The 102,551-nt window shown below is 36.5% G+C and overlaps 13 protein-coding genes across 20 annotated transcripts; 5 read left to right on the top strand and 8 right to left on the bottom strand.

The window, feature by feature from the left end:
- Positions 1-2,659: 2,659 nt before the first annotated feature.
- Positions 2,660-11,795, top strand: LOC145913463 (protein mono-ADP-ribosyltransferase PARP15-like). 2 transcript variants are annotated; one of them, XM_083001118.1, is made up of 20 exons: positions 2,660-2,818; positions 4,094-4,253; positions 4,427-4,686; positions 5,179-5,232; positions 6,059-6,209; positions 6,272-6,401; positions 6,907-7,109; positions 7,167-7,404; positions 7,623-7,762; positions 7,872-7,927; positions 8,127-8,302; positions 8,399-8,641; positions 8,699-8,854; positions 8,927-9,060; positions 9,433-9,569; positions 9,742-9,922; positions 9,979-10,102; positions 10,250-10,383; positions 10,666-10,846; positions 11,023-11,795. In XM_083001118.1, the coding sequence occupies exons 1-20, from the start codon at positions 2,790-2,792 to the stop codon at positions 11,292-11,294; spliced, it is 3,159 nt and encodes a 1,052-aa protein (XP_082857244.1). In that variant the 5' UTR covers positions 2,660-2,789; the 3' UTR covers positions 11,295-11,795. The 2 variants fall into 2 exon arrangements, with proteins under 2 accessions (XP_082857244.1, XP_082857245.1); XM_083001119.1 differs by lacking the exons at positions 2,660-2,818; positions 4,094-4,253; positions 4,427-4,686 and adding an exon at positions 4,714-4,970.
- Positions 11,796-12,102: 307 nt separating this feature from the next.
- On the bottom strand, positions 12,103-12,858 carry LOC145914448 (uncharacterized). Its single transcript, XM_083002280.1, has one exon. The coding sequence runs from the start codon at positions 12,856-12,858 to the stop codon at positions 12,103-12,105; it is 756 nt and encodes a 251-aa protein (XP_082858406.1).
- A 1,080-nt stretch (positions 12,859-13,938) lies between these two features.
- Positions 13,939-22,862, top strand: LOC145913350 (uncharacterized). 3 transcript variants are annotated; one of them, XR_014403334.1, is made up of 20 exons: positions 13,939-14,077; positions 15,374-15,533; positions 15,694-15,953; positions 16,017-16,200; positions 16,608-16,885; positions 16,962-17,139; positions 17,196-17,461; positions 17,849-17,902; positions 18,733-18,883; positions 18,946-19,075; positions 19,560-19,762; positions 19,820-20,057; positions 20,276-20,415; positions 20,526-20,581; positions 20,780-20,955; positions 21,051-21,293; positions 21,351-21,506; positions 21,579-21,712; positions 22,128-22,644; positions 22,719-22,862. XR_014403334.1 is itself a non-coding variant. In XM_083000970.1 (20 exons), exons 3-20 carry the CDS (start codon positions 15,811-15,813, stop codon positions 22,720-22,722), a joined length of 2,871 nt encoding a protein of 956 aa, XP_082857096.1. In that variant the 5' UTR covers positions 13,939-14,077; positions 15,374-15,533; positions 15,694-15,810; the 3' UTR covers positions 22,723-22,862. The 3 variants fall into 3 exon arrangements, 2 of the variants coding, with proteins under 2 accessions (XP_082857096.1, XP_082857097.1); XM_083000970.1 differs by having other exon boundaries at positions 22,128-22,264; XM_083000971.1 differs by lacking the exon at positions 13,939-14,077 and having other exon boundaries at positions 14,815-15,533; positions 22,128-22,264.
- Positions 22,863-23,190: 328 nt separating this feature from the next.
- LOC145913351 (protein mono-ADP-ribosyltransferase PARP15-like) lies at positions 23,191-24,715 on the top strand. Its single transcript, XM_083000972.1, has 2 exons — positions 23,191-23,782; positions 23,957-24,715. The coding sequence occupies exons 1-2, from the start codon at positions 23,671-23,673 to the stop codon at positions 24,226-24,228; spliced, it is 384 nt and encodes a 127-aa protein (XP_082857098.1). The 5' UTR covers positions 23,191-23,670; the 3' UTR covers positions 24,229-24,715.
- Positions 24,716-25,015: 300 nt separating this feature from the next.
- On the bottom strand, positions 25,016-26,103 carry LOC145914447 (uncharacterized). Its single transcript, XM_083002279.1, has one exon. The coding sequence runs from the start codon at positions 26,051-26,053 to the stop codon at positions 25,016-25,018; it is 1,038 nt and encodes a 345-aa protein (XP_082858405.1). The 5' UTR covers positions 26,054-26,103.
- A 1,368-nt stretch (positions 26,104-27,471) lies between these two features.
- LOC145913333 (centrosome-associated protein 350-like) lies at positions 27,472-47,470 on the bottom strand. The gene is made up of 52 exons (XM_083000953.1): positions 47,302-47,470; positions 47,015-47,089; positions 46,700-46,814; positions 46,072-46,570; positions 45,830-45,971; positions 45,658-45,766; positions 45,429-45,536; positions 45,175-45,357; positions 44,728-44,919; positions 44,242-44,412; positions 43,982-44,182; positions 43,634-43,724; positions 43,136-43,517; positions 42,888-43,000; positions 42,634-42,813; positions 42,439-42,503; positions 42,148-42,327; positions 41,801-42,013; positions 41,230-41,613; positions 40,624-40,811; positions 40,230-40,403; positions 39,962-40,110; positions 39,324-39,599; positions 38,641-38,841; positions 38,295-38,407; positions 38,015-38,190; positions 37,797-37,950; positions 37,577-37,702; positions 37,371-37,516; positions 37,114-37,263; positions 36,985-37,057; positions 36,448-36,607; positions 36,225-36,377; positions 34,956-35,139; positions 34,176-34,286; positions 33,814-34,094; positions 33,144-33,567; positions 32,906-33,064; positions 32,595-32,715; positions 32,395-32,470; positions 32,247-32,337; positions 32,106-32,186; positions 31,467-31,586; positions 30,631-30,729; positions 30,525-30,566; positions 30,148-30,318; positions 29,983-30,093; positions 29,813-29,893; positions 29,481-29,636; positions 29,040-29,168; positions 28,439-28,570; positions 27,472-28,178 (listed from the first exon to the last, which is right to left on the bottom strand). The coding sequence occupies exons 1-52, from the start codon at positions 47,386-47,388 to the stop codon at positions 28,023-28,025; spliced, it is 8,454 nt and encodes a 2,817-aa protein (XP_082857079.1). The 5' UTR covers positions 47,389-47,470; the 3' UTR covers positions 27,472-28,022.
- Positions 47,471-48,443: 973 nt separating this feature from the next.
- LOC145913612 (uncharacterized) lies at positions 48,444-52,520 on the bottom strand. 2 transcript variants are annotated; one of them, XM_083001334.1, is made up of 9 exons: positions 52,344-52,520; positions 52,147-52,236; positions 51,640-51,793; positions 51,362-51,513; positions 50,913-51,126; positions 50,444-50,649; positions 50,216-50,316; positions 49,935-50,105; positions 48,444-49,775 (listed from the first exon to the last, which is right to left on the bottom strand). In XM_083001334.1, exons 1-9 carry the CDS (start codon positions 52,348-52,350, stop codon positions 49,278-49,280), a joined length of 1,593 nt encoding a protein of 530 aa, XP_082857460.1. In that variant the 5' UTR covers positions 52,351-52,520; the 3' UTR covers positions 48,444-49,277. The 2 variants fall into 2 exon arrangements, with proteins under 2 accessions (XP_082857460.1, XP_082857459.1); XM_083001333.1 differs by having other exon boundaries at positions 51,640-51,811; positions 52,344-52,519.
- Positions 52,521-53,916: 1,396 nt separating this feature from the next.
- Positions 53,917-61,570, bottom strand: LOC145913067 (SH2 domain-containing protein 3C-like). The gene is made up of 12 exons (XM_083000586.1): positions 61,402-61,570; positions 59,341-59,603; positions 58,076-59,167; positions 57,646-57,799; positions 57,338-57,475; positions 56,814-56,893; positions 56,561-56,654; positions 56,331-56,408; positions 55,856-55,976; positions 55,367-55,539; positions 54,900-55,026; positions 53,917-54,594 (listed from the first exon to the last, which is right to left on the bottom strand). The coding sequence occupies exons 1-12, from the start codon at positions 61,411-61,413 to the stop codon at positions 54,440-54,442; spliced, it is 2,487 nt and encodes an 828-aa protein (XP_082856712.1). The 5' UTR covers positions 61,414-61,570; the 3' UTR covers positions 53,917-54,439.
- Positions 61,571-63,966: 2,396 nt separating this feature from the next.
- On the bottom strand, positions 63,967-65,764 carry LOC145914446 (uncharacterized). The gene is made up of 4 exons (XM_083002277.1): positions 65,709-65,764; positions 64,548-65,007; positions 64,227-64,360; positions 63,967-64,021 (listed from the first exon to the last, which is right to left on the bottom strand). The coding sequence occupies exons 1-4, from the start codon at positions 65,762-65,764 to the stop codon at positions 63,967-63,969; spliced, it is 705 nt and encodes a 234-aa protein (XP_082858403.1).
- Positions 65,765-66,371: 607 nt separating this feature from the next.
- LOC145914139 (uncharacterized) lies at positions 66,372-70,634 on the bottom strand. Its single transcript, XM_083001919.1, has 12 exons — positions 70,520-70,634; positions 70,291-70,449; positions 69,755-69,962; positions 69,408-69,505; positions 69,216-69,330; positions 68,900-69,074; positions 68,516-68,627; positions 68,152-68,433; positions 67,650-67,950; positions 67,185-67,442; positions 66,596-66,845; positions 66,372-66,546 (listed from the first exon to the last, which is right to left on the bottom strand). Exons 1-12 carry the CDS (start codon positions 70,612-70,614, stop codon positions 66,455-66,457), a joined length of 2,145 nt encoding a protein of 714 aa, XP_082858045.1. The 5' UTR covers positions 70,615-70,634; the 3' UTR covers positions 66,372-66,454.
- Positions 70,635-71,047: 413 nt separating this feature from the next.
- LOC145913209 (uncharacterized) lies at positions 71,048-76,943 on the bottom strand. 4 transcript variants are annotated; one of them, XM_083000787.1, is made up of 9 exons: positions 76,692-76,943; positions 76,211-76,640; positions 74,325-76,074; positions 73,809-73,964; positions 73,009-73,290; positions 72,573-72,873; positions 72,103-72,360; positions 71,704-71,941; positions 71,048-71,364 (listed from the first exon to the last, which is right to left on the bottom strand). In XM_083000787.1, exons 3-9 carry the CDS (start codon positions 74,405-74,407, stop codon positions 71,240-71,242), a joined length of 1,443 nt encoding a protein of 480 aa, XP_082856913.1. In that variant the 5' UTR covers positions 74,408-76,074; positions 76,211-76,640; positions 76,692-76,943; the 3' UTR covers positions 71,048-71,239. The 4 variants fall into 4 exon arrangements, with proteins under 4 accessions (XP_082856913.1, XP_082856911.1, XP_082856914.1 ...); XM_083000785.1 differs by having other exon boundaries at positions 74,325-76,640; XM_083000788.1 differs by lacking the exon at positions 74,325-76,074.
- A 2,645-nt stretch (positions 76,944-79,588) lies between these two features.
- LOC145914445 (uncharacterized) lies at positions 79,589-85,264 on the top strand. Its single transcript, XM_083002276.1, has 12 exons — positions 79,589-79,848; positions 79,947-80,149; positions 80,202-80,429; positions 80,549-80,746; positions 80,808-80,955; positions 81,290-81,481; positions 82,862-83,167; positions 83,240-83,439; positions 83,494-83,721; positions 84,160-84,357; positions 84,713-84,860; positions 85,072-85,264. The coding sequence occupies exons 1-12, from the start codon at positions 79,592-79,594 to the stop codon at positions 85,262-85,264; spliced, it is 2,499 nt and encodes an 832-aa protein (XP_082858402.1). The 5' UTR covers positions 79,589-79,591.
- Positions 85,265-93,067: 7,803 nt separating this feature from the next.
- LOC145914444 (integrin alpha-2-like) lies at positions 93,068-100,881 on the top strand. Its single transcript, XM_083002275.1, has 28 exons — positions 93,068-93,127; positions 93,623-93,777; positions 94,915-95,051; positions 95,147-95,202; positions 95,387-95,504; positions 95,568-95,685; positions 95,950-96,059; positions 96,129-96,312; positions 96,400-96,575; positions 96,785-96,849; positions 96,945-97,113; positions 97,168-97,253; positions 97,310-97,555; positions 97,610-97,819; positions 97,878-98,175; positions 98,244-98,392; positions 98,454-98,668; positions 98,727-98,868; positions 98,936-99,037; positions 99,107-99,195; positions 99,256-99,345; positions 99,409-99,526; positions 99,585-99,695; positions 99,759-99,890; positions 99,959-100,072; positions 100,129-100,218; positions 100,275-100,412; positions 100,468-100,881. Exons 1-28 carry the CDS (start codon positions 93,068-93,070, stop codon positions 100,594-100,596), a joined length of 3,807 nt encoding a protein of 1,268 aa, XP_082858401.1. The 3' UTR covers positions 100,597-100,881.
- The last annotated feature ends 1,670 nt before the right edge of the window (positions 100,882-102,551 follow it).

The following is a 102,551-nucleotide window of genomic DNA, read 5'->3' as shown; positions in this document are numbered from 1 at the left end:
ACCAAAGTACGACCTGGATATAGTTGAAAGACAATATTCGAACCAACAAAAATCTACTGACTATGGGGATTTTTGGATATTTTTGTTTTGTTTGACCAAATCGTTCTGGGACTAACTACTACACAGACCCGGATGAAATGACGAAAAATTGTGTTTAACACATTCATTGTTTGCTATTTTCAACCGCAACCTGACGGTTCAAACATTTCACTATTTTGGCAACAGTTTCAAGAATGTTTTCAAAATTGCTTACAAAATAGCACATCACGATTTGAACTGCTTTTGATCGATCTTGTTGAAGCATTGAACCGTATCGTTGAGCAAAAACTCCATGACATTATCGGCCAACTGCATTTTCACCGTGGTTTCATCTTCATCATAATTCGTCCAATCAGGTTCCTCCACACGAAGCTCGTCGATCTGTTATAATATCACAGTTTTGTTAAATTACAAAAAACAGCAAGCTTCATCATTCAAACTATTTCCGGCGATAATATTTTAGTTACACTCTGTATAATGGCGTGTAACAAGCAAAGCATAAACACGATTTTGCTGTAAAAGGGAGTTTTCTGCTGCTGGTTGTAACTTTCACGACGATTTTTTTACCGTGCATCGTAGAGGCAGTTGGAGAAGGCATGAGTATGCCGAAGCCACATGACTTTCTCGGGAAAACCTACGGATTATTGGATGTTTGTACGTTACTTTGAATCGAATCTCGAATGCAAGACTCGAAGTGACGATATGCGCCTGACATTGCTTGTCAAACAATGCAAAGAAAAGGCGAGGTCCCCGATTGAACACTGTTCTGTCTTGGAGACGAAGGAAGGCTATCCAGAGGCAAGAAACATTCTCTACGAGAACTTCGGTAAGCCTTATAGTCGCTAGAGCCTTCGTAGAAGCGTTGTATAATAGAATTCAGCGCAGCGAGCCCCCCAGCAGCCAGACCACCAATTCTACAGCCAGGTGCAATGCGATGAAGAATGGCCATTCATCGTACTTTTCGGTTATTCCGGTGAAAATTCGAGCCAATGGTCGAGAGGTCAAGACGTACGCGTTCCTCGACCAGGGATCCGATACAAGTTTTTACGACAAAAGGTTAGCAGATCTACTTCCAATAGACGGAAGTCCGAAACAAGTTACCATGTCCAGCGTCGGAAAAAGGCTTGCAAATTACAGTGGAATCAGCGCAAGTTTTCGTGTTTTGTCATTAAGTGAAGATGAAGAAATTAATGTGGACAATGCCTTGTCTATTGACGCTATTCCGGTCGAGCCTAATCCAACCCCGAGAAATACGGAATTGGACAGTCTTCCACGCCTTCAGGGATTAGAATTTCCTCAGTTGTGTAATGGTGAGATGCTGCTACTTATTGGCACTGACGTTCCGTATGCCCATAGAGTCTTGGAGATGAGAACAGGAAACCGCAAACAACCATTTGCTGCGAGAACACCGCTGTGGTGGTCTCTCGTCGACCCGTCTATCTGTTATCCTGCCGTAGATAATATTTCAGTTAATTTCCTTAAATGTGAATCATGGAGAGAGGAATTCCAGCAAGAGATCCCCTACGTATGTGAAGGTCGCCTGACAAGTTGTGCGCTTGCGCACCAGTGTACCTTGGCCACAATATACCCCGTGAAACCACTGCACTCCTGTAGCTCAGTCGGTAGAGCGTTGGGCCTGGTTAGCCCAGGGTCATGAGTTCAAACCTCACCGGGAGCTTGATTTTTCAGATCTCGCTCCGACTTGTCGGGAAAAGTGGCTGATCCAGCTTGGCTGCGAGGCCTGTAAACCTTATGATTAAAATACGAGAGCTGAGATCACCAAATATAAAGGGCCTGCGCAGTGGGGCGATCCTGCCTTGCAATGCGAAAGCATGGCATTACTTCTGCGTTACCTATATTCTATTTGAATAAGTTTGTGTAAGCGATATCAATCTGATTGGTTTGTTGAGTTTTTTTCGATCTGGCTCAAAACTCCGGTAAGCATATTTGTTATTGACATAATATCATTGAATACCTGGGATCATAAATGTACGTTTTCTTCACAGAAGACCGTGTTCGTGAACGTGTCTGTGTCCGTGTGCCAAATACACGCGTTTTCGGGAATTGAGATTCTATCCTATTATGTGACGACGGCGAGGTGCCAGACGCGCAAATTCTGCCGTTACACTCGAATTCTCGGCCGATACATGCTGAGCGCAGTAAACTGTTTGTTTTTACATTTTAAATGTTGGACACTTACACAAAACAATGAAGGACTTTATACACGAGAAACTTAACGTCCCTAAGGCGACACATTTAAGCTGTCCAATAAAATCACATGAAAAGACAGATGTTGCGTAGAAACTGATAACGTTTGTAAATTAATATCACACTAGTAACGAGATCAAATCACGTGAGAAAGCAACCGTTGCTATACATTTTGAAATGAGATGCTGGACGAGACGCTACCTAAAATGCCTTAACCCCATGGAAAGAGATTCCGTACGTTAATTACGAAACTGGCTGTTGTGTGACCATTGTTCATATTTCCATGAATTCAAACGTTGCTTTGCAACGTAAAATTACGTTACAGACCTTTGCTTTGACTGGAGTTGAGATGCGAAACAGGGTATTCCCTCCAAGCGGAACTGAACTTGCTTTGTTACGTCATTTGTTTGTCGGTTCCTCTTTGGTATCCCTGCAAAAAATACAATTTGGAACCATTGGAACCGATGTTTATGTAGAAGTGATCTTTTTGCCTGAACAGAGAACAAGTTGCAAGTTTAAAGAAAACTGGTTAATGGAGTAATATGGCAAGACATCACCATAATGCCGAAAAGTAGGTTAATTCATGGTTCCGATTTCGCGTCAACAATGTGTCAGACGTCACCATGCTGCAGTTAAAGATTGGCGGAAAATGCATTGGTTTAGATAGGTGTTTTTCAATAAAACGTGTGTAACGCTGCAGTAAATCATTTTGTGGGAAATTTTTGTTGTTTAGTCGTACGCACTAACAAAATACACAACAGATAAGCTTTAGTGTCCGTCCGCTGTCAGTTTCCATACGATCAAGACTTGTTCGCCGCAGTAAAAACGCACACAGCAGCTAAAGTTGCTGCCAGGCGCGCTAATTGCCGTTACCGTATTTACTCGATTGTAAGCCGCGGCGTACAATCGAGGGCGGCTTATATTCGAGGGCGGCTTAAATTATTTAATGTCACGCCGATATTTTGTCTGCGCTCTGTTTTTTAATGAAATTTACCATCAACTCGCTTCATCGTACCAATACGTTTTATCTCCCAAGATTGTCTGCGTATCTCACAATTTTAAACTACAGATTTGTTGACTATTATTGTTGTAGGGCACCTAAGTTTGTCTTTAACATTAACGTGCGGCTTACATTCGAGGGCGGCTTACAATCGAGTAAATACGGTAATTTAAGATGTTTTTCTTCGCCTAAGGAGAAATTTTTGGTGCTTGGTATACTTATATTCTTCGAAAATTTCTGCTTTGCCTAAACATAAAATGAAAAAACAAAAAACATAAAAAAATTCAGGTATGCGCTATACATGTTTTAGTATCTAAAGCAATGCATTTTCAGTCAATCTTTTTCCTGCTGCATTGTAATGTCAGACCCATTGTTGATGTGAATTCGAAACCATCAATTGTATAAGTTTCTTTAAAGAAGTGTTTTACTATTTAATGCAGCTTGTTGCAAATATAAGGTTTGCTACAGTTGAAACTTTCTGCTTTTTCAAAAATGAAATTCATACATATCTGCTAGATTTGAAAAAAGGGCCTTTCACACTTTTGCATAGTTTTATTGGTAAACCTGAAAAAAAAATTAACCAATATGCATTAAAACAAAAAACTGTTTGCTGATCTGTGCACTGTCTGTGCAATCAACAGTCATGCATAAAAATACCTCTGATCAAATCGTAGACTTTCCAATCTGGCATAGCCGTGTTTTCAAATTATAAAAGTTTTCTCAAAAAAAGTACAAAACTTTTTCTTTACTGATTATTTAAATGTTGACAAATTAATTATTGGTGCATGTAACTAAAACAAATGCTTAATAACCTCTAGTTGTTATTGTTTATGATGTGTAATGCAGAGATGTTGTCATTCCTGCTGATGACCAACATGTTGCTCGTTTTCTTCTCAAAAGCAAACCAGCTCGGTTCAAGTTAATTGGTGCTTTCAACGACTTTGCATTTGTTACAATAAACAGTAATGAACAACAAGAAATGCAATATTGCTTTTCTCCATTAAAGGTACCATATTTTTTAGGTTTTGTAGTGTGTATTTTATTTAGCAAATATAGATCTCAATTCAACACAGAAATGTTTCATGCTAATGTATGACAAGATTGGATCTTCCCACTGCTTCCCGATTCAATGATTTACATCTTTACCATGCTTATTAATCCCAAGAAACATTTTTGCAGGGAAAAACCAAGATAGAACCAAACTATTTTTATCAGCAATGCAAACAAAGTCTTGCACACTTTTTGGATTCATACACAACAGTAAAAAAAACATTTCCTCGAGAATCTATTGAGAAAATGGATCCTTCATTTTTTGATGATGCTGATTCAAGATTGTTTATTCGTTGGTACCAAAATGCCAATCATGTGATTGTATGTGGAGAAAAAAACATTGTTTCACAAAAACTGGAATACATAAAAAACAGTTTGGATAGTGTTGGGTATGCTTTAGAAAGCAATTAATATATTTTGCCAACATTAAATAATTTTTTAATTATCTCTAGTTCATCTTCTGTAAGATTGGCTACTGTTAAAGTTCCTGCCAAAGACATAAATGTGGCCAAGTTTGTTAAAAATTCTCATCAACATATTAGCAAATTAAAATTTCGCTTTATGTTCATTGGTATCAAAATGTGAAGTCACCTCATGTGGTACTTATTGGGTTGAAACATGATGTTGAATCAAAAAAAGTAGAAACTGAAAGCACTGTGTCACAATATAAAATGTTAAGTATTGCTTCTATTTTTTTTGCTGCTGCTGCCAGGCATAGTAGTTAATGGGAATTGGTCTTCATACAGAAGAGCAATTCCCATTAGTTAAGTATTGTGTTCAATTGGTTCCTTTGTTAGGTTAAAAATGGATTAAACCATATTCAACAAACTTTGACATTTTTATTAACAAACAGTTAAAATTCCTTTTCTTTCCCACAACAGCAACATGGATGCAAACGAAGATACAAATGAACACTGTAAGAAGGATGAGTGCAAGTATGTATTTTCACTTATCATGCAAAAATGGGTTCTTAACTTTTTTACTGTCACTGCACCACTTTGTTTTTTCACTGTCTACACACATTACCATGAGTGTATCCCTTTATGTTAAAGATGATTTTTCCTGCTTTTTTGTCCTGTAACCTTATCATGTTGTTCACCAAACACAATAACATGCAATTATTATTTCTGTGAAAATGTCTTTGGTAACCAAGTAATTTTGTAATTCTTGAAATCTTTTCTCAAACAAACAAATTCTTAGTTGGAAACTGATTTAATATGAGGAAAGATGGGACTTCACTAGTTAATGGGTTAATGTGCTTGGCGTAGTTAGTAGTGATGCACCGAAACAGTATTTTTTTATTTTGCTGAAACTGAATATTCTGCACAAGTTGCCGAAAAAACTGAAACTAATTTTAGTATTCATCTCATTAAATGCATTAAATTTAAATAAAGCATGTACTGAATGGGATGTACTACTATCATGCAAACTTTTATTGGTACTAAAAAATACCTTGAATGTTGTACCAACTGTGTAAAGTATTTTTCATCACTGCTATGACCATAAAAATAAAACAAACATATACCTTACAAACTGTTTAAACAGTACTAACACATGTTAATCTATGTGTGTATGCATATCAGCGATATATGCAGTAAAAAAAGTTTCGGTTTGTCGAATTTATTCGTTCAAAACTAAGGTTTTCACAACTATTCATTTTCCACCAGATAAATTCAGCAAATTCAACTTTCCGTGCATCCCTAGTAGTTAGGATATTTCCTGAAATAGTACATGCCGGTTTGTTATTATACACTTGTTAAGGTTGCTTGTGAAATGTGAAATCCTAAAGCGAACCAACAAAAAATTTTCTGGAAAAGTGAAAATTAGCTGCTTTGAAGACGATGAACGGCTTCGTTTCAGTGGATCGGCAGAAGACATTCAAGAAGCTAAAGATTACATGGATAACCTCAAAGTTAGTTAACCATCATTAAAAAGTGTCGAGAATATAAATTACAGCAGTCCACATCCTTACAGAAAGACCTGTTATCAGCAATTCCGAACATAGTTAAACAGAAAATAACTTTCCTGGAGGAAATGTTGACAAACCATATGCTCTATTCAGAGGAATTGATTAAAAAAACTTTTGAACACCTCCGTGTTAAAGGTAGTGTTATCTTTAATATTTTGTTTAATTTTTTGCATTTACATTATGACAATATCTGAGGCATTTTGTAGACAACAATCTGAGACATTTTTTTAAAACACTTGGTTCCTCAGAAAAATAAAAGTTTGTTTTCTTGGATCTCCTGTTGTCTTTATGGCTTACAAAGACTTACTAACAGATATTTTTAACAACTCCTGTAAATAATAAAGTAGCTTAAACAAACGATTATTTACAGAAGTTGGTTTCTGAGAAACGTCCATTTTGATTATTTTTTTTCACTAATTGCAAAAAATGTTGATTTTATATTGACTAATTTTGTTTTGACTGCAGTAAATGTTTTTAAACGTTTTATGAATTCAACGAAAATTAAGTTGTAGACATTTTATATGTGAAACAAAAATTATATTGTAGTTTTATAACTGAAGCAACATACAGTACTGTGTCAGTTTGTGAAGTATTTGTTGTTCTTTTCATCTGTTTGTTTAAAATTACTTACTTTTCATAGGGGTTGTGATCTTTGAAAATGGTTTAAAATTAGTTACTTTGAGTGACTCCCACTTTAAAACTGGTTGTGAAGCATTGGAAGAAATGATCCAATGTTTGGAAACAAATATTCCTGTAACACTGCCACATTCTGTACTGCAAGGTGGTGACTGGAAATGTTTTACTCAAAAACTTTCATTGCGGCATCTTCATGTGATTGTTGAGGTACAATTTGCAAAAAAATTATTGACTTAATAGGATGTTATATAATTGCAATTTCAGAATCACAAAATCCACACACTTGGATTTAATGCTGATTGTGTGGAGTCAGTTGTTGGTGATCTCAACAAAGTTATTGAGAAAGTGCTTAAAACATCAGCAGTGTTTAGATGCAATTCTGCCCAAGCTAAAATGATTTTTGATCGCATAACTAGTGATCACAAATATCCAGTAGCAATTACCATGAAAATTGTTTCAAATGGGATTGAAATAATGGGACCAACTTCAGATGTCAAGTCAGGTAATTTTTGAAAGCAAACTTAACGTTTGTTTGTTGAACAATACAGGTTTCTATAGTTTATTTATTAAATATTGCTCTGAATTATGTAGTTATTTGGAAGTGTTAGATTTAAAATGGCGACACTTTTGTGTTGCAAAACATTAAGATCAGATTCATCGCACTAATAACTGTATGTACATTAAATGTGTGTTAGCTTTACCATTGGTTTAATTTTTTAGCAATGTCAAAACTTGACCAAATATCATGGCAAGAAAAGCAATTTACATTTAAGGCAGCAAACTTATCAGATTACCTTGAAACAAAGGAGTGGAAAAGTGCTGTTAACCATCTTTACAAAGAATACAGCACTATTGTTCAGGTTTTTATGCTTTATATTCATGTTAGTATGTCTTGTCAATTATTTGAATAATAAACTACTAATATGCAGCATAATATTTCCTTGATGACATTTTGCACTTAATTTATAGACCACTCTATCTTCAATGTCACTGGAAGAGTCTTCACTGAGTTCTGATAAACCTGGGTAAGTAAACCATTTAGTGTTTTGCATTTATACATTATTTACTATGCTTTGCATTTAAAGATATTATATTCGAATAGTGCAATATTGAAACTGATGATTTATAGCATTTATAAAATAAAATATATGTCAACAGCAGAAAAAATTTACTTTGATTTACTGGCCGCACAAACACAATACAAAATAAAAATTTTAATTTTAGATCCTTGCAACAATCAACTTTCAATCGATTTGCAATCACAAGTCACATAAATGATATTGGCAATTCAAAGACATGGTTTGGCACTGTAAATGTTCAAGTGATGCATGGTGACATAACACAACAAAAAACCGATGCCATTGTTAATGGTTGTGTTGCCAACTTTGACCTGAGTAAAGGTAAATATGAAAACAAAAGCACATTGATTGACTTTGTAGTTGCGTTACTGGTATATTGACTATTTCTGATATGACAACTTTTTCTGTAACCTGCAGGACATTTATCACCTTATGTTTTGAAATGTGCTGGATTGCAAATGCAAATCGACATCGATAAAAAGCCAGTTTTTGATTCCCTTTCATGCAAAGTGACTAAAAGTTACAATCTATCATGCAACTATGTCATACATGTTGTCACTCCAAATACAGAAGTTGAATTGGTGAAACGAATAAAGAAAGTTCTTGATATAGCAGAAAAGCTTCAATATAAATCTATTGCCCTACCAACCTTAGGATCAGGTAGGATCAAGTTTTCACTGTAATAGTTGAATTTGATTTCATATTAAGTGTTTTTAGGTGGAATTGGTCTGTCAATTGAGAAAGTTTCAAAATCATTTGCCAAAGCATTCGAAGAATTTGCTGCATGTGACCCGAAATATGTCAAATTAATCAAACTTGTAGTTTTTGAAAAGTCAATTTTGCAAACATTTGCACAAGCAATTGAGAAACAGGGTATTTTGTTCTGTTTAGGCTGTTGTAGTAAAAGAATTATTTTATATGCCATAACTTTTTCTTTCAATTAAGTAACTGGAAACAAAAAAATGCAACAACACCCAGATGTAGCTGAGATTCTTTCAAAAAGACTAAGTTGCATGGAGTCCAATTTGCAAACTGTTGATGTGTTTTTAACTACTGACAGAAGGGACAACCTAAATAAAGTTAGTATCATGATACCTTTTTCTTGTACATAGAGCACTTAGTTTTATGTGTTCGTATAATTTCATGTCAGAAACAAGAAAAATTGACTATTTTGTCCTTTTTCACTAGTTAACTGGCACTGCTCAGTTGTTTATGAGTTTATGTACTACTTGTATTTTATACATGTCACTTTGCAGTTAGCTTGTTTTTGTTTTCATTGTGAGGCTGCTAAAAATAAACTTGTAAAATTAGGGTTTAAGGCATCCTGTGTTTGGGTCTGGCCATCCTTTTAAAGTTTAACCAAATAATTGTCTGCACACAATTCTTACCCTTAATCAGTTTTGTTTATTTAAGTTTAAATTCACATCAATATTTGTGTAAATTTTGTTTAGGCTGTAGAACATGTTCAATATAGCATGGAGAGTCAACAATATATAATTCCTGACAATTTGGAAATGAGTTATGATGGTCTAATTGATATAGTAGATGAGGCACTGAAAACCAAGTCTTACCTTAAAATTGAGAAAAGGTAATTAGCCTATTCTGACTCATCCATTAATAAAAGGAAAACTAACTAACCAACTTTTTTAGTTTCCTAATTTTGCCTGAGTTCTAGATGGTAAAATCAACTTAAAATTATTTTGTCCGTGTTGTCACTGAAAAAGTATGCATTCAATTTTGTAATATTATCTGTATTTTAGAAAAATAACTTTACATGATCCCATGCACTCCACCAAGTTGAAGGAGTATCTTTTCAATGCATTTTCTGATCTCAAAGCTGGAAACCTGCTGGCAAAAAGTTGTGTTTGGCAATATAAAATAAATGATACCACCATGGATTTGCCAATGTCCAAAAATCTAGCGCTTGAAAATGAGTACAAGGTACTAAAAGTTTGTTTAATTTGAATGCCTTTATTACAGTGTCATGCCCTGTGCAGAAAAATTCAAGCTCAAATTGTAACATACAACTTTATGGCATGAAAACTCTTGTGAACTTTCAAACAAGGCAAATATTGATTGGCAAAACATATTATGAGTTGGTCCGCTTGCCTTTTCAAGGAGGTTAGTTGTAATTTTTTAATTATACTAATATTGGGCTAATCCACTGCAATGTCCCCTAAATAACATGTAGTTTACATTTTACTTTGTGCACAAGTTTATATTTATTGTATTGCAACATATTGTCACGTAATTGGCTGTTTCTCGCAGAACTTCCAGAAAACTGGGAGAAAAGTTCTGGTAAACTTAAAGTTAATTTGTCTTCTGGATCAGATGACAAGGAATACCAACATGTTTTGAACATGTTCCAAAAAAGCAACCCTCCCCACAGATCTGTTTTGAAGGTTTATTAATTATTTAAATTTTGATATAATTTATTGCTTTTTTTTATAAACAGATAGAATAAGTGTATATATTAAACGCCCATTATCCTTGGACGTTTTTTGTAAAGCACTGCTATTCCAGACTGTTGGTTTAAGAAACAAGAAAAAATTTAGGTGAACTTTTGTAGTTAAATTAATATTTTTTGCATTGTGGCAAGTTTCACCAGAAGAGTAAACCTCAACATAAGATACTTAAATGTTTAATTCCTGAATATTTGACATTCTGACACATAGTATTTTTAGATTGAAAGAGTACAGAATATTGGCTTGTATCGTCAATTTAAAATAAAAGAGGAAGAGGTCCGAACCAACATGTCAAATTTAAGCTGCTCTGTAGCACGTGAACTATTTCATGGAACCTCATGTGCAGATACAAAAAAAATCGTTGATGAAGGCTTTGATCGAAGTTTTGTTGGAAAAAATGGTAAACTTCATATACTACACATATGTAACATAATATTTCAAAATGTTTGTGAGATAATCAGTTAAATAAAATCACTTAGATTGACTGGTTGACATTATTGGACATACTTTTAGCTTAAGATTGTTAAAATAAGTTGAAGGCCTGCTAATATATCAAATAATTTTTTTATTTTACAGATACATTTTATGGTCGTGGTGTTTATTTTGCTGTGAATTCTTCTTACTCTGTACGTTACTGCACACCAGATTCCGAAGGGCAAAAATCAATCTTTCTGGCCAAAGTAGTAACTGGTGAATACTGCAAGGGAGACTCAACCATGAAAACTCCTCCTCAAAAAAACAGTCAAAGGAAGTTTGATAGTACAGTTAATAATGCTGATAGTCCTGAGATTTTTGTTGTGTACAAAGATTCAAATGTGTATCCTACATATCTAATAACTTTTATTTAACTGTTTTAAGCATTTTTGGAAAGAGAGAACCAATCAATAAAAATTTGGCTTAAATATGAAAAGATTACACCTGAACCAACCACTTTAACCCAGTTATATTTAAAAAAATTGAGGCAAAAGCTAATAAATCATAAAAGCAAGAGAAAAATCACGTTGAAATAGTGTTACTTGTGTCATACTGTTTTTCTTTTTAGTTTCGTGAGTGCTGTGTTTTGTAGTTTGCTTTTTAAACCTAAAGCCTTCCACTATTTGTTCTTCATTTTGATACCTACTTTATAGTGCACTTAAACATGTATACCTACTTTACAAGTGCAAAAATTTGATTTTAAGTAGAAGCAAATCCTTTTATGCATTTATTTTAAACCCATACAAAATTATTGTACACCTGGAAAAAGGCAACCACTTTTCTGGAGGACAATGATTGTGCTACATTGTGATTAAAAATACTTGGGTTGTTTTTTGCTTGCTACATTTGCTGTAACTGATTCCTTATTTCCAATAAAAATCACACTTATTGTACAGAATTGCAAAGCATGTAATTTTTAGACAGAAGCTGTTGCACTGAAAATTGTTGTTTGCTAAGAGACAGTCGTGTGGTATGGGCTATCTGAACAAAATCCAACTACATTTCGGGCAACTAGTGTCTTGTGCGGAAATTCCATGAACAAATGACGATCGTAGTATAACAAAAAAAATCATTGTCTCTGGTGCTATTCAAGACAAATTGTTTTCATGTCACTTTGTTTATTCTTTGCACATTATATACATATGAGTTACATAGTCTTGTCGAAAACCAAACAAGATATGCTTAAGCAATATGCTCCTGTAAGCCAGTTGTTGAACGGGAAGAAGTCTGCATCATAGTCAAAGAGCCTTGTTCTCCCGCGGCAGTTTCTTCGATCGGCTTTGTCCACGGCATAAGTCTCTTTTTCCAGTCACCAAATGTCATGACAACCATTGTGACATTGATTAGAATGTTGATGTTGGTTACAATCTGGGGAATAATGTTATTCTGTGTGACGACGGCAACGTTTACCACCACCACTATAATATCAGAAACAACGCAAACAATGGCCAAATGGAAAGCTCTTTTGATCACCAAGATCAGTCCTTCAGCGTTGCGATTGGGCATCTGCTGCGACATGCGTCGACTGATAGCCGCACGATGCTTCAACAGAGGGTAGGCAAATAGTGTAAGGAGACTAGCATGAAAGAATAGAGTAATTATGGCAAGCGTCAGCCAGTGATAATCAGTAGGGAACGCACTGGATTTCAACTTACAGCCAAACCTGCCTTTATGGTACCATTGTGTGGCGATATATACCACTGGGTTTATCAGAGATATGATAAATAGGATAAAGAGAACCAAAACGCTAAAATATCGTGTGCAGCACGAAGTCAAATGCAGGGTATGTTTGTTGATGTAAAAAGATCGTTGCCGTAACCACAACACAGCATACACAGATATGAAGATGAAGTTAGTTAAAGTAAAATCCACTTTCTTCCAAACGTCGCAAAATTGAAGTCCAGTTTGAAGATCAAGAAAACCTTTTCTATTTTCCATTGCTTGACTATAAGAATTTTACACATTCTTGCCTCCTATCCGTCTGTTGTAACAAATACATCAAACTTAGTAGCATTTTAAACTTAGTAAGCATTATGTCTCTTGGTGGTTAGTAAAACAACCTCATTTTTTTGAAAAACGACCCATTTGATAGCCATGCAACGACACAATGTTGCATAATGATCTGCCAGCACGATCACAAATTAATGACAAATGGTTCCGAATATAAAGGGCCTGCGCAGTGGGGCGATCCTGCCTTGCTATGCAAAAGCATGGCATTACTTCTGCGTTACCTATATTCTATTTGAATAAGTTTGTGTAAGCGATATCAATCTGATTGGTTTGTTGAGTTTTTTTCGATCTGGCTCAAAACTCCGGTAAGCATATTTGTTATTGACATAATATCATTGAATACCTGGGATCATAAATGTACGTTTTCTTCACAGAAGACCGTGTTCGTGAACGTGTCTGTGTCCGTGTGCCAAATACACGCGTTTTCGGGAATTGAGATTCTATCCTATTATGTGACGACGGCGCGGTGCCAGACGCGCAAATTCTGCCGTTACACTCGCAGTCTCGGCCGATACATGCTGAGCGCAGTAAACTGTTTGTTTTTACATTTTAAATGTTGGACACTTACACAAAACAATGAAGGACTTTATACACGAGAAACTTAACGTCCCTAAGGCGACACATTTAAGCTGTCCAATAAAATCACATGAAAACACAGATGTTGCGTAGAAACTGATAACGTTTGTAAATTAATATCACACTAGTAACGAGATCAAATCACGTGAGAAAGCAACCGTTGCTATACATTTTGAAATGAGATGCTGGACGAGACGCTACCTAAAATGCCTTAACCCCATGGAAAGAGATTCCGTACGTTAATTACGAAACTGGCTGTTGTGTGACCATTGTTCATATTTCCATGAATTCAAACGTTGCTATGCAACGTAAAATTACGTTACAGACCTTTGCTTTGACTGGAGTTGAGATGCGAAACAGGGTATTCCCTCTAAGCGGAACTGAACTTGCTTTGTTACGTCATTTGTTTGTCGGTTCCTCTTTGGTATCCCTGCAAAAAATACAATTTGGAACCATTGGAACTGATGTTTATGTAGAAGTGATCTTTTTGCCTGAACAGAGAACAAGTTGCAAGTTTAAAGAAAACTGGTTAATGGAGTAATATGGCAAGACATTACCATAATGCCGAAAAGTAGGTTAATTCAAGGTTCCGACTTCGCGTCAACAATGTGTCAGACGTCACAATGCTGCAGTTAAAGATTGGCGGAAAATGCATTGGTTTACATAGGTGTTTTTCAATAAAACGTGCAGTAAATCATTTTGTTGGAAATTTTTGTTGTTTAGTCGTACGCACTAACAAAATACACAACAGATAAGCTTTAGTGTCCGTCCGCTGTCAGTTTCCATACGATCAAGACTTGTTCGCCGCAGTAAAAACGCACACAGCAGCTAAAGTTGCTGCCAGGCGCGCTAATTGCCGTTACCGTATTTACTCGATTGTAAGCCGCGGCTTATAAAGTTTTTTAAACCTACCGTTTGTGCGGCTTACAATCGAGGGCGGCTTATATTCGAGGGCGGCTTAAATTATTTAATGTCACGCCGATATTTTGTCTGCGCTCTGTTTTTTAATGAAATTTACCATCAACTCGCTTCATCGTACCAATACGTTTTATCTCCCAAGATTGTCTGCGTATCTCACAATTTTAAACTACAGATTTGTTGACTATTATTGTTGTAGGGCACCTAAGTTTGTCTTTAACATTAACGTGCGGCTTACATTCGAGGGCGGCTTACAATCGAGTAAATACGGTAATTTAAGATGTTTTTCTTCGCCCAAGCAGAAATTTTTGGTGCTCTTCGAAAATTTCTGCTTTGCCTAAACATAAAATGAAAAAACAAAAACCATAAAAAAATTTAGGTATGCGCTATACATGTTTTAGTAAAAAACTTGTATCTAAAGCAATGCATTCTCAGTCAATCTTTTTCCTGCTGCATTGTAATGTCAGACCCATTGTTGATGTGAATTCGAAACCATCAATTGTATAAGTTTCTTCAAAGAAAAGTTTTACTATTTGATGCAGCTTGTTGCAAATATAAGGTTTGCTACAGTTGAAACTTTGTGCTTTTTCAAAAATGAAATTCATACATATCTGTCAGATTTGAAAAAAAGGGCCTTTCACACTTTTGCATAGTTTTATTGGTAATCCTGACAAAAAAAATAACCAATATCCATTAACACAAAAAACTGTTTGCTGATCTGTGCATTGTCTGTGCAATCAACAGTCATGCATAAAAATACCTCTGATCAAGTCGTAGACTTTCCAATCTGGCATAGCCGTGTTTTCAAATTATGAAAGTTTTCTCAAAAAAAGTACAAAACTTTTTCTTTACTGATTATTTAAATGTTGGTAAATTAATTATTGGTGCATGTAACTAAAACAAATGCTTGATAACCTCTAGTTGTTATTGTTTATGATGTGTAATTCAGAGATGTTGTCATACCTGCTGATGACCAACATGTTGCTCGTTTTCTTCTCAAAAACGAACCAGATCGGTTCAAGTTGAATGGTGCTTTTAAAGACTTAGCATTTGTTACGATAAACAGTAATGAACAACAAGAAATGCAATATTGCTTTTCTCAACTAAAGGTGCCAAATTTTTGGATTTTGTGTGTTTATTGCTTTTGTTTGGAGTATCATTACTTTACATGACATTCCATTGTAATTTACAGGATCTTTCCAATTCATCTCAATTCATAATGATTTACATCTTTACCATGCTTAATAATGCCCAGAAACATTTTTGCAGGGAAAAACCAAGATAGCGCCAAACTATTTTTATCAGCGATGCAAACAAAGTCTTGGACGCTTTTTGGATTCATAGACAACAGAGAAAAAAACATTTCCTCGAGAATCAATTGAGGAAATGGATCCTTCATTTTTTGATGATGCTCATCCAAGATTGTTTATTCGTTGGTACCAAAATGCCAATCATGTGATTGTATGTGGAGAAAAAAACATTGTTTCGCAAAAACTGGAATACATAAAAAACAGTTTGGATAGTGTTGGGTATGCTTTAGAAAGCAATGAATATATTTTGCCAACATTAAATATTTTTTTCATTATCTCTAGTTCATCTTCTGTAAGATTGGCTACTGTTAAAATTCCTGCCAAAGACATAAATGTGGCCATGTTTGTTAAAAATTCTGATCAACATATTAGCAAATTAAAAGAATGCATGAAACATTTAGGAACCATTTGCATCAAAATCAATGACAAATATGATATTGAGTATCAGATCTCATCAGAGGCAAAAGTAAGTATTTATCCAAACCAAACTAACATTTATGCTTGTGGTATGTAAGCAACACTCTTCAAATAATTTTCTTCGCAAAAGAAAATTTTACATTTATATTTATCCATATCAGATTTTACAAACTGAAGAGTAAAAATTAAAATTTGTATTTTATCATTTGCATTTTTTTCAAAAAAAACCTGCAATTCAAGAAAGTACAATTTAGGCATCAACATTGACAACAAACTAAAAAATTTAAATTGGTTCATGGATTGATTTACTGCACTTTGGTAAAATGTGCAATGTTTTTAACACATACATGTATGTAAATTGCAAGTGTAATTGACATTTTATGATCTCAGTAAATTTTTGTCTAATTTAGAATCACTTTCACTTTTGATTGTGTCATATATATTTTTAATTTTCAGAACAAATTCTTCAAAGAAAGTGTATTTCAACATAAATGCAAAGAAATCCTAAGCAAATTTTTGGAAGGATATTGTACCAAAAAACAAAGCTTTGATGAAACATCTTTGGCTAAAGCTAAATCCAACTTTGCTTCATTTTTTGATGATCAAACAACAGAGCAAAGCAAGAAAATATATATTAAATGGTTTCCAACTCAGGTGGTCATTTGTGGTGAAACTGCTGCGGTTGAAAACAAACTCAAAGAAATAACTGAGATTGTAAATTGTCTCACAGGAAAGTAAGTTCATCAAACAAAGATTACTTAATCTTGTATGAAGACTAAACAACTGTGCTTATTTGTTTGATGTGTTCAGTTCACTTTCAAGTCATTCTGCAGAATATGTGAAAATTGCGAATGACAAACATGTTGGGATGTTTATAAAACGAAATACAAAAGCAAAATCCGAGTTACAAACTTTGCTCAAAAGCTTTGCCACATTTACACTCCAGGAAAACACTGATCGACAAATGGAATTCCATTGCCACCCAAATGTGAGTAAAAGTTGGCAAAAACAAATATACATTTCTACTTCTTCAAATACATCCAGAGTGGAATGGAACAGTCAATGTTTGAAACTTTGTGTGAGACCATTATTTCAAAATTTGAAGATAATTTCAAAACTGAAAAAATTACATTTGCTTCTGGTACTATTTCTAAATCAAAGGTTGGGCCAGAGTTTTATTCCAACAAAGATCCAGAAATATTTGAACGGTGGTTTAAGGAAAATGACCATGTTATTCTCAGTGGACCTACTGAGAAGGTGCAGGGGCGGTTACAAGAAATAAAAAGAACATTGGGTGAACCCATAACAAGGTATGTCATCATTGTAAAACTGATGAATAATTACTATTTGGTCACATGCCACACCTTTTCCTGTCTTTTTTTACAAGCAATTTTGAAAACATGCTAAAAATTTAAAAGCATTTTAAACAGTTTTAAAAATGATGATGCAACATAATGTTAACTGAACACAAGCTTGACCTTTGTACATGCCAAGTTTGGCCTGGAAGTAAGTTTTTTGCTGCTGCCAGGCATAGTAGTTAATGGGAATTGGTCTTCATACAGAAGAGCAATTCCCATTAGTTAAGTATTGTGTTCAATTGGTTCCTTTGTTAGGTTAAAAATGGATTAAACCATATTCAACAAACTTTGACATTTTTATTAACAAACAGTTAAAATTCCTTTTCTTTCCCACAACAGCAACATGGATGCAAACGAAGATACAAATGAACACTGTAAGAAGGATGAGTGCAAGTATGTATTTTCACTTATCGTGCAAAAATGGGTTCTTAACTTTTTTACTGTCACTGCACCACTTTGTTTTTTCACTGTCTACACACATTACCATGAGTGTATCCCTTTATGTTAAAGATGATTTTTCCTGCTTTTTTGTCCTGTAACCTTATCATGTTGTTCATCAAACACAATAACATGCAATTATTATTTCTGTGAAAATGTCTTTCTTAACCAAGTCATTTTGTAATTCTTGAAATCTTTTCTCAAACAAACAAACAAACTCTTAGTTGGAAACTGATTTAATTTGAGGAAAGATGGGACTTCACTAGTTAATGGGTTAATGTGCTTTGCGTAGTCAGTAGTGATGCACCGAAACAGTATTTTTTTATTTTGCTGAAACGGAATATTCTGCACAAGTTGCCGAAAAAATTGAAACTGATTTTAGTATTATCTCATTAAATGCATTAAATTTAAATAAAGCAAGTAGTGAATGGGATGTACTACTATCATGCAAACTTTTATCGGCACTTAAAAATACCTTGAATGTTGTACCAACTGTGTAAAGTATTTTTCATCACTGCTATGACCATAAAAATAAAACAAACATATATATACCTTTCAAACTGTTTAAACAGTACTAACACATGTTCTATGTGTGTATGCATATCAGCGATACATGCAGTAAAAAAAGTTTCGGTTTGTCGAATTTATCCGGTCAAAACTAAGGTTTTCACAATTATTCATTTTCCACCAGATAAATTCAGCAAATTGAACTTTCCGTGCATCCCTAGTAGTTAGGATATTTCTTGAAATAGTACATGCCGGTTTGTTATTATACACTTGTTAAGGTTGCTTTTGAAATGTGAAATCCTAAAGCGAACCAACAAAAAATTTTCTGGAAAAGTGAAAATTAGCTGCTTTGAAGACGATGAACGGCTTCGTTTCAGTGGATCGGCAGAAGACATCCAAGAAGCTAAAGATTACATGGATAACCTTAAAGTTAGTTAACCATCATTAAAAAGTGTCGAGAATATAAATTACAGCAGTCCACATCCTTTCAGAAAGACCTGTTATCAGCAATTCCGAACATAGTTACACAAAAAATAACTTTCCTGGAGAAAATGTTGACAAACCATGTGCTCTATTCAAAGGAATTGATTAAAAAAACTTTTGAAGACCTCCGTGTTAAAGGTAGTGTTATCTTTAATATTTTGTTTAATTTTTTGCATTTACATCATGACAATATCTGAGACATTTTTTTAAAACACTTGGTTCCTCAGAAAAATAAAAGTTTGTTTTCTTGGAATCTCCTGTTGTCTTTATGGCTTACAAAGACTTACTAACAGATATTTTTAACAACTCCTGTAAATAATAAAGTAGCTTAAACAAACGATTGTTTACAGAAGTTGGTTTCTGAGAAAGGTCCATTTTGATTATTTTTTTTTCACTAATTGCAAAAAAATGTGGATTTTATATTGACTAATTTTGTTTTGACTGTGGTAAATGTTTTTAACCATTTTATGAATTCAACGAAAATTAAGTTGTAGACATTTTACATGTGAAACAAAAATTATATTGTAGTTTTATAACTGAAGCAACATACAGTACTGTATCAGTTTGTGAAGTATTTGTTGTTCTTTTTATCTGTTTGTTTAAAATTACTTACTTTTCATAGGGGTTGTGATCTTTGAAAATGGGTTAAAATTAGTTACTTTGAGTGACTCCCACTTTAAAACTGGTTGTGAAGCATTGGAAGAAATGATCCAATGTTTGGAAACAAATATTCCTGTAACACTGCCACATTCTGTACTGCAAGGTGGTGACTGGAAACGTTTTACTCAAAAACTTTCATTGCGGCATGTTCATGTGATTGTTGAGGTACAATTTGCAAAAAAATCATTGACTTAATAGGATGTTATATAATTGCGATTCTAGAATCACAAAATCCACACACTTGGATTTAATGCTGATTATGTGGAGTCAACTGTTCGTGATCTCAACAAAGTTATTGAGAAAGTGCTTAAAACATCAGCAGTGTTTGGATGCAATTCTGCCCAAGCTATAATGATATTTGATCGCATAACTAGTGATCACAAATATCCAGTAACAATTACCATGAAAATTGTTTCAAATGGGATTGAAATAATGGGACCAACTTCAGATGTCCAGTCTGGTAATTTTTGAAAGCAAACTTAACGTTTGTTTGTTGAACAATACAGGTTTCTATAGGTATTTATTAAATATCGGTCTGATTAATGTAGTTTTTTGGAAGTGTTAGATTTAAAATGGCGACACTTTTGTCTTGCAAAACATTAAGATGAGATTCATCGCACTAATAACTGTATGTACATTAAATGTGTGTTTCCTTTACCATTGGTTTAAAATTTTTAGCAATGTCAAAACTTGACGAAATTTCATGGCAAGAAAAGCAGTTAACATTTAAGGCATCAAACTTATCAGATTACCTTGAAAAAAAGGAGTGGAAAAGTGCTGTTAACCATCTTTATAAAGAATACAGCACTATTGTTCAGGTTTTTATGCTTCATATTCATGTTAGTATGTCTTTGTCAACTATTTGAATAATGAACTACCAATATGCAGTATAATATTTTCTTGATGACATATTGCACTTAATTTATAGACCACTCTATCTCCAATGCCACTGGCAGAGTCTTCACTGAGTCCTGATAAACCTGGGTAAGTAAACCATTTAGTATTTTGCATTGATACATTATTTACTATACTTTGCATTTATAGATATTATATTCAAATAGTGCATTATTGAAACTGATGAATTTCAGCATTTATAAAATAATTATTTATGTCAATGCAGAAAAAATTTGCCTAATTTACTTGCCACACAAACACAAGGCTAAACAAAAATTTAAATTTTAGATCCTTGCAACAATCAACTTTCAATCAATTTGCAATCACAACTGACATAAATGATATTGGCGATTCAGAGACCTGGTATGGCACTATAAATGTTCAAGTGATACATGGTGACATAACACAACAAAAAACCGATGCCATTGTTAATGGTTGTGTTGCCAGCTTTGACCTGAGTCAAGGTAATATAAAAACAAAAGCACATTGACTGACTTTGTAGTTGCATTGCTGGTATATTGACTATTTCTGATATGACAACTTTTTCTGTAACCTGCAGGTCATTTATCACCTTATATTTTGAAATGTGCTGGATTGCAAATGCAATTCGACATCAATACAAAGCCAGTTTTTGATTTCCTTTCATGCAAAGTAACTAAAAGTTACAATCTTTCATGCAACTATGTCATACATGTTGTCACTCCACATACAGAAGTTAAATTGGTGAAACGAATAAAGAAAGTTCTTGATATAGCAGAAAAGCTTCAATATAAATCTATTGCCCTACCAACCTTAGGATCAGGTAGGATCAAGTTTTCACTGTAATAGTTGAATTTGATTTCATATTAAGTGTTTTTAGGTGAAATTGGTCTGCCAATTGAGAAAGTTTCAAAATCATTTGCCAAAGCATTCGAAGAATTTGCTGCATGTGACCCGAAATATGTCAAATTGATCAAACTTGTTGTTTTTGAAAAGTCAATTTTGCAAACATTTGCACAAGCAATTGAGAAACAGGGTATTTTGTGCTGTTTAGGCCGTTGTGCTAAAAGAATTATTTTATATGCCATAACATTTTCTTTCAATTAAGTAACTGGAAATAGAAAAATGCAACAACACCCAAATGTAGCTGAGATTCTTTCAAAAAGACTAAGTTGCATGGAGTCCAATTTGCAAACTGTTGATGTGTTTTTAACTACTGACAGAAGGGACAACCTAAATAAAGTTAGTATCATGAGTCCTTTTTCTTGTACATACAGCACTTAGTTTTATGTGTTCGTATAATTTCATGTCAGAAACAAGCAAGAAATATTATAGGTTGCAACTTTAATTGACTATTTTGTCCTTTTTAACTTGTTAATTGGCACTGCTCAGTTGTTTATGAGTTTATGTACTACTTGTATTTTATATATGTCACTTTGCAGTGAGAGTTAACTTTGCTTATTTTTGTTTATGTAACATTCATTGTGAGGCTGCTAAAAATAAACTTGTAAATTTAGGGTTTAAGGCATCCTGTGTTTGGGTCTGGCCATCCTTTTAAAGTTTAACCAAATAATTGTCTGCACACAATTCTTACCCTTAATCAGTTTTATTTATTTAAGTTTAAATGCACATCAATATTTGTGTAAATTTTTTTTAGGCTGTAGAACATGTTCAGTCTAGCATGGAGAGTCAACAATATATAATTCCTGACAATTTGGAAATGAGTGATGATGGTCTAATTGATATAGTAGATGAGGCACTGAAAACCAAGTCTTACCTTAAAATTGAGAAAAGGTAATTAGCCTATTCTGATTCATCCATTAATAAAAGGAAAACTAACTAACCAAAGCTGCAGACAGGGTGTGTGGTTCGTCGTCTCTGTTGTTCGGTACCTAGTATAGGGTACCCTGCAGATCGACGTTGACCGAAAGGTACCACAAAGTGGAAACTAGTGTGCCTGCTAGTGTGAAAGCTAGCACAGTGCCACTCAACAGCTGCACTGATGAGACCTTACAGGTCGAAACAGTGCGTGTGCACACCCTGTCTGCAGCTTTGCAATATTATGGCTTTTTTTGCACATATAACTAACCAACTTTTTTAGTTTCCTAATTTTGCCTGAGTTCTAGATGGTAAAATCAACTTAAAATTATTTTGTCCGTGTTGTCACTGAAAAAGTATGCATTCAATTTTGTAATATTATCTGTATTTTAAAAAAATAACTTTACATGATCCCATGCACTCCACCAAGTTGAAGGAGTATCTTTCTAATGCATTTTCTGATCTCACAACTGGAAACCTGCTGGCAAAAAGTTGTGTTTGGCAATATAAAATAAATGATACCACCATGAATTTGCCAACGTCCAAAAATCGAGCGCTTGAAAATGAGTACAAGGTACTAAAAGTTTGTTTAATTTGAATGCCTTTATTGAAGTGTCATGCCTTGCGCAGAAAAATTCCAGCCCCAGTTGTAACATACAACTTTATGGCATGAAAACTCATGTGAACTTTCAAACAAGGCAAATATTAATTGGTAAAAAGTATTATGAGTTGGTCCGCTCGACTTTTCAAGGTTAGTTGCAATTTTTTAATTATACCAATATTAGGCTAATCCACTGCAATGTCCCCCAAATAACATGTAGTTTACATTTTACTTTGTGCGCATGTTTATATTTATTGTATTGCAACATATTGTCATGTAACTGGTTGTTTCTCGCAGAACTTCCAGAAAACTGGGAAAAAAGTTCTGGTAAACGTAAAATTAGATTGTCTTCTGGATCAGATGACAAGGAATACCAACATGTATTAAACATGTTCAAAAAAAGCAACCCTTCCCACAGATCTGTTTTGAAGGTTAAGTAATTATTTAAATTTTGATATAATTTATTGCTTTTTTATAAACAGATAGCATATGTGTATATATTAAACGCCCATTATCCTTAGGCCTTTTTTGTAAAGCACTGCTTTTTCAAACTGTTGGTTTAAGAAACAAGTAAAAGTTTAGGTGAACTTTTGTGGTTAAATTGATATTTTTTTGTATTGTGGCAAGTTTTGCCAGAAGAGTCACCCTGAACATAAGATACTTAAATGTTTAATTCCTGAATATTTGACATTTTGACTGATAATATTTTTAGATTGAAAGAGTAGAAAACAAATACTTGTATAATCAATTTAAAATAAAAGAGGAAGAGGTCCGAACCAACATGTCAAACTTAAGCTGCTCTGTAGTACGTGAACTATTTCATGGAACCTCATGTGCAGATGCAGAAAAAATTATTAATGAAGGCTTTAATCGAAGTTTTGCTGGAAAAAATGGTAAACTTCATATACTACAAATATGTAACATAATATTCATAATGTTTGTGAGATAATCAGTCAAATAAAATCACTTAGATTGGTTGATTGACGATATTAGACATACATTTTGCTTTAGATTGTTGTAATAAGTTGAAGGCCTTTTTATATATCAATTAAATTGTTAATTTACAGGTATAAAGTATGGTCAGGGTGTTTATTTTGCTGTGAATTCTTCATACTCTGTACAGTACTGCACATCAGATCCTAAAGGGCAAAAATCAATCTTTCTGGCTAAAGTAGTAACTGGTGAATACTGCAAGGGAGACGAAACCATGAAAACTCCTCCTCAAAAAAACAGTCAAAGAAAGTTTGATAGTACAGTTGACAATGATGATAGTCCTGAGATTTTTGTTGTGTACAACGATTCAAGTGTGTATCCTACATATCTAATAACCTTCAATTAACTGTTTTAGGCATTTTTGGAAAGTGAAAGCCAATCAATAAAAATTGGGCTTAAATCTGAAACAATTACGCCTGAACCAACCACTTTAACCCAGTTATATTTTTAAAAAAATTCGAGACAAGAGCAAGTAAATCATGAAAAGCAAGAGAAAAATCACGTTGAAAGAGTGTTACTTGTGTCATACTGTTTATCTATTTGCTTTTTAAACCTAAAGCCTTCCACTATTTGTTCTTCATTTTGATACCTACTTTATAGTGCACTTAAACATGTACTCCTACTTTACAAGTGCTAAACTTTGATTTTAAGTAGAAGCAACTCCTTTTCTGTGTTTATTTCAAATCCATACAAACAAAATTATTGTACACCTGTAAAAATGCAACCACTTTTCTGGAGGACAATGATTGTGCTATATTGTGAATAAAAATACTTGAGTAGTTTTTGTTGAATTGGGGTGATGCATTTGCTTACTAGATTTGCTGTAACTGATTCCTTATTTCCAATAAAAATTACACTTAGCCTATTGTACAGAATTGCAAAGCATGTAATTTTTAGACATAAGCTGTTGCACTGAAAGTTGTTATTTACGAAGAGACAGTCGTGTTATGCGCTATCAGAACAAAATCCAACTACATTTCGGGGAACCAGTGTCTTGTGACGAAATTCCATGAACAAAAGACAATCGCGGCAAGACAAAAACATGTTCTCTGGTGCTATGTGTTTTCGTTTATTCTTTGCACATTATGTACATATGAGTTACACAGCTTAATCGAAAACCAAACAAGATATGCTTAAGCAATATGCTCCTGTAAGCCAGTTGTTGAACGGGAAGAAGTCTGCATCATAGCCAAAGAGCTTTGTTCTCCCGCGGCAGTTTCTTTGATCGACTTTGTCCACGGCATAAGTCTCTTTTTCCAGTCACCAAATGTCATGACAACCATTGTGACATTGATTAGAATGTTGATGTTGGTTACAATCTGGGGAATAATGTTAATCTGTGTGACGACGGCAACGTTTACCACCACCACTATAATATCAGAAACAACGCAAACAATGGCCAAATGAAAAGCTCTTCTGATCACCAAGATCAGTCCTTCGGCGTTGCGATTGGGCATCTGCTGCGACATGCGTCGACTGATAGCCGCACGATGCTTCAACAGAGGGTAGGCAAATAGTGTAAGGAGACTAGCATGAAAGAATAGAGTAATTATGGCAAGCGTCAGCCAGTGATAATCAGTAGGGAACGCACTGGATTTCAACTTACAGCCAAACCTGCTTCTTTGGTACCATTGTGTGGCGTCATATACCACTGGGTTTATCAGAGATATGATAAATAGGATAAAGAGAACCAAAATGCTAAAATATCGTGTGCAGCACGAAGTCAAATGCAGGGTATGTTTGTTGATGTAAAAAGATCGTTGCCGTAACCATAACACAGCATACACAGATATGAAGATGAAGTTAGTTAAAGTAAAATCCACTTTCTTCAAAACGTCGCAAAATTGAAGTCCAGTTTGAAGATCAAGAAAAACTTGCAGGGTTTGGGAAAGAAAAGTAATTAAAGCAAAGATGGCGGCAGCCAAAGCACTGACACCCATCAATCTTGCAAACTTTTCATTTGTAGACTTCTTTTGTTTTATTGCTTTAAGCGATGGCTTCCTCTTTTTGTAACATCTCCACTCGTGTAAAGAAAGAACAGTTACAATATAGGCTGCAAAAATCATCGATACGACGGTAACTGTTCCAAGAACCCCCAGACGAACCAAGGAAATTCCAGGCGATGGTACAAATGTTGAGTTGCTTGCTTGCGGGATGGTTGTTTTCGCCATTTCTTTGCTGTCAGATAGTTTTGGGTACAAGAAATTTTTGCTGCGATTTTACAAACTGTTTGCAAACATAAAAATAAACACAGACTAGGAGTTTTAATTGAAATATAGGTGCTTTTCTCAACAAACGTATGTCTTTAAACCTATTTCAACTATGCCTAAATATACTTGTCGCAAAAAGGAATAGCCTAACTGCCAGAGATAAAAATCTTGCGCAAATGTTTACCAGATAGTGACAGTTAATTCGTTATTTGTCGACTTGCGAAATCTGATGTAAGTGGCAAAGCTGCGGATGTGACGAATGAACTTTTCCTGTTGCTACTTTTCTATTTTACATTGCTTGATTATAAGAATTTTACACATTCTTGCCTTCCATCCGTCTGTTGTAACAAATATATCAGCAAATATTTAAACTTAGTAAGCATTATATCTCTTGGTGGTTAGTAAAACAACCACATTTTTTGAAAAACGACCCATTCAATAGCCATGCATCGACACAATGTTGCATAATGATCTGCCAGCACGATCACAAATTAATGACAAATGGTTCCGAGACTTTGTGGCTAATTTATCAAGAAAATGACAAATTTAACGAAACTTGAGGTAATCTTACAAACAAATTTTGCTTTGCAGTTTTTAAAAAAAATACGTAAATGCCACATTTGATCAAACAATCTCCGCTCAATATATTATTGTTTACGGGAATGTAAGGCAGATGTGCCAGATGCATTTTGCCAGAAGCCTCATCCTTCTTTTAAACACTCCCAAAAACGCACTTTTCTACAAAAACAACACACCCAAAAGCGCTCGAATTTGCATGCTTTTGACGTCGGCAAGCGAATACGAAATTTGAAAAATAAATAGCTATCTGCACAGGTTCCTTTTTGTCAATTTTGGTACAATATTTTAAATGGAAGCTTTTTTATAAACACTTCGACGTAACTCAGAAATTTATTGAATAAAACGTTTTGCCGGTTGTGGTGAACTAGCTTAAATAAACGTGCCATTCCCCAAGCATTTACCAAGTAAAGGTCGACAGTGACTCAATAGCAGCGGCGTGGCAATGTTGTAAAATGATCTGCCAACACGATTTCTAATTCATCAAAGCTTTGTGGCTAATTTGTCAAAAAGAAAATGACAAGTTTAACGACGCACGAGGTAATCTTAAAAATGAAGTTTCCGTATTTATTATCTTAAGATTACCTAAATGTAACTTTTAAATAAACAAAATCGGAGCCAGGATGTAGTTCAAGGTTAGTTTTGCTGTAGCCAATGTAATATAGCGGCGTCAAAAAAAACTCCGGGTTTAGAATTTTTGTGCAATATGCTGCAAACGTATTTTTACGAAATGTGCTAAATATTCTTGAGTTACGTTTTGCTTCAACAAAGTTTCAGGTAATACATCATAGTCAAAATTTTCAAACTGAAAACTTTATTACAAGTTTCAAACAAAATCGATCGAGCTCTGCACAAAAATATATAAAAAAGCATTTTGAAAAAGGCGAGCTTAATACAGTGAAGAGTTATCAGAACCTTTCTTAAAACAATAAATTTGTGTTGAGTGAAAACTGTACAGGACACTCATACTACTTACTAGAAAAACTACACAAGCTTTGTGGCGCTGTTCGAAACGAGGTAATAAGACACTGATTTCGCCTATAGCAAACTGATATAACAGGAATACATATACCAAAGTACGACCTGGATATAGTTGAAAGACAATATTCGACCGAACAAAAATCTACTGACTATGGGGATTCGTTTTGTTTGGATATTTTTGTTTTGTTTGATTAAATTGTTCTGGGACAAACTACTAAACAGACCCGGATGAAAATGACGAAAAATAGTTTGCAGAACTTTTGTGTTAAACACATTCATTGTTTGCTACTTCCAACCGCAACCTGACGGTTCAAAATAACGATTTTGGCAACAGTTTCAAGAATGTTTTCAAAATTACTTAAAAAATAGCACATCACGATTTGAACTGCTTTTGATCGATCTTGTTGAAGCATTGAACCGTATCGTTGAGCAAAAACTCCATGACATTATCGGCCAACTGCATTTTCACCGTGGTTTCATCTTCATCATAATTCGTCCAATCAGGTTCCTCCTCACGAAGCTCGTCGATCTGTTATAATATCACAGTTTTGTTAAACTCCCACAAACAGCAAGCTCCATCATTCAAACTATATCTGACGATAATATTTTGGTTACACTTTGTATAATGACATGTAACAAACAACACGATTTTGCTGTAAAAGGGAGTTTTCTGCTGCCGGTTGTAACTATTAGGACGATTTTGTTGCATTAAAATATTGAAAAATGGATGGCAATTTTTTGCCAAAAAAAACAAACAAACAAAACTACGTATGTGGAAAACGGAATTACCAGGAGAAGATCAACGTTGTCTTTCTTTTTCATCGTTCCCCACTTCAACGTTAACTTCGAATCAAGTTTTCTTCTCACACCAGAAAAGTTAAAGAGGTTGTTGATCTCATCAGATACCACAGCCAAAATTTCCTGCAAACAAAAACACAATGTGAATATACACCCGGCTGTTTAGAATAGTGGTTCTCAACCTGTGTCGGTCACGTCTTCCTAACCCATTAGCCTATGCATTAAATTGGAAACAATTAGTTTAGTTTAGTTAATTAACTCTGCATTAGTAATTTTAGTTTTTTAAGATCACATAAATAAAGTCTGTATGAACGATTACTTTTCTAGCTCAACAATTCCAACAATACAGAAGTAGCTATTTCTAGAAGCGTATTACGTATATTTTAGCAAAAAAAAACGATGTATGACATAACAACCAACATACCGAAACGTAATATTACGTCATAATTAGATTTTTTAGGTCTACTCATTTACTCTTATCTTCTTTCTTGATTGTTTTGATTCAGGGCAGCAGAAAAGATGGCGACCGAGTATAAAGAAAATAATCATTGGAGACAGATTCCCACCCTCTGGTTTAGAATAAAGGTTCTACCTTTTTGGTTTTCGGTGGAGCTTTACAAAAGCTTGGTCGTCTCTTTCGTCGCATTTTAATCCACGGTGATTTGGTTTCCGGTTTCACGGTGCTGGAACTTCCCAAAGCTTCTGCCATGAGCTCCCAGACCTGTTTTTTGAAATAAACATTTTACTAATTTCAGTGCAGCGTTGATGAAGATATCTGGGTATTGGTTTTTAACAAGTTATGCATGATGTAAACATCACAAAATATAGGAAATAAGAGTGTTAAGTTCCATAAAACACATGCCGAAAATATTTTAGTAATAACACCACTCCAGTATTCATACTTTCAGTCAGTTTAATATGAGGGGTGCGACCCATTGAATTTAGCGTATTTGCTGTTACAACCGGAAGAATGAAATTATAAAATACACGAAGGTACATATTATCAGAAATGTGGATGTGGTACTGAACGTACGAGCTCGAAAATGCAGGACTTGAAAACACGTGACGCAGACTGAGCGCTCTGTGGTTGATCGGGATCAATAGTTATATCCGTATCTTCCATGTAACTTTCCGGAATTTCAAATGTGTGCATTTCTCCTTTTGAATATTTGTCATGATAAAAATCAATCTGTAAATAGATTAGAAATAAAATGTGTTTCATGCTGGAGGATAAAAAGTTTTGATATTGTTAAACGTAAAAATGGACATAACGTACAATGCTTGATTTTTCTTTAATACTGGCACAATTGTAGGATTTTAATATCAGTATGCAAGGCTACACATAATATATAAAATTCAACCAACCGCTTGATTGACGACATGCATTACGTCATCGCGTTGCGAAGGAACCGCTAGCTTGATTGGAGGAGGACCAAGAATCACGTCCTGCAAATATCACATGGTTACTTACGATGTAAAATAATAATATGACCTGTCATTATTGCTTTCCCGCCCTCAATATAAACAACACTCACCTCAGCTGACCAATCGTCATTCATGCTCACGACGGGCGGGTCCTCTCGCTTTTTAGCTTGGTAAGGTGTAATATACATGTCGTCGTCAAACCATTCCTCAGTCACATCGTCCTATAAGCGGGATATGATTAGCGCCAAGTTACATGTAAGACATTGAAATTATACCTGGCTTGAACCAAATATGGGAGACACGGGTCTTGCGACAGTTGGTTCACGATCCACGTCCTCACTTTCCAAACCAGTGCGTGCTTTTGTTGTTGGCACTTTTGTCTTACTATCAACTTGCAAAATACTTTCAACCTCATTCCCGTTTTCGTGATCGCGCGAAAATGAAACCTGGCCAATGACAAAAAGAGGATTACACACGTGATAAAACTAGATGCTGTGATTGGTTGATTTTACGTAAAAATGTACACGTAAAAATGTTTTTTGTTTCAATTTACTCGCAATGCGATTGTTGACATTAACGACAGATAACACCACAATAATACTATTGCTTCACTACTAAAAAAAACTTCACGAAAACAAAAATGTTACAATACCTCTGCCCACTTCTTTGCTCTTTGCTTTCGAATTTCCAAAACCTTAATTAGTAACAAATAACATGAAGTGAAAACCTGCTTAATCCAACACCACAATAATACGTACCTCGTTGATTGTTTCATTCAGAATGTTGCTGGTTAGTTCATTACTGACGTCACTATGATCATGTTTCACTGACTTCACTTCGTCTTTTACCCCAATTTCCTAAAAATGTTTATTCTTTATGTCAGTTGGCAAGAGTGGGCATTAAACAAACACATAAGTTTTGATTAGAAAGTCTACAGTGAGCAGTATCAGTATCTGGTTTCTTGACTGTGACAGAGTGATGTAAAACTGTTAATACGCCATTTGTAACATCTGATGAAGCGAGTAGTAGCTCGTGCTTTAAAAACTGTTTTTGAAAATCCAGTCTGTTGTAAGTATTGCACTTAAAACCAAATCGATAAAAAAATAAGTCGTAACGTATTAGGTTTCGGAAACGCAAAAGTAATGCCATGCTTACGCACATAGGCGTCGATTTTAACGTTTTGTAAAATATTAAGGGTGACTTTTCCAGGTTTTAGTAATACGCAAATAACATTTCGTCAGTCGTATCGCCCCCAACATTGGTAAACGACGCAAATTCTGTTTCGTGTCACTTTGTTACGTAACAATCCACGAGACACTTGTGTTTGTCCGGATTGTGACGGTGACAATACAGGTCTTTTGAAACTACCTTAACGCATAGCATAATGTATGTGGTAATTTTTAATTTAAACGAAATCCAGGGGTGACAATGCATGCGTTGTCACCCCTGTTTGTTTGTGAGGCATTGTGACATGTCACCCCAGTCACCTCTATATCGACGCATGTGCTTACGCATAGCAAGGCGGGTTTCGGAAACATACACTCTTCCCAACATTACTGCATTTAAACCAGTTTTAAATAAACCGTTACGTTACCTTTTCATCTTGGTCGTCAGTGAGGATTTGTAGAAGATTTCGTGCTGATGGCGTGGGTTCAGAACTATCATTTCGCCGAATTCGTTTTCCACCTTCGGGTAGAACATCAATATTTGAATCCTGCAAAAGGAAAAATTGAGTCGTGTACAAGCGAAATACACTAATATTAGTGAACTACAGACAGTACATACTGCTTCGACCTGTTTCGAGCATTTTGAATCAAATGCCTACGTACAAGTATTGACGCTATGTTTGTCAAAATTATCCCTTAGCATAAAGAGCTAATTACTTTCACACGTTTCAAGCAAGTGCTGATAATTGTATTGCAGAAATGTTCTTCCCGCCTTTTTTATCGTTCTTCATTTCTTCATTTTTAATCTTGCGTTTTGTTGTTTATGCGCCTCAACAAATTACCACGCTGTGTTTTTGCATATTACACCGTTACATCCTGATGAAGGCTGCTGAATAGCAACCGAAACGTTAGCTTTCAACTATTTTTGCCACAGCTGTCTTGTAGTAATTATGACTCAAATTACATCAAATATTCGATTAAAAAAAAAAAAACAAGTAATCGTGCAACGCAATATAGTTAGGAATAGTTAGGAAATGTTAGCTTTTAGCTTATGATATTAGCTTCACCTTTTGTTTGCGACGACGACTCTCCTCCAAATCACGTGACCCGGCAAGGTTGCGTGCCTCGATCGCAACATTCATCGATTCCTACAAAAATATTTATTAGTGAAATTTCTCAGGATCAAAAACGTTTTCCTAATATTTTACCTCAACCAGCGTGTGCAGAATATCCTCACTTATTTTTTCAGCAAGTTGTTTGTTGCTGTGAGATGTTGGAAGAATGCGTTCAGACAGGTCACTGTAAAAAATACTTCGGATGCAAAAATAAATATTTTTTTTCTCGATATTAGGATACCTTTCACTGAGGTCTTGTTTTCTGTAAATCCCAATCCGGGCAGATCCGTCCATTACATCCACACCCATCTCATCTGCTAATAAATAATCAATATATTATTTTGATTGTGATAGAATGAAGTGTGTTGTGTGCAACTAAAGGAGTTTGTTGCCACACACCGTTTATGAATATGTGAATTGCATGACATTTTTTCTCCTTACCATGAGCAAGAGAAGTGTTTTGTGGAGTTGGAGTGTTTGGAGGAGAGGGAGTTGGAGTTGTGGAAGGGGAGGCAACAGGAGTCTTTTCATCCTCATCATCAAAATCAACCACTTCACTTTTCTGTTAAGTTAAAAGAAAAAAATCAGATTGATTTTATGTTGGATGCACATTTAGTCGCATTTATGGTTTAACAACTAAAAGACTGACAAATAAAAACAACTTTTTTGTAAGTTTTTTAATATTAATGTACTACATATTTTAAAAGACCCTTAAACTTTTCTTGCAATCCAAGATAATAGTTTTTATTTACATTCAATGGAGCAGATGCAGAAAGATCAAAAAGAGGAACAGAGACATCGCTTTTGTCTGTTGAATTTTCACTGATATTTTCACTCATTTCATCGTCAGTTGCTGTTGAAGCCTCAAAATCATCAGCATATGTACTGTGTGATGATGTTGGGCTGTCATCCTAAAACACACCAAAAAGAACAAAATTAGATGAATGATCATAGCATTGTGTAGTATAAAAAATTATGCTGTGCACAAACCTTCTGATTTGTCACTTCTGATTTTACAGGAATTGGAATTGAGGACTTAAATTGTGATGAAGATTTCGAAACCTCTTGAGAGACATCTGGTGAAATTTGCTTGGGAGATGGAGTTTTTGAAGGTTTAGGAATCAAGCTTTTAATAGCTGTCGATTTGTCCGGGGTTGTCTGCTTGGAAAGACTGGGCAATGGGGATGTAATGGAAGTTGTGGTTGCTGGGGTTGATTTTGTGCTGAAAAGTTCCAATTTGTTGGGGCGTTCTTGTGCTATCGAGGTGGTTGGACTTGATTCTGTGCTTGAATGAATATGTTTTTCAGAGGGTCGGGTTATGAATGAAAGTGGGTGAATGAGGGGTTTTAAACTGTTGATTGCATCTTCAGGAGAATGCTGTTGATCATCCTCAAAACTCAGAGAGCGAGATGACCTGAAAATACTTACAAGTATATTACACTGTCAAACTTTGTAAACTATTCATAAAGTTGGGAAACAAATTTTAATTTAAAACATACAGATATAGCAAACAACTTTATAATTGTTTTAGATTGTAACTGTCTTCTGCAAAAAGGAGTCACAGTTGGACAATGGAACAAATTAGTTTATCTTAACGAACTTGTAAAGGTTACAAAGCTCACATTAGGGGCTAGAAGCTAAACATCAACAAAATGTTTACCTTCCACTGCTATCAGAATCAGATCGTTGTTTAGTAATAATTGAATTTGGTCCAACTGTCTTTTGTGAACCAGCTCTTGGAGACGCTTCAGGGGACTGTACAGGAATCACATATTTACGTGACCTGTTTGATTGACGTGCTTGATCGCTCTTGCGTGGACTTCGAATTTGTGGTTTTGCCACAACTGTCAGGTTTGTTCCATTTGATCCAGTCACAGTTCCAGATACATCAAGTTCCTGAGTTAGTTCCTGTTTTGTCTTCTTGATTAAAGCGTCATAAGCCTTTAAGGAAAGGAAATTTTTTCAGTGAAATGCTAACTTGTGACAAAATATGCTGTATTGAGATTGGGTTTATGCACAAACCTCTATTTGATTCTTTAAACTAGCTTCCTGAGCCCTCAGGTGCTCCTTGCGTTTCTTTTTTTGTTGCTTTCTTAACTTATCAGCAATCAGTTGTCTTTGCCTTAACTCCTCCTAAACAATAAATAAAAGTATAAGATGCATAAAACACAAAAAATATAACAGGTTCACTCCACAATCACCAATAAAATTGTATGAAAACAATCACTTGTTTTTTTAATTTTTTTGCCACCGGAATAAGTGATATTGACCCATCACCCCAGGTAAGGCGTAAATTTACATTTTATTGAGGTCCACGAGGACAGAGTCACCTAAACTAACATGTTATCATATTCTCATATCATTCGAAGTGCTGCAACTAATTATGTCGTGAGCTTTTTCTGTTGTTAAAGTAAGCATTTCCCAAGACTACTGAATGAACTATTATAAGATTATAAAAAGTTATGAGATATATCTTTAGTAGGTAACATGACTATTTCAACTTTAAAAAATTTGTGCAAGACAGACAGTCCACAAAATGTCCAAATGTAATGACACAAGTACATTACAGTGGTTAAAAAACACATCTCAGACCACACTGGGGGCTCCCCTTAAACAATCTGCCACTAAACTAACTTTAAAAAAAGTTTAAGGCTTCAAATCCCTAAAGTATTAATGGAAGACCAGGAAGCAAATAAAATAATACAAGTGTAAGTTTGTTTTGAATTTTTTTATCATTGTACTTTTCAAGCCACAGTACGGAACTGGGAGTCCATCTACATTAAAAACAAGAGCAAAAATTACCTGCAGTGCATGTACACGACACTCAACATCACTTTGTTCAGTTTCGGATTGTGTTTGTGAGAATGATTCATCAGAACCACTGTCAAAAATCTCCCTCTTTTTTGGAACTCTTACAACTGTTGAGGGTTTCTTGGGACCAAGCAAAGGAGTTGTTGGCCCGGGACTAGAGGAAGTGGAACTGGGCCTGAAAAAAAATGTTTTGAAACAATACTGTGGGTTTTTGCTTTCAGTAGTTACCAAAATTGCAACTTACAGGCTGACTTAACGTTTACATTACATTAAAATAAATGCTGAAAATAGTATTTAACTGACAACCTGAGTTTTGCGAACCACCAACAGCAGCACCAGAATGGACCAAAACTGTAGGGCATTAAATAAACCTAACAGTATTCTTCTTAACTTCTGCTAGGTATCATACCTCATTTAAACACTAAACTGCTGAACCCTTAAATGAAAACAAATAATTTTTTAAACAGATCTGCTGTTTAAAAACTCTTTTAAATACACACTGCCTATCTGTTTACTGTATGTATACATTGTGTCAGCTATTCTGGGGCCATCTGACTAAAACAAATAAAAGTCATAAAGTTTAATGTAAACACATTACATCATCAGCCAAAAACAAAGTTGACCTTAAAATTCAATAGGTAGTGATTTCAACAACCGTAAGCTGCATATTGTAAAGTTAACAGTCTGATTTGTTTCCTTGACAGAGCATTGGCTATACATGACACAAGATACACCTACACATATTTTGAACAACAAATCATGAGACAAATACTTCCTTCTAACTATGAATTGTGAAGAAGTTCACAGTTCAATGGTCTTTAAAGCACACATGCTAACATATTACACTGTGCTAAACATTAAAGCCCATGTCTTGTGCTTAAGCTTAATGCAATCTTACTGTCATGCTAAGATCAAACCATGAAGTTATAAATAGATCATGCAGTAATATGTTTGACATTTGCCATCAGCTGTGGACTGCAACAGACACACAGGCAATATTATTACGTATGTGGTAAGAAGACTTGACAAATAAATGACAAACCAGGGGTGAACACAACTGTTTGCAGAATAATTTGTGAACTTTGCACATCAGTTCACACCTATGCATTAGTCCTGCTGACACTTATTAACCAAGTTACTCTGCCCAGTCACTTTGGTTTTAACCAGAAAATGAAAGTCAGTTGGTTGTATATGTTAAGTGGTGAAAAACAAGTCTGAATTTAGTACAAGTTTAACAAATTTCTTTGAACCTAAACTTACTTGGACAATTTTTTTGCTGCAACCTCCGTATTTGTTGGAGTGGTTTGTGCTTGTTCTGCTTTCATTGCTGTTTTCCCAACACTTTGTGAACTTGATTCAAACGACTGACTGTAGTCATCACCAATCGTTCCTTCACTGGACAAATCTTGAGAACTGCACAACAATAATAGAGAAATTTATGTGTGGTTACAAATTTGAAAAATACATAATGGTGTTATCTTACCCTGGGTGTTTATTATCATCAGGTACTGATGACGAGGTAGTTGTACTTGCATCTTCCACTGCTCCATGCGTTACAACTTCTTCTGCAATCGAGCTTTCTGAAGGAGATACTGATGTTTGTCTTTCTGTGCTTGCTGCTGTATTTTTTTCCTTTTTCTCATCTGTTCAAGTTGGACAGAAAAGTTGTGAAACAAAACAGGTGATATATGATGGAAATAATACTAAAAACATGCTAGATGAGTAAGTATAACTTGTAATTTTCAGACATTTTCAACAACATAATGGTTTGGATTGTTTTATGTATGAGCAGTGCAGATTGTACATTATCCATTTAAAAACATAAAAGTTCAAATTATCTTCAATTGTACCATAACTTCGATCTGTTGTACCATAAAATATATAGGTTTTGGTATTTAAATTATAGTTATTTATTTTTTTAAAACATTAAAGGAAACCAATATGACACTTCTCAAAATTAAGATCATCAACCCTGCTTTCTACATACCAATATGTATAGAAGGCAAAACTGTTAATTTACCAGTATGTTTCTTGATTGATTTTTCTGCTGCATCTTTCCATGCAGATATTGCCTTCTTTTCAATGTCAATTACCTGTGAAAGATACAATGGTTATTTAGCTAATATCTAAAAGTTAAAAGCAATCTTGCCTTTTGTTCTTCTTCATCAAGTTTTCTTTTCCACTCAAGTAATCTTTCTGCTTGTTTTTTTCGCTTCAACAAACCTTTTTCTCTTTGCGTCAGTCGTCGGTCATCCAAACCACTCGGTACCACCTTCAGATGTTTAAGCAACCTGCTTGACTAAAATACAGCAATGTATATAATGACTATTAGTTTGCAGCAGTATATGGCAATCAATTTCACTTATTATCATCCTTATATATTTGTTTTGTAGGAAAAAAACTTACTGCAGTTGGGTTGAGATCAATATCAGAATTGTGAATGCTGGAATCATCCTCTGACACAGATGGTGACTCGGTAATTTGTGGAACTGGTGTTGATGAAATAACATGAGATTCAGGGCTTGAAGGAAGTTTGCTTTTGCTATCAGCTCCTGTTCAAATATATTTATTAATGTAGGAAGGATAAAAGGTTAATTTTCAGTATTGCAAACCTTTTGCAGAGCTTGTTCCATTCTTAAGTTTCTCTTTAATTTGCTGAGTTGAGTGCATAATTCTACTGATGTCTTTATGTTGTTTCATAATCAATTCTCTGTCTTTTAGTGCCGCCTTATTAGCCGCTGTGTAAAAACACAAATATAACCGCAGGTTACAAAATTTCTGTTGTATATTTAAACAGTAAAATTAAAATAGATTGAAAATCCTTTTGTTAACCTCTCAGTTTTTTAATTTCATCTGTTTCAACTTGGAGTCTAATAAGAATTGCTCGTCTCTTTTTCTTGATGGGAGGCATTTTATCGTCTTCCCCCTTGCTACGAATCTGTTGCTTCTGTTGGTCAAGCCATGCTAGTTCAGCTTGTGTCTTTTCCTTCATAGAATGTTAATGAAAATGTCAACAAAACAGATAAACATTGACACAGACATGTAAATACCTTGATTGCTTTTTCTCGAAGTTTCAACATGACAGTTTGGTGTCGCATACGAACTTCCTGCTCATGCATGTATTGCTGAACTGTTGCATTGAGAAACTGTGAAAAACTTCCAATATCTGAATCACCAAAAAGTGATGTGGGGCCAGAAAACGATTCTTCGAGACTTGTCAAACGATCTATAATAGTCAAAAAATGTTGCAGTTTTCAACAAAAACATTTGTGGTATTAATTACAGAGTAAACTAGAGAACACTTAAACCTCAAAATAACAAAGCTAATACTTTTTCCTGGCTGGGATGGTAAAGTGTCATCAGATGATAATGACAAATTTGAATGATCATAAACATCTTGATCTTTTGCAGGTTTGCTGTGAGGAGATTTTTTTCTTTGTATTCTACAAATAAAATATTTGTTATTTAAATATGCTAGTGTCAGGTCATAAATATTTGTAATATAAATATGATTTTAATTTTCCTAATTGTTTGAAACAACGGAAGTTTATGATAAATTATTGTGAAAAACACACGCGAACCTTGATTAAAGTCAATAACTTAGTGGTATATTACTTTAATTGACATGACAAAATTGGACAATAAGTTATCTAAAATCAAGAACAAATTAAATTACCTTCTATAACTTTCTGAGGGAACAATTGCTCTTCGGGATATTTCAGCAATTTCATCCTCTGTTACACTTTCATCGAATGTTACAGAAGCAACATCACTAACATCATGAGAATCAACTTTCTTTGGCTTTTCTTTTTTGATGGATGGCTTTGTTTCAGCTTGGGGTTTTGTTTTTTCAGTAGGAATATCCTCCGAAATTGATCTAGTAACGTATATAATGTTAAAACCACTAATACTAAACAAAACAGTAGCATAAATATCTGTGAAAAAATATTTTATTTTTCAAACATTCAGAATTTGAGCCATTAATCCTTTGTAAACTTTAAACATGTAAATCAAACTCAAACTCATTTATTAACACCAGCAACAGACAGTAGGACAAAATACTTTAAAAAATATATGATTGTTATGGTAGTTCTCCAACTTTTTTTATGACATGCACATCTTGAACCGAAAAATCTAACTTGTAGATGGTCTGTTTATATTAGTATATTACGAAGAGAAGCAAATCTCCTACAACAGACAAAACAGTTTTGACTCTAATATTACAAATGTGCAATTGCAGTTTGAACAAAATAGCCCCTTGCCAATACAATTTTCCAGTTGGAACTTTAGGGTCCGAGCAAGTATATTTGGTCATGATATTTCCACATTAACATACAAAATGAGGTTAAATTTATTTACCGGTCAGTTTCATCATCAAAGTTTAGTTTTCCTTCAATGTTTTCTGATATTGACTTGGACTCAGACAAAGAGGTTCCAATTCTGTCTCCAGCATTCCCAATTTGTTCTGGAATGCTAACATCATCATCAGATTGTCTGACAGAGGTGGTGCTGTGCTCTGAAACTATGGATGGTGGACTTCGGTAAATAGGAGATTTTGTGGGTAGTTTGATTTCTTTTGATTCTTCGTAGCTACTGAATGTAGAAGTGTTGTAGGAGTGATCTGTGCCGGGTGTTCTAAAATACAAAAAAAATCTGATTGATTTTACAGAATTAATTCTATCTTTTGCTTCACATATCAGTTTTTTCTCTATAATTAGCCATTTATATGGTTCGGTTTAAAATGATAACAGTTTTAAACCATGGAGAAACATAGAATCCCCTTGCCAACATAGGATTACCCTGCTGCAAAGACCTTTATGCAACCAAATAATGATGTTTTGCACAATTTGCAATTTAGTGACAATTTTCCCAGGATTTTTTACTGTGGTATAGTTTAACAAAGCGCTGTGCCTTTATTTTAAGTGATACCAAATCCCTTTGTCTAAAAACTAATACATTTTACAAAATGAAAACTATTGTTAAAATCTCTTTCTCACTTTGTAGATGTCTCAGAGGAGCTGCTGTATGATTTATCTGACGTTGATGCGTAATCATCAGCTTTGAAATGCTTTTTTTGAGATGGAAACAAATGTTTAGCGGAATCACTGATTTGCTGTTGGACTTTTAGGTTTTTTAGTGATTGTTCCTGAGACAAAATCAAATGCACACCAGTTAGAAACTGCATATTTAAAGACAATAATTAAAATGTTTATTATTTAAACTTAAAATAATTAAAATAAACACTATAGGTCCACATCAAATCACCTGCAGCTTGATTGCCATTTCACTTTGTTTTTGGGCATTTTCTTCCCTATCCTTGGCTTCCTTTAATTTTCTTTCCATTTCCAGCTTCTCCATGTGACGTGAAGCTTCTAAAGCTTTTTCCTTAGCATTAAATGTCAGTCGATCCATTTCCATTTGATGCTGAAGTTGTCTTGACTGTGAATTGAAAAATTTACCTTAAGAAATGTAGGTATTTACTGAACAAATAACAAAAGTTTTCCAAAAAAAACAACAAAAAATTCAACAGACCAACGTATAGAAAGAAGTAACAACCGACTATTGTTTAGGATTGTTTACAAACCAAAATATTGGCGACAAAACTGTGGTAAACAAAAGATATTTTTATACTACAGAAGTTTATTTTATGTTGTAATACTTGTAGTATCTGGGCAAGTGAAACAGTTTCTTGTTGAGCAAGTGCAACTGATTGTGTTTTTTCTGTACTGGTCAGTTGTTTCATAGCTTCATCAACTGTCTCATATCGGTTGAGCTCCAGTGCCATCTTGTGTTCAAGAACAGCAGGTGAATATCGCAGATTACCTTGGCTTGGTGCAGGAAGATTTGCTGTGAGGTAAACAGCTGTATAAATTTTAAACTGCAATTTTCAGTAAATACTAACAGTAAGTAGAACAAAAAGAGCTGATATCAGTGTTCTGTGCACGTTGGAAAATTATGCTTATCTCTGTGTAATACTGGGAAGTGTAGATAGTGATTTAAAAGTTGGTAAAAATTACACAAGGTGATAGAAGTGTTTAGTTTTAAATGATTGATGATTAGCTAATTATCTTTGACATAACGTTATTCCTGGCAAGTTCAAACAATTAAATTTTTTAATAATGTCATGTGGAAATTAAATTTAATTCAGAAACTTGTTCATTTGTTTTTCATAAATATTTTCATTTTCACTGTCATGGTATGTTACCTGATTATTTTCTTGATGTTACCTAAGCTTATTAGTGTTTAAAAATGTCAGAAAGCTTACATGGAGGGTAGTTAACATCATTTTCTGCTTCAATCTCACTGCTGTCATTTGTAATCTCAGAATGCTGCATTCCACCTAATATTGCATCCTGTCGCAAAGACTTGGACCAGGATATAAGTTCTTTTGGATCGTGTAAGAGTTCGCTTGCCTTCGAAACACTGCTTTGTGATCTGCTGCTGGAACTTGATTCCTTTAACCTTGGTGATTGCAAGGAAGACTTAATACTCTCATTAGTTGATGTTCGGGCACTTTGTTCGCTAGATGACAAACTCTGAAAGTCATCATCATATGTGGCACCTCTATCTTCTTTTGGAATATTTATGTGAAAATCATCAGACATTTTGGTGACAGAAGGCCTTTTAATTTCCTCTGTCTGTTTTGAGCCTGTCAGAACGACAAGAGTATTACAGTTATAAAAACCATATGTTTTTTTGGTTTATCTTACTGAACTTCTGTCAGATTATAAAATCTATTTAATTACACTAACCTTCAAATATGTTTTAAGTAGTTAAAAGCAACTTCATAATTTTCCTTTTTTCACCCAACACAATTTAATTTTAACATTTCTCACCAACAAGTTTAATTTCAGATGGATGATGACTTTCGGTTTTTTGATTTCTTCGCAAACTTTTGAGGTATTTGTGTGCAAACAAATTGGGAATACTGTACTTGTCACCATGTGAGCGTTGCCATGGTGCCTTATTTTGTTCATCTTCGCTCAATTCTGGCACACTGTAGCTTTGAAACGTTGGAGCAGTTTGAGGTCTCAATCTTGATTTCAAATCTATGATATCAGCATATTTATTAGATTTGCCTATTTGGCACTTTTTTTGGTTTGGTGATTACGAAATGTATTTGTAGGCACTTAAAAAATGTGCAATAATGTATATAAAATACTACTGGCTGAACGGTTATCACCTTGCAAAATATCCGTGCCATCTGATGAGTGTTTTAAGTCCATCTTGTCAGCCCATGTTTGTTTGTCATCCTCTGCACAAAATTCTCGTTTTGTCAAACCTTCCATCATATCACCGACAGAGGAGGAATTAATATTTCTTCTCGGGGTGGTTGAATTACTTGATGAAGATGAATCAGATTCTTTGACATCATAAACACAATTTAATTTTTTATGGTAAGCCCATGTTGATGGTAACGAACTTATCAGTGTCAGTGTCAATTTTACGCAATCAACTGTTACAATATACTTACCTAAAGATTTTGATCCATTAAGTAAAGTGTTTCCACTTGGAAGTTCCCATGTTTCCAATGCATGTCTGAAATAAAGCAAAATTAAAACAAATGTTCATGCACATAAGAACTTGCAACAAAACCTAATCATATTTTTCAAGTTGTGTCAACTTATAAGTATTTAAAATTTCAAACAAATGAGAATTGTTTTATTACCTGACTGCATGTCCTTTGTAGTGGGCTTGGATTTTGGTTGAAGCCTCATTTTCCAAGTTTTCTTGTTCAATCTTCGCAACATGTTCACTTAGATTTGATACACCCGGAAAGGATGTTTCAAATTCAACCCCCACAGGCTCTTGTAGGTGACTGCTTTCTCCACTTTCAACAGGATTGAATCTATGGTTAAAATACAATGTCCTAAAATGTGTAAAAAAATTGCCGAACCTTTGTGACAATAAAAATAACCATACCTGCTTGGTGACTTGAGTTGACTTTCATATGGTGTAAAATATGGTAAACTGGAAAGCTTCGCTGAATCCGTTGGTTGTTGTAATAAGCACTTCGCCTGCATATCAATTCTTTCCTGTGAAAACAAATCCTTTTATAAATGTTGTTGGGACAATAGATGCAGGTGAACGATGTAAATGCATGAAGGGAATAAGGTTTGATGCAAAACATGCTGTTGTCCTCAAGTGAAAAAATATCCAGAAATGTTAACCTGAAGTAAGTCAGATTTTGCTCTTAATGCAGCAATTCTATCCATATGATGAAAATCAGGCCTTTCTAGATAACTTGTTTCGGTGTTTAGTTTAGGTGGGGATTGATGTGGTGAAATTGATAGTTGTCCCAACAGACTGTTCCGATGATCAGTGCTTAAATCAGCAACCGTCAAATCTCCTTCCTCTTTTCTGGGTGAATATTTTGGGGTGGATTTTTCAGGTAAACTTTTGGTGGTGTCTTCATTTAGGTACTGATCCAACTTTGACATAAATTCAGACACTCTAGTGCCACCTGATGACAATCTTGCTTCATCTACACTGGGATTTGTGTGTCTGTACCGATCAAGTTTTTCCAAGTAGGATGATATTCTTGATTCGTAACTGAAAAAACATTATTTATATTAACACTTTAAGATCATGGTCAAAACTATACAAATCTTACTAAATTTGTTGGAAAAATATTTATACCACAAGCAATTTTGTAAATGATGATTTACCCAATCCCACTCTGCTCAACATCAACACTTCTTCCAGATGTTGGAGATTTGGTGAAAGTTTCTTGAAAAGGGTTCTTTGACTTAGTTGCTTCTATAGTTTAACAAACAAAGTGATTATTGATGGAATGCCAAGTGATTTAAAGTCTATATTCCCATGCTATTTGACAAAATTATTATTATTAGTTGTTTTTGTTCAGTTTGTTAATGTTAGAATCAACTACACACAAAAATACTGGTGAATGAAACAGTAACATTTTAAAATAATTTGTAGGCTGGCGCAGTTAATTTTAAGGTAATATAACAGTAGGTGTTGGATTTTAACATGAAAAACATTATCAAACATCACACCTTGTATCGATGAACCAAGAGTTTTCTTTCTTGCTTCTTTCTGTCGTTTGTCAAGATTCTGCAACTGCTGGAGTTTACGTTCATTTGCTTCCCGTTCTTGCTTTTTTATTTCAGCTTCTTTCTTTCGTCGGTCTGCTTTTTGCTTTGCCATGTATTTCTGAACCAGACTCTGATCATAATGTCGCACTTTCTTCACAGGTTCTGAAAATAAACACATTGTGTTAATACAACTCAATGAGATCACAGTTGTTTTATACTACCTTGTTTTTCACTTGCTGCTTGTTTTGAGGGAGCTTTACGCTTTGATCTTGGTTTTGTTGACTTCTTTCTTAGGTTTTTGTCATAACTGTTTTCTTCATTTTCTGTATCGGAATCTGATGAGGACGACTTGAGATCACTTAACATGTCCCTCACATTCACAGAAATGTGAACTAAAAACAAAATCTAGTCAAGCTTTTTGATGCTACACTGCTACTTTCTTGGAAACAGAGCCATTAATTCTTGCACTTTCATGATTTTTATGTAGTGCAACTGAAAACCATGATACACTAAGTGGGGAATTGAACCACGATAACGCGGTCCAGGATGTAAACAAGCTCCATTCATGCCACTCAGAGGACAATCACAAAGGTGAAGCATGTCCAGACATGAAACAACACTGTTTTCATGAGCTTAACTGTTTTTCCACCACAAGACATTTCAAATAGGACTAGCTTTTCTCAAAATATAACAATAACAGATGTTACCTGGCTGGCATGGATTCTCTACAGGGGTTTCATGATTTAAACCATTAACTGTGTCATTATTTTCCACGACAATATCACTTGCATTCAGCCGTGCTGATACATCTTGTGCAGAATTTTCATTGTTAGTCAAAGCAGAAGCAGTGGCATTGTTGTTATTGCAAGAGAGACTTGCAGAGTCTGCTGTGGGTACATCTGCCATAAAGCAAAATTGCGATACATACACAACATTTTGATTGAATTATAAGCACCAAGTTAATTGTGATTATTTTAAGTTTTGACACAAGTTATACATCTAAATATAAATTTGTATATTTAGAGAAAAAACAAAAAAAAACAATTGAATTTACAGAAATATTCAGAAAACAAGTTTGCCATGCCACCAGCCACCAAGTTTTGAAGCAAATTGAAATTCAAAAGTTCATATCACTACATAATTAAACTGCATACCTCTTTTATGTAACTTTGCTGTATCTTTAGTGGGTGGGGAATGAGTAAGAGCAGGAGTGGTTGTAGTTTTCTTGTGCTTTGGCATAGGTCCCAGAATTGCCTCTGCAACTTTTTGGCCTTCCCTCCATGAAGATGGTGTAATTATTGATTTTTTATGAGTTGGATTTCCAGCTTGTATTTTTCCTGTTTATGAAAACATTAAAGTTTAGATCTGATTTCTAATACATATAAAAATAACAAGATACAAACCATACCAATTTTTCTTGTGGTCTTTCCTCTGGCAAAAGGCTTATCTTTTTGCTTTGTTGATGGTTCAGCAGACTTTGACCGAATATCAGTCCCTCGATCTTGGAATAGACTTGCTGCAGCCATAAAATCAAATAGTTTTATAATATGCAATACTACTAGTGTAACATGCAATGTAAAACATTTTTGTTATTTAATGCTTTTATTTGCGTCACTTGCAACAAAAATGTAAATAACCTTTTGCTTTTATGTGTTGTCGACTTGATCTGCCACAAGCAACAGTTCCATCTTCCTTCCAAACTTTTCCATCTGGAGTCTTTAGTCTTGTTTCAGCGGTGTTAAAACCCTAAACAAATAAAATTTTATCATGCTTGCTTTTATTTGCTTCCTTAAAATGTAAACTATATACCTTATATTTGGGAGCAGCTGGGCCAGCAGCAATTTTTCTGACAAGGGGTTTTGGTACAGCAACACTGTATGGGTGGTGAGGGATGGGCTCGTCATCTTTGTGGTGAAATTTTGTTCCTAAACCTTGCACAGAGGAAGGTGACCTAAAAAAGTAGTGGCTTAAGTAAGATTTGCTTGACAACATATAATTCACTCATAAATGGTTTAATGTAAAACTCACACATTAGTTTTCTCAATGCTCACCTGTTTTCCTTTTGTCGTCTGATAGTTTCTTTTAGTTTAGCAAGGCCTTCTGAATTTTCCTCAAGCTTTTTTTTCTGTTTGGTAACTTCATATTTTTTCTTTGGCAATTGAGAGTAGGCACCTGCACTTGTACTTAATGGAGAATCTAGTTCACCCTTTCTTTTTATGTTAGTGTCCACAGAGTAAGCGTTAGTAACAATTTGTGCAACCCCAGCTGTGGACAAGTTTTTTCCTGATTTTATGGATCTTCCAGATGGCTCAAAATATGTGTCAGCATTTAATTCACGAACAGAAACCAAATGGTCTTTTGGACTTTCCAACAGGACATCTTGGGAGTTAGCAGACAGACCAAGTGGTGCTTGATCATTAAACAAATGAGGATTATCAGCACTGGGATCAAAGTTTCTCAGTGAAATGCGAAGGCTATCATAATCTGTATTGTTGAAATTTCTTGCAGAATATGATAGAGTAGTACCTTCATGATGATTTTCTAATGTATCTGTAAATATTAATTGAAACAAAACATGGAGATCAAGAATTATATACAAGCAAAACAGTATTGCAAATTAGATATAAACGGTGCAAAGTCTGCTTTTGCCAATTCCACTATTAATGACTGATAACTTACTCCCCCTTAGTGAAGCTTTTGGATCATGTTGCTCATGGTAAGACACAAGAGGTTCTTTAAATCCAACATGGTGTCCAAATGATTTTGAAACTAGCATGCTGCTATCTTGTGGTGGCTAAAGAACACAACACAATACTTTAATTACTTTTTGCAAAGGAAAAAGTAATGATACCATATTTTACGACCCAAACAAAAATTAATTTTGCTGACAAATAGACTTGATAACAATACCACAACACACACATATATATACGGTCTTTATTCCATAAAACATTTGCAACATAGCTTTTGAAATGAAACCTGGTATATTTATACCTGGGGTGTTTGATACTTTATATTAGCATGTAGTGGATCAGCTTGTTGCTGTAATCTGTGATCAATTCTTTGCAACTAAAACAAACATCATATATGATTACCACAAAAACTAAAACATATGTCACCATAAATTATGTTTATCTCTATACTACAAAACTTGTATATATATATATACAGGCTCCAGATTGAGCAAAAACAATAAGCTAATGCATTAATATATGTAATATATAATATATGTATGCAATCGATGTTGGCATACAGGTAACACTAAAAAAATAAATCAGTACCACAGCTTTGGCCCCATCATAATTTTTCCACACATCTTTCAAGTCTGTGGCTAGTTTTGCATCAGCACCAACTACAGAGTAATCCATTTCAATATATGCGTTTTAAAGTGGAAGTCCGAATTGCATGTAAACGAAATAGGACTAAATAGTCCAACTAGCTATAAAAAGGCGACCTAGACAAAATAATAAATATTGTGTATAAGCTGCAGACTGATGGCCATTGTTTCGATCTAAAAGCAGTAAAAGGTCTCATCAGTGCATCTGGTGTGACAATTAGACAACTTTGCTGACCAAACAGCCAAGCAACCTTTTAGGTCGAAACAGTGGCTATCTGTCTGCAGCTTATACACAATTCATATTATTGGCTCCTCATTGCTTATAATAAATATTTTTTAGATTTTTACTTCAAACAACTTGCATTCTTGATTAACCTTCCCTAAAAAATAATTATATGATGTTCACTTAATGCTTGAGCACACAAGGTGTAATAGCGAACTTATTTTGACTTAACGCTCGATGGGGATATCACAAAAACGTTCAGGAATTGAACACGCTTCTGCAAAGCAATATTCTATCTTTCAAAATAACAACGTTGGTGCATTTGTTGTTTCTTATAAAATATCCTAGTAACTATAGTCATGTCTAAAGAAAGCGCTAAGTGGTGTTGGTAATTGTTTAAAACCAGCATCGCGACAACCACAACTATGTATTTATATCACCAACGTTGCTCGAAACAAGGTTATCTGTGTGGCAATTTAAAAACACATATTTCAACATTTCGGCAAAACGTGGAAGAGGTGTAGCCTGGTGCAAAGACTAGTTGTCCATAGAACCATAGAATATTCAAACAGTGATACAGTATGCTAAGATAGAATCCTAGATTCCATGCACAACCAGCAGTTTTTTCAGTCATGGCGTCATTTTTAGTCCAGGCGTAAAATTCGCATTGAGATAAAATGGGACGACTTTCCCCATTTTGTATGTGTAGGGTGTTAGAGATGTAGACGTGGAGGTTTAATACCAAATAAAAATGACACTCAATGAGCAAAAACAAACGCATCACACTGTCCACAAGGAAGATTCGTTTGAGGATATTTTATTTACATCATATCATTGTATTGATACTGAAAAGTGCAGTATTGGTAATTTTGGTTTATTTGCAAAAGTGTTATGTTGGAAAACTGTAACAGCAACAAAGAAAAAAATAATAATAATGATATTGAGAAAACTAGTAATAATGGAACAAGATACGTAGACGAAAATATTACCAAAAGAAGAGTAAACGAAAAGTGTCAAAAGCATTTATTAACTACCATTAAGAGAAAAGGACATACTCACGTTTCAAACGATCAATGTATATATATATATATATATATATATATATATGTGTGTGTGTGTGTGTGTGTATATATACATACAAAAATTACATTGTACTGAAAATGGCAAAACTAATCGACTAAACAACGGCGTTTAACACTGAGCGTACACTAAAAAAAACAGTCTTCGTGATTGAGTTTAGGCTAACAACAAGTTTTTTGGCGGCATGCTGACAAAAAATAATATAACCACGGTGAAAGAGTTTATACTCAACTACAGTACATCCTACTATAAACTTCGATTACGTTCGATAAGTGCACGAATGGCACGAGTGCCACGTTTGCCACGCCATTGGTGCGACATGGCACGCATTTTAACCTAAAAAGTTAAATATAAGCGTCGTCTTTAATTGTATGTAGTATCATGTAGAACAAAGTTAAATGTTGTCTATCACGTCTATAAAAGTAATACAGACGTTTGGTCGTGATAGGCTAGATAGTATGATACAATAAATATGGCACGCGCATATTCGTCTGAGTTGTGCACCCTGCGGGATATAGTCTCGTTTCGATTCCCAACATGGCAAAATGACAGAAAAATAATTCTCCAGGTAAGAATTTGCCCAATAGGCCTATATGCATGGCCGACAACAAAAGTAACTACACGAAATTGGTTACTGCTGTAGAATCATTGCTTATGGTGCTTTGGCGTTTTTTCTTTGACATGTGGAGCCCTTCGGTTATACTGCTTGTACTAAAACTGCGGCGTTTGAATTCTTTCTTTTTCTTGTCAACTTTATCCACTCTTAAGTGATCTTGACTCCTCTGTCGTTTTGACTTCTTGGATTTTCCTTTTATGGAGCTGGTCGAGGATGCCGACTCGTTTCTTCGCTTTTTTTCTTCCGTTAACTTTAGTAGCAGTGATGATCTTTCAGATTTACCGTTTTTATGAGCCAGCGAACTGCCTTGCGTGCCTGCGTCGTTCCCCCCTGTTGCACCATCCTCGGCTTTTAGGGAGTTTCGGTTTGGGGATGGTGTACCTGGAATTTGGATTAGACTCAATGTTGTCATATCTGTGTCTTCTTTTGGGATGATTTTGCTCGACTTTCGAGAAGTCTCATCTTCCGGATGTTCCACGTACAATGCAGGTTGCTGATACTAATTTCAAAACAAATTGCGTTTGCGTATTTATTAAATATAAATTGTAAGTAGGGCTTCAGGAAAAAAAAACTACAAAAGTATGTAACCATAAGGCAACTTTGATTATCTCTTAATTTCACAACAAATTACTTCAACAACTTGGTAAGTCAATCATACCGTCATTGTTGACGATTTTCGGCTTGAACCAAAACTGCTCCGAAATCCGTCATGTTTTTTCCTACTCATACTCGTGTGATGTATTGGATGCTTCTTTCCGGACAAAACTTCGAGCCAGTGCCGACGTATTTCTTCTTGGTGTAGGCAGAATAGTACCATAAGCAGTACGCCCTTTTGGTAAAAAAAAAATCATTTTCGTGTTAAGTATTCTTTTGTGTTCAAATAATCTTGTTATACGCTTATGTAACAAAAAAGTTTGGAAATATAAATTTACTAGTTACCAGGGCAGTCGAGAAGACGGTGAATACGACAACTGAGACGAGGTTTTGATAACGATCGCCTGCTTCTTTTACGGTAGGAACAACAACCGTCCCAAGAATAACTACGAAATGAAAACAAATCCGACTTATTCAAGAAATTTGTTCACAAACCATAAACGCACAAGTGCTCATCATAATTACGTCACCTAGAAGGACTTTGGGCAGAATTTTAAATTGAAAAGTGCTTACGTATTGCTATTAGGGTGGAAATGATTGACAACTTAATCAGGTGGATTTTTACTCTGCTGATATTTCCAATCCTCTGTAGTGGCCCAGAGTCCTGCGTGGACACAATACCGTGAAGGACATACACGAATATCGACAATATTGGAATAAACGCCACAGCAAATGGCAACAACAGACCGAAGTGCAAGAATTCAGCTCGAACAGAGCACCTGGGGAAAAAATCGATTTTAAGTATATTAAAGACCTTCCAACGTCCATGCACATCTGCACTTTATCCGAAAGTTAACTGATGTTCAAAACATTTTTGAAACCAGGTTCGTTATACCACTTGCGCGTATTAGGTTTTGATCTATATTGCATTAGATTTATAGATGTCCAAATATTTCGTATCTTTTTAAATGTGTGCAATCACTTAACATTTTTTTTCCTTTAAAAAAATAGGAGTCGGTTGTATGCTACATAGTGTGCTTACATCTCGTTGTAGTACTGCCCGCTTTTTGTCTGAGCCACAAGAATACACACAAGAGTAATAACAAAAGAAAGCCCGTAAGAAGGAACGGATGCCTTCAAGAAAAAATAACTTATGTGCCCTCCCATAGGTCTCTGAAACATCACCAGCAGAACGAACCAATAGGCTGTAATCCAGAACCAGGTGGAAAGCATGGAAAATTGTCCGATCAATGCTCCTAGAATCAAGCGAACATATAATTTTGTGTCATGTGAAGTTGATTAAACAGTTGTGGAAACTGATGATACCTGTACTGCGAAATATATTTTTCTAATAACTTACAACAAAGTGTACAGAGCTGTCTGTTACGATCGTTTAAACTTTTGACAAGAATACTGCGCCATATGAACTTTGTTCGTGAAAACAATTTGTTTACGTTCCTTTCAACTACGAAACTTTTTTTCCAACTCTACCTGCTACACAAAGCGGATGATTTCCATATACATGACACTCCCCATGGCCATGTTGCCTTTGTGCGTTACTAAACAAGTAACCGATGTAATAGAGAAGAAGACAGATGCACAGATTTACCATCACAATATGAGTCCGTTTCACTCGAAATTTCCTGTAAAAAAAATTCATGACTTATGACCAGTATTGAGTATACAACCCTAACAAAACGATATACACAACAAAAATTAATATTCATATAATATGTTAATTCACTATAACACACATTTAAAAATTATACCTGAAGCCAATGTAGGACAAAAGCGTGAGCAAAATTCCCAAAATCGACACAGATGCACCAACAAACGTGATGATGTGAAGAAGTTCTTCTTCGTCTTCATTCGCACAAGTTGTGAGATTTGACCGAAATGACGTAGTAGAGTTTAGGTGATCTACTAAAACATCGTTGGATCCTGTGATAAATTCAGCGTTACATATAGTTCTTGAAATGATTGATTGATAAAAACAGGCGCTTGTCGTACGAACAGCGCATCATGCTGTGTTAGAATATATTTGGTTCATTGCCGCATTCTGTTGTTGGAACAACAATGTGCTCCTTTGTGGGTTTAGAAATATGCGATTTTAATGGTTTGTGTACATCAACACCATGCAATCAAGACCTCATATAGAACTGAAGCCCACCCAGTCCTTTGGGAATTCGGCAATGTTTGCGAAACTTTGATGCATGGCAATAAAAATCAATGTTCGGTTATCAAGAGTCGTTTGTACAAATACATTGTATGGTTACCAGTGGCAGAGGAAATAATGTCAGAGGTTGTTGAAATGTCTCGTTTCGTGTAATGGACGGTGGTAGCACTGCTCGCCATCGTTGTTACGTCTGCGTGAGTAACTAACAATGTTACTGGGAGGTATAATTTATGCATACATTAATTTCGTAAACACATAAGTTGGCATTTTTTTAACATCAACCGCTGATAAACTTACTGTTCATTTTGTTTGAATAATCCAACAAGCCTTCTTTCTTGAAGATGAGTCAGGCAAAATACGTCGCTCTACCAGCAGAAGAACACTGCTTTTGAAACAACGTGTATGCAAACTCCTACCAGTGTTCCTGCAAAACAGCAATCGCCATTCATGCTTTCAATTCATAGCGACATATCTCTTGGTAGTAATGGACGGCATCGCAAATTAATAAAGTCGGCCGATGGTTAAATCATTCGCTGTCCAATTCGCAGAGGGAAAACGTCACCGAACCTCTGTGGACATCTTATGCGCATATTTACGCCGGTCTCCATCTACTAAAACATAATTCCTTTTAAAGTGCCTTGTTCTGCGCCTCTAAGCTACGAAATCTACAATTCAATACATCTTTACCAATCTTCTAACTCAGTTTTCTGGTGAAAAACGGAACAAGAAAAAGCCGTGTATCACTTCCTTCTCGTTGCAGAACTCTTCTTAGGCTCGAACAATCGCAAACACTGGCAATGGGCTAGAAAAGGTCCTTACCTCATTCACGAACAAACGTCATACTTCGTGCCGCAACCAACTCGTGCTGTATATCACAGCAGTGAAAAAGGGAAATGAATTACCAGACGCACTAAGCGATTGCTTGATGTAAGCTTTGCTCGCCCATTCAAATTATTGATATCGGTTTTCATCGGTACAACATGCTTGCTATTATAGTTTGTATGCGTGTTTACCGCCTGAATACTAACAGAAAGTTTTTGCAACATAACTCTGTCCTTCAAATGTTGCATTTTTGATATGTTTATGTGACTCACATACAAACAAAAACGCAATAAATTGGACCACAAAAGTCAAAAATCTCCTTGAGGTAACTATGTCTGCCTGCGCTGGCACTGATATTGAAGGTAAAATTTGAAGAACTGAGAAGCAAAGTATCTTGCTTCATTCTCTAAATGGCCAATCCCATTTTGGCCAGGACCCTGTGTGGTCGTGTTGTGAAGCCGCATCCTGAATAAATCTACGTCATTTCCGAGCACCATGCATACAGATAAGTAGCACAAGGCAGAAATCAAAAAGGTCTACAACTATGCTGTAACGGCTTTCCGGACTAGTTCGCGGCAGCTCTACCTTTCTATGGCCGCTCAAAAACACAGTCAAGGAAGGTCAACGTAAACTACGAACCATGTTACACGGCAAACTCAGCATCGTTTCGTTATAAATCTACTATCAAAACCATTCTTAAAATAAAGTAAGCCGACCAGTCTATAAAATAAAGTAAGCCGACCTGCCTATAATACTTTATACAATTCACAATAACCTCACACCGTGCATTGCAACCGACCGGTAGCTGCGCGTGCCGAGGCACTGGCTTTCAATCGATCGAACGCATTCTCGTATTTTGCTGTAAAAGTCAATCGTCGGCGTCGTCGTGAAGTTTCATTGGCGGTTTCAAAGAAATGGTAGTTTTATTACTTGGACCACTTTACTACTTACTCAAACAAATCAAATAACTTCACAGAATCTCTTGAAACTGCTAAAATTTTAAATACCCGCTGATAGCCTTAAGATTTCCATCAATTCAGCAAAAATGAAGCATTAAAAGAAGTTTAATTCCATACGATAAGTGCAGAAATTTCAGTGTTAAATTAATACACAATCTGATTGGGAGATGGAACATTAACACACGCAATACATCGAAGGCACTTTAAACAACATCAAATATCCAGCTATTCCACTTAGCAAGGGGAAATACAATATTCAAGGTTGTAATTCGCATACTGAGGCATAAAGCAACATGGTAGAATAAGGAGAACGAGCTTTCTAATAGACTTACTATCGATTTTGCAACAAATTTTGGTTATAAGTTAAGGCATACGCTGAGTTGGACTTGCCGCACCGGCGCTTGTACGCATTTTTCTGATGATTTCACGTAATTGCGATTTATATGAGCCTGAAATTGTTTTCGAAGAAACTTCACAACCTTTCACCGGGAAAACAAGATTTGTGACAACTACGTTATTAAATAAAAAGTACGAATATAGATTGTTGACATGTTGTTTTCAACGATAATGAAAAGAAAAATGATCTTATTAAAACAAAAGTTATTTTTGACTTTATCCGCTCAAACGCTTTGCCATTAAAGTTATAACACGATCAAATTTTTGGTAACGCTCATTTCTTTCCACCTCCGCTCCTTTAAATCCCCACAAAAGTCGAAGATGAAATTCTGTGGCGAAAATCTCCTCTAATTTTGGTGTAGTAACAAAATCTAACAAGAAAATAGGTTAAAATTAACTTGTACTGAAGTAATACAATTGGGCAGAATGTGTTGGACATGAGCCATGTATTTGCTAACCATATTAAGGTACACACAACTTGCCAATGATATACGCAACGCTTTTGTGATATAAATTTATCAAACAACGGAACAGTGACGTGGTTTAATGACTAGGAGGAAAGACGGAGGACGGAAATATTACGTGACATGAATGTTGATTAACCGACAGTGACGACATAGTCATAAAGGTCATACGCCGATGCCTGCAACCTCCACTACAAAGTTTAGGATCTTACCATGCAATTTTGATTTCGCGTTTTTGCGAAACTTGCTGAGTGACGTCAGCAATGTACGCGCAGCTGTTAATTGGGCCATGAGACTGTCGAAACTGTCGTCGGGCAAATTCTGCCACCATTCCCGATCCTGAGTAAATAAACAAAAGGGTAGAAGTGAAATTATTGAGAGTACGTAATACAATTTCTCCATTCCGTACGCACGAAGTTCCCGGAAGATAATCACTTACATACGTACGTCGGAAAACCACATAAATCACGTTGCGCTCATAATTATGATTGATAACCACTATCTGAACACACTTTCAATTTTAACATTATTCGCAATTGATGCGTCAAATAAATGAACGTAATTGAGAAAGGCACTGAACTACAGAGATCATACTGGATCGAGATGAGAAAGCGTATTACGGGAAACTACGGTTATGTTGCTCATTTCAATTCAAAAATAGTGAACGAAAGAAACTTACGGAAGGTTCGCTTCCACCACTAGCGACGCTGCCGAGAAGGTCACCTTCAGAAGCCGAAAGTTGCTTTGCAGAAGGTTGTTTTGTATTGGACGAAGTGTGGGGAATGCCAGGAAGGGGATTTTCGTAAAATCTTATGATTGGCATAATGTGAGGAATGCACGAAGAAACCAAATCTATAAACAAGATCTTTGGTAAGCCGAATCTTCAGATAAGTTTATACATAAATTATAACAAATTTATTTAAGTGGATATCTGCTAAAAACTGTTGTTTACATAAACGGAAATCAAAATATTTATACCCGATTTTATTCCTAAGTGCACAACTAGTGTACTAAGTGTTAACAATATACCCGCTATATGATGGACATAAATAAATAACAAAGTGTTGCATTTTGTTACATAATGGTTTGTGTGCAGTCAGTATTATCTCTATAAATTTTGTGCTCATTGAAAGAAATTTGAGCTTTAAGATACATTCTCACAACTCACTTATTTGTCCCTTTCCTTCATCAAGAAAGTTGAGTAAGGGACGTAATTTTTTCTCCATTGTTACGGCGTTGTTAGTGTAACGTTGTTGCAACGAATTCCACACATCCCGAAGTTCACGTAACTGGTCAAAAACATTATGTACTTCATGTACGCAAATAGTTCATACTTTCCATGTGGGTACAATTTATACAACATGTTTCTATTTCGCTCAACGTGTGTCGACTAAAAATGTCACCACAGCAAAACCGAAAACACATGGGACGTATGTGCAGTAAATTCAACGCTCTAATGTCCTGAATTTTTTGAAAAAAGTTTTCATGTAAACGTCCGAAAACGCCCACACAGTGCAGGTCGATAAAGAAAAACAGATTTGAGGCGGAAATAAAGACTCAAAGACAAGGAATATTTTTTTCGTCGTCACAACTTTTCTCGCATCTTTATTTTCGCGTTTAATTTTTTGTCACGGTTGACTAACCTGCGGACACGTGAGTCCAGACATCAACGCTGAAAATCCAAATACGTTTCCTAAGCTGTGGACAAGCTCATTGGCAATCTGCACAATTTTAAGGAAATTAAAACACATGTACTGAATAGATTGTTTATTTTGAGGATATAAAAATGATTGAAAAGTGGTTTGCATTACTCAGTATTGATCACTAATTGAAAAAAAGCAATTACAGTTTTTCGTATAGACCTGCCACAAACCTGTATGAAGACGTTCAAAATGTCAACACGTTCCTGATCTGACGAACAGCCACGCAAAACACACGCAGCAACCCAAAATGCGATGCATTGAAACCTTGCATAAAAATATTTGTTAGCAGTTTCGCAATATTTTAGGTAAAAGCATGTCTCACATATATAATTATACATATATAGATATTTTTATACATATGTCATTAAAAGGTTGTTTAAAAAAGTACTGCACGCACGAGAACAAATTTAAAATTCTTGTCACCTTTCCATGATGTCTTTCCGGAGTTGAGCGCCTTTGGGAAGGAAAATGATTTCCAAACCATCTTCTTCCACCTGACAAACCTTTCAATAAATACAAACATTTTTTAAATTATCCAATAAGTTACAAATAAACACTTGGTGTAAACGCAATTCCCGCGGTTAACGTTGCAAAACTTGTTTTGTATGCAATGCTAAATAGGGGCATTTCGAGAAGCACTCGGTGATGTTATTTAACGTGAGATTAGCGAAGCTTTTTCCTGACAACTATAGGAAGTTGACAAGCGGCCTCATGCAGACTAAAAACGCACACTTCCTATTTATGAACACACGGCACACGTATTTTTGTACAGGACATTTTACAGTTTTGTTTCACTTTAAATCCACAAAAACACAACATTAGTGGTACATGTTATAATGTCAGAATTTACAGTCGTTGTACAACGCAAAATGTCAGATTCCATTTCGGCGTGGTTTGTTTCTTATAAGATACAGCAAGTAATCGAATCCGCGTTGTAGCATTTGTACCTTGCAATCCACAGCTGTCATGTGCCGCGCCAGTTTAAATGGGTCAGTTTTTAGTAAAGTCATCTTTACTGCATTCATCGCCCCAACTTCAACCGGTTTGTTTTCGCTTGAAAGAAGCAGGCTCTTAAATTTTTGGATCTAAAACAGAAAAATAGGTACAACACCACAATAGCACGCATGAAAGTTGTAATGAGTCAGTTGCTGCGGGAAGCACCCGCACTTTACATTCACATGCAGCTTGCTACAGGAAAGCACGCTCATCCGGTTATCGATTTTGGTACGTGACTTTCATAGGGAGGTTAGCTCACATTGAATATTGACGGTTGGACGTTCTTATTTACTGACGCCCTCTGTTCTACGTCATTTCCTTTTAGCAATGACGCGGCACTTGCTGATGTCTTTCCAGTTATTTGGTGTTGGTTGGAGCTAATGACTTCACCACTGGACCTTCGTAAACTTGACCTGCAAATTCACAAAAAATATTTCAAAGAATGCACTTTGGCCTTTTTGGAAAGAATTTCTTTAATGTTTTAAGATATTATAACTGTCGAAACAGGAAAGAAACCTATAAGGCGTAAATATGTATTTTCCAAAATGTGTCGGAAATCCCATTTACAGGCGAAAGTGACGTATCTCGAATTATCAGCATAACCCAAAGCAATTGACGTGTGTTCTAAATTTCCAATTGCAATTGATATATAATGGTATAAAATCTCGTCAACGCATGCGACGTTATACCAAGCAGGCTTGTCGATCTTTTTTGGTCGTTCTTCTCCTTGTTGTGAGGCCAGAGGAGTATTTGGTTCGCTTAAACTTCCACCTTTCGAAGTGGTCGCGTTTATTTTGCTTGACGGATCAGAATTGACAATCTGCTTTTTAAGACGTATGGACTGTTTGTTTTCAATGTTCGACAGCGGTGTATTTTCTGCCGACCGAGTGCTTCGGTGACGTATAATCGGTCGTCGGAAGGAAGGAACACGACTTGGTTTAGGTGGAACGCTGGCGCCGCTTGGTGATCCATCAGTTCGTGTTTTGCTGCTGCGGGATGGCGCACCTCGCACATTAGGAAGAGGACCAACGCCATCCACAACCGGTGCCTTTGATTTTGTTGGACTGAGTTGTGGTTCTGAACCTGCGCGACCAACAGGTTTGCCATGGTTTATTACATTGACTTCAACTTGGCTTAAAGGCCTCTGCCCTGTATTTGGGACGGTTATTCTGTTTTGGTTGACTTGGCCTTGTGGCAGGTTGAGCGGAAAGGGTTTGGGAAGGGAAGACCTTAACGGGGAATTCCGGGCCATGGGAGAATTGGGACCCGAAAAAGGCGACCTGGGGCTTTGATGGTGTTCCTGTTGAGAATTTGGGCTCAGTGAAGAGGGCACCACAGGCAAAGGGTCAGTTGTGTTACGTTGTAAGGGGTCGGGTGATAAATTGGGACGATATTGGTGATGGATGTGGAGACGAGGATCGATGACTTCCGCAGTTGAGGATGAGGATTCAGACGATAATGATGAGGATGAAAGAGAAGAGGAATGCGAGTAAGATGCAGGCTGGGATGTTTTCACACTACCATTTTGTGAGCGTGGTGGGCGGCGCAGCGAAGAGTATTTTGCGTCAGAAAACGATAGCGGAACTGTTCGGTTGATGGGGCGTCGAATCACAGCTCCCGTGTGAAGCGATATAGGAATGCTCTTTCCAAAGTGAAACATTATAAGGGCCGGGATTGAGTCAAAAGCTTCCCGTTCAAACTGGTACTGAACCTTGGCTTGCAAAGCCCCTTGCTGATGAACGCTTTGGTTGATCTTGAAGTGCAATACCGGCCCGACCCACCTGCACATACAAAGCATAAATAGATATTTATGCCTATAACTAAACTAAAGACCTTGATACATATGTGGATATGGTCAACATTATGTAATCTTTTGTGCATGAGGTGCTATGTTGAAGTATCGGTTAAAATAGAGTAAATTCTAACAGATGCTTTTATTACGTTTATTTCATACCTGATAGAAAGAACGTATTCTCCTGGATTGGTAACGGATTCGCGAATTAAAAAATCGCCATCGTTTTTAGTTAACTCTTCGGCGACATCTCGCGGCAGTTTACCGTGATACCAAGCATAACTTCGTATATCACTACTATCCAACTTTAGTTCGCTCTCCAGGTCTTTCCGCAGCATTTCAGCGGAAATTTTGCTGGGGAAATCTACATTTTCCTGGTGGTGGTTTCCGTTGCCTCTTGACAAAGACAGGTGATGGGGTGTTAACTGCAATACAAAAATGTTTAAACAACTAAAACGTTCAACTGAGAATTGTACATCAAATGGACATGAGTGGTTTTGCTGAGAGACATGCATCAAAAAATGATCAATCTTCATCAGGACATAACGCACCACGTGAATATAGGAAAGCGCAAAAAAGCAAAAATTAATTAGTTTTTTTTGCCAGACAAGCTTTTAAATTAACTGAACATTACGTCTGCCAGCGTCAACAACAAGTTACATTGGTTTTAGTACTGGCTGTTTGTTGGTCGCTTTTGCAAACTGGGACACACTTGGATAGCAAAAACAATATATTTAAGCTGTAGGAAACGACATGTGATAACAAAACCGCAAGTCAATTTGCTAAAGGGATATTTCTATCTGGACGATAACGTAAAATTTGCTGTAATTCATCCTCAAACCAAAATGAAAAAAACTATTTCCACAACAAAAAATGTATATTGACCACACCTGTAGCTGACACAAAGATATGCTTGTCTGGTAAAATGACACAATATCATTTAGTACTTAGTACGTTGTACTGTTCTTCTAATTAGTGAGCTTTAATGGGTGGTTTAGAGGTTAGGTTAATGTCCCCTGGTTACAAAAATTCATACATACAACTGTAACGACTTGGTACATCTAATCTCAAATAACCGAACTGAAAAACACAAATCGTTATATCGCTAACGAGCGAAGAGCCAATTACGTATTTCGCCAGGTCGCACAATTACCTTAGGTGCAAACATTCTACAATTACTTCGGCAATAACATAATACTGTTCTCAAATAACTAAAGAACAAAAGTAGAATTTGCCACTACAATAATTCAAATCCTTTCATAGGATTCTTACCCGAAAAGGTGAACATCTTCCACAAAGCATCTTTCACGTGAGCAAAATATTACTGCACGTCACAACACAACAACAAAATATTTTTTGCATACATGTATATCCGCTATAAGGTAGCTCTGCTGCTCGGCTCACCTTATCAAGACTCTAATGCAAGTTATTTTGGTCAATATTGCCATTAAGCGGTATTTGCTATTAAAAAATCAATAAATGGCTTAACAGCACCCTAGGGTACATAGCTGCAGGCGGCCAAGCGAAAAGTTGGCCTAATCTAACCTGACCCAAGATAGTATGGGCTGGTTGGTGACAGACAGACATATCTTAAACAGACTACAGTAGTCAGGAGCTGTAATCTGACCTGTGCAGGTTTAGTGCTCACTCTAGCACTGCACTGTAAGCTGATCTTATTGACTCGCTTTCGCTAATGGAGTAGGCTAACTGTTAGCACCGTTTCGGTAAAAGCCGTTCCTCTGATTGCACATCCAACATTACGACAGACATTGAAAGCTTTACTACAAACGGTGCTCTGATGGTTGGGCTAATCAACGTCTATGACGCGGGTTAGAGAGAAAGACCGAGACTAACGACAATACAAAAATAACTGTGACAACCGATGCATATTATGTATAGTGTGCGTTTAGAAAAGCGTTTAGTTGCGTTTAAATTATTCTATTCAATATTGCGTTATCTGTAAATTGGACTGAGGTTTACTTTTACATTACGTTGGTACCGATACAATTCATCTCTTCGAAATTGTATGCACAAGAAGCAGCTTACAGGACTTGTTTGTTTTCAGCAATTCGCTTACATGGTAGTGTACCGATCAAGCATGCAACGTTAACAGACCAAACAGCAAGGAATTGGCGTCAAGATATTCTATTTATTGTCTTTCAAGATATTTTATTGATTCGTAAAAGGGTTGAAAACGATTGGCTTAAGTTAAAATCCACTTACCTCCTCATACATAACGTTTGACCTTGTTCAGCAGTTGATCCCACAATGTAAATAATTGATGGTACGTTTGGTCCAAAAAGATGCACTGGCGATCATTTGTGCGTGTCAATCGCAGTAAGCACTAACCTGTTACCTTATCACTGGCAATTAAAAGCATGTTAACACTTGCCGAAAAAAAGATAAATATCATCGTTGGAAAAATTATTGCTGTTGTTCACCAAGAGGATAGTAGCTTATAATGCCTTGGTAGCAAAATGGTCAAGTAAGACCAGGGGGAAATTTATTTGAATGCTTAATTTGTTTGAGAAAGCACTTCCTGTTAGCCTTTTTATAAATCTAATTGTCTTGTTTGAGGTCACCAGTTTGAAGTTTTCTGATACATAAAAGTCACCGTGACCTTTTTGACCATCATATGATCCTCGTTTAGTTAAACTGGAACTAAACTCAAAATAGTTTAGGGAACAAGAGAAGGCTTTTAGCAGCAACTGCCTGTCTGACGCAACTCTGCACCAACCCACAGTCAAGTGCGAACGACATGGCGCACCCTTCACATTCATCGAGTATTCAGCTATTTCACAACACAATAAGTACTACGTCACACCGTAATTTTTAGTCTACACCTCTATTCCAAATGCTTTGGCATGGATACGTCATAAAAGATGGTAAACGAATCAGTCGTTTAAGGCTTGGTAGTTAACAAGGCCAAGTTAATGTTTAACTATGCTCGATAAAATTATTCTGCTGGCCCTAGCCCATTATATCTCTAAACATAATTCGGTTCTTTTTTAAATCATCCCTTAAATAGTTTTATGATATGTTGCAAAAACTGTTAACATTCCTTTTACGAAACAGCACTAAAATTGTTAGTTTGTTTTCTTATTCATCGCTTTGCTACCCACGCGCCATAATTAAATCAAATTCTGACCTGCTGTTCTTTTGTCGCCTAACTTGCTTGGACTATGCGACAGACCAAGTGGCGACGACAAAGTCCCAGAAACGTATCTTGTGCGAGTTCTCCAAAGCAGCTGTTTTGCGACAACTGTCAATACAAAGTAGAGACAACAACTTGTGTTACAAAATTGCGCCATGTGTGCTTTGAACAGGGGTTTGTGCTCTCGCAACTAGAAATAAGCACGACACCACATATACTTTTTTATGTCACTAGAATGTTGCATGTCCCTTACAACAAAACAGTTGTACGACATTGGTTGAGTTATGCCAAAATATGTCGAAGTTCATCTGATCTACGTGGCGTCTAACGTTTGCTTTGAAAGGTTCGTGTGGGGGCAAGTATTCAGTGAAGCGATAAGGTTCGCTCAAAGAAAGCCTCAGGTGGAACAACTTCAGGCTGTTAGACGTCAGGCTTTGTAATAAAGTCTACAGTACAATACGGACCGATACAGGAATACAACGAATTGTAAAATGACACCGTTCGTTTTCTTATCAGCGGCTACAACAAAGCCAACGTGCGTTGGCTGTGTCGACTCCCGGTGGTAAAACATATCACAAAATTTGCGTGTTTAATCTTCGCATAGTTCGAATTGTTGTCACGGATGAATCAGTTTGCGTGATTCAGAGCGTGACTGGTATCTATGATCAGTGGAGCCGTTTTGTTATCGAAATATAACTAAAAACTAATAAATAGCCGCGCGAAAATTGACCTTTATGGTTTCATGGTTTGTCATTCAAGTGTGAAGCCTTCACTTTCCACTTGAAGGAACAACTTTTAGTGCGTTTGTGAAACCACTACCAACTGAGATTTGTTGAACCCTTTTGACTTTACCTATACTAAACAACAATATGGCGTCTGTAGTCTGGTAGCAATTGACAGTTTCGAAAACAATACCATCTACGGTACTCTGACAGACGTGCGTCATACAATGCTATGTAAGTACCTCCACTCGGAGGGCAAATGCAAGAATAAAAGTGTTTCAAATCGCCGATGTAATAAGGTTAATCTTATTTACACTGGAGATTCGCTTGGTCAATAAGGGTGCGGGCTGCTACAAAGCAAGCAATTTCCAATATCCACACGTCAACTTAACTGGAATGAAATGCAACAGACGAAAACAATCAGGTACTTCTTTTACATCATTTTCTTCGCACTTGACTGCAACTTAACTGCCCACATATTAAAATAATTTAATGTTCCTCTACAAACGAAAATAATGCAAACTTACAACATCAAACATACAACGACTTGCGTTCTAATGTACGAATGGATGATGGTTATGACAAAACTGAGAAGTGTACCTAGCATTAGTTTCTATTTACTCAAATACTCGACTTCCCCTTTGATGTTTTGAACTTCAAGCAAATTCCACTTGTCCAATTGTGAGTGAAAACTAGCTACAACGAAAAACGCTTTTATTATGACTAACAAATCTATTAAACCCAGCAGCTTAAACACCTCGCATGTTAGCGTAAAGGCCCGAGGCAATAGACGCTTGTGATCACAATAGCGCAAGAGAAAAGTCTTCATTTTGTGTGCAGTGAAGCGTAAAAAAACGGTCGAGCGAATCGACAAACAACCGATAATTTTAATGGGGATTTTCGCTTCGCTGCTCATAAGGCAAAGATTTCATTTTCGTAAAAATGTATTTTTCTCGAAAGTGTGTATCTATATTAGATAATGTGAATATATTATACAATTATTAAAATTATTCGATTGCAAGAAATTATTGATTCTGTTCAGCTCTCAGCACTAATGTTTGCTGTCATGAAAATTTTGTCAGTCATTTACTATGTGTTGGTTCATCTTTTGGTGAGCAGCAAACACACAATGTACAGAATATGTCTTACCACTCATTAAAACACTTTCTTACCCTGCAAATGTCATTTGATAAATAACTTCGATAACAATTATTGGCACAATAAAACATTTGAAAAGTGCGAAGTAAAATCGAGTTGTGGCCAAAAGTGTTCCAGGTGTTCCGTATTCCTGAAGGCACAGTTTTTCCTGAAAACAATTGCGTCACGATTAAAATTACTCAGTGTTCAACATTTAGAATACGAGTATATACGAAACCGAAGTCCTTGACGGTATAATACCTAAATGTGTAAAATTTCAGTAATTTTTCCTGTAGACATTAGTCAACAATTTGCAATTTCATTTAAAAGTACCAGAACTACATTGTTGCACACACCTGTAACTCGTCGATGTTGTCCTCGTGTAGTCGAAACCGTTTGTTCATGAAATTTAGTGACTTTTCTATGCTCAGAAGTCTTCTGTCCAGGTCACGTGCTCCATTAACATCTTCCCCTGAAGACTCACTGAGATGTTGGTGGGGACATAAGCAATTTCTTACCGGGGCCGAAATAGGTTGCATAACTGGAGTAAAATGAGAGTCGCCGCTAGAGGGAGGTTCGGAGCATGTTGAATGTTTTTCTTGTGCTGAGGCACAAAGACTGTCATCGTCGTTGAAGCTGCTAATTTCCCCATGGCTCACATTGTGGTAAGTTGAAAGGTCGTTGTCGCTCCGTGAGTGTTGGATTTCATCGCTGCAGATGTCACAGATATTTTCCAGGACATTTGTGGAAGACTCCCCGACCCTCTCCTTCTCCAGCACATGGTATTCACATTCTGCCCTGGAGTTTTGTGTTTCGCTGCGGTTTGTCAAAAGCTTAAAATTACGTTTTTAGTGGCATAAGCCTAAAGGGTTTTTCGTTGTTTGCAACAATCGAAAGTAAGGAAAACCGTGGAGACATGTGGGTTTTAGGAAAGGGTTTCACCAACGTTTTTTCGCCACGGTATATATCAAAACTGCCGGTCAGGGGCCGAATACAGAAACCATTGGTTATCACTGTTTGATGGACTTACAACCACCATTTGTTGAACATTTGAGTGCAAATATTTTTTGCTTTGAATGACAAAGCCTGGTGGGCCGGCTGAGCTGATCTTGCGGTCCGACTATGGCCCGCGGGCCATAGTTTGGTGACCCCTGCTTTAGGACAAAGCATAAAGTCCGGAAGTTACATTTTGTGCGTAGGAATGTATCGGGCCCCAATTGACAAAAAAAATTCAGTGGAAAACAGAAATGGCGATGTTACCCCACGAAATGAAAAATCGTTCATGAAATAATGTTAAACAATGAAACACACGTGAATATTACTTTCTGTTTTGAGGATGAATTTGGAATCATGTCTTACGGAATAGTTTTACTAAAATTTTGTTGGGGAAAGGAAGCGTGGATGTTTATTCACAACTGGAGAAAACGTTTTTCTATCACCACTAAATTGCATATATTCCACTGTTTTAGCAAACGAATTTAAATCCTACTTAATTGTTGTACCTTGACTAAAGTCACCTGCAGTTTGTGGTTTCTTTCTTTGTTTTTCTTGGTTTTCTTCCTGATGACCTCATGGTAAAATCCTACTGAAGGAGATTTTTTTGTTTGATAACTAATGCCATATTGTTTGGAAACAATGTCATTGTTAATTTTGATTGTTGCGTGTTATCTGTTGAAGGCTGAATAGACTGACTGAATTAACTTATTTTCAGCTGTATCAGTCACCATACAAAATAAAAAAACTTCAGTCTTCTTCGAGAATGTCGTTCACGAAGAGAGCATATTTATATGTTTGGAGAAAACCCGCGGTTACGCCGCATCTGTGATTGATTTTCTGCCCCATATTTTTCTTTTATTGTACATGAGCGACCAAGTGGGCCAGTTTCTATAAGGACAAAGCTCAGACACCAGTCCATTTTCCTGTTTGCTTGCAGTTTTGCGGAAAACAACCTGGCTGATCGTTTTTGCAATGTTTTTCTGGGAACAAATACGGCTACAGTTTTATAATCTGGCTTATAAATCAAAGGCATTAAAGGGCCTGGGTCAACAAAACAAAATTTTGTCTTGAAATGTTTATTTTGTTTCAGTAGCTACGACATTTGGTTTGCTAAAAATACAATCAAAATGTGTCGATTTTAGGAATAAGTTGAAAATGTTAAATAAAAAAACAGAATTAGCACAAGTACCTCAAAACATTTTGAGTTTGATTTTGTAAGTAGATTTTCATTCGAATTATATTTTTTAAATATTTTGATCAACTTTTATCACAGAACAGTGGCTTTATCAGGCTTTTCACTGCTCATTCCTTTGTTTTCATACCCATTCCCGCTGTCCATTATTTGGTACGCAGGATCGTCTAACAGAAAAAAATCAAGTTTTTTCGTATTTTGCACTAAACATATTACCTGTTAGACTGTCTTCGGATTTCACCCTCTGACTAGTTCTTCCACATTTGTACACAGCAAACGAAGCGACAGCAAAGAGTAACACGGCCCCAGCAATCGGCAGCGCAATGATAAGAGCCAGGTTTTGACACATTGCATCGAAACTGACGTAATCAATGCGTTGGTTCATGTATTTCTCTGGTGATCTGCATATCACGTTTTCAATGTCGCTAACTGCCGAACCTTTGTCCACAACGTAGGCTGCAAAACCCTTGAGAATAAGATAAAGGTTACAGAGGGAACAAACATCCGAAAATATTCAAAAAGAGTGGCAGAAGATCAGTGTTAGTAAGACAAATAATCTGCTAATTAACATGTGATTATTAAAGCAAAAGTATAATGCACCTTATAACTTAAATCATTTATTTGAAAACACTGAAATATAAATTTCGCCTAATGACATCGTTTTGTTTGAAACGCATCTGTCCTTTTTTGAGTGTTTTGTGATATTTGATAAGTGAGGTCACCACAGAGCAGCGCATGCAGGCTAATTCCTGTATGGAGACTCTTGAAAAGAGCAAACATTTAAAAATGGCTGTACAAACCGTACCTGTAGTTTGCAGTCGCATATCCATGGATTATCCGCAAGCCATAATGCCAAGTTATCATTGGAAAGGTAACTCAATACCTTGGGATCAAGATGAGAAAAACTGCAGTTATTAATTGACAAACGTCGTAGAGTTGAACTAAAGCTGGAGAATGCGCTCTGTGAGATTTGATCCAATTCCAAATTGGAGCCCAAGTATAAACCTTCCAACGCCGAAAGACTTGCAAACATTTTGTCGTTAACTGAAGATAACTTGTTTGCCTGAGAAAAAGCGTACCCTTATAATTTAAAATTTATGACTTCATTGCATATATGCGGTGTCCATTGTACATTATGAAACTAGCAACTACTCGCATTATTGCCGTGTGATAAGTACATTCCTTTTGTTGTTTTGGTAATTGTTGGTGAAACACTTTAAAATTAATTAGTATCTGCATGTTTACGTATTGTTAAGATCATGAACTTTACCGTCAAATCAATCCAGGCGAGACCACTCGCTCCAGCAAATGTATTGTCGGCAATGCTGGCTATGTCGTTGTTCACCAATAGTAATTCTTCCAGAGAATTCGCGTTATCAAACGTTGCAGCTTGCAAAGATTTTATGGAATTTCCGTTGGCGAAGATCACATTTGCTGCACTTGGAATTGCAGGGAGGGTCTCCAGTAGATTGTCAGAGAAATCAGTCAAGTAAAGTTCTGGGAATTCGTTTGCGCTTAAATCCGGCACTTCGGTGAGCCGATTGTTCGCCAAACCAAGATACCGAAGCTTTCTGCAAATTTAGTAACGCCTTAGACAGTGACCAATCGAGTAATCCACAATAATAATTTCGTTGCTAATTTCGCGGATCAGCAGAATGTTCATTTTATATGGGGACATCAACATTTTCATGGGTGAAAATTTTTTACTACATTGTACATATAGACGGTCCGCGAAAAGGTATGTGAGGGTAAAAAAATTGTTTAATACATACTTTAAAGTACTGAAGGCAACATCGCCGATCGTGTCAATCTCATTATTGTACAAAGACAGTTGCACCAAGTTTGTTGCATTTGTTAGGAGAATGGATGTGATACGTGTAATGGCATTGTCGTTAAGGTTGAGAACTTGCAAGGCAGTTGAATCACGGAAAAGGCCAGTAGGCAAGGTTTGGATCTGGTTGTCATGAAGTGTCAAAGTTTTCAACGTTTTACCAACTCCACCAAATGCTAGTTCACTCAAAGCTACCAGGCTGTTGTCGTGTAAGTATAAGTAACTGAAAAACAAGTCGTTGGGTTTATTAATAAAGACGTAAGAATGGCTTCTGGGTACAGAAGTATTTTTATGAATAAACTTACGTTAAATTAGGCAGATGAATCATTTGGTAAGCGCTCAAAGCCCGAATTGCATTGCCTTGCAGGAATAATTCCTTAGTGCCACTAGGAATATCAGCTGGAAAGGAACTTAAACCTGCAATATACCAACCCGTGTAAAGCAACCACTTTTAATGAGTCGACACGCCCACGGGAATACTGCGGTGTTTGTTTTCAGACGTGCGGTTTAATGCCGTGGCTGATATTTGTTTTGAACGTTTACGAGCATGATTTATGAAGCAATGGGAAAATGCCTATTTCCTGAAAGTGCTGAATGTCGTCAAAACTAACTGTTTACATTATGATTTCATCAATTCAGCATGCTCTCCTTCAAAATGGAAACTTTTTTGTGAAACACAATGTAGTTACCTTTGTTGGCGCAATCAACCACGTTTGAGAAGCAAAAGCAATCGGATGGACATCCATCACTTCCTACCAAGTTTCCCACATTAAGATTGACGAGTGAAACTCCTTCCAGCCAAGCAGGACTCCCACAACTCATCGCGACTTGACTTTGCAGGGGGTTTGTTCTATCATCGGCCCACTAAATTATATTTGAGAATTTTAATGAATAACTACTTATAACCCAATACTCACAATATTTGCGCAAAGTTATGTGTTTTTGCTGGATTTATAACAAAACTATTTGTCACTTAGCACAGAAAATGTTAACTTATTATCTAACCTGCTTAAACTCCTTCAATTGATCATCACACTGTAATGTGTTGATATTATTCATGTGTAGCGTTTCCAATTTCGGAATGCATGTGAAGGTACTTATATTTGGAATGTCTATAGACCTGATGAAAAACAAGATTCAAAACATGCAAATGTAGGTGTGAAAGCATTTCAAATGTAAGGTTGGAACGCCACTTACCAACCACTAAGATCTAGGCTTCTTAGATTTCCAAGATTGCAAAACGAGTCCTGATCAATAGTAGTTAGTCCGTTGTTGCCAAGTGATATTATTTCAATCTAAAAAAATATTTTGTGCCGAAAGACGATCATGCCTATTTACCTCAAAAGACAAATTCGCAAATAGCTAATTAAAACCACCTTCGAGTTCGCCGTTCAATCAATCATACACTGCAAACTGATGTTGATATTTGTGTAGAAAGATTATTGTTGGCTATTTAAAACTTTTTACCGTATTCAAATATCTTTATTCTCACAACGTCAAGTTTTCGTTTGGCAAAATGCATTGGATTTCTAGAAATTACTTACGTTGGGAAGACCAGTGAAAGTGTTGCGTGTTATATGTGAAATTTGATTTCTTTGGGCCAAGATCATTTTAATGTTTGGGTTCATTGTGAAGTCAATATTCATATTCGTCAGTTGGTTGTCGTGAACTCGAAGGTACTCGAGAGAGATTAATTCATCAAGGTCGTTTGAATTGAATGTAGATAAGAAGTTCTCATGAAGATAAAGGTGTCTAAAAGTTTGTTTTTCCAGTGAGTAGAATCTGGTCCTCGGTAAATGTGGCCAATTATTGTCTCTATCTTGGCGACATTTTGTCTTGACGCAATTACTATAAGCGTCATGTGTTTCAATGAGCATCAAGCCTCGAATTGGTTTTAGCAGATTTATTAATTTTAAAAAAATTGTTTCGCTTGCTTCCTATAAGCAGTTTCTGCGAATATGAATAAAAAAAGCACACAAGCAAATAGTTTTTTTAAAATAAATTTCAATGACACAAACGGAAAACAAACTGGTTGTAAGTGAATAGCATGTACAAAGACCTAAATTTATGTGTGTTGTACCTGACGTTTGACAGACCCGTCAGTCTTGCCCGGTTAATCATGGAGATTTGGTTTCCCTGCAGCAATAACTCGGTTGTGTTTAGATCAATACCTTCCGGAATTTCAGTCAAAGTCTTGTTCACGCAATCTGTTATCCATTCACCGTTATACCCGAAACAACTATATAATAAAAATGGAAAGCTATTACATATTTGTGGTTTTTAAGATCTTTTTATTGAACAAAACTTACTTGCAATTGGCGGGGCATCCTTCGACGGACTGAATTCCAATACACAAAAGAGTAAGAACCAGAGGCTTAAAAACTCGGAACAATTCTGACTGCATTGTTTGCTATAAAGTAACAACTGCAGGAGCGGTCACCATTTAAAAACAAAAACATGCGATGATGACGAGCGTAAATTATTATTTTTTGTTGGACCTGATTTACGCTTGATGTAGCGTAAGTATAACCTCACTAAAGCTTGTGTAATCAAATCATAATAATTCAGCCTTCCCCAAAAGTGCCAATATAAAAAAATTAAATGTTCAGTCATAAACCTCCAATAAACTATAGAAAACTTTCAACAAAACGCAATAAAATATACTACAAAAGTTTCGTTCTTATCCGGTCACCCGCATCCTGTTCAAATCAAATGCTAGAATTTATCGTCGAACGTTTTCCGAACGACATGTCGTTTGTTCTGCTGTTCGTAAAAAAATAAATACCCTTTTCTTTACACAAGTTTATTGGGTGCGTCGTAATTTTGTCGTAAAACGATTGTAAAACGGACTGGAATCACGGTTAATAATTACAATATCATAGCAGTTAAATGTGAACAATGTACATGTTAACCAAGTTTCTTCACAAATGCACAAAAACATTCAGAATACATTTTCAGTGTTTACACTAACTAATTGTTTGTCAAATTAAAATGAAATTATGCAAGTTTATGAAAATGTTCTGATGGTTTCACAAACTTGTTGCATAATTTGGGTATTCTGAATCCATTTCCTTATTATCTACCCCGCCAACCCCATTTGTTTGCTTTTGTATTTCTTTATATTCGTTGGAATATTCTTCAACAGGAACAGATTCTGACAACAAAATTACAAACGTTAGTCCTTGGGTTGTTTTTACCTGTGCTGAAAATAAGCCGGAACGGTTTCTTGTCGGTAAATGCCGTTACGGTAAGAATTTAACGACTAATGTGTCCTAAATAGTTATAAGAAACTTTAATTCAGTAAATTTATTCAACTATTTGAAAATTTTTATCTTGTACAAAAACACTATGGATTACTTTAACCCATTTTAGACTTAAATTTTACACAAAATTCCGATTTAGACATATAGGAAATAACAACTGATTTAACTATTACCAGTTAAGTATTGAATAAATATTTAAACAATTAAAGATAAAGAACATTGTATCGTACCGGTCATTAGCAGTTTCTTATTTTTCTTTTGCACTTTGTAGAAAATGAACGAAGCTATGCCAAAGAGCACTATTGCGCCCACTATCGGCAGGGCAATGATAAGTGCCAGATTCTGACACAGGTACGAAAAACTGACGGTAGAAAACTTTTGACCGGAAAGATCTGAGGGGGATTCACACTGAACTGCGTTAAGATCGTAAACCGCCGGGCCCATATCAATCACATAATTTGCGAAATCCTGAAAGTTGAAACAGCGCAGTTATAAAACGAAATATAATTTTATTGTCACGATTTTTTTTCAATTTCTGATAATTCATACATCTTTAGGTGTGCAGCAAGTAATAAAGTTTTACTGAAATGTTCAAATATTACGGTGCCCGATTTAAACAAATACATCACCTTGAAAGCACAGTCGCAATGCCATGGATTGTCCCCGAGCCAGAGGAACAAGTCGGCGTTGTCAAGTTGGTTGAGTGGGTTTGGATTTAGATTTGTGAAGCTGCAATTGTTAAGAGATAAACGGCGGAGGGTGGAACTAAACGATGAGAAAGCATTGGTGGAGATTTGGTCCAGTTTTGTGTTTGAAGCCAGATATAACCCTTCCAGAACACTCAGGTCAGAAAACATTGTATCGTCAACCAAGCTTATTTTATTTGCCTGAAAATATACATATGAAAAATGCCTCAGCACGTAATCATATCAGAAAACACAAAAAACTTGTTGCCAAACTCTTGAATATATTTTTTATAATTTTTAATGCAAAATTGTTAATTCATGGATAAACGAACAAATTATTTAAAAACTACATACATTTTTTTGAAGAAGGTTGCATTAAAATTTTAATTGTAGGGCATGCATAAATTAATTACCGTTAAATCTATCCAGCCAAGATTTTGTGCTCCTGCAAATGCGCCGTTTTCAATGGTTTCTACTTGATTTCCAACCAAAAGCAATTCGTAAAGTTGATTCGCGTCAGCAAACGTCGCTGCTTGGAGGGTTTTCACCGCATTTCCGTTCGCATATATTTGATTTGCAGTGCTCGGAACTTTAGGTAAACTCTCCAACATGTTATCGGCAACATCGATAAAATAGAGATCAGGATATTCGCTTCCGCTGAGTTCGGGCGGAGACCTGAGGCGGTTGTTAGCTAATCCCAGGTATCGCAAATTTCTGTTAAAAGCGACGGTAAATTTGTTTAGCTAAATATTTATAAAAATACAACCGATAACGCATTAACATCCTACAAAGGTTTCAAAGTGTAACAGAACAAAATTTTAGTATTGAAAATAAATTGTTTTTACTGACCGTAACGTAGCAAAAGCGTTCGTGTCGACATTGGAGATCAAGTTGTCATAAAATGATGCTTGTACCAAATTTACTGTGTCAACAAGCAGAGTCGCAGAAATAGATTGCAACTGATTCTCGTTGAGGTTCAACACCTTGAGAGCGGACATGTTTGCAAAAATTCCTTCAGGTAAAGAACTAATTGAATTTCCATGAAGTGTTAAACTGATGAGAGTTGCTGCCGAATCTTTGAACGTCGTTCCTTCAACGCTATTTATAGAATTTTCTTGCAAATAGAGATACCTGTGAATGCAAAGTGTGTGTGTGTATGAAAAACACAATGGTTTGGACAAAGAATTCACCGCTCAGAAAAACAAGCTGCACACAAAGCCTATGATTATTTGGGCACAAACCAAACATAATATTCAACAGAAAGACTTTGTTGCTGATCAGAGGAAAGAATATGTCCTTGTTTTTAGAATGGAATAAAGACATTGGCGCAGCCACGGCCAGTGGCGGAGATGCGTTTAAATTATTGGAGGGGGACCATCACAAAATTAGGAAAACAAGTATATTATGGTCGTACTGTTCCGGCTTACTTTCAGCACTGTTAAAAGAGCATTTAACCCCACCCAATTGGTGGTTGGCCACTGGTAAAAAGTCGCATTCTTAAGTGATCATTATATTTAAATTAGTTTATTTCAGACATATCTACTTATTATTCACGTAAGCCGTGCCTTAACGTATGATGGTGTCTGTATTGCTTGCGCAAACGCATACAAATTGTCCCTAAAATTAGTATTTAGGTTGTTATCACTAACTTAAGTTGAGACAAGCCAGAAAATGAGTTTCCATCCAGAGCAGTGATAGTGTTTCCCTGAAGAAAAACCTCTGTTGCATTTTCTGGTAGTTTCGGAACACTGTTAAGATTTCTTTTGGCGCAATCCACCATCCATTCCCCATCAAAACCAAAACACCTGTCAAATACATGCAGTCTTAAGTTGCTAAGTTCTAACTTTATTATTAACGGCATGAACTTATACGTCATGTATAGCCTGTACATATTAACAACGAAATTCAGTTTAGCCACACGAACCAGAGAGCAAAGTAACAGACCGCAAAGCAAAGTAACAGACTGCAAATGTTTTCTTTAAATGATTAGAAACATTAAAGCTGCCAAAAAGACGTTATTACAATAGCTATTTATCAAGTGCAAGTGAGTACATGAGCATCATGTGTTTTAAAAGTCCATACGGCCCTGCCGAAATTAAGCACACTTTACCAAGCACATTGCACTCTTTGTACCTCTTTACAACACATTCTCCTAATAAACTTACTTGCACTCAGATGGGCATGGAAAACTGTATTTTATCCTGGAAGCAAACATAACATACAAAAGTATTTGACAAACAAACTTCATTTTTAGTAAGCAGTTTCATAGGGCTGTTGGTTTCTGTCTTGGAAGATGAAAATTTTCAAATCGCGAGTACAACAAGGCGTGAATGACTACAGAACAAATGTTTGTCTTCCGTTTAGGCTGTGTAAGTTACACATTAACCAAACAGGCCTTTGATGCTTTGTCCAAATAAGAATTATGTTCGTCGCACTGTTTGTAAAGTTTTCTAAATAACGACGGGCTTTTATTTTGATTACACCTAAAGTAAATGTCAGATTTGAATGTTTGATTTTCTGCATCATCTGATTTTACGATTCAAACAACTCAGTGAACCTTCACAAGTAAAATGAGAATTACTCTGTGAGTCTGCTAAGGCAGCTCATTTCAAAAAACAGTTTAAAGCAAATATTATGTTAGAAAACATGTCTATTTTACCAAAACGATGTCCGCGCCCTGTGATGCACACTAGCTATTACAACTATTAGTCCAATTCTAACTAAACGCAATTTAACAACAAATTGTGGTACCATGTCGATGATATGACGATTTAACCACGCAGCGAGTCGAATACACCAGATATTCCTGACTATTATCCCCTCCCCGCAAATGAATTATTAATCTACATATGGAAATAAAATGGTATGGGGCGTATTTAGGATTGAAAAATGGGCAATTTATCGCCACCTAGACGTCACTTATACCTGTGTCACTGTAACTTACTTAAACAAAAAGAAAATGGAACACAAAAGTTTAAAAAGTACATCCAATCCTAACAGCCGATAGCAAAATGACGTCACCACCCGCGCGAGCCTTATCTGTGACGTCGGTCAGGTCAGCTCCTTATAATGATGGAGCTACACCAATCGCGTCAGTCAAACTGATGATGACATAAGTTTTTGTCGAAACGTCTTTAACATGACAGTGTCAATAACAATACGGGCCAGTCTTTTTATACTCAGCACTAACAGTGATGATGTAACAAAATGGGTGATTTTTACACAAAGTCAATGTCTCGATTTTTAAAAATATATAAATATGGCAGGTGGTAAAGATGAGGTCATACAGGATCACCGTATGGAGGCCTCGGGTGTCGCGCTTCTCGCGTTTGGAGAAATACGAAAAGCGAACGTGACGTTTATTTTTAATGTACCTTCACAACTAACCCAGGGGATGTTGCCTTTCTTAGGATTGCGACATCATCAGCAAAGGTAAACCACATGCACGTTATATAAGGACGCGTGCAATATGACATCCACGGCCCACCACACAAATGAGCATCTTGTTGGGACAATTTAGCGCAGTATATTTGTATTCATATCGGTACAAAATTCTGGGTGATAACTACCCTTCACACACTCTATATTCTGTCATAACAGTTCTGATAATAGCAATCATCTTGCACATTGAACTACCACCCAATAAACAGTGAGGAGACATCTAGTTCTGAATGCATTGTGCAGAGGAGGGTTGGTGACTTAACTTTGTTGCAAATGGACGGTACTTTCTGTGATTCATTTTTTCACAAAACAATCCTACACTTTTTTAGCCAAAATTATGTCCAACAGGGGGACAAAATGCCCCTGGGGGAGCGGTAAAAGTAGTTATCTCGAATATAATTTTGACCAGAACTCCTAGACAAGGGTCGGGACTAACAGAAAATCACAAATTGAGCATACCTCCATGAAGTAGGTCTAGAAAAGTCATGAACGTTACATGTTTCTTCAATTTAGTTTTCACTAAACACACACACACACATATACATATATTAATCAAAATCATGAAGGTATGGAGTAGAAAAAAATCTTGCAATTCTATCAAGAATTGTACCTTCTGCAGCTCCAGTGACACCCTTTCCACCAATAGTTAACTGATCCCCTAACCACTTGGCTATGTTGCTTCTCCAAGATATAATGTTTTCCTCTGCTGTGGTCTTATTGGTAGTTGCGGTTGAAAAAATTGTGGAAACTCCAACTAAAAACAGGCAAAGTTTGTACCATGGTTGCCCCTGTTTCTCCTTCACTATTCTCCACAATAATTTTACATTGTTCCTGAAGCTTGTTTGTGAAGACACCGTTGCAGAAAAAGCTTTCATTTTTTGTGTCAAAACTTGGCATTCTGAATCAGTTTCAATGATGATTCTTAGTCTTGATTTAATTTCACTGAAAACTTTTTCTGGTTGCAGCAAAGGCTCATACTTGGTGTTGACCAAAGCTTCATCAAGAAAGTTCAAAGCTACTTCAGACAAGCTTTCACCTGTCTAGTGTACAGTTATAATTTGTATTACTAATGAGAAAACAACACGACTTACCTTTACATTTATGTGAAGGATTCATTTTTTGTTAAATAGGGTACAAAAACAAACCTATTTGTTTAAAACTGATACATCTATATCTAACAGCCAATAAAACAAGTTAGTATAGATGTTTTAGTAATCATCCAAGTACGAATTTCACCATAACTATCCTGGTGCACATTTATAATACAAATAATTTACTTATTGTTCAGAAAAGCAAATTGTTTTTTTACTGAAATTAAGTAAATTTGATACAAACACTTAGTTCTTGCCTTTCGTCTAAGTCACTTTGGTGATAAAGTAAATATTCTAAGTCCATGCATTTTAGACACTTCTTCTTTTAATGAAGCAGTAACAAGTTTGTGTTGCTGGATTGTTCGCTTGTTAATAAATGCAGAGGAAGAAATATGTATTTCATACATGTCACCACAGCCACCTGATATGTCTGTAACTTGTATTTTTCCATCTGGAAAGCTTTTCTGCAAAATTTCAGTCAATCGAATTTCTCCATTGGTTGTAGAATTCTGATCGTTGTCCGTGGAATAAAAGTTTCCAGCAATTAGAACCATTTGTGATCTATTTAAATTCTTGTAAGATAAAACATTGCTTCCCCAAGTGTACAAATTTTTACACTCTAGAAATGACTTGCAGGAATGAACAATCTGTACAATGGATCTTTTTGATGTTATAGTCCATCTGCCTCTACAAAGATTGACACAGGGTGCTGACAAAATTGAAATAGAATTGCAGATATTCATACTTATATTACCTGATATTGAAGTAAAGAAAGTGGAAACAACTTAGCAACAAAATTTAATATGCTTACTTTTATAAACAAGCTGTACCTAAATCTATACATCTTTTCATGCCTGGGAAAATCTTTTCAATAGCAAAAGTAAGAAGTATGTTTGATACATACTTTGGGTTTATGGCTGCAATAAATGTTTTTTTTCTGAAAGTTTGTGGATCAGTAAAATTCCGTTCTTGTGATCTTATTGTCTTTATCAAAATGCGGTGCAAAGTTATTGGAATCAGGCATGTAATATGCATGCGCATGCCACCATTGTGCTGAATTGCGTAAAGAGGTCAAGCTCAAGTTTGGGGGTCAAGTTTGGGTACGCCAACAACCATTTTAATTTCAATTGTTTTGGTTGCATATTATTGTCAAGGCTTAAATTGCTTGCTGAAAACTATAATTTGATTCCAAAGCAATATATATTTTTCTTAGACGCTTTTGGCCACAAATGACTGTATACTTCTGTGATTCAATTTTCAGCAAAAGCCCCCTGAACATTTTGTTGTTTTTTAACCAACTTTTTAACAACACCCAGCACCAAATGGCCAGCTAAACGAAAAAGTCCAAAAACTAAAAAATTGCCCCAAACACGCTAAAATCGACCTGGCAACAGCACATGCGTCCCTGCGTATTTAACCAGGTAGTGCAACGGCTCCTCTTGTCCTCTTTTCTCTGATTTTTATTCTCTTGGAAAATCTCCGTCACGCATGATTTCCTGGAGATCAAATGTGACTTTTTGCATGCAAAGATGTAGAAAACTATCTAGCAATGTATTGTCATGTCTGCGACTTTTCGTTTTCACTATTTTCCACCAACTACGCAAGAAGTTCTATGAAATTCCTCAAACGTCAATACGCTGTCCAAATGTTCAAACTATTTACCATGGGGTTTGCTTGGCAGCCTAGGCGATGCATACGGTGGTAGAGATCCCCTACGTATATGTGGAGGTTGCCTGGAAAGTTGTGCGCTTGCGCACCAGTGTACCTTGGCCACAATATACCCCTGTGAAACCAATGAGCACCTGTAGCTCAGTTAGTAGAGAGTTTTGGGCCTGCTTGGCCCAGGGTCGTGAGTTCAAACCTCACCGGGAACTTGATTTTTCAAATCTTGCTCCGACTTGTCACGAAAAGGTGGCTGATCCAGCTAGGCTGCATTGCCTGGGCTGCCAAGCCTGCAAACCTCATGATCGCGATACGTTAGCTGTGATCGCCAAGCAAGGACCTGCGCAGTGGGGCGATTTTGCCTATCATGCCATTGCATGAAATATTACTACTATTTATATACTTTAGTATCTGAATAAGTGGTGAAGAGACGCCAATGAATGTTTTGAGAGGATTCCACTGCCAAAGACCCGACATCAATGCTGTCAAGAAATTATCAGTCTGACACCACGTTGGCTGCAGGACCCGTCACAGATGTTCTTGGACCTAAGTTCTTGGACCTAATATGATGCTATACATTCGTCGTTGTGTTGTTCGTGTTGTTCGTCGTCAGGTAGTCGTTGTGTTGTTATCAAAAGAAACCAGCTTTAAACCGTGGTTCCAGTAAAAAAACACCATTTATAAAAACACGGTACCGCCGACATGTCACATGTGTATTGTCCATAGTGGAGGCATTGTCATTTTCTATCAGTTAACTTTTTATAATAGTCCCAATACCGCCTTTCTAAATCCACTTTACGTTGACACCCAGACCTCATCTGACGTCTTTGTTAGTCCTCTTGTTTGCGTTTCGTCTTTCAACGCATAATATACTCTCCTTATTGTCGCGTAATCGCAGCAATTATCTCTTTGTTTCTGATTTGGCTTTTATGCCACCCCAAAATTTTGCAACCTTTGCGACATCAAGACATGGTGGAATTCAAGGCCAAATTGAGAAGACAAAAAATGTCCAAAAAGCCAAAAACTTCTACAAACAAGGCAAAATATAGAAATGGTTTTACTCAAAAAACCGTTGTTAAACATATTATGCTGAAAATTTTTTTTTTAACAATAGAAAAATAGTGCCAAATATTTGTCGAATAAAATTAATCACAAAAAAAACGCTTTAACCTTTAACCTTGGAGTGTGTATGCTGTGGGAAATACCCTGTTTATAGGGAAATTTTTTTCGCGTATATTATGGACGTTCGCCAACGAAAAACAGCGTTTTTGTCTTTCAAAACTGTTGAAACACATTCTGACATTCTTACGACACCACACGTGAAAAATAAATCATTATACCGCAAAACTTGTTGGTTGTATGGGTCCGTGATTTGGATTGCAATATTTACTTTTGGATATGTTTTTTCACCACTTAATGTTGTGGATTTCAAAATTGAAAATGTTGCTTTAGAAGGTGTGCTGTTCCCAAACACCAAGCTATCTCAAGGAATCAGGTAAAAGCTTTTAGTTTGTGTGAATAAAGTCCGTATTCTTGCAGTCCAATAGTTCTCTACAATGTTTAATTTCGGTGTTGTGTCATGTTTATGTCCAGAGTAAATAATCTAATTGGACCGGAATGCATAGTTGAAGATGAACATGGGACTTTATACTCTGGATTGGCAAATGGAAGGATCGTTACAATTTATCCTTATCATAATGGCTCTTTTGAAAATGCCAAAATTAAAACATTAGCTGATGGAAATATTAAACAGTTATCACCAACAACCACAAACTTTCCAACTGCTAGACCGTCAGGTAAATTTACTGTTTAAGTATGTTTTGGCCTCGCATTTAATCTGATGTTCAGGCTTAAGGTTGCATGGAAATACTCTGTATGTTGCGGATTGTGTGTATGGATTGTACTCTCTAAATACTTTTGACCATACACTAACTGCCCTTGTTGATATAAATGATGTTACACCACCACTGAAGTTTCCCAATGACTTGGATATTACAAAAGATGGAAAATTGATTTATTTCTCTGATGTGGATGAACGATATTCATTTGACAAACTTGTGTATGGTTTTTTAAGTGGTATGTTATGCATTTCTGGTATTGGGGCACCGCATCTCGCAACTGTGTCAAGCTTGATCTTAAAATATTGGTTTGTGGAGAAGATTTACTTGGGGTTTACATTTCTTTTTTCTATTAAGGGCAATGCTATGGTCGACTACTAGAATTTAGAGTCTTTCAAAAGAAATTGAGAGTTGTTGCATCAGGGTTGTGTGGTGCTAATGGAGTGCAACTTTCAGATGATGAAACGCATGTAATTGTAACAGAAATGTATTCTCAAAAAGTAACCTGGATTGATGTCATTAATGGTCAACAAACAAGATCTATTTTTATGCCTAGTATGTTAAAGTCAAAACTCAAACTTATTTAAAAAACTGATTTTGTCACAAAACTTTTCAGTGTTGCCTGATGGTGTAACAAAATCCACAAACAACAGTTATTTGGTTGCTGGTAGTTTGGTTCCAAGAAGATTGGCACAAATCATGTTTCATATTCCTGTCTTCTGGAAGGCTTTGGCTGGATTACTCCCCCATGATGTCCTTGCTATGTGAGTTGACAAATGTTTAGATACATTTAAATTACCCTAAAACTTTCTTTTAAACAGTAAAGGGCTAAGCAATACATCCCTCATTATTACTTGGGTGTCATGCGGGACTGACACATTTTGCCAAATGAACATAAAAGCTCCCAATGAATAACTTCAGGGCCAGGCGTTACATGACCAAGGCATATAACCTAAAAAAGCTATTTATACAACAACAAATTAGCTCATTTAGTTTCATGAACTTAGTGGGAAGAAAAACTGGAGAAGCATAAAATTTAAAAAATTAAAGAAGCCCTAAAAATACCCTTCTCATTTTATGAATTACAATTGTTTTTAGGGCTGTGTTCTTGTCCATGTTTGACATTCAACACAACATAGTGATAGAGATAAACAATGTTGGTGAAGTAATTCAATCGTTGCATGATCCTGATGGAAATCTTACATACGGTTTAGCACATGCCACGCATTTGCATGATGGCAGACTAGCCCTTGGTTCTTTTATTGCACCCTATATTGCCATTGTTGAACAGAAATAATTTGTAGCAGACCATTTTAATGTGACGTTTATCCACACACTTAACATATGTAATGCTTAGTGTTTTTTTTTATATTTGAATTTAATGGGAAAATTTATACAATCCCCAGACATTTAGACCGCATATCAGTAATTATGTTAAAATAGTTTTGCCCGCGGGGAATGCCCGTCTTGTACTCCTGCGTCATAGATAGTCTCAGTTCCGTCACAAGGCAACCGGTGATGCGTTGGGGTCAATTTTCTGGTTGAATGAGCAAGAAGTCACGTGGTGTAGCCAGGGCGATTTTCAGCGTGTTTAGTGCATTTTTTGCTCTTCTCAGTCAGTCAGACGTTTGGTGCAGGGTGCTGTGAAAAGTTTAATTGAAAAACCACCAAAATGTTCAAGGGGATGTAGCTCAAAATTGAATCACAGAAGTATACCTTAATTTGTGATTTTATGTTAGGCCCGCCTCTTGGCTACGCAGTAAGGTGAAAATTAGTTGCAAGATAGTTGCTTAAAGCACCACCTAGGGGTCTTTTAGGCCCCCGATTAGTCATTATTTTAGCTAAATTGGCTGCAAAAAAATGTAAGATGGTTTTGCGAAAAAATGAATCACAAAAACCTCATCCAATTTGCAATTTAATGTTGGCCCTAACCCTTTTCTACGCAATGGCAAAAAAAATTGTCACAGGAAAGTTGCTTTGGTTGCCCCCTGGGACTGTTTTTGCTATCCTATAGGACAAAAGATCCTCCTGGAGGCTCCTCAGATCCTTGCTGTGTTTTGGCGGATGCAGCTGCAATCAATTTTTTTTCTCTATGAATAGTACCAGTAGATCTTCATGGGTCACTGACCACAGGAATTGTTGTTGGCAAAAAAGCAAATCACTCAGTATGGGTATTAATGGTGATAGCCTTCAAAACTAGATTTTTGGGATTTAATACTGATATGCGGCCTTTAGGCACTTTTTAACTTTTCTTCTTTTTGCAACATAAACCCGGACGTATTAAACACGTTAAATCATTTGGCGTGCCATGAATAATCACCTCCAAGGTTTGCCGACCCTTTATCTATTAGTATGAAGCACTTGCCTGTTGTGTTATTTCAACCCTATTATCACACTTGGTTATTGTGTTATTTACTCGTACAAGTGCTGAGTTTTTACTTCCATTGTATGTATCATTGGTGATTCTTGCCATGTCAGCAATACTTTTAAGAGCGATTATACAAACTGTAAAAGTATTGCTTTTGTAAAACTGTTAAATAATACATCACAAAAGTTACCGTGTTAGTAGTTTCGTGGAACGCAGTTTCCACAGAGAAAACAGTGAGGTGTTGACCTCTTTCCCCCTTTTTTTCATTGTGCAATATTTGCACGTATGTGAAGTTGATGGAGAGTAAAGTTAGCGACCACAAGCGAGAACGTTTTACTGTGGAGAAGGGGAATGGACAGCCAAAGTATGAGACATCGAAGGCCTGAAGCTGCAACTAAGATAATTGGGATTACCGGTGAAAAACCCGACGTAAATGACAGTGGAATCTTTGTTTGGAAGACTCATTGCATTATTGCAGTGTTTCTTATTGTCGTGTTCGTGGTTGGTTATTGTAGGTCACCTTTTACCTGCGAAGACATCCATGATATCTCTTACGTGGCATTGGGAGGAAAGTTTGAGGAAAATGAATACCTTTCTAACGGCATTAAGTATGTGCTTGCTGCTTTCAAGGGTGTTTGTTACCAATTACTCTCGACATTATGCGCATTATGTTATGACAGAATCGCAGGTTTGGATGGCGCTGAATGCATAGTTGAAGATAACGAAGGAAATCTGTACACTGGTCTTAAGGATGGCAGAATAGTAAAAATATTAAAATCACGAGGCCGCATAGGTGAAGGCAAGCACGAGGTGTTGACAAAAGGCGTATTTCCCGATATCGAAAAAATAAGTGACGATTTGTCACACGGCCGTCCATTAGGTGAGTTCCTTTTGTCAATTTATTCTTGATAAATCATTAAACCTTGTTTACCAGGACTGAGAATACGTAATGACACAATGTTCGTCATGGATGCAATGTACGGACTATACACTATTGATTTGGTCTCCAAAACGATTAACAGTCTCGTAAAACCTCGGGACGTCAATCCGCCGATGAAATTTCCAAACGATTTGGACATCACTGCTGATGGCACGACGGCATACTTTACTGACACGTCTTTTCACTTTCCTATTACCAGGCTAGGATACACCCTTGCGTCAGGTAATAGCGCAGAAACATGTCATGGTTGAAATTTTTTGTAGGCTTTAACACCAGTGTTGTGACTATAGACCGAAAGATGCCCGAAGCATTTTATACCATTCCCATGCTACACTAAGCAGTGCAAGGCGCTAGTTTTTTAATTACTGTATTCATTAATGCCTTTGTGTGTCTGTACCAAACTACCTCTAATATGTACAGGCTATTGTTACTTGGTACAAAGACATGTTACAGTGTAATTGTCTCTCGGTTGCCATAGCCGACAAGGGGTGAGGGTTCATAACAAATCTTCAACAATAGGTTTTTAACTTCTGTTTGACGTCGGTTTATCAACGTTTTGTCATCTTTAGTTACAAATTGTTATTATTGAGATAGTTTACGGATTTTCTGCAACAAAATTTGTTTATTAGGGCGATAACAATGTGTTTACCATTTGTACAGGTTGCTGTAGTGGCAGATTGTTCCGATATGATTTCGCCAGCAAGCAAATACAAACTGTTGCTAATGATCTGTGTTTCGCAAATGGAGTTCAACTAACCCAAGATGAAAGCGCTGTGTTGGTTCCAGAAACAACGCGAATGCGCATTCGATATTTTGACACCAGTTCGTGGAGAGTGAAGCAAATCATTCATTTGCCAAGTAGGCCATTTGTTCTCTGTAAACAATTCGGCGATCTTGTTTGTTAGCCTCGAATTAACACACATAACTTGAAACAACCGTAGTTCGCGTTGCTTGAATTAGGCATAGGTTCACTATCGACTATTTGAATACATATTGTCTGCGTGACTCGGTCGTGTATTCGTAAATTTTATCCTAATTTTCTATTCAGTTATAATGTTTAAACGTACAAATTCATATGGTGTCTCGCACCATTAGCTATCAAGTTTTCATTGAACAAGTGTTGATCGTGTAGGAGCCGCTGAACGTACATTAACCCAAAATTTGTTTTTCTGCTAAAGGGAAAGTTAAACAATTTATTTCTCTACGTTTTTAGTGATGGTGGACAATGTTCGAATGACGAAGCGTGGAACATTTTGGGTGGCAGGAGCGAACGTACCTGGGCCGATGGCAAAACTGTTATTCAGACTTCCAACCATTCGCCAAGCAATCGCTGGTTTGGTGTCACATGGACACCTGATGGCGTAAGTTTTAGATTATACACTTTGGCTCGCCGTTCAGTAGCAAATATGGGAGAATAATGCGTTTTTCGGGTTCTATGAAAAATATACCGAACGATGTAATTAAAAAGTGCAGAAAACATTTTTTACAGTTGGCAGTTTTCTTGCAATTACATTCATTGAAACCGTTTGCTGCTTATTTCCTTTCCATACAAATACAAACGTTAAATTTTAGAATTCTCATGAATTACATCAAAACCGAGCATGGAATAGCAGTGGAATTAAACGAAAACGGTGAAATATTAAAGGTTCTTCAAGATCCCAATGGAAAACTAACGTTTGCTTTATCGCAACTAACTGAACTTTCAGATGAACGTTTTGCCCTTGGATCATATTTTACCTCAATGTCGATTTGTGAAACTATTTGACCGATTTGTGAAACCTCTTTGTATTTCGACGAAAATAAATGAAAGTGCAAGATTTTGTTTTGCAAATTCGTCAGCTTTTGTTCTGCGCATCTTCAATGTGGGTACATTGGTTTTGTTTTATGAGATTATGCAACGTACAACGCAATTTTAATCATTACGATTTATTTTATGTCCGAGTTTCCTTTGCTTGTAATGACTTTTGACGTGTCCAATCAAGGAAGTTTTAACTAATTTAAAAAGCGGAGATTTTAATCAAATTGTGGGGATTTACCTAAATTCGTTTGCAACACAGGTGCAGCAGCAAAGTTAAATAAATAAATAACTCCTTTCCAAACCATTGCTTTTTTTGAGGTTAAATTAGAGAGTAATATTTCATGCAAAGCATGTTTGGCAGGATCGCCCCACTGTGCAGGTCCTTGCCTGGCGATCACAGCTTTCGTATCGCGATCGTTAGGTTTACAGGCTTGGCAGCCTAGCAGCTAAGATTCCCAACCATTTTGGGGTTGCGTACCACTTGGAGGTAAACAATTTCGAAGCGTTCCACCTATTTGAGTGTTATAAAGTAATGTAGGAGATGAAGTATCGAACATTTTGAGACCACATACGATTTTTTAAATTTGAACTATATCCGCAAATTACGAAAAAGTTCTTGCGTACCACCTGGAATGCCTTCGCGTACTACTTGTGGTACGCGTACCACCGGTCGGAAACACTGACCTAGCTTGATCAGTCACGTTTTCCTGACAAAGGTGGAGCGAGACAACAATGGTTTCTATCGTGCCAAAGTGGCTGATTCAGCTAATTAATGCGTCATTGGACAACAATGGTTTCTATCGTGCCGCAAGATACAAACTGCCTGTCTAATTATTGGAAAACAACTTTGAGCTTGTCCAGGAATATTATCCGACATACAGTTATGTTGATATTATCAGGCATATAGGTAGTAATAAATTTCACAATTCAGGTAAATTCAAGAAGCTTCTGTGTGGTCTCTGTACCAATTCGAGACAGTATGTCACAGTCAGCATTCTTCATCTGAACAGGTAAAGGCCGCTAACGATTTTAAAAATACTACTAATGATTTTCTGTTTGGATTCTGTTGAATTATTGTCTCTATGTTGAGTATGGCAGTACCAAATGATTCCGGTCTGCTACTAAGACTGAAGCTAAGTCTGCTTGTTTAATTTCTTCCAAGCGCGCTAGTGACTGAGCGAGTACCATCTACCGCGTGTCAGTTGTTAGTTGAGTGATCAAGACTAGTTGGGTGGCAGATTGAATGACAGCCAATTGACAGAGTAAAGTGCGAACGGGTATTTAATAACTTATAATGAAAAAAGGTCCGCCGTCGAGCCGGATGCCAGAAGACTGTGCGAGTTCTGTAGGAAAGCCTCCGTCTTATGCAACCTTCGGTCCGTCTGTAAACGAACGCCTGCGACCTCTGAGGCGCATTACAATAAAGACTGCAAAGCAATAAGTGGCTACACACGTCAGAATACTATGCTTGGTGTCAGAAGTAAACTCAAGACGGATTAAGTTTTGAAGTCGCCTGGTCTAATGCAATGGACGGCAAACGTTGCTAGAAATTGGAAAAGCTTCAGACAGCAGTTTGAATTTTACCGAATAGTATGTGGTATTGCCCATAATCAAGTCCGTGAAGCTCTCCTGCGGGGGGAGAAACTTACATTACTGAAGGCCATTATAACGTTAGTTGATCAAAAGAAGTTTCTCAAAAACAAGCAAGATGTATCAACAGTAAGGCCCCGGAAATGTTTATCAACCGAACTCAATCGAGTGCCAATCAAGTTGTGCACAAGCACCCAAATTGCAAATTATGTGACTGGTGTAATCAAAGGTTCGAATGTCCGGATTATGGCAAAGTTTGTTTCAAATGCGGTGCCAAAAGAATCACTTCTCGAGATGTTGTGACGTTTCCACTGGACCTAATCAGAGTTACAGAGGTGTTGCGGAAGTTTTCAAGGGTGGTGATGAAGAATTTCAGCATAGTTCAGTGAGTACAAATTCGTGGAATGCTTGTCATGTTTCCCTTGAGATAAATGGGTCATTAATGCACTTCAAAGTTGATACTGGGAAGTAAATATTATTACATGCCACGCTCTTCACAAACTTCAACAAAAGGTCCCAAACCGTGCTTCTTGACTATTCTCGTAATCGTATTCCGGTTGCTGGAAATTGCACCTTACCTGATGGCTCAGTTTGCTAATGCCCAATATTTTTCAAAGCTGGACGTGTTGTCTGGGTTTTAGCAATCAGATCCCTACTAACAGTATCGTTGCAAAAGTCTGCTGGACTGTTGATGTTTAAGATCAACAAAATACGTATGTGGAAAAACTATCATCTGTGTATCATCTTATTAATAACACATCAAAAACTATCTACACGTTTCGCACAACTGTTCAAACCAGTTGAAACACATTCGCCTTCAGTTTTGAAACAAAACTAGCGCGACCGCTGTCCAGGCCTGTTGCGGAGGGCGTTATATTCGTCAACACAATGTATCGTTGTTACGTCGCACAAGCAGTAGAATCCTGATGATGCCTCCCAGTGCATGCTGTTGTTGTTCGAATCAGTCTGAGACTCTGAGTTTCGCTTTAGGTAGAAGGTGGTTGTCATGCAGTGTTGAATGAGGTTCAACTACTTCCCATTTCAATACGAACATTTTTAGTCAAATTCATGTGCCAGTTGTTTTCTGCTACCTACGATTACTGTTTGCTATTCAAGATTACTATACATATAGTTGTTTACGGCTACAGCGATAAAAAAACGATTGATTGTTTAAAAGCCCGATATTTGTGTCTCAGGTTCCATAATAGTTCGAAGCGATGTTGAGCTGCCCTTCGCAATCATGTGGACGTTTAACACATTTAGTGTTATTGTATTTCTGACGATTTTTACATCATTTTATTGTTGTGTTTACTATGAAGGACCTGATGATGCACACAGGGCGAATAATATATTGTCAACATCAACCAGAATGCTCCTGTTGTTAAAAGCTAGTGTTTTGTTTGTATATTGCCTTGAAGGTACAAATATCGCAAGGCCAGCATCTGAGTCCATAGTTAAGAACAAAAATTTTCCATATTTGAAGACAACAAGAATAAATCCTGTTGTAGCATGATTAAAACTTGACTCATTGGCTTGTTTAAGTGTAATTCTAGTTTAAAGTTTCTGGGTTAATTTTCTAGATTGTAAGAATTCGGTAATTCTAATCTATTTTTTTTTAAACTGAAAAATCCTATAGTTGTTATATTCTGGATCACACTAATCATTACCTTGTGCGAATCAGATATACTTGTGAATTGGCAAGTCATAGTTTTCCATCGGATCTAGTTTAGGGGTGTACAATTGTTTTTTTTTCAATTTTTTTTGCGCGCGGAAGGCACAGGATTTTGAAACCACAAAACCTTTTTTGCATGCGTTATTGCGGTGATTGTTGATGCCAATAATGATTGCAACGCTACGCTGTTTAATGGGTACAAACTCGACTACGTTCTTCTTTATTCCAGTGCACAACCTGTGGCTGTACACATACTGTATAGTTGTGATGTACCTAATCATGTGCCGAAAGAAGTCGGCGGAATCGACCGAATCATTTGTGACCCTATGCAAATGCGAAAGCTATGCTTTTGAAAGAAGAGTTTTTACCGTAAGACAGACAGTCGTGCTTCAACAGGATAGTTGTTTTGTAATTATTATCCCAGTTCTTTGGGTTTTAAGGTTGTCATGGCCTTCGTTAGTTTTGTGTTTTACCGATTTTGTACGGGAAAGACAAGTTTTGCGGCCGATATACTCTTATCTTTTCACAGTAACAAAAATTATCGATGAGGTCCACAGCTAATGTTGGTATTTCAGAACATTCTTTTTGAGCGTAAAAGTTCGGTTTTGGCCGAGTCTTCATTAAAATCGGTGATTTGAACAAATAAATTCAACAAAGCTTCGGTACATCAATATTTTATAGAACATTTGTATTGCCGCCCGTGAGTTGTTGAAAACTTTTTCCTGGATGTTTGGCTTCTGAAATTAGTTAGAATTTGTTACAAAACATCATACGACTATATATTTTTACGAAAGAATTGCAATTTTGTAAGTAGATGCGGAGTTATCAGTTCGGACTGCTTGGCGGCCTTTGGTGAAATAAAGTAGGCGATGCACTGACATTAGTAAAAAGGTTGGCGCCCCTGGAGCAGTCAATGGAAAAATGTTCACTTGTGCTCGTTATATATGACATATAGAGGTTTTGTGATGTAATATTAAGCCCTTGACCATAACCGAAGTATTGCTATATGTCCTAGGCAAACCCAAACCAGAAAATCCGAAACAGACCGTTTTGTCGCATTTATGTTGCGGGCCGTACTTCGGCCAACCATAGTCTAAATGTTTATACTACATGAAGTTATAAAGTTCTATTTTAAGCGTCAGGTTATAAATTGGAAATGTTTTCTTGGACTACAGGTCGCGAAAATAGTTTTAGGCTTTGAGACTTTAAAATATCCAACTCTTGGTACGATTAAGATTCTGGGTTCTTAAATAGCCTTGCTAATTTAGAAAAATATTTTTCGGTGTTTACTGTTCTTTGTGGTTACATATCTTATGTACATAAAACACAATTTGCGAAAAGAATCAAACTACGTCGCGCAGTAGAACAAAGTACTGTCAATGCGTGATATCGCTGTTTCTGTCAAAATGATCTGAGTATTGTAACTTTACTCACAAGCAACAGCAACAATAAACTTTGTCTGCAACAAAACTTCCCCAATACGATCTCCCTCCAAACGTGACGTGCAATGCGGAACTGTACGTCACCAATAACAGGAAGAGCTCTTGTGACATCATGTGCGCCGCTCTTTTCCACCGCAACAATTAGCTCTTTATTAAAAACTTACGTATTTAAAAATGAAGGCATAATGCTGGTGTAGCCAATTCGCAATGATGTAGCCAGTGGTAGAATTCAGCCGGTTCGCACCGGTTCGCGCTAATCTGTTCTTGGAATTTAACGACCAAAGCGATCCGGTTGTTAACAACCGTATGTGTAAACCTATGTTTCTATTCGAGCAATGTATTCCATCGGTTACTGTGGCATGCTGCTATAGTGAGAGAAATAGTATTGCACAATGCAAACTATGCAAACTATTTCAAAATATTTGAATCCCACCACTGGATGTAGCCAAGTTTGTACTATGGTCTCTAAAATTCGATAGCAGCTCTTTGGCGTAGCCTGGGAAGGCCCCTTCCAAATAACGAGGCAAATATTACTCTGGTCGCTTGGCAGGCAAGATACAATAGTCTCACCAAAGTGCATTGTGAGATTTTGTAGGTAGAAACAGTGGCCATCTGTCGGCAGCTCACAGAATGCAAAGGTTACCAAGTTTGGTTTTGTCAAATTGTCCGCTTTGTAGTTTAATCGAAAAAAAAGTAATTCGAGGTTAACACGCCCAGTCGGTTCCAAACCAGAAACTTTGTACTCGCACAATTCTATGAAATGGTTGGTCCCCACCAAAATTGGGCTGTTGATGGTATTAAACAGATGTGTAGAAGGTATAATCGTCAAACAGTTTGTCTCATTTATTACATTTCTATTTTTTATTCCTAATGAATATGCCCATTCTTTTGCGTGACAACGACATACGCTGCCGTATTATCACAACAATCAACTCCCGCCTCTTAATCGACTTTACTGCAAACTGACAAGGGGAACTGTTCGAACTCTTTTGAGTAGGAATTTTTATAAAAGTCGACCCCTAGATTGAAATCCGTTTGTCTAAATAGTAAGAAAATAGTAAAAATTGCCCTAATTTAACACAAATTATACTTTGTAACTTCCAGTTGTCAAAAACCACTGCAACCATTCTTGCGTAGGTTGGCATGTGGGATTATCCTTGAGTGGAAACCCGTCATATAAACGAGTCTGTAGCTAAGACCATACGTATCTCTCTGTATGTCTGCGACTTTCTTACGGTCTGTATATGTTTTGCAAGAAACAGAAAGGCTATTGCTGCGCTTACCGGACTGATGAGGAGATTAAAGTGCATGTTGAAATACGCAAACGAGATAATTAGCATAGGTGACAAAAGTCAGGTGTAAAATATAAAAGATTATAAAGCCGAAATTTACCAAAATATAGAAAAAAATACACACTTATGAAAAACACAATTCCAGACAAGTGTTTCTAACCTTGCGTACTAAAACACGACATTATTGTACGAAATCATCCGAGTGACATAGCCTATTTGTTGCGGTTTAGTGAAAGAGCAGTGTTACCCAAACTTTTGTCTAAAGTAACGTTTTTTCACCAATATCATCGTTTTTTTATCCATTTTTACTTTGTTCTCATGAGCTTATTGTCACAAGCTTTCATTAAAACAAACTAGATAGCTCATGAATATGTTAGGAAAAATAACAGAATTTGCAAACTTTCAGATTAAACTATTTGGATTATTCGTTTTTTTTATTTCTAATTTGTCTTTCAATCCTGGGCAAACATTCGTTTGTTAAGTTATTTGTAGACTTTTCTTGTCTACATTTTTCTGTAAATCACAAATTCCTAAGCATAGTTAAATCTCCTGTGTTGCAGATAAAGCAATGTTTAGTTAAGCAGAGATATACTATGGGATTAAAATAGTTTAGCATCCGGTTCTCTCACTAGCAGCATGCCATAGTAACCGCGTGAATACAGTGCTTGAAGTAAAAGATAGGCCCATACACATACGGTTGTTAGCATCCGGTTCACGTAGGTCGTTAAGTTCCAAGAGCAGTTTGGCGCAAACTGGCTTAATCCCACCTCTGTATATATTGATATTACGAAAGAGAGAGCGACACAAGCCTACTATTGTCATACCAATGTAGAGTGATACAAGGTTCATTTGGCAAACTTTATTCCTGAATATCAAGTTGTAAAATGTTCTTCTTCATATTACTTCCATATCACAGCTGGTGCTTTGGTTCACACAGGTTTTTCCTCCCGGGTTAAACAGGTTTTAACAACCTTTATATAGAACAATGTTCAGCCAGTCATGTTAGTGTGTCATACCACATATAGTAAAGCAACAACCGATTTAGAGCTTGTCGAGACATGTGAAGTCGGCTTGTAGTGAAATGTCTAAACAACAATGACGTCATATCAACAAAGGATATCCACAAGTACCCCGTTCTTTAAACGTAAATTAAGTATTGGAACTTCCTTTGTTCCATGTTATGTTGTTGAAAGAATAGACGTGACGTGACGTGACTACCTAATAATCGAAGACCACTGACCTAGTTGTTTGTGTTGAACGAAAATTTGATGAAGTCTAAAAAAAATAACTTTCGACCTGCATAGTATTTTGTTAGGTATTTTTGGATACTAGGGTATGTGTAAATATGCGTAAAACACTTCGCTGCGCGACGTAGTAAACCGTAAGAGGGAAATTGTGCAACATGCGAGTGATTGATTTTACAAATTACGCCGCTTCCGCTAGAGTCAAAAAAGGGGAAGTTGGGTACACGAAGTAAATACAGGTAACTTTAGGTAGATGAACGGGCGTGCGTCGCGTAATCCTTAAAATTGTATGCTCCGGTAGCAATGTTTTCAAAAATGATAAAGGAAGTGAAAAATGTTGTCCTTTGGTAAAATAGCAGATAACCTTGTCGCATGGAGGAACTTGTTTTTTAGTCTAATTTATGTTCACAATATGTATGGTCATCATCAGGCAGTGGCATCGCAGCCAATGCGCAACTCAGTGGTTCTTAAACATAAAGGATGATCTAACCGGTGAGGCAGGACAGAATCTTTAAGTGTGGTTATGTAATATGCCTCAGTATAAGTCAAAAGGAATGGGGGGGCCTAAACTGGTTGGTGATTTCGAAAGGGTATTTTCCGACAAGGAAGTAGATTAAGAATCACTGGCATGGCCGGATAAAGGTATTGAGTTTCACCCCAACTCGTCAGGAAAACGTGACAGAGGTTTAACCTGGCTGCAATACCAGAGAACCTTATGATCGATATATGATAGCCTTTGCAGTTACAGCGACCTGTATCGGCGCGTAAGAGTATGCATTGTTTCTGCTTACTTTCCGGTAGCGTGATTTTCATATGAAAGTGGAATTTTTTACTTTTTTTGTTACACACCTGGTTCACGTGACGATGCAAGCGGTGCCAGTGTTATCTATGCCTTTTTCCTTGTGTTTTTCTTGCGTTTTTCCTGCGTTTTTAGTGTTTTATGTGCGTGATGCTTCACTGTTGACATAACCCTGAAGAAGTCTCGCCGGATGGCAGACGAAACGTTGGTTTCCAATAAACACTTTAGAAACTAAGTGCCAGAAGAGCAATTCCGATCAACTTAATTATGTTCCTTTACAATTTAGATGGATTTGTATGTAGTATTGACTTGTATTGTTTTGTTTGCTAAAAACGTTATTTCGTCTAACATTGAGACTCGTGCGTACAATCAGTTGTATCCTTCCAAAACCTCAAGTTGGCAAAAGTTTGCGTTTGGAGTCTCCAGTGCTTATGTTTCCAGGTAAGTTATGTGAAACAGAAAGCAAAGCATTATGACTTAACAAATCCCCATTGTTTTATGTGTTGTTCCAATTTTAATGCATAAGTTCTTGATCTATGCGTTCTTCCGGTAAAAACAATGAAACATAAGCACTTGTTTAAGAACAGAATGCGTTTTTCATTCGTTTCGCTCTGTCCGACCAACTAGCCTGAGAATTCCCAAAAGAACAAAACGCGAAACAAAACGCAAAGAAAAGGTAAATTGGTTCATAAATGCACAACTGTCTTAAACTTAGCGGGATATAACTTAAACCAAAATCATTAATCGATGCGATCAATCAGACAAACCACAGGTAACAAGAATTTGGAATTGTTAAGGGCAAAAAACGGAAATCGGCGAAATTAATTTTCCTCGGCGAAGCTAAACAAACGAAACATCCGAAAAATACATTGTTTCTAACAAAGGTGTCTGTTTCGTTGTTTTTAAATGGAAGAACTTATTTAGTATAGCAGAATAGTAGTTTATCGTGTATCCTGGTAGTTAATATCCCAGTTCATTGTTCAGCAAAAGCTCTTTTCGAAAAAGGACATAATTTCTTGAAGCGAGACCTTTTGCCCTGGCAGTGATTGTTACGCCGCACACGTGGGCAGCGCTTGCCAACTGCCAGTGCTCGTAAACAGAGTTTATTGTCCAATCAAAATACACGCGTCACAAAAAAACGCGGTTTTCTGCAACAAAAGTTCATACATGACACAACGTACAGCGCCACACAAACTAACCAAACAAAACTTACCGAACTGTGACGTGGGCAAACCTTAAATGTCTTGGATAAATGCTTATCATTTAATACCGTTAATTCCTGATAGTTAACTGCCTCCTAAACACATGAAACATAAGAAACCAGCACATTTAAATGAATACCCACTGCAGTACAGCTAAGCACAACTAAACTTAAAGAAACAAATCCCGCCAACAGATTAATACAAATTGATTATTGTGAATATCAAAGCACCGAAATTCCATCACTTATTATGTTTTGATTGATTTACGGAATAAATTGACTATCACTCCCAAGCATTTCGTGTACAAATGCATACCAGTCCATCACGTCCTGATTATAACTTCTGGTACGTACGTTACGATTAATCATCTTTGCAGCAATGAAGGAGGAAATGCGGTGTACGTTGGAGCTCCTTACCATGGAAGCAAAACCAACCGCATCCCATCTGGTGCTTTCTACCGATGTCCATTAACAGCAAACACAAACACAATGTGTAACACACCCATAGTTACTGGTATGTTGCCTTGCTTTGGTACTCTAAGTCATGGGATTATAAATAAAATATCCAGTTTTTTCTGGGTACAGTTACTTTATTTTTTCTGAACACAGGAAAACAAGGGGCAATGGGAATGACCTTGGAGGAATTTTCTTCTTCGATCGTGGCGGTATGAGTTGTGAAATAAACTAGAGCCGTAACATCGTACAATCATGCCATCACCGTGGAATATCTTAACTTTACTGAGTGTTACTGAGCAAGGCGAAAAAAGTGGCGATTATAAATAACTCACATTCTTGCAAATTACAACAAACGTTTTCAAACAATTTAAAACATTTTTGAACGTGAACCAGGTATGTGGTCCCAACTTCATACAAACGTGTTCAAACGCTCAAGTCCAACAACGTATGATCGGTGTTTGCTACAAGTATTCTCTTTCTCCGGAAGAACTTCCGACTCCATGTACTTGGGGTAAGAAACTGACACTTAAATTAGGAATGCATTTTTTGAAAGAATAATTGGATTTGTATTTAGCGTGTCCTGGATGGCAAACTGTTGATCTTGTTTTTGTTGTCGATGATTCAGGAAGCGTACGATTGGCCAATTTTAATAAAGGACTTGAATGGCTTCTTTCAATCGTCTCCAATTTCCAGTTAACTTACATTAAAACATTTTTAAATTATACCTGTATTTCGGCATTCTCTAATTGAATGTCCTCAAAATATGACATGGTAACTGTATAATATTTGAGCACTTCGTAATGCCGCGAGGCTATACTTGTACAGTAAAACTGAAAAAGCACATGTAACAAAATTGTCATTGTTTGCTACAGTGACCTTCCTGTATCCATTTATATAATTGGGGAACTATGCCGACCACATTACCCTAAAAACACGTTTGTTTCCGTCTTTCGTAGAACTCGGATTGAAAGTGGCGAATTTCGTGTTGGAATGATTTTGTTTTCACATCGCACCGCGATTGCTTTTACGTTGAGCAATTTTGACAAAAACTACTCAGGTTTGACAGGTAAGAATTTGCAGATACTTTTGACGATGAATATTTTACATACTTTTGACGATGATAATTGCCACACAGATTCTATCAAACAAACTGGATATATTTCTGGCTCCTACACAAGAACCGGTTATGCTATTGAGGCTGCTACCAGGGAACTGACCAACAATGGTAGATGGTATTCTACAAAGTTGATGATAGTAATAACCGACGGGGGATCAAATGGAGGTGGCCCAACGGTGACACAAGCATCAAATGATGCAAGGTTGCTACACCCTATTATACTGAGATATCAAATACTAAAAATCTAAATCAATGTGATAATGCTGGTTTTCTACATTTTGACACATAGAAATGCAGGAATCATTACAGTGGGAGTTGGTGTTGGAGGCTACAAGCAAGCTGAAATTGATGTAATTGCTGGTGTGGCGTCCAGGTCCCTTACGGTGGAAGACTACACAAAACTTGGCTCTATATTACAAGACCTTGTTGCGGTAATTAAAGAAACAACTACTTCAGGACTAGAAGGTATAATAAAACTTATGCAAACATTGTCTCTGTCGAAAGTACCTTGCTGTTTAAGCAATTGACTACATCTTGTTATTTTTCTGTTTTGTAGCTCACATTTGAAATCTGTCCACATTTTAAGTATATTGTTTTGTCGAAACGTCGTGTGTGCGTTACTGATACATTGTTTTACAAGATATTTTAGCATATCTCATACTGCATTTATAAAGGGTCAACTTCTAACTCGACTAATGACGTCAGTCAATGTCAACTCGGATTTTCATCAGCATCTTCAGTAAGCAAGCAATTTATTGCTATAAGACTAATAGTATTTGATGCTCTACAAACACATTTCATATTTCACTTTAAATTGATTTTCTTCCGTAATAGGCGAGTAAGTTTTATGTGGGTTCGGTTGGATCTTATGATAGGATTGGGACTGTTATGGATTACCAACAGCCAGTTAGTAAGACCTCCACATATCAACTTCTCAATACGACCGGATTGGAAACGATCGCCAAACCCGAAAATCTAACACAATTGAAGGACACATATTTAGGTATCTTTTACATTTAAGAAAGTAAACAGCTCTACAATGTTATTGGAATTTCAGGTTATTCTGTCTCAATTGGAAATTTTAATGGAGGGAACACGGAGTTTGTAGCCAGTGGAGAACCAAGATATAATTCAAAGGGGCGGGTAAATATCCCTCGAATAAATAATTACAACTATAAGAAGCTTTTTCAACATTGAAGGTTTTAATCGTCGAATCGAATCAGCTTACAAATCCACAATCCAATTTTTATTTCTTACGTCCACCCGACGCTCTATGGCAACTTGGAGCATATTTCGGTCAATCTGTGTTAGGAGTCGATTTAAATAATGACAACCTTGACGATCTTCTTGTGTCGGCCCCTTTATATTCAAATCAAGCTGGATACGATCAAGGACGAGTGTTTGTTTATATGAACGATCCATCAAATCCTGGATCTCAAAATTGGGTAAGTGTAACTTACATTAGACATTTAAACCGATTTAAATTATTTCAATTTCAGAACGCTTTGTTCAACCCGGTCATATTAACTGGCTCCAACGTGATTGGTTCTCGGTTTGGAATGAGCATAGCACGTGTTGGTGACGTCGATCAAAATGGTTATGACGACATAGTAATCGGTGCTCCAATGGAATCAAACACAGCAACAAGCAGTGGAGCGATTTACTTGTATTATTCCAGTTCATCAGGAATAAGCGAACTTCATAAACAGGTAATTATTGGGTATGATTCAACTTTTATGCTTTTCGCTCAAACTTCCTTATCTGCAGAAAATATTAGGAAACTCTGTTGGGCAAAATTTGGCAAATTTTGGTTATTCATTCACCAAAACACCAATGAAGGGCGTTGACGTTGATAAAAACAACTATCCTGATATATTGGTATCTGTACCCATCAGCGATAAAGTAGTTATCCTTCGTTCTCGACCAGTTGTCGATGTTGCGGCAAGTGTGACAATTACTCCACCATCAGTTGATCTTCTCACGTGCTTGCGTTCACTTAAGTGTGCCACAGTACAAGTTTGCATCCAATCAACACAACGTTCAGCTGTCAGTCCTGTGTCACATCGTAAGTGGACGAGACATTTTGTCAAATGACGGGTAGTTTCGTTGTTGGGTAATGGAGATTTCATTTAGAAATGGTGACAACTCTTACATTGGACAACACTATGTTGACTTCAAAACGGATGCAGTTTTCCGATAACGCGACCACAGCTTCGTTTATTACAAGCAACCGAGTTGTTCAACAAACCAATCTGTGTTTCACGTACGGAATTCGCCTAAACGTACGACGTTATTTTTCTAAACAAAATAATAACATACTAAAAACGCTGAATTTTTTGATAGGTGGCGGCTTACTCATCAACCAGCTCATTAAGTGCTCTGCCTTTAATTATAAAATATTCATACGATTTTACCAACAGTCACAAAAACAGCCTACAATCAGCAGTATTGGATCCACTTTCTCTAAATTATGTGGTAGCTGAATTGTTACTTACAACTGGTTGTACTGGGAGTAAAAACCTGTGTACTCACGACCTTAGCTTATCTCCCACATTTTCGTAAGTTTCAAGGTTGAAAGCGTTAAGTAAGCAAAAAAAATGAAGATTTGTAATTCAGGATACCTGCTTCAAACCAAGCTTTTGTGATTGAGTCTGCCCCTGGTCTGATGACTGTTTCAGTTGCTATTAGTAACGCTGGACCCGATCATTCATTTTTTACCAAATTTGAGGTTATTTCGAGCGGTATTGGGATTAATCAGGTTTGAATTTCTCCACTTTTGTTGCTTGTGGAATAACTTCTTTATCTAATTGCCTGGTGTTTCAAAGGTGACAAGTGCGTGTGCAATTAAATCCGACATACTCAGTGCTTTGGGAAAAACAGTCATTGTGTTGAACAACCTTGCTTCCGTTTTGATGAGTGGGGAAACGGTAAACTGTGTTGAATTTAAGATTGTGCAACACCACGTTCACGAACTTATTGTTTTACAAACTTTTCAGTGCAATGTAAAATTGTCATATTCTTTGGAAGACTTGCGAAAAACTGCAACTGTCCAGACTTTGTCAATCAATGCAAAAATTTATTCCAGGTAGCCTTTGTAGATAAATATTGTTTGTAGGTGATACAATGATGCTTATTTTTTAAACAGTGTAAACAATTCAAATGACCCTACCTCCAGCAACGACATCTTTACGTATAGTTTGCCGATCAAATATGGAGTCAACATAATAACCGGAGGGTAATTTATAGGATAGAATTATGTAAAAATATCAAAAAACATTTTTATTATTTTTGTAAACAGAACAGTGTTTCCCCGCGAAACAATTTTTTTTAATCATTCAACATCAAGTAATGTGGTCCACAGCCTTGCTGATCCAATTCTCGGTGGAAATCAGACAGACATACTGCATACGTTAACGGTACAGTTTTTATCTGAAATTTTTTTTCTTCTAAAATATTTCTATAATTGTACAATAGATGGAAAATAGAGGAAACAACGTTCTTTCTTCGGCCTGGTTCCAATTTACGTGGCCAGAAGCAACCAAGGATGGATTTCCTCTACTTTATCTGCACAAATTTCAGTGTCTGGTACATTTAGTAGCGACGTTTAATAATTATGCAACAGCAACTAAAACAATTTTTTTAATTAAGCCATCAACCTACTGTACATGTGACGAGAAGAACAAAGTCAACAAGTATAATATCCCATTGTTCAATGATGGAACTTTCAACATGCCGCTGCAATTCCCAACAACATCACAAGCTGTTTTGACATCGTCTACGGTTTGTACAACAACAGGCGTCACCAAATGTAATGTAGTATGGGTTCAGATGTAATGTCATATGTGCAGACTTGTAGCACGGCGTCGTGTGGTTTTATCATGTGTACAATATCCAAACAACCGGAGTTCAGCACAATCACAGTGTCAGCTTATTACAAACTCTGGCTCCCATCGTTGTCTCAGGTGTGTGCCATGTCTATGGTGATGTACTTTTCTGATCAAATGTACTGTTTTTTTAGCCCAACATTAATACGGGACTAACAAGTGAGGTTATTTTGAATACTTCAGCCTCATCCATTGTTCCACAAAACGGTTTGACAACTATTCAGGTAAATTCATTGTTGTTGGCATTTCGCCGAAGTGCTTAGATAATATTATATTGAAGGTTCAATCATTCGTGGCTACTTATGTTCCTGGGGTTGGCCAGACAAATGCCAACACTGGAAGTAATATAGGCGCAATTATCGGTGCAGTCCTTGGAGGTATCGCCCTTTTAGCCATTATTGGCCTGGTTCTCTGGAAGGTATGAACATGTGTTATTTGTTTTATCGTTTTGTTATTCATGTTTGTTTGTACAGGTGGGTTTCTTCCAAAGCAAGTACAAAGACAAGATTTCTGAAGCAAAAGCACAACAAGACGCCGATGGTCCACCAATTGGTTCCTCCGACCCAGGCGTAACACAGAGCACTGCAGACCTAGTAGAATGATAGAAAAGAGACTTTTTAAGTTGAAACAGCGGCCGTGTCTGCAACTCACTATAGGAAACATTATTGACTCTATTGCTTATACCAGAAAAGAGATGCTACAAAGTTGTTTATGCGTCTTTTAACACAGCTTATTAAAATGTTTATGCAGATGGAGTCATACATAAAGATATTTGAATGTAGTTTTTGTTTTTGTATCATTTTGATTTGTATTGGTTTATAGACCGTACATAAGAATGACATTCCACATTGATTTAAAAAAAATGTTTTTGGTTGATTAAAAAAAAAATCGTTTTTCATGACCTGTTATATTAGCAAGCGTATAACACTGGTGTTAATGTCCGAAGTGACCCCGGTATCTCAGACAGTAGTTTTAACAAGTAATGTGTAACGAATAACTGAAACCCAATTTAGCCCAACAATACCGTATTAGAACATTGGTGTGGGTTTTAGCATGTAAGGTTTACTTAAAACAGGTTAAAATTCCTAAGCACAGTTAAATGTTCTGTGTTGAAGATAAAGCAATATTTAGTTAAGAAGAGATATCTTAATTTTATGCAAGTCATATCGACACGCCTGTTATTGTCATACCAGTATAGAATGGTACAATGTTCAAACGTAACTTTATTCCTAAATATCAAGTTGTAAAATGTTCTTCTTCATATTACTTCCATATCACAGCTGGTACTTTGGTTCACACAGGTTTTTCCTCCCGGGTTAAACAGGTTTTAACAACCTTTATATAGAACAATGTTCAGCCAGTCATGTTAGTGTGTCATACCACATATGGAAAGGCAACAACCGATTTAGGGCTTGTCGAGACATGTGAAGTCGGTACCCCGTTCTTTACACGTAAATTAAGTATTGGATCTTCCTTTGTTCCATGTTATGTTGTTGGAAGAATAGACGTGATGTGACCACCTAACTATCAAAGAACACTGAATGGGTTGTTTAGGTAAAAGGAAATTTGTCGAAGTCTGATAAAACTTAACTTTATACGTACATTAGCATTTTGTTACTAGTTTGAATGCTTTTGTGTAAATATGCGTGAAACTGTTTGGTGTGCAACGTAGTCAACTGTAAGAGAGGGAAATTGTGTAACGTGCGAGTGATTCTGGAAACACTTTACATCCAACACCATAAACCAGCACTGATCGTGGATGACTGCTCCAAACCCCTTTACCTATTCAACATCTAGGTCCGTACTGCAGCCTGACACATTGCTAATGATGAAGTCGCTGCTGCGCTTCGATGTTGTTGTCACGTGACATGCCTCCGGCTTGTTGCTCGTTGTTGCTGCTGCTGTTTCCCTTCTGCCTGCTCAGTCCTTTATTACCCCGACGCTTTTCTTGCATGCGCTCATTGTAGTACTGATGATGAACGCAGTTAGTGTTCGAAACGTTTACTAATGATTAACAGCATTTTAGCTTTGGCTTTCATTTTCAAAGTTATCAACTCCAAATATTTTGCACCCAAGTGCGAGTGATTGATTTCACAAATTCCTCTATTATCGCTTGTGCCAACAAGAAGGAAGTTGTGTATACGAAGTAAGTGCAGGAAGCTTTAGGCAGATGAACAGACGTGCTTCGCGTGAGTCTTAAAGTAAAAAATGTTGTCCCTTGAAAAAATAGCAGACAGCCTTGTCTTTCGGTGGAACTTGCATTATGTCAATATGTATGTATGTGTGTATTATATTGTTTTTGTTTCAAGAAAGGGGTTCTTTAGTTGAAGTAACTCATGTAACTAAAACGTTAGTTTTATTGGCATACGTGTTTCACGTTACTTAATGGTGAATTGTGGACCCTAACCTAAACACTTTGTCTGCTTAGAAAGTCCTCCATATGCACAGCAGAGGCGTGGCGCAGTTAAGGGATCTGACGCAAGGGACCTGTAGCAAGGTCACACAAATACAATTTTCAGTCATTATGTCGGAATACCTTAGACCTTCTCTGGTCTTG

This window comes from Ascidia mentula, chromosome 9 (assembly GCF_947561715.1).
Source record: "Ascidia mentula chromosome 9, kaAscMent1.1, whole genome shotgun sequence".
Taxonomy (NCBI): Eukaryota; Metazoa; Chordata; class Ascidiacea; order Phlebobranchia; family Ascidiidae; genus Ascidia; species Ascidia mentula.
Note: the sequence above shows the minus strand (reverse complement) of the source record. Positions and strands in the feature narration are given on the sequence as shown.

Bases quoted from the DNA above. Each gene is read 5' to 3' on its own strand.
- LOC145914447 (XM_083002279.1), bottom strand. From the start codon at position 26,053: ATGGCGAAAACAACCATCCCGCAAGCAAGCAACTCAACATTTGTACCA.
- LOC145913333 (XM_083000953.1), bottom strand. From the start codon at position 47,388: ATGGATTACTCTGTAGTTGGTGCTGATGCAAAACTAGCCACAGACTTG. The intron at 45,537-45,657 runs GTTATTTACATT...TTATGGCTGCAG, and splicing joins ACAACACATAAAAGCAAAAG to CAAGTCTATTCCAAGATCGA. The intron at 32,187-32,246 runs GTAAAATATTAG...ATATTTTTGTAG, and splicing joins TTCTGCACACGCTGGTTGAG to GAATCGATGAATGTTGCGAT.
- LOC145913463 (XM_083001118.1), top strand. From the start codon at position 2,790: ATGGCAAGACATCACCATAATGCCGAAAA. The intron at 4,254-4,426 runs GTACCATATTTT...ACATTTTTGCAG, and splicing joins ATTGCTTTTCTCCATTAAAG to GGAAAAACCAAGATAGAACC. The intron at 10,103-10,249 runs GTTAGTTGTAAT...TGTTTCTCGCAG, and splicing joins CCGCTTGCCTTTTCAAGGAG to AACTTCCAGAAAACTGGGAG.
- LOC145913351 (XM_083000972.1), top strand. From the start codon at position 23,671: ATGTCAAACTTAAGCTGCTCTGTAGTACGTGAACTATTTCATGGAACC. The intron at 23,783-23,956 runs GTAAACTTCATA...GTTAATTTACAG, and splicing joins AAGTTTTGCTGGAAAAAATG to GTATAAAGTATGGTCAGGGT.
- LOC145914139 (XM_083001919.1), bottom strand. From the start codon at position 70,614: ATGCAGTCAGAATTGTTCCGAGTTTTTAAGCCTCTGGTTCTTACTCTT. The intron at 70,450-70,519 runs GTAAGTTTTGTT...TTTATTATATAG, and splicing joins GGATGCCCCGCCAATTGCAA to TTGTTTCGGGTATAACGGTG. The intron at 66,846-67,184 runs GTACGGTTTGTA...CTTATTCTCAAG, and splicing joins TATGCGACTGCAAACTACAG to GGTTTTGCAGCCTACGTTGT.
- LOC145913612 (XM_083001333.1), bottom strand. The intron at 51,812-52,146 runs GTAACCATACAA...AATTTATCACAG, and splicing joins CATTATTTCCTCTGCCACTG to GATCCAACGATGTTTTAGTA. The intron at 50,317-50,443 runs GTAAGCACTTTT...TTCATTTCGTAG, and splicing joins TTCCACCCTAATAGCAATAC to TTATTCTTGGGACGGTTGTT.
- LOC145913067 (XM_083000586.1), bottom strand. The intron at 59,168-59,340 runs GTATGAAATAAA...TTGTATGTGCAG, and splicing joins GAATACGTTCTTTCTATCAG to GTGGGTCGGGCCGGTATTGC. The intron at 56,894-57,337 runs GTACAAATGCTA...ATTTATTGAAAG, and splicing joins TGACAGCTGTGGATTGCAAG to GTTTGTCAGGTGGAAGAAGA.
- LOC145914444 (XM_083002275.1), top strand. From the start codon at position 93,068: ATGCCTCAGTATAAGTCAAAAGGAATGGGGGGGCCTAAACTGGTTGGT. The intron at 97,820-97,877 runs GTAATTATTGGG...CCTTATCTGCAG, and splicing joins TAAGCGAACTTCATAAACAG to AAAATATTAGGAAACTCTGT. The intron at 99,696-99,758 runs GTACATTTAGTA...TTTTTAATTAAG, and splicing joins TGCACAAATTTCAGTGTCTG to CCATCAACCTACTGTACATG.
- LOC145914448 (XM_083002280.1), bottom strand. From the start codon at position 12,858: ATGGAAAATAGAAAAGGTTTTCTTGATCTTCAAACTGGACTTCAATTT.
- LOC145914445 (XM_083002276.1), top strand. From the start codon at position 79,592: ATGGACGTTCGCCAACGAAAAACAGCGTTTTTGTCTTTCAAAACTGTT. The intron at 81,482-82,861 runs GAAATAATTTGT...AAGTTGATGGAG, and splicing joins TATATTGCCATTGTTGAACA to AGTAAAGTTAGCGACCACAA. The intron at 84,358-84,712 runs GTAGGCCATTTG...CTACGTTTTTAG, and splicing joins GCAAATCATTCATTTGCCAA to TGATGGTGGACAATGTTCGA.
- LOC145913209 (XM_083000785.1), bottom strand. From the start codon at position 74,407: ATGAAGTTTGTTTGTCAAATACTTTTGTATGTTATGTTTGCTTCCAGG. The intron at 73,291-73,808 runs GTTAGTGATAAC...TTGCATTCACAG, and splicing joins TCTGGCTTGTCTCAACTTAA to GTATCTCTATTTGCAAGAAA. The intron at 72,874-73,008 runs GTCAGTAAAAAC...CGCTTTTAACAG, and splicing joins AACGCTTTTGCTACGTTACG to AAATTTGCGATACCTGGGAT.
- LOC145913350 (XM_083000970.1), top strand. From the start codon at position 15,811: ATGGATCCTTCATTTTTTGATGATGCTCATCCAAGATTGTTTATTCGT. The intron at 16,886-16,961 runs GTAAGTTCATCA...TGATGTGTTCAG, and splicing joins GTAAATTGTCTCACAGGAAA to TTCACTTTCAAGTCATTCTG. The intron at 21,507-21,578 runs GTATTTTGTGCT...CTTTCAATTAAG, and splicing joins ACAAGCAATTGAGAAACAGG to TAACTGGAAATAGAAAAATG.
- LOC145914446 (XM_083002277.1), bottom strand. From the start codon at position 65,764: ATGAGGTCATCAGGAAGAAAACCAAGAAAAACAAAGAAAGAAACCACA. The intron at 65,008-65,708 runs GTGACTTTAGTC...GACAAACCGCAG, and splicing joins AAAGAAACCACAAACTGCAG to CGAAACACAAAACTCCAGGG. The intron at 64,022-64,226 runs GTAAGAAAGTGT...TATCTAATATAG, and splicing joins TATCAAATGACATTTGCAGG to ATACACACTTTCGAGAAAAA.